General features: G+C 31.4%; 3 protein-coding genes across 6 annotated transcripts in view; 2 read left to right on the top strand and 1 right to left on the bottom strand.

Annotated features, from left to right (window-relative positions):
• LOC134680993 (solute carrier family 13 member 2-like) overlaps positions 1-8225 on the top strand; it is a 22800-nt gene extending 14575 nt beyond the window's left edge. For all 3 annotated transcript variants that reach the window (XM_063540321.1, XM_063540323.1, XM_063540322.1), the window contains 6 exons: positions 547-657; positions 3503-3609; positions 3864-3976; positions 5668-5829; positions 6826-6963; positions 7534-8225. In XM_063540321.1, coding sequence (XP_063396391.1) covers positions 547-657; positions 3503-3609; positions 3864-3976; positions 5668-5829; positions 6826-6963; positions 7534-7674 — 772 coding nt within the window. In that variant the 3' untranslated portion in view covers positions 7675-8225. The remainder of the gene's footprint in view (positions 1-546; positions 658-3502; positions 3610-3863; positions 3977-5667; positions 5830-6825; positions 6964-7533) is intronic.
• A 59762-nt stretch (positions 8226-67987) lies between these two features.
• On the bottom strand, positions 67988-102080 carry LOC134680992 (transmembrane protein 132C-like). Its single transcript, XM_063540320.1, has 9 exons — positions 101885-102080; positions 99161-99968; positions 96786-96935; positions 85916-86108; positions 75502-75645; positions 74628-74845; positions 73857-74151; positions 73148-73336; positions 67988-72493 (listed from the first exon to the last, which is right to left on the bottom strand). The coding sequence occupies exons 1-9, from the start codon at positions 101934-101936 to the stop codon at positions 71405-71407; spliced, it is 3138 nt and encodes a 1045-aa protein (XP_063396390.1). The 5' UTR covers positions 101937-102080; the 3' UTR covers positions 67988-71404.
• Positions 102081-102478: 398 nt separating this feature from the next.
• LOC134680991 (uncharacterized) lies at positions 102479-134032 on the top strand. Of its 2 annotated transcripts, none has more exons than XM_063540319.1 (7): positions 102479-102556; positions 108329-108385; positions 109508-109697; positions 118230-118396; positions 119723-123127; positions 126627-131123; positions 133728-134032. In XM_063540319.1, exons 1-7 carry the CDS (start codon positions 102554-102556, stop codon positions 133797-133799), a joined length of 8391 nt encoding a protein of 2796 aa, XP_063396389.1. In that variant the 5' UTR covers positions 102479-102553; the 3' UTR covers positions 133800-134032. The 2 variants fall into 2 exon arrangements, with proteins under 2 accessions (XP_063396389.1, XP_063396388.1); XM_063540318.1 differs by having other exon boundaries at positions 126627-131151.
• The last annotated feature ends 10147 nt before the right edge of the window (positions 134033-144179 follow it).

Raw genomic sequence — 144179 nt, 5'->3', positions numbered from 1 at the left:
CCCAGGGATTGTAATAATGTGTTCATAATAAAACGGGTGAAAACGCAAAATAACACACGCTACCTGGTTCCTTTTAACAGAATGAATTGATTGATATACCAAAAATTTACAAAAACCTTGAAAACGTGTGCAAAGTTTTGCAGTCATAAGAAAAAAATAATTTTCTTTCCCCTCAGTTTTATGATAATGACAGATTTCTTAACCTAAGCATAAAACGTCAACTAAGTTCGTTTTTACTATCTTAACTAGATTAGGTGAACAGCTGAGAAATTAAAACCTTTCGTCAAGGTTTTTTTCTTGTATAATTTTTTGGGTTTAAAACATGTAGATTATGTGTAACAACTAAAGTACCATATTTGTGATATTGAAAAATACAAATAAGATATGGTGTGTTTCATTTAAATATATCTGGATTGTCTATCTTACATCATTCTTTAACATTCAAGACTAAGTTGTTAATAGCCCTCGATTATGGACAATGTCAGATAATTTTGATGTATATTCTTATGAACAGTTTTCGTTTATTTTACAATAAATTGTTTTCAGGTTTGGGGAAGTTGTTGTTTTGATTTGTTTTATATGCTTAGCTATGTTGTGGATATTCCGAGATATTCCAGGAATGGGAGGATGGGCATATTTATTTCATCTAGATAAAGAGTAAGTTAACAATATGTATTTATGTAATCGAGAGAAAAATAATTAAGACAAACGTTCAATGTCTACAACTACTCCATTAATATAATCTGAATGAATAGAGAATTAAACACATTAAGTAATTGTCTTTCATTAAAAGAAGCAATGTATTTGAAATACAAATAAATGCATGGTGTTTGTCAATAAAATAGAAACCAAACTTTAAAAATATAAAAGTAAACATGTTTAAAACTTTGTCATGCCTTTCTCGTCCTTAGTCCTAATTCTTTAGAAGATGTGACTGCATTAAATGGAAACAATATCAAATAGTGCAAACCAACTTATTTTCAAAGATAATTTATTTCGCGTTAAGCCCTCTCTATCACTTTTCGCGTTGGTTTAATTTCATAATTTTCAAATTAACTTAAAGAGAAATAGAGTAAGGAACGATCTAAGATTGACAAATATGCGTTATTTTTCTACTCGCGAAAGTCGCGAAAATATATCGCTTGCGAAAATAAGTTGGTTTTCAGTTAAGACTACAATAGTATACCGGTGTTCAAAAGTCATTAATCGATTATAAAAACAAATCCGGGCAATAAACCAAACATGATGGAAACATATCAACTGTAAGAGGAAATCAAAGGAACAAGAGGAATACCGAAGAGCAACAAACACAAACGCCAACATACGTAGAAACAAACTGTTTGATAACAACTGTCATATTCCTGAATTAGTACAGGACATTTATTAAAGAAAATATGGTGGGTTGAATTTGATGTAATGCATGCTAAACCTACCGTTTTATGAGAATTGAAAAAATTATCGCTTCTATGTGACTGCAATACAGCACAAACACATAGACAAGAACATTCATATCCGAGAGATGCACAACAAACAATATAATTGTCGACACAACATGCAATCCACAAAACAATAAAGAACATATTTCACCAAACCCTACAAGATATCAAGAAAAATGACGTGCTTACGTAACTAACATGCAATCTCGAATTTTATACAATTATTTTAAAATATTCGTCAAAACAATTTTCATTACAATTATTGTATGGAAATGCATTTTTTTAAATTATTTTGACTACAAACGATATTAGATATAACAGATTATCCAACGGAAATCATACCAACAACATCAAGAATAAATCCATGAATGTTTGGTGTACAAAACACCGAGACACGCCGCACAGCAATGAAAATTCACAATCAGTATAACAGTTACATTCGGTAAAATGACAATTCTAGTTTCCAACGGCAGTCACTGACAATTTTCTAATATTAACACCCTGTTTTAGTAGAGTTCGTGTTGTTTCTTAATTGTTATTTATAAATGTTGATGTAAATGTCCTTTGGTTTTGTGAATCTTTGTTTACTCGTTGGTTTTGATTATTATTGTCTTTAAACACATTCATAATCAACAACGAAGTTAAGAACTGAGTTTCTAGTTAAACTGTAACGATACATATGCGCTTTTCTAGTTTAACGTTCACCAGGAAACCTAAAAGATAAATAAAAATGAAAGCATAGAACGTATACATTCCTTGCATGAATATTTGAAATTATTTATTTCAAAAAGTAACATAAAATAGCAAAATTAAACTGATGTCAATTTCGCCTGTTGGAATTAAAAGATCAGATTATATTCTAAATTTTAAGCAGTGAATTTTAGATAGGTATATTATAAGTCGTGTTTGTTTCGAAGCACTGACTGTTAGTCTTATGATACTCTCGTTAAAAAACGAACAACATGCAGTGATAGAGAACGTCAATTTTTTATTTCGTAAAGCTGACTTTTAAGCAGTTACCAAGCTGATAAATATTGTATTTTTAAGGATAATTCTTTTCTATCAGTCATTTATATGAGTTCTTTTTATATCTATAACACAGTTATTTTAGTTTCAAGGAAGTGTTTTTTCAGCTAGAATGTATTGATTGTATGTACTTTTCTGGGTACAACTCGTCTAAATGCGTCTTTGACCAGCTGTGAATCTTAAAAAAAAACATTTTGCCATTCATTATAAATATTATATCCGGTTGAACTTGAATTTCTTTAATAAAAGAGTATATTTATATCAGACTTTTAAAAACAAATCACTTATTTGCAGTATCGTAAATATATCAATTAATTGGCCAATGATATTATATCTATCGATCGACTGTAAGCTTAATGAGGAAAACAGTTATAACTGAGAATTTGAAAATGCTTTATACATGCATTTCTATATCAAAGATCTCCAAACAAACTAGTTCAACCCTGCAACATATGCGCGTGCCTGTGTTACTGGTTGTCTTATTGTGTCATACCTTAAATATTTTGTTTAGCATTTGAAGTAGAATCTTAGAAAATTTCTGTTTAGTTGATGTACTATTCCGTTAAGACTCATTATTCATATCTAAAAGACACCTATCTGTTGTTTTGAAGACTTTGTATTACCTTCTAGAATTCCTGGTTGTTTCTGTCGATGAGTCACTTTCTCGTAGGTAAATTCGAAGTATTCCATAATACCTTTTATAACGCAGGTGTGTAAATTATTATCTAAAATAATCCAATTTACCGAGAATAAAAATGAACACATTAAATTTTTAAGTAGAATGAATTCAGTAACACATGAACAGTTCATCTCAGTAGAAATATTTCCAAATGTGTCTTCGTATTGTTATGAATATAAAGGAAGCTATTAAATAGCTATCGTTCTGTATAGTATTGAAATTATTATTGAAATTTCTGTAGGTAATAGAATATTTTGATATAATGATGTATCTAACCATCCATTACAGATTTCCATTTTTCCTTTATGAAAAGTAAGCTCTATGTATCTATATGATTTTATGTTGATATTTCTTTCAACAGTGGTAAACCCTTTGCTAGAGATTCCACAGCAGCGATGTTGATTGCTATATGTCTTTTTGTATTACCAAAATCAGTGCCGAATATATTCTGTTTCATAAAATCGGAAGGTAAATAATGATTTCTGATTTTTTTTAATTATCTGTCAAGTGCATGTTATACTTATATTTATAATTGTATCGCAGGTCTTTTTTTAATACAAAAGTGTCGAAATCTATGGCATATAAAACATACGGAGTTTGCTCAAGTAAAACAGAAACGTGTTGTATTTTTGAACAATTTTATAGTTGTTGTTAATTTGTATTTATTTATACCATAGTTTATACAAGTATGTGTGTCATATATATCTCCTACTGCATTGCAGATGTAAAACCGTCCTACACACCCATTCTGAATTGGGATACAGTTGTACATAAGTTACCTTGGGGTGTGATTGTTCTTCTTGGAGGAGGCTTTGCTTTAGCAGACGCAAGTTCTGTAAGTTATATTAAGGTTCTTAACAATTCACAACAGATTTTGTTTACACGAGTGATCAAAATAATGATAATGAAACATATCAAGACTGATACCTGTTATAGATAATGTATTTTTTAAGGTTTTTCTTGTCGTAGAACACACCGAGAGGTGTCAGGATTGATCAAATGAAAGACCGACCTGATATTTGCCACTGGACGTTAAGCAAGCAACCAAAAATCAATCAACCTATTCAGTTTGACTCAATTAGATTTTTAAAATCTTACACACGAACATGTTAAATATTATTTTATAAATAATTTTTAAATATTTATTTTATGAAAGTCTACATTAAAATTCATCTGACATAGATATAGGAAGATGTGGTGTGAGTGCCAATGAGACAACTCTCCATCCAAATAACAATTTAAAAAGTAAACCATTATAGGTTAAAGTACGGCCTTCAATACGGAGCCTTGGCTCACACCGAACAACAAGCTATAAAGGGCCCCAAAATTACTAGTGTAAAACCATTCAAACGGGAAAACCAACGGTCTAATCTATAAAAACAAAACGAAAAACGAGAAACACGTATATATTACATAAACAAACGACAACTACTGTACATCAGATCAGGTGCAAACATTTGCAGCGGGATTAAACGTTTTAATGGATCCAAACCTTCTCCCTTTTTCTGAAACATTAGCATAACATCACAACATAGAAAAACATACGATAAAATATCAATTAGCAGACTTAACTCAATCAAAAAACGTATGATTACAGAATGAACGAATAAATTTGATCTGCGATATCTGAGTCAAATGCACAGTTAATTAAATATAAGCGACAAACATTCATGACCAAAAAGCTAACAAACAAATTCAAACACAGGACATAACTGAGAAATATTTAACCAATCAATGTTCACTTTAGAAAAAAAACCCGGTTTTTTTATAATCTTGAAATTTATACAAATGTTGTAAGAATAAGTGAAAAATTTAAGATATTACAAATAATCAAACCTTGTGTACAGACAAGATCCATACATTGTATATCATAATGTTTCTTTATTGTAGCGATGAATTAACAATACTTCACGTTATATGTTTCTAAAATTAAAATGCGGGACTACAATGCGGTTCCTTTTACATCTATCATCGATTTAACCTTGAAATATAAATTTCATAATCGGCAACAAAAAACTATTAAACGAATAAGGTTTCGAAGTCAATCATAGATTGCATGTTTATCAAGGAAAATAATGACCTCACACAGGTTATTATTTTATGCCTTGGAGCATATATCATTGAAACATGGTTCCGTCCGGGTTGATTCTGAAAAAGAAAAAAACTCCATATAGGTATATAAATAAAATTAACACATATATTTACCAACGAAAAAGATGTCGTCAGTTTTTCAGGTGATAATATTTTTCGTCTAAAAGGTATGTAGCACAATTCAAGTAGGACCTGCAGATGAAGTACTTATATCTCACACAAAATATGATATTCTAGATGGTCTTTTTCGCTAATTTTAAATTTAAACATGTTTCTTTATTTATACACCCTAGCCTTCAAATAGTTGGTAATGAAGTTTGAGAACATTATTTTCGTATGCTTTCATATATTTTGTTTAGAAAGTTCCTGATGACGGCAAATCTAGAAAAGCGCTTTGATCGCATACAAGATGAGTTCTTTTCATTTTTGTTTTAGAGTTCAGGTCTATCAAAGATGGTTGGTTGTAGTCTGAGGGTATTTAGTCACATGGATATATGGGTAATGAATCTCATCATTTGTTTGATTGTGGCTGGAGCTACAGAAATCACAAGCAACAGTGCAACAGCTACTTTATTAATGCCAATCATGGCCGAACTGGTATATATTTATAAGTATTCAATTGTCTTAATAAACTATTTGAGTAGATTAAACATTGCAAAAATCATTATTTAAAGCCAAATTTTCCCTTGTCCAAAATTTGAAGACCAACACTCGGAATTTATTTTGTTAAAAGATATTCGGAAGGTCAAAAGGAGAGTCCAGAAATTTAAACATTATGAATTTATGAATCCTTTTGCTATATTTCTATATTGTTTCGTCAATAGTTATTGTTTAGTTAACCTAGATCTAGAATAATTCCAACAGTGCTACAAAAAATGCCAATTCCAATCTAACTTCAACCAGAATTTTAGACAGCTTTCTTTTTTTTCGGAAGTTGGAAAGCTAATAAAAAAAATGAATTGATTTAGATTTGAATATTGTACCCGTAAATATTACTTGCGGGATATTTTTGGCGACTACTTTTAGGAATCTGCACTTTTTATTTGATATTTAATAAGCATCTGCCCATATTCCTTGAAATTTATGAGAAGAAATACACTTTCAATATCAGAAGAAGAAAAAAATCAAATCTGTTCATATATTTTGAATCCAATTTGGTAATTAATAAAATTAAATTAGTAGATTAGTAAGGTTCCTACATTCTAGCATGCATCTATGCATTTAAAGAATTTCTTTTGTTTACACTTAATTAAGAAAGAAGGAGATTTGGTATGAATCCCTTGAGACAACTGTCAACTAGAGAGCAAATGGGGGTAGATATAATAACTTTGTAGGTCACCGAAATGCTGTTGTTAGCTTTAAAAAAGAATGAAAAATAAAAAAAATCAGATTTAAACGGAAAAACAAATTGCTCGATTTTTATAAATTACTTATGATCTCTGATATGATTTGCGTATTGAAAAGCGTTTTGTTAAACAATACATTCATGTTCAATATTTGACTTCGCTACGGACTAAATATGTTCTTTAAATTTCATTTGTAATTCGTTTTTGTCAGTGAATTATTTCAATGATTCAATCACTTTTCTTACAGGCATTGACGCTGGGCAAGAATCCTTTATATTTGATGATCTCATCAGCCATTGCCTGTTCATTTGCCTTCATGTTGCCAGTGGCAACACCACCTAATGCCATTGTGTTTTCGACTGGAATTTTACGTATTCCTGATATGGTAAGACTTTTATATAAATTCTGTCTCTGTATCGTACAAATTTCTGATCGAATTGACCTTCATTTTGATGATACCTGATCAAGTAAATTAAGTTTCGTTGCATCTAATGTAAATGCTTTTTTATATGAATCAGATCATAAAAAATTATTTAAAACTTAGTACGTCAACAACGCACGAATCAGAATTAGAAAATGGATAATAAAACATTACCCCTTCTACTGCTTAATTCATTATGTATCATTTTGCAACGACTCTTATTTTATTCTTAATTGGGGAAACACCGCTGTCAGATTTATTTTTCGAGAATGATTGCGGATTTTTCAAAAATAATTTTTCTCTGAATCGAAGAGGTTAAATGTTTAAAAACATGACGGTTAACATCTTGATTTGAGCAATTAAGCGGTCTTTTTGAGTAAGTTAAAAGATTCAGGCTCATATGGAAATATTATTCAGTTGTTTGATCTGGTTCAACTGAGCAGCGTTTTACTATACAATTTATATTCGAGATTAATAAGATTCTTAAATCATTTCTACCTAGTATTTTGATTTTATCTTCATCTTCTTTTTCAGGCATCAGCCGGTATCGTGATGAATATCGTCGCCATATTGGCTCTTACTCTGGCTGTGAATACATGGGCTATCCCTATCTTCAATTTGGACGTGGTTCCTAGTATTTTCAACAACACAGGCGTGAATTCTACGTGTATATGAAATCAACAAAGACATTATGATCAATACCATCTTTGAAAACAAAGTATATAGATCTTTGTTTGCTCAAAATATGCTTACCAGATATTTCCAAAAAGTAACTGTGATTGGTGATTAAATCAAATTGGTAATTGAACGGAAATCTTCAAATATAATACCAAGACTAGACAGATGCCATTATGGATATAAGTTTACTATATGCTTATTATGATATATCATATTTTGTAAGTGATTATCAGAAATTTGTACGATACAAAGACAGAATTAATAATTTTACGCATGTAAAAATTAATTTGATCTATTCTGATAGTAAAAAATATATTTTGCAACCATGAAGCTTCCCACTGAGCAAATTTATGTTGCTCTTCATCATTGTAAGGCATAATGCTGCTGAAAGAATGTGGACTCGTTGCTCATATATATTGAGTTTGATCTGTTTTATTGTCTATCATATGTATTGGAAGTAAGATCAAAATATAATAAATATGTATTTTATTTTATTACACAACGAGCCTGTTAACATGACCACATTTTAATGTGCTTCTTTGACTATGTTATTCTTTTTTACTGTTTAGTTCAATAAACTAAATTATACAAAAAAAAAGTATATGCAATACATCAAGAAATCTTGACATTAAAGCCAGGTTTCAAGTTTAAACTTATTTTCAACTCACTTTCTAGCAACAGTGAAAAATAAAAAAGATAATAAAATCACCATTTACCCCTTGAGAACACATAGACAGATATGATTTAGATCTGAATGTATGACTGTCAATGAGACAAACTGTGTACCAGAGGCCAAATGATATAGAAGTTACAACTATCAACCTAAGACAATTAGAAAAACTATATAAAAGGTGCAGAAATAACAATGTGATAGAATTCAAAAGATAAAAAATCCAAAACTCTACATCGAAGAAATGGAATGATGACTCATCTTTGAAATTGTCGTCATTATTTTACCGGAATTGTTATATTGAAACATTTGCAACATGATGGAATGAGTGGGTTTGAGGATAACTTAAAGCCAAAAGTTTAATGACCACCACAAAAAAAAATCATTTTCTTTACATTTAAAAAAAAGGAAATTTGAATAATAAATTGATATTTCTATATCCGCCATTTTCGAAATTACCGGACGTAAGGGTTTTTAAGACATATGTCTTATACACTGTATCCACCAGAAGCACAAAAGAAAGGTTCCTGCACAATATAATGATAGTAGCAATACGTTAAAACACATTTCAATTACCCTCCCTAAAAAATAAGCTTATTTAAATACAATGTCCGCCATGATGGATTTTAACCGGAAGTAGGGTTTTTGAAGACATCTAATCTATAAAATATATCAAAAAGTAGTACATAACAAAGGTTTGTACCAAATATTATGCTAGTAGCATGATAATAACACCTTTTCAAGAACTAGCCTTCGATATTTGGTTGATTTAAGGATGACGTCCGCTATTTTGAATTTTACCGGAAGTGAGACAATTTTTTTTTAAATGCTTCCCTATCTGAAATAAAAGAGTAATAGTTGAGGAATGTCTATGCCAAATTTTATGCTTGTAGCAGCATGTGCACAATTCCTCTGAAATATGCTTGTAGCCGCCGGACTATAAACATAAGGTTTCATTGCTAGCTGAACCGCTCACTTGTTTTACAGTCGCATCAAAATCCTTTATATTGACAACGATGCGTTATCTTAAAACCTAACCAAGACACACCTCTAATAATTAGGAAAAGATGCGCTGAATCAGGCAGTTGCTAAACTCTCCAGGATTGTTGATGCATAATATTTTATCTGTACTACAAAGTGATAAAATACATATTTTCCTCTAAAATAAGTTATTTTTCATCAAACTATTTTACTAAAGAAATCGAAATGTTATCGAAAAGTAATCGATGATTACATCTAATTTATTGCTGTAATCGATTAAATTACGATTCCATGTAATCAAAATTGCCTTCGATTACAGATTACTGTCGATTACTTGAAAAAAAAAGTAATCAATTACAATCGATTACGATTACAGATTACGATTACCCGCTGATAACACTTGGTTTTATTGCAAATCGATATAAATAAAATTGAAAATGGAAATGGGGAATGTGCCAAAGAGACAACAACCCGACCAAAGAAAAAAACAACAACAAAAGGTCACCAACAGGTCTTCAATGCCGCTGATAACACTTGGTTTTATTGCTAATCGATATGAATAAAATTGAGAATGGAAATGGGGAATGTGCCAAAGAGACAACAACCCGACCAAAGAAAAAAACAACAACAAAAGGTCACCAACAGGTCTACAATGAAGCGTAAAATTCTCGCACCCGGAGGCGTCCTTCAGCTGCCCCCTAAACAAATATATACTAGTTCAGTGATAATGAACTTCATACTAATTTCCAAATTGTACACAAGAAACCAAAATTAGAATAATACAAAACTAACAAAGGCCATGAAGAATGTTTTGCAGAATTTTCAGCTACATGGTCATATTCTTCCGAATCCATATAAACAAATTGTTTCATATTCTTGTGTCGTGGGAGGAAAACAGTAGCATAGTAGTAATACGTAGTCATTAAAATCCATTAGCTTTCTCTCAATTATTGATTTGATGTCTGTGTGAATCGGGTCAATTTTTCGAATACCAATAATAAGTTTAAACAAAAATAATTCATTAGTACTTATTAATATATGCATCACGACAAGGAGGTCCCAAGTCACTCAGAAATCTTTAATTACAAAAGCATTGATAACGTCAGTAAAATAGATTATGACGAACTATACAAATAGAAAACATGCTGATTTCTAGAAAAAGTGTTTTAGCTGTCAATTCTGACGTAAATATAATAATCTACCGTGTAAATGTTATAAATTAAATTGTTATTTTCTTTCAATAAAATAAGCGATAAAAAATGTGAGTTTTAATCATTTTTTTTAAACTTCGCATTCTTTTTTAATTTCATTTGGAGGACGAGAAATTTCTATTATTTGTAAAATATAGGAACACAGGGAAGAGTCTTTCCGCTTTGAGTTGTCCTCGGAGTTTAGTATATTGTAATTTTACTTTTTTTTAATGTTAAAAAATACTAAATAAAGAAATGCCAGTGAAATGCATTATAATACTGTTAACATATGTTCATATCAACTTCTTGGAGGAGCTAAATAAAGGCAACAGTAGTATACCGCTGTTCAAAACTCATAACTCCATGGACAAAAAACTAAATCGGGGTAACAAACTAAAACCGAGGGAAACGCATTAAATATAAGAGGAGAACAACGACACAACACTGAAATGTAACACACACAGAAACGGACCAAGCATCAGACAAAATCCCACGAGAATAACAAATATAACATTAAAACCAAATACATTAATTTGGGATAGACAAGTACCGTGTCAAGTCTTATCCTAATATCTCAAAAATAAGAGAAAACAAACGACGCAACGTTAAAATGTAACACACACAGAAACGAACAATAATATAACAATGGCCATCTTCCTGACTTGGTACAGGACATTTTTAAAGGGGGAAAACTAAGAAAATGAAAACATGATACATGCATTTACAAATTTTCATGATAGTAACATAACAATTCATAACAAATTGTGCGAGCCCCGAATATGCATTCGCTTTCCTTAAGTTGACTTGCTATATCTTTTTATTTGATTGATAGGTAAATAACAAGTAATAAGTATGCATAAAATCAGAATTTGTTCATATTTTCTTCAAAGTCATATGAAACCTCAAATTAAACAAAATGATGCATATGGGGTTTTTTTTACAACAAAATGAATAGTTTTCATCATTAAACTTATGTTCATATATTTTTATCTGCAGAAAATTCTTTAATTTGTCCACATTTAGAAGAAGTCTACTTTATTCGTTTGCTTGCTTTCAGGAAGCAATCCGTATGCAAAGTGACCTTAGCGTGAACCTTCTCGTAAAATACGGTGACCGCAATACGCATGGATATGTCACTGAATAAACTTTTATCTGATTGTTCATGTAAAACACGCGCTCAATATCCATGCTTTTGTGTTGATTGTTCACTATAAGGTGACAATCGGTAAACTTCGGAGTCAAAACACGGCATTTAATAAGCTGCCATATTTGTGCAATCTTAACAGACAGAGAGAAAAAAAATGACGATTGTACGATATCTTTGCGTAAAAAGTGATAATATCGTACACAGAAGACTAAGCTCATGATATATGCCTTGGTTCAATGATCGGATAAACATTATTTTCACCAGTCACTCGTTTCATATGACTTTAAAACCAATCGACACATTTCATAACTAAGCCAGTTTTAGCGACTGCATTTTATTCCTCTTTGTTTTCACATGGATGTGAAATTCTAATTAGCTTGTCATGTCGAGATCGGTTGTTACTAAATACTAAAGGATGTACATGACGGTGAAATAATAATAATTTAAAATTTGAAATTTATACTATAAATTGACGAATCATTAGTCATGTTAGTTAAGGAACAAAATTAATTAAAATATCGATTTTTATTGAGCTCCTTTTCAGGATATTTGAATTTTTTTAAATATCTGGGAAAATATGACCAGGACTTTTAACCTAAATTTGCAATGGTATTATTTTGCTTACAAATCGAAAGAAAGAAATAAAAAACTGCTTAAATTGTGGTCAATGACTTTTGCAGTCTTATTCATGTTGTATAAAAAGAAAAATGTGTCTTATTGGGCAAAATATGTTACCCTGTATTGAAGGAAAAAAACAACGTCTGACACAAATTCCTTAATCTCACCTGTCCAGTCGTTTTTTATCCGTTTTGTTATTTGATTTTGCCATGTGGTTATGGACTTTCCTCTAAGTTCAGTAATTTTGTTATTTTACTTTCTGCAATACCTTCATGCCAGAATGAATAATCTTGACTAGCAGAAAGTGACTTCTTAAAATATTTTGTTCAACCCAACTGGTAGACGGAAGATACCTTAATGTTTCTAGTTCAACATATCATTGACACACAACATTTCAAATTTGAAGCATTTTATAATTTTTAAGATTTATTAGTCAAAGATGTTTTTCTTTTAATTTTAATACAAAATAAGCATATATTACCAACATTAAATTATTTCAAAACAAAGGAAATTATCAAATTATTCCAATTTTATTATATTTGTTCTTAATAAGGAAAGAGACGTCAAGTTATAGAACCAACGCATCTGTTTAGGATCCGTGACCTGATAATTTTGTAATATTAAAGAGGCTTTTTTTCTGTCAAATTCATGTTAACCGATCGGACTCAAATTCTCATAATTATTTGATTTAGAGCAATGTATAAAATTTATCAATATAATAAAAAAAACAGGGCATGGACTCGAGAAAATGTAGCTTCGTTTCGTGCGTGTTTTAGTTTTCACGTCATCAAATTAACTATTGAGTTGACCTCCGAATATCTCCGATGGCCATATAAATATATATAGAAATAGAAATCGTACTTGTGAAATTTGATTTTTATAGATTAATTTCATTATATAGATAAGAAATAAATGTTAAGAATAAGAAGGTTTCTTTGTGGATCGAATCAGTCAATTAAATTATCAACTCTTGTTTCCCTTTCAATGTTGGTATTCTTTCCCTTTAAATAATCGAATACGGAAAATGCATGCGTTATTTATATCTAGCTAAGGAGTTCAATTGACGGTCACCTAATTATGAATTTAATAAGGTCGAATTATTCACTTGCAAGTGAATTAATCAACATCAATGTTTCTTAACTTAATTTGACAAAATTGAAACATATTGGCTGCTAAAAGCGAATTAACCATTTCATTTTTATTAATGATTGATAAAAAATTTTGATATATCTCGTAGCTAGTGTCCCTATAGATTGCACTTTGTAAATACAGCTGTTTCTCAAAACACGTCTCTCTTGGGGAGATTTTGAATATTTCTTAGAAAATTAATTTTGTTTACATACTGGTTTCGCAGTTATGCTCTCTGTGTTCCATCTCACAGAGACATAACTTGGGAATGTTACCAGTAAATATACATGTGCATATTGTTCACATTGAAATCTGTGGTAACCTTTCATTCGAGAAAGGGGTATTTAAGAAAATTAGTGTTAGTTTAAACTCTGAGGAATTCAGGGCATATTATAAGTTATATGGTTCGCTACTGACCCCATACGGATCCATAGAGGGTTAGTAAAATCCATAGGGGGTGAGGCCGGAGGCCGAGTCTCCTATGAATTTTATTCACCCTCTATGGATCCGTAGGGGGTCAGTAGTTAACCGTATAACGAATTTATCGGACGCTGGAGTTTTTTTGCTGCGTTTTGTTGAAAAATAAACAATGAAACGCAACAACATAAATAGATGACGTCGCCATTAACGCGTCATGAACCCCATATGAAACTTACTAACCCCATACGATCTCATAGGGGGTCACCACGTGACGGCGTTTAACCAATCACAACGTGATAATTCATTTGTGGTCCGATAAAAACGTTGAAAATATGCCGCACAGCCCTATATTTTGACCTTTGAAAAGCTTTTGTGGTGCATATGATCTTTCATTTCTAGGATAAGATTTTTTTTTCGAAACTTCTTAGTAAAAGTGGTACAGTTTTAGCCGTAAAAGGAGTTCCTATGGGACATTGCGTTGTCAATATTTACAGAAATGCAACCTATAATACTAAAGAACTAGTTTAGATAAAAAAAAATCGAATTATTACATAAAGTATCTTTTGAAACAGAAGTAGATAAAAGATATAACAATCTTAAAAAGTCATTTTGCATCATCTTAATGTGGACCCATACAAAAAAACACGTCACCATAGCTATAATTTTGACATTTCTTGGAAAAAATTGAAATGTATATCAAGCATATCATTGGCCGTGTTTAAATGTTTATATTTTGAATATTTGTTCCCATGATTCATTTCATTTATTTTAGTGGTTACTGTGAAATGAATGATAGTGGAGTTTTTAAGATCATCTATAATGTACGTTATGGTTGAATTATCCGTGAGACGAGTGCTATATTAACGGTATAGTTTGCTGTAGAAATCTATGAAGTTTTCACTTAATTCAAAGGACACTCAAAGTGAAACTGATTTGGGGCTGAATGACTAAATTTGTCTTTAATTCAAATTTAATTTAGGTTTTGTTTGGAATTTATTTCCGTTTAGTTTTTGGTTAATACATGTACTTCAAATTATTCAATTGCCAAAATTATTATTGGGGTAATCTTTAAGCATGATTGACGTAGTTAAATGCTTAAAAATTCGACAGCATGTCGTTAGAACGACTTTTCTGGTATCTAAAGATCTTAGACAGCCGAAGAAGTTTTTGTTTGTTATGACACAGACACATCGTATTAGTCACCGTATAAACTCTATGCTTAATTTTACATGAAGCAATAACCATGATGTTTTTCAATATTATTTGTTGTTTAAAAATGAGATTTTGCATGTCAATGTACTCTTACGGTACCATGTCTTGTATTTTCTTTTAAATGATGGCGTAATCTAAGACCAAATACACAGTCTATAATAACCTTACCGTTGTTAAATCGACATATATAGAACATGTTATCAGATTATCAAAAATCCAGACATAGTGGGACTTAAGGAAGAACTTTCCTATTTCGATGTACTATTATTGCTTTCGACATTATATTTTTCTTTGTGGGCAATTGAGCTTCGTTTGCGCATAAAATGTCAATGAATGAAAAAACGAATACTCTTTAAGCTGTAAACAATTGATGAGATACGTTTAGAATTATGATAATGATGTTATGTTTTCAAAAGGTATTGATATAATGGTAAGAAAAACGTAAAAAGAAACAATATGAAGATGATGAATCGAGTGCAACAAAACAATGTCAATGAACATTATTGTAAGAATTGTAAAATTTCTTTTCGGATAGAAATCAATATGTAAAGACTACTTATAATTAGCGAATTCATGTAAAGTTGACTTTTTAACTAGAATATTATTACTGCCACATGACGGACAAGTCCCAAGCCAATTGCTAGGATGGTACATCTTACCTTTTGTCCTGCAACAAAAGAGGCATGATCCAAATTGCGTGACATTTCAGTAAGACTCCCTCATGCATTTTTCCACTCTTTACTTTACTATATAAACATAATTCTATTTTATAAACTACTCTGGACTTCACACTTGCAATGTTTAATAAACAGAAAAACAATATGGTAAGTAATTTAAATGTTTTATTTGATATCAGAATACTTTAAAGTAAATAACAACTAGCAGAAATATTAACAAAAATCCGACTAAAATTGTTTACCAAAAAAATACGTCCAATGATTTTGTTTTCAATGATTCCTTCCCCCACGGTAAAGGAACAGGTGCTAGATAAAAAAAAAAAACACTCATTGCTGCGTATTGGAATACTTTAAACAAAATTTCTTTAGAAATATATATTGGTGAAATATTCTGTAAATTAAATAACTGTTTGAAAAATCATCCACATTATTTCTATTTTTCGGGGTGATAAACAAACGAAATTTTATCAATAAACTATCTTATGTTTGTGATTGTAAACGGGAATTAAATACAAACACATTACAATTTCAACTAGCAAAAGTTCGAAAATTATGTTTTAAATATTTTGTCTGCACTATGGTCGAGTTGTTGTCTCTTTGACACATTCCCTCTTTCCATTCTTAATTTTATATAATCACTATTCCGACAAAAAGCTTCAATGAAAACAGTTTTGTAAAGTATACTAATATTCGTTAACAACTTAGCGATGTTTATCGGTTTTGGTCAAATAATCTTTGTAAAATTGAGTTTATTATACTCTTGGTATACAAGTTCTAATTTTCAAGTATTCTTGAAACTTTGGTTTTATTACGGTGACAGAAACGTATAAATTTAAAAAAAATGTGACTAGATGCACACTTGTTAAATATTGTCTTAAGGTTTACGAATTCAATAAATAATCTTACAGTGAAATAATCTTACATATTCGTCAACAGTTTATGTGCTTGACGTTGTTTTGACCAGATAATAAATAAATACCTCTTTGTTTATGTAAAAAAAAAGATGAACCCAGTATTTCAATACACATTTATCTAATAAAGTTTAAGCACTATTAAGTCTTGAACATGCATATGACTAAACAATCGTCACACAAGAAAATTCAAGAATCCGGTTATTTTATTTCCGTGAATCGGTATATTTGTCACTTTTGCAAAGAAGTAAGCACACATTAAAGATTTCCAGTACTTTCAAAGGTAAGTTTTAATGCATTTTTTTTCATGTTGTCAGTTTTGAAATGATTAACGATGATTGACAGATTATAAAAATGGAATTGATTTACTTTGTCTTAAACACAATCACTCCTCAATGTCTACATCAACTCGTAAGTGGAATTGACTGAAAAACATGATGATCACACAATTTGTTGTTTCACAATCGGTAAAATGTAATATGATAATATAACGAAGTGCGTGGCCGGTGCTCATCGTGTTTATAGAAGGATGGATCTATAATGAAGCAACTTATACCTAAAAGTATCGGATGTATCTGCTAAAATTCTCGAAACAGGAAGAAATGCGAGGACTGACGAAATTATTCTCTTACTCTAAAAGTACAAGAAACAAATAATGTATTTACTATATAAGTGTATTGTTGTATTCTGCAGTTTTTAAATTTGCAATTGTTGCAACTTTTGTCGTTGTTAACGAAATTGAGTTCTTTGAACGCAGACTCTCAAAAGGACGCTTAAATTAATTTGCCTTTAATTTAAATATGAATAATGATAGAAAATATGACAATCATCAAAAGCGCAAGATATTTGTGACAAAATTAACACAATACACAAATGTATATAGAAAAATTATATAAATTTCAAACGCGGCTAAACATCTGTACTATCAAACGAGAAGACATAATTTGTGTGTCGCTTCTCTTCCTTCTCCATAAATTAATCATCATGCCTCTGTGTCTTGTAAAGACCATGTATTGTCGCATTTGTCAGCCATTCATATAATTATTAAGTTTGGGTTATTTTGGGAGAAAAAAAGGCGTCCAGATATTGTTTCCGTCATCAGACCGACTATTAAAGCTTAAACAAGACTTCCGGTTTTAAACTTTTAAACATAATCTTCATACTTACGCGGGGACAGGACAAATATTTTTGCGTTATTCTGCATGTATTCTATGACAGATTCTCTTTATAACTAGAAGGCCAAACCAACAATCAAAACAGGACCAAAGTCGTGCCAAATACGGCTTAATTAAGCAATATATGTTTCAGGTAGGAACACTGTATGTTTCGAATAATTCAACATTTTTTTTAAGAGTTAATTGACAGAAAAATGACCTGTCAGTGTTATAGCATATCGACGTAAGACTTCCGGTTTATAGAGACGAAGAAGGTTCTAATAAAAAGCAGTATTTAAATAGTACATTCTGTGGATTGATTATTATTCTTCGTGTACCGATTTTCGTGGATATACCGGGTATAAGCAAACACATAATGTAAATGTCAACCAAAAGTAAATCTTATTAAGGCTGGTTGGTAGACTTCTGGAAAACCCCGAAATCATAGACCAACAATTTTTTCCACAATCCACTAAAACGGTACACATGGAAAATGAATTCACAATAGTAACAAAAGGAATGTCACCAAGTTTACGGAGAAAGTATGATATTCTTTCAAGGTTTTGAAGAGGGTAAATTTCAGACACAAGTTTGTATGTCAAGAATGATAAGTAACCAATATGTATGAGCAAAATAAAGCACTTGCTATGTAAATTTACGGACATGAAAATACTAATGTATCAAGGTAGTAAATAATGTAAGTTTTGCAACAACTAACCAGTTCTGGGTGTAAACTATAAAAGATTAAGTTGTAATCACATGCTTATAGTAATTATGAGAAATTAAATTCAAATCAATGCGAGATTTTTTTCGGTTATAACATTTAAATTTCTATCAGGACTTCCTTTGTCGAATTCCGCAATGGCTGTTTAATGGGAAGTCAATGAGTCATGATCTTTTATGCATTTGCTTGGATCATCACCTTTTATCAACGTACTAACTGTTAAGGAAAATATGATTTATAAGACTGTGTAAGTGTCTACGTTTTCTTTCTTAAAGCAATGTGTTTGTCTTCTCTAATTTCATTGATACCGCTTTTTATCTTCTATTCAAACGTTATATACCATTTCAAATTAAGTAATCCAACTATAAATAGGACGATGAATATATTATCATATGATATGTTTGGTGTATAATATTTATATGTTATCAGTATGGTAAACCATTACAGATAAAACTTTAAATAGATCAGGGAAAGTAGATTTTTTAAATTTGGAATATATCCACAGGGATCCCTATGTACTGTTGTCATATGATGTTTGGAAAGAATATTCCTTCCAACAAATAACAATGTATTTGTGAATAGAGTGCATTACATATCTCGATATAGATGTAAGAAATTAAGATTTAAAAAAAATAAAGCACTTAACACTCCATAACAACTGTTTGCTTGCATAGATAACTTATTCGAAAATTATTTTGTTTACACCTATTAAATTAAAACAAATGTAGCGCATTAAACATGTAATAATTTGTCTTATGTATATATTATGCATTTGACTTCCTTATAGGTAAGCAAACCTCTATTCACAAGAAATAATTAAAAGGTTTGACGTATATATACAGTCATTAATGGTTTTGATTTTATATCAAAAGTAAATTTAAATTCAATTCTGGGTATCAAATGAAGTTTAGAACCGCGTTAACCAAACGGCTAATGACAGAGAACTGTCCTTTGTCAATAAAATCTTAGTATGATTTGGTTATGTTAAAAATAATAAACCTACGACATAACTTATTTTTCGAATGTAAGGGCCTGTTTTTAGAAATAATAATAATTAGCATAATGATATTATTGTTATTCTTCATACTACGTTTAATAGAAATAATATATTGATGATATAACTGATTGTATTAATAATGATCTATATATATATATATATATATATATATGTGCGTATTATTCATATTTCTTATTATTTATACCAGTAATTGTAATAATGATAAAAATAATAAATTTATACAGTATTGCTTAAGAATATTTAAAGTTTGAACCACAAATTTTCCCACAAAAATTAAAACGTAGACTTCATAGTAAAATGTCCGTTCATGTTGTATTTTGATACACAGTATTTGAATATTGATGTCTCTCCGACCATAACACAATTGAATTATCTCACCCGACTAACAAATTCGGAAAATGAAAACGAGATCAATTACTTATAACTTGATCAACTGACGATATTTAAATTTCATATCTGGATTTTACCTACTGCATAGGTATAAAAATAGATAATGATTTAATGTATTGCACAAGTTATATATGGGGAAATACCCGTAACGTAAACAATGCATAACAAAATATAAAATAAAATCTGCGTTTGACTATTTAATAGTATTTCGATGCGACGAATGAGTAGTTTTGCACCTGTTCACGACAATGGTGGATATAACAGATAAAACACATATTATTTTTACCTCTACAACGCTCCGACAGATTGGTGATGCTTTGTATCACGAACAAGTAGAAGAGATGTATGAATATAACCATAAAATCGCTGAGATGATTAGGAACATCCAGAATTTGATATTGGCCTTTTCGTATCTCATTGGAGCAGTCTTGTTAATGTAGGGTGTAGGTATGTATAAACACATTTAATATAATAAACTTGAAATATTTTAGCAGATTATGAACAAATCATCAAAAACTTTAAAAAAAAAAATAATATTACATTCAAGTTTGTCGTAGTTAAGAAAGTCTCTACTCACATTTTCAATCTTTGCAAGAGTAGTTCCTCGTTTACAAAATAGATTAAAAAATACTGAGCTATATCTGTTATTCAAAATAAAATATTTTGAAACATATAAAAGCAAAACCATTAGTAGCAAAATTAACAAAAATGATTAGCTTTTAATTAATGAAATAATATCATAAGTTTAAAAAATGCATTTTTTTTTTTTAGGAAAACATGACTGGAAATAAAAGGTAAAAGACGAGATGGAATGGTGCAATGCAGTCAAAACAAAGATTCACAAGTGTTTTGAAAAGTTAGTGTTGGTTTAGACGAAACAGGATGACATTTATCCATTTCTGACTACCGAGTATAAGTCGAGCAAGCCAGACATATCAACTATAAGAGAAGATATTACTGGTGTGAACAAAGAGTCATTTATTCATTCTACGTTTAAAGCAGCCAGATGACACGTCAACAATATATGAGTTGTGAGAGGCAATCTACCTCAGAAATACGTTCATATAGTTAATTATCAGGCCTGGATATTTTCTATGGAGAGCCAAATGACGAAAGTTGATTTGACAAAAATCTTTTCAGAAACGCAGGGTTGACTGTTATGCGTAATTATTTACTAGTGGGCATGCATTTATTTGTTGTCCCCTCTGTTGTGTTATACATTTGTAAGAGTATAACATTTCATATTAATTTCTGACAATGCAAAAGAAGGTCTTATTAAATAATTTAAGCATTGCGTATGTATGTATTTTTTCCATATAGACACTTTCGCATTATCAAATCCTTGTTTTTATAATATAAATATATATATATAGGTTTCATTTAATTGTTAGGGTACATTGAATCGACAACTTGTTATGTTCTTTTTGGAAAAAAAAATAATTGATCCTTACATTAATCTGTAATTATTGATGCTTCAAAAATGATTCTATTCATTAATTCAATTTGTGTATTACCTATTGTGTTCTCATATTGCGCGTTCAAACGAAGCTGAATGCTGAGCGGAATGCTCATTAATAAGTGAATATGTGAAAATGTGATTCAAAATTGTATCTAGTCAGTATTATTGTTATACAATATTATAAATAAAAGATTATATATTAAAATCAATGTTTATTCTTCTTTGTCATGGTGATATGACAGAATATTTTTGAAGTCATTATTGTTTAAGTCTGTCATCGCCGTCGGGGTGTGGTTTCTATTTTGTCAGTTGTCTCGTCCTTCTCATTTCCTGTCTCTTAAGCAAATATATTTTCATTGAAACAATTGAATTTATCCTTCTGGAATTTCAATATAATATTTGTTTAAAGAGTAGAAAAACCCTTTGTACTTTATACTTTGGACCTAAAATTATTTTGTGTAGTATTGTTTGTCTTTTGGTCGTTTATCCGGGTTTGTGTTGCCATGACATTATCAGTTTGTTTTCGACTTATGAGTTGGAATATCCATTTGGTGTCTTTCGTCTCTCTTTTACTAGTACTTTTCAAGAAATATAGAGAACACATTTTCACTGTTTGCAAATCATTACAGTTGTGCAGTTCAATGTTTCTTTCTTTTCCTTTTATTATTGTTGATGTGTTTTCCTCGGTTTGAGTTTGTAACCCGGATTTGATTTCTCTTAATCGATATTTGACTTTTCAATAGCGGTAAACTACTGTTGAATTTATAATAGATCAAACGTGGATACTCCCTCGTTTTGATTTAGAAGAAAGTGGAGTATACGTCAAAGAATCAACAATCCCATGTAAAGAATCAACAATCCCATGTGTATAAGAGTAATATAAAGTGTCTATAGAATATACAAAGCACTCAATCATCATAAGTCTCGCAAGTTAAATGTAAAAAAATCTTAACGGAGGCTACAAAGAATATGCCATATCTTAGTCCTCAAAGGGGAAAGCATCATAATGTATACATCAGGACTTTCACATCTGGCTTGTTAACTTTGGCTTTGAGTATTGTAACACACTAATGAATGCAACGATTGTAGTTTCAAATATAAAGTTGAAGATAATTATCAAAAGGAATTTAATGAAATGTTAATCAAAGATACAATCCACTCCCATAATATAAATAAGTAGAATAATGATAGGTATAAAAGAAGGAAAACCATTAAAATTTAATACGTCGGTTTTGAATTTTATATCTGCTTCAAAGGAAAGATCGAAAAGTGTTAAAATGAAAATGTTTCATTCATTTCTCTGGAATGGATTTTTTTAAATCTATAAACAAAATCTACACACTTAATAAACAAATTCATTTTAAGACATTACAAAGAAAATGGATTAGATAAATGCCTCAATGTTTATAGATCTATGCTGTAGATTCATTTATGTTCCTTTGTACCAATTTTCGTAGAGTTAATGAAATTTAAACTTCGTAGATATTACATTTTTTGGTTTTGCCACTGACTGTATATAAGCTTGAAAAAAACTGGGATTCGTTGAATATTTAACTTAACCGATCAAATCCACGAAAAATTGTATTTCAAAAAAGATAACGATTTCCGAATAGCTTGGTATCAGAAATACAACGAGTATAATGTAAAACCAAAATTAATAACTTGACATTGTAAGTTTTACACATTGAAAAACAGTAAAACTAGATAACATTCATTTTTTAATTGAAAAAAAGTGAAATCTACATGTCACCGAAGAACAGTCATACAAAGTGAAGATGATAGCGAATTTTCATCTTTTGGAAAATTTGAATTGAAAAAAGTACATTGTTTTAGTACTATCATACAAAGATGAATCCTTTACACTCTGTCAATTTCTCCGAAACATACCACTGGTACTGACAAAAAATCTTAAAATGCAAACTTATCCATTCGTTTGATATGTTTGGACTTTTGATTTTGCCTTTTGATTTTGGATTTTCCTTTTTGAATTTTCCTCGGAGTTCGGTATTTTTGTGTTTTTACTTTTTTTTTTTTTTTTTTTTTTTTTATATGATCCACAATATAAAAGTTTTGAAAAATAGATTAAATCAATTATATCTCTTAACCGTTTAAGATAGAAAACATTGTTTGCAAATTCAAGTCGTGTCCGGAAATATTTCGAAATTTTTTAAAACCTTAATGGTTGCGATGACGTTGCATATACATAGATTGCGGGAAAATAAGCAAAATTGTCAAGAATATTATGTGGCAATTATTTCATGAATAATTAAGATATCTAAGATTTTTTGTAAATAAAATATGTGGATACAAAGCATGGTTCAACCAGTTTATAGTGTTGGAAATTTAGATAACAACTAAAAGTCATGACATGAAGAATAGGGACAGACATTTTGGCTAGAAACATGTCAATTTATTTTTAATCTCCATAAGAATCATTATAGATAAAATATATAAGTACCAATAGACGTGGCTATGTATTTTTGTAATCCTACACTGTAAAATGGACACACCATGCTTTGGAATTTACTTACAGTTTTGAATGTACAAGTGTATTTACCAAGGGTTACTTTGTAAGTCTCAGTTGTTTAAAATGAGTTCATTTCCCTATTTAAAATATAAAAGGAAAACATTTTCATGCGGCTGAAGCGTTTTTCCGGCTTTACCTTCATCATGTTTGTCTTCAATCTGATTAAAATAGCAATCTTTGATTTCGTTATGTCCATTTATAACATAAATGTATAAATATGAATTTTAGTTAGATAGTTTTTTCTATTGTGTACCCGAAAATACTTTATGCAGTTTCCTCATTGTTAAAGTGCGTACGGTGACATATAATTGTGTTTATCTACTTATTGAACTTATCTTTTATATAAAATTTGTTTTACGTGATATATCACATACACATCTTGAGTCAGCATTATTTTTTGTGGATACAAGACAACCCTACCTTGAAACTGATCTTGAAGACACGGAAGTAAAAAACCTATCATATGATTCCAAAATATCATAGTTCAAAGTATATACTGAAACGTCGTTTAATCTTTGAACAAGCGTTTGGGTTTCAAACATATCAATTCATCCTTTTTAACGATTCTAAATACACGTAAATGTCAGCTTCAGTCAGTTCAAATATCTAAATCTAGCCTGAATTGTTGGTACATATGCATTATATTTACCAGCCATGTATTTTTAAGCTATTTATTGTGTGATAAAACAGGATGTAAATATTTATTCGAAATACTCAAATACGTATTGACAAGTCGACATACATATTTGGCATGTCCCCATACTTATCAGAAATGTCAACTAACTGAAGACAAGTTTAAAAACTTAGATAATATATAACATAAATTATATTATATGTGACAAGTTGACATATTTATCTAACATGTCGACATGAATTATATGACAAGTTGACATATGTATCTGTCAAGTCAACATAAATTAAAGTACAAGTTGACATATTCATCTGACATGTCGACATAAATTACATGACAAGTTGACATATTTATCTGTCATGTCAACATAAATTATATTACAAGTTGACATACTTATCTTACAAGCCGCATTATTATCTGACATTGCCACATACATTTATGATATGTTCACACTTTTCTTACATGTCCATATAATAATCTGACATATCTAAATACTTATCGGACATGTCAATATACCTTTCTGACATGTCATCATACCTTTCTGACATGTCATCATACCTTTCTGACATGTCAAATAAAAAATCTGCAAATGTATCTGACATATCTGCAGTATCAGTATGTCATCATGAGGATCTGACGTGGTAGATGTCATCATACATCAGTGATAAAATGAATCTTTATAAAAGAGGTAGAAATAATATAAATCTCAATATAGTGATCCTTCCTTATCCTATAGACATGTTTTATTGGTCGCTTTAAACAATGCATAAGAACATATGTATATGATTACTGGTTAACAATTGCATTTCCGTCAACAAATCATAATATGTCCTATAAAAAGATTGCGTAAGATGAAAACTTCCAATCATCGAAAAAAAATACAACCTTTATTGGGTTCAATGATTAGAGCTTATCATTGTTCAAATTTGGCACGCGAACAGCAGACGTTGTTATATCTCCTTAAAAAATTAAAAGTTATCTGTTTAATTTTCTAATCACCCAAATCGACTTAATTGATATCCCTTTAAACTTTATGACTAATGAAATGATTGACAGAAGCTTATTATCTGGTTTAAACAGTTGGGGATTTTAATTGTAATCTATAGGTTAATATTTCATAATATTTATGTATATCTTTGTGGTATTGTCTAAGAGGAACATGCATACAAATATTGATAGTGATTATACTATCTTTTATGATCAAACCGTTGTTGAATCACTTGTACGTGTTCAGTTTTAACATACAATGTGTAAAAAAGATAGATGAATAAATCAACATGTATTTTTTGGTTCTAACTAACAATGTTCATACGAGTTACATGGATAAATCGATGCAAACAATTTGTGTAGATCTTGGTCAGAGTTTGAGGGAGGGCGGTGATGATCTGAGCAACAAATATGCAATCCAAAATCGAATTTTAATGCGAACATGTTATCATAATTACATTATCCTCTGGAAGTCTGTAATAACAATAGCACGATTTATTTCAAAACTGTAGAAATGGTTATGAAAAGATTTTTGATTTTATTGACTCTGATGTACTTATTAAAACGTCGTAGAATAATCGTCGAACTTATAATATATACATATGAGATCATGAGGAAGTAAGATTTGTGAAAGGATATTAACCTTTAAGGGATTTCATCATAAAGGTAAATTAGTGAATTCATGTATGATGGGTTTCTTCTCACCGTAGAATTAAAACTCATTTGGTGCTACCAGGATGCATAAAAGGACATAGTAAAGAACAAAATGTGGTCACAAGTTATGTGTCCCTCTTCTACAGTTATTGTTCTCTTATCCTTACAATATGTTCTAACAATGACGTTTAGGTGTTCGATTAAAACTGTGTGTTCAAATAAATTTTTACACTGACATTTATAACATTTGTTTTGTATAAATTTATTGAAGAATTAATAACATTAACGGTACCAATTTGTTCTGCACCAGAATGTATACATGTATCAAAATACTGTAATTTTCAGCTGGTAAAAAGTAATAATGTTGCAATGACGGGTAATTTAAGTGTTCCAAACAAAATTAATATTATAGTGGGAACGGTGAACGATGGCCTACGGACACATATTGTTGATGTTTTATAGGGATTTTATTTTCTACATAACACACATATTCATAGTCACTTAATTGTGAAGGGATTTTATTATTGACTGGTTTACTACAGTTTAAATTATATAGTAAAAATGAATGAAAAACATCCAAGAACGTAAGGCTTTTAAAAAAAAGTTGTCATTTTGTACTTCAAACTCTATACAAAAGATGTAAATTGAAAAGAAAGAAAGTATTAGAGAAACACAAATTTGCAATTGATAAGTATTTTCTAGTTTTAAAGAGCATGTGTTCAAATTTTAAATGTTTACTCTATTAAAAAAACAATTGACAACATTGGTCATGCAAATTATTCGACTGTATAAAAATTATCGCTATTTTGTGTATTTTTCCTTTGATCTTTTTTTGTGATAATTTTTCATAACATGCTACTCACTTGAGTAGGAAAATTGTCGCTAGAAACTAAGGAGGCACGTGGCGTTGCTAATGAAATTGACATGAAATTGACAACGTCGTCATAGATAAAATAGCGAATAACAGATTGGCATTGGTCATCTCAACTCGATTGCCTTTCTCGCTTTCGCTGTACCGGCTCAAGCGAGGAAATCAATATCGTTGAGTTGACCAACGATAATTTATAACTATTATATTTTTTTTATTTTATAGGCTCAATATGGATTGTGTTCAAGTTTTTAATATTTACTGTTTTTAAAAACAATTGACAAATATGATCATGCTAATAAGCCCATCATAGATACGAGGATCTAAATTAAACGACTATATCTATACCTTTGGTATATTTTACTTATTGATAAGGGCGTAAAATGCATTAAGCACTTGTGTTCATATTTTAAAACGTTTACTCAAATAAATAAACAAGTGACCATCAAAGTCATGCTGATATACGACAATGCCTATAATTTGGCATACAACTTGGATTACTATTTAAGAATGTAAATTGCATTTGTACTATTTATGACAACAACAAAGAACAATATTCGTATTTGATCGTTTGTTATTGTGGTGGCCCAAAAAAAGGACATAAAATTAGGAATCATTACTGTAAGAAACATTAACATACTTTAATGGAAGTATTATTTTTCATTTGAAAGATAAATGACCTTTAAGCATGAATTGCTCTTGTGGTTATAGCTTATACTTGTAATGAAACTAGTGTTTTATGTTATAATTATTTGTTATGTTCATCACTCATTATTGGAAGTTAGTATAGAAGAAGGTACGTGTGTGTGCGTGCGTGCGTGCGTGTATTCGTGTGAGCGTGTGCGAATGTGAATGTGTGTATTTGTATATCCTTTTTTTGCGTTTAATTCTTATATGTTTTACGTCATATTGTTTTGAATATATATATTTTTAAAATAAAACAATTTTAATTTTGCAACTATTTGTTATAGGGTGCCCTAAAATACATGGTTAGTTACCGTATAGCGTTAGCAAGTATATGGTGTTTGTAAGGAGTAACTTCCCTCTCAAAACAAAACAAAAAGAAATCTGAAAGGTTTAAACAGACAAAGAAACTGAAATTGAACGATTAATATGTATATTAAGAGCCAATCCAAGAAAACCATGCAATAATCAGAAAATCGTCCAAATCGACAATCACAACTTGATAAATTTGTATACATCATCTTACTCCTTGACATAAAATAAAAAATTTGGCCACTCAAATTCCCCTGAAATTGATATGAGTGAAATTTGCCTTTGTAACACATTGTTATTGTTGATATTTGTCTTTTGTATAGACAAGTTGATGTAGGTTCTTAAACATTTTAAAATTAAGTATTGAAGACTTAATCACTTTGATGTGCCACTAGTCTAAATACCACATGTGAAGACAGTCGGTACGATGAATTCGTATCACGGTGTGCTAGTGACCTAATACGGTATATATGAGGTCTGTAAATTCCAGATGGGGATTCGACCTTCGCTCTCATCCCATATGGAATTTAACGTTTGATTACACAATGAACGAATGAATTTGATCTGCGATATCTGAATACAAATACACAGTTAATTAAATGTTAGAGACAAACATTCATGACCAAAAAGCTAACAAAAAATTCAAACAAAGCCATGGCAGGACATCACTAGGAAATATTTAACCCTTCGAAAATATTGAACCATATTCACTTTAGAAAAAAAAACGGTTTTAAAAAAATAATTATAATCTTGAAGTTTATACAAATGTAGTAAGAATAAGTGAAAAATTGAAGATATTGTAATACAAATAATCAAAGCTGGTGTATAGACAAGATCCATATAAATAAAAAAAAAATAACAAAAAAGCCTTATAAAATAAGGTCACTTACACACCATGCAACTAATAATATCTTACCTCCTATAGATTTATGGGGATATGATTGCTTAATTGACTACACGTGGTGACTATGTATATTTTATTTAGGGTGTCAATAGTTAGTTACCATATAGGGTAAGCAGCCATATGGGGTTTGTAAGGAGTTACTTCCCTTTCAAAACAAAAAAGATGCCACAACCCTTTATGAAAACAACAGTGTTGAGGAAAAAATCAGAAAGGTTTCATCAGACGAAGAGATTGACGATGAAAGGTTGAAATAAGTTCGTAAAACACAATTAAAGCAAACAAGTTGTCACTGTTGGCAAAACGAATTAACTTCTCTCTTCAAAAAAAATAAAATCCGAAAGGATTCAACAGACGAAGAAATAAATACATGTTACACACGTTTGAAATAAATTCATACAACAAAATTAAAACTAAAATGTTGTTATTGTTTGCATTTGTTTTCTGTATAGACAATAAGAAGTATAGGATCTTATTACTAAATATTGAAGATTTAATCACTTTGATAGGCCGCTAGTCAAAATACCACATGTGTAGATAGTTGGTAAGATAAATTCGTTACACGGTGTGCTAGTGAACTAATACGAGATATATGGGGTTAGCAAATTCCATATTGGGGTTCGAGCTTTGCTCTCACATATGGAATTTACTGACCCCATATATCTTGTATTAGGTCACTTACACACCATGTAACTACTAATATACATCTTATTTGTAGCGTTCATATAAAGTAAAATATTCTACGTTTCCACAAAAAAACCAATCAATATCAAGCCCAAAAAAAGTCCCCACTATGACATCACTTGAATGACAACGCCAATCGAATTACGTATTCATGATTGACCTAAGATTTTCGTTTTCATTTTCAATTTAATAGTTGGTTCAAATGTAACATAAGATAAACAGTAATACTAATCAAAGATGCCAGTCATATGATTGTGTACGCTAGACTCGTGGTCGTTTACAATGGTATCTAATAAAAAGTAAAATAAAAAAAATACTGAACTTAGAGGAAAATCTAAAAATTGTTATACGATGATGACTTATGTACCCATATTTTGACTATTTTATTTATTGTGTCTATTTATTTTACGCATCAATGTAAATATAACGGAATTTGACGAGACTGTCATTAAAGTGAGAGGGTTAGTGCTATAGAACCAGGTTTCATGCACCATTTTCTACATTTGAAAATGCCTGTACCACGTCAGGAAAATGACAGTTCTTGTCCATTCGTTTTTGATGCGTTTTGTTATTTGATTTTGCCATGTGATTATGGACTTTCCGAATTGATTTTCCTCTAAGTTCAGTATTTTTGTGATTTTACTTTTTTTATAGTTAATTCCACTAGGCGATTGTATAATTTTGACGTTTGTGGTTCAACGTATTTTGTAATTCATAATAGAAATACATCAAAATGACATAAAATAAAACAATATCATACTGAAGTACAGAGTCACGTTATAAGAACCAAAGAAATACAAAAAGGCGCATAAACAAAACCAGCAGCCACCAGCAAAAAATGAAAGACAATACAATCCATTTCTAGGACCACATCAGCCTAACATTAGAATTGCCTTTTCACAAAGACTAATTATGAATATAATAATAAATTTTCATTAAAGAAGCGTCTAAACATTTTTTTAAAAACGATGATGTTTTCCTGTTTACTCATAACGTATAAGCTTTTGTGCTCAGGATTTATTTTCCTTCTACTAGTTAGCAATGTCCATTTGTCTGCTTGTATCTGTTTGTATGCAGGAAAATGCGCTGTGAATATGCAAGACATGTTTGACACACGACGATACGCTAAGCTAGCAACCTTAAGTCAATGTAAAATATTGTTCAGACACTACTAGTATATTCAATTCATTCGTATGTGTAAAGGAGGAAAGTAAGAGGGTTGATCAGAATTTTTAACTATCTGTGTCTATTTCTTGGATCTTTCAAAGGAAATAGACAGAAGACTGAGTCGTATGGTTACTTACTAATAGATTGATTGTGCAAAATGTAAACCAACCTCCTTTCGCGGGCGCTTTGTGACTTTCTCGAGTGGAAAAAAAACGCGGATATAAATGCTCGCTTATGGGATAAAATTCGATCTTTCCTTATTCATCAATTTCAAGTATATTTGAAAATGGCGAAATTAAATCGCCGCAAAAAGGGATAGAAAAGAATTTCCGCGAAATGAAGTATCCGCAAAAACAAGTCGGTTTACAGTAAGTAAATATCTACCACAAAAATTTTAAAAAATAAATAAAAGTGCTATATAAATAAGAAAACACTTTAAAGAAAAACAGACACTACCAAGACGATAAGAAAAACCCGACGAAACGATAAAAATTAGTATACAAAACGTATAGACCAGAAAACTAAATACTGATACACACAAGAAAACTAAATACTGATAAACACATACGATGTACCAAACATAAAAATTGGGGAGAAAATCAGGTGCTTCGGAAGGGTACGCAGATTTATTTATAAAAATCGTACTAGAAATGAAAAATGAAAATTTACCATTATTTTTATCAAATGTCTAGAAAGAATAGAATGACTCAATAAACCATTTAATCAATTTAGCAGGTTAGCATGTCAAAAAGAAATGCAACTAATTGAGTGATTAAGTTGTTTTGGCACAGTCCGACCATGATTCCAGTCTAATTACCATATTCTCTTTAAATTCTCACCTTGACTAACTAAACCTCTTATTACTTATTCATATTTTAAACAACGTATTGTTTCTTTATATTTTCCCACGAGGTATAATTGATATATAAATAGATCCTTTATCGAACATGATATTTAATATCTAATTTAACAATACCTAGTCTGGTCGGATAGGATTACACAAAACCAAAGTATTCTTTATTGTGGTATTGTTGTGGTAGATTGTAAGATAGCAATTAGTCATTAGAACTTTTTTGTATACATGCCTTTCGTTAATTATGATGCATTTAACGCACAGGTGCCAATTAATATCAAAACACTGTAATAAGGGATATACAAACAACCAAATCCGAATGACATTAATTCAAAATCTGTATTTGCTACTTTATTTTGGTGATTTTCTCTCCGAAAAGGCTGGCTAAAATCAAGGTTAAGTAGGTCACACGTCAAGGATATTGTATGTTTAGAAGCACATCGTTAAACAAAAAATGAAGATTACAAGCATTTGAACAAACATTTAAGGTGAACAATATAATTACTTTTATATGCCCGCTTGTGAGATTTGTCTTTCATTTAAAAAATATTCCGTTCTGAGAGTGTATTTTGGAATAGAACAGCACTGTGGGGTTGATTTTGATTTTCGAACCTTAAGTCTACAGTGCATTTTATGAATATTGTTCGAGGTTACACATTTTAGCGTTCCTGTTAAGACATTTAAGGTATAATCACTTCTATTTTATATATTTTACTTTCATTCTGCCCTCAAATGATGCTTAGATTATCCTTGGTATGGGTAGTTTGATAACCCCGCATGTACAACGAATGCATCATTTTTTACAGTTAATCTTGTGAACTGAAATCGAATTCTGCAATGGCAATTTGTGTTGATCATTGTCATTTTTCCTACTATTTTCTGATTCTTACATCGGACTCGGACGTCATTTTAACTGAGTTTTACTAGAGCTTTCTTACAAATTGACGAAAGGTACGAACGAACGTAAAGAGAGCACGTATTTTATTTCCACAATAACAGTTAAAAGATCTGTTTTATTCAGTAAAACAATTCTTTTTTAAATCAAGTTTATTTTTCAAAAATAATAATATCGCAAATAATTCACGATTTTAATATATTCATTCAGAGAAAAATAGTGTCAAATACACTTACGTCCGATATGTTACTTACGTAAACCACGAGTTCACGCATTTCCGCGGGAATTTTTTAAGCATTTCAATTGAAGTACTTTAGTCTAAATTTAACGACAAGATTTTCACATTTTTTTTTATATATAAAAAAGAAGATGTGGTTTGATTGCCAATCATTAGTGATTATAGTACACTTTCAGCAAATTGTCAAAGTGGAATATCGAGATTTGCTAAAAATGATGCTACAACGTTTTTAAAAAGTAATGTTGAATAAATCTAGAAAAACAGATTTTGTATATTAAAAGTATTAATCTACATATTTGCACCATATACATTGTAGATTTTATAATGACGATTTAACAGTACACATGTTTGGAAGATAGACGCGAAGTTGTCACTTATTGTCTAGTGGCTAATATGTTACGAATGTTTAGGACTATAGACAAAACGCAATTATACGCTAACATATGTGTTTCATTGCTCCGGTGTATCCTATATACACAGTAAAGGGGGTATATTACCAGAGGAGAGGCGATTATTCAAAACATTGTAATATTGAAGAGTAGGGGAGGGGTCGGATTTTAGTCTTTTAGGAGCATTTTTCTCGTCTGACTACTAGACATATTTAGGATATTTTGTAGTGTTATCTCCTCCGGCCTGATGGTATCAATGTTAACCTATAGTACGTCCGGAAATCCTAAATATATCTCAAGAAAAGTCCAATTTATAAATGTCGTTGCATGTAGGATAATTGTCCGAAGTTCCACGACTATTATTTAAATATATCAAAATAAAGGATCCCTAAAACGAATCATACGTTCCTTTCGTCAATTTGTAAGAAAGCTCTACTGTGCGTATTGTTATGTGTTATTCTACATTATTTATATGTATGCGGAGAAGTTGAAACCTCACAATACATTTTAATCACAACACATTTGTGCGTCTGTCCCAAGTCAGGAATTACTGGCATTTGGTAGTTTTGTATGTTATTTTTATGCTAGTCCTTTATATGTTTCGGAGTAAAAATAACATCTATCTTAGAAGTCATATATAGAAGTTTGAAAATTATAGAGCGATTTAAATAATTCGTTTATACATATTTATTTTATCAAAACTAAAATGTGACGTTTTTGTTCTTTTGTTCAGCGACTTTTTGTACGTGAATTTATGTCAATGTGACTATATGTCCAGTGACTTTTAGTCTAATATTACTATAAAGTGTCATTAGAATTAATTCCGATACATAATTCATTCCGATTATGTATTGCCAACACAGTGCTTTTTATGGTTGGTAGTTCATTAGATTGATAAATCAAGTACTATTCATTCGTATTACGTAGATGTAAAACTATCCGGAGTATCTTTTACAAATTGTGCAAAGTCTCAATTTCAACCGTATCTTCTGGAGCAATTCTCGATGATTACGTCTATTTTGTAATTGCCAGTGGTTATATGTATACGTTGTGTATAAGTTATCATCTTATACAATTTATAGTGTTTATATTAACTTTGTACAAATTATAATGTTGAACAAATTTTAATTTGGTCAATATTTATTCTCTTATTATGTGTCCAAAGGAATTATGATAATTAAAATTCATTAAACCATGGCCTTTTATATACTTTTAAATGTTAAACAATTTTAATTGCCGAAGGAACTATTTTTGGATTCAACTCTTCTTGAACACTATATGTTTGGGCAATTCATTAATTAAGGTCATTTGTTTAAATAAGTTATATACCCTCTGTATTTATGTACATTCTTTTAGTCGTTTACCCATATGATGATATAGTTTAAACATGGCCATCATTGTTGATCAGCAGAATAAATTCGAAGAAGAAATTGTTGAGTTGTAGCTTTCGCTATGTGAAACAGCTTACAAGCTGACATGGTGGTCAGTGGTTTCTTTTGTATCAATGCAAAGGGGTGAGGTGCAGCACTCTGGATAATATTAATTTCTGTGAAACTGATTATAAATGTGTGAGGAAAAAAAAACAATTAAGGAGGGTAAGCCATGCACAGCTAAAGGGTTAGTTCATACTGAAATGTCAGTGAAAAAACCTTGAAAGTAAGTCATACGCTTAAGTTGGGTTAGTTTTCATCATAAAATTCGCATGAATTTTTTCCAAATAATTTCAGGTTAAGATTTAAAAGCAAAAGGTGTTGTGCAAATCCCGATCCCGTAATTCTGTCATATGATCATTCAAATTATACATAACTATTTTTTTTATATTTGGATGTAATGAATATGTAAACATTCAGTAGAAATGCTATAATGTGTAGCAATGTTTTTTCCAAATCCATATTACAAATTCTAAATGTTTGTGCAAGGTATTAGTGCATTCATTTCAAATTGAAATTCCGACAAACACTTTTTGGACGAATTACAATTTGTACAAAGTAAAAATACAAATTGTAATAAGGAAAATTTTTATGTGCAGAATGATAACTTGTACAAAAAACATAAACATATCTTCTGAATCTTTGAAAACGGATTTTAATTTAGAAAAACATTTCAAACACATTTTTAGAAAAAAAAAAAAAAAAAAAAAAAAAAAAAAAAACAACGAATCTAAACAAAGTAAATAAAAAAACAACCTGACAATATATTAACCTAATATTTTCATACGTCATTCTCTAAAACAAAGAGCTCTTAACTAATGACTGATAAACGGTTAAAGACTAAGAAAAATATAGTTACAAAAATACTGATCTCTTAAGGAAATTCAAAATGGAAGTCCTTTATCAAATGACAAAATCAGAAGCTCAAACACATCTTACGAATGAACACAAATACCTGAATTGGTTGATGATGCATTTCCTTATGAAGAAAAGGATGGGTTTAACCTGGTTGATAGCTAGCAAATCATCTCATTATACCAGTTTCATTGAATTCATCACGCTTTGGTTTCCTGTTTATTTAAGTATGATTTTTTCGAAATACTAAGGATTTTCTTATCCCAGACATAGATGACCTAAACTGTAATTGGCAGAACTTTTTTTTTTTTTTTTTTTGGTCTATAATGCTTTCAACTTTGTACTTGTTTGCATTAATAACTATTTTGACAAGAGCGTCACTGATGAGTCTTATGTAGACGAAACGCGCGTCTATCGTATTTATTCTAATCCTGGTACTTTTGATAATTATTATGCTCATGTACGCAAGAGGATAATTGATATTTTTGTCGTCTCGGGGCAATATTTTATATACCCTGATATTGAATCAAAAGTTTCTTTGTCATTTAAGACATTTTTTGAAATTTCATTTATATAATTATTTGCCTATTGTCTTATTTTGCGTTAATAAGGTTAAAGCAATACTACTCCGTGCATGTATAATAAAATACAAAAAGAAATTATAAATAGATAGACAATATCTGAATGATCTGTGAATGTTAATATACGTTAATTATATAAGAATTTTCTAAATCAAATCCGTTTAAAATGATTAAAAAGATATATATAAATGCATAACCACTGGCAATAACAATATAGAATTAATCATCAATGATAGCTTTAGAAGATGCAATTGAAATTGAGACGTTGTAGAAATTTGTAAAAAGGTATTCCAGGTAGTTATGTTCTACTCTTTTACATCCACGCAGCATGAATGAATACGTGATATATCAATTTTATGAATTTCAAAATCAAAATTGCACGATAAGTCTTTTGGTCCAAATAAATTTTCAAAATGATTGTTAACTGTTCTCCGTCAGGTGTTCAATAGTTTTATAAAACAAAACTCGTGATTTTAAATTACCACATTTATCATCGAGAGGTTCTAACTTTTATGTTATATGATATAAGTACGAGGACTAGATACGATCTTTTTTTTAATATCAACTAATTATTGCATGTCATCACTTAAACGAACTCTGTTGTCAAAAGAAGCAAGTAAAAACTAGTAAACACCTGGAGATTATTTAAAATTCAAAGCAGTCAAAATCAGAAAAAAGTACGAAATAGTGGCTCCGACATAAAGAACAAATCCGTGATGATCTGTGAATCAGAAAGTCTATATTAGTCATCATAATTATGATTGCATTTGTTTTACACGAGAGTTGCAAAATCAGTACCGGATGTTGGATAGATGCAACATTGAAAGACTTGGAATGTTCAATAACGAAACATTATAAGCATTTCCATCGCTGTTATGGGAAAACGCTATGGAAGAGATCTCTTGTTAAATGTTCTATGAACTCTAGACTCGAAGTCGATTTTGATATTTACTACATACATTTGCAAAGTAAAGTACACCTTCATGGCTACAATTTCAAGATATTTATGCCCTACCTACGATAGTAGAGGGGCATTATGTTTTCTGGTCTGTGCGTCCGTTCGTCTGTCTGTTCGTTCGTTCGTCCGTCCGTCCGTCCTTTCATCCGTCCGTTCGTTCGTCCGTCTGTCCCGTTTCAGGTTAAAGTTTTTGGTCAAGGTAGTTTTTGGTGAAGTTGAACTCCAATCAACTTGAAACTTAGTATACATGTGCCCTATGATATGATCTTTCTAATTTTAATGCCAAATTAGAGTTTTGACCCCAATTTTACGTTTCACTGAACATAGAAAAGGATAGTGCAAATTTCATGTTAAAGTTTTTGGTCAAGGTAGTTTTTGATAAAGTGGAAGTCCAATCAACTTGAAACTTAGTATACATGTTCCCTTTGATCAGATCATTCTAATTTTAATGCCAAATTAGAGAATTTATTCTAATTCCACGGTCCACTAAACATAGAAAATGATAGTGCGAGTGGGGCATCCGTGTACTGTGGACACATTCTTGTTTGGTTTTATATTAGTCTGCCTAAAGTAAGACATAAATTTACATATTTCAATGATTTATTGTAATTACAAATGTATACAGAAAGGAAAATATAGAACGATTTTTTTCATGCAATTATGATAAAAACACTCTTGAAACCAGTACATTGTCAATTGCAAAAAAATAAAGGGGAATGTACTTTAATAACGTTTTAAACACGGTTTATTCGGAACAGTTGACAAGTACTAGTCCTTTTTTATCTAGGTTTCAGGTGCAACTGATTAATGTATAACCAAGATTGTGAAAATCTATAATTATTGTAAATTATCAAAAAAAAACTCACTCGATACCATTGTTCCGGCAAGATCGTGCTAGAATAACTAATACCTTTAAAAGTACACCGTACTAATTCTGTGAACTTTAAAAACATGTATTCGTATTACATGAGTTGCTCATATATACAAACGGTTAATATCAATTTTAAAAAATCTTACCTACAACAGGTAGCTCCCTCCCTGCACCTATATATTTGGTTGTATGAGTGGGAAAAGATCTATTTGGAACTAGAATGTTGATTTTCAGTTGTTTCTTTATAAATTTCTTAGAATTCTTTCAAGAGTCTCAAAGATGACGCCGTTATTGACATATGTTATGTAGGTTAGAGTAGAACTTCTTCTGTCATATTAAGATTGATATCAAGTAAATAGTTTTTAGTATAGGTTCTGAAATCTTCAAATTGTATAGATGTATAAACTGGCTTTGTAGTGCAATATTTTTTACACTTTCTTTCGATTTCTACAGATCTTAAATTTTCCCTACCACAAAAGACAATACTGAGGTCTTGTAACTATATTTTGCGATATTGTCCCGCGTTCTCCCTACTTGATAACTACTACTTATTTTAAATATTTAATTATTATAGATTATCGCAGTTAAGTAAAAAAAATGATGCCTTGGAATTTATTGTTAATAACATATCTGCATTTTGGGCTTTTACAAGTAATATCTCAGGTCAGGTGTATTCTTGAAAGAATGTTTTGGTCAGGCTATCTAGTTTTCGAATAGTCTTCTTGAAAATAAACGATTTATGATCAACATTGTATCAAAAAGACATTTGTAGTTTTGGTAATTTAAGTCATAATAATATTTCATTATCAATAATAAAACCTCTTATATAGCTATTATATAAACAGGTTTAGGTTCGTTTGAATTTAAAAGTATGAATTTGATGGGTTTTTTTCTGTTTTGTTCGCACGCAACTAAAGATTGTTATATTGACGATACATGCACCTAACATAAATGATACGCCCTTTATCTTTGATTAGTCTTTTATCATTGGCCAACAATTCTTGCCTCTTAATTGCCCTAAGGATCATTAAATACTGCAAGTCTAAAAGATACTTCAAATTGTAGTTTGTAAATATAAATTTGTTCTGGCAATGTTTTAAATCTAATTATAATTATATGTACTATGAAAGGCACATAAAGTACACGGACAGCACAATATCAAATTCACCTCACAAAATCAGCCACATTTTTAATGGTATAATTTGTTGGTTTATGTTGTTCTGAAAGACAAGTCAATCACACGAATATATATTTGTTTGGGAAATGTCTCAATATTTGTTAAACTTATCATTTTCTGCAAGCAGTTTATATATTTTTGACAGTGTATATTTCAAATGAAATCCGTTCTTGATTTAGTGGTTACACTTGAAACGTTATAATAAAAAATAAAACATCAATTGAAAACAGACGTTAGGGTGAGGGTCATTAGAACGTATTTTGAGAACACAAACTTTTTTTTCTAAAACAAATATTACAAACAAAGCTTATCTGGCTTAGAAATTTACAGTGTTTTTAAACTCACATCCAAAACATATTCTTATTCAAATGTCAAATTTTGGTTAAAATCTGGCATCACACATCTTGATGTATTTTTGGATAGCCACTTGCAAAGTTTTTCACAAGATCAATATAGATGTGTTTGCCTTGGGTTTTTTTGGAAGGTTTGTTTTTGAATGTTTTGTTTTTTTGCTTTTAAACCTTTGATCTTATGATTTTTATTTTCTGGTACTTTGAATACTGTCAATTCAGAAAATTTTGCGAGGTTTTTATTATAATTCGAAAAATGCGACAGAGTTGTAAACGCAATAATTTGAAGTCACATTTTGAAATCTTTTATATGATTTTAACATGATTTTCGGCAAAATCGTAAAAATTACAATCGCATTTATCAACTTTGAACTTTATGTAGCTTTTTAAAACTTTTTTAGATTCGAGCGTCAATGATGAGTCTTATGTAGACGAAACGGGAGTCTGGCGTATATATAAAATTTAGTCCTGGTATCTATGATGAGTTTATTTACAACCACTGGGTCGATGCAACTGCTGGTGGAGATTTATTTCCTCAAAGGTATCATAAGCCCAGTAATCAGCACATTTGTTGTGCTGACATGAATTATCATTGATTATTTTATTTATAAATTAACTGTTTACAAAAATTTTAATTTTTTGAAATACTAAGGCTTTTCTACCTCAGGAATAGATTACCTTAGCTGTATTTGGAAACACTTTTAGGAGTTTTGGATCTCAATGCTCTTCAACTTTGAATTTTATTTGGCTTTTAAAATCGTTTTTGGATTCGAGCGTCACTGATGAGTCTTATGTAGACGAAACGCGCGTCTGGCGTATATATAAAATTTAGTCCTTGTATCTATGATGAGTTTATTTAAGTCTGAAATGACAAAATCGCATTAATAAATGCACGTAATAATTTCTGTATTTACAGTACATTTTGTACTTACATCGCTGCTTTTGAATTTTATGCAAGTCCATCAGTATTAATCTATTTTAATTTGTTCCCTGGAACACTTAACAAGTACTATTACTTTTTTATCTAGGTTTCAGGTGCAACTGATTAATGTATAACCAAGATCGTGGAAATCTATAATTATTGTAAATTATCAAAAACACACGCGATACCATTGTACCGGCAATATCGGGCTAGAATAATTAATACTTTTAAAAGTACACCGCACTTACTTCTGTGAACTTCAAAAACATGTATTTGTATTACATGAGTTGCTCATATATACAAAAGGTTAATATTAATTCTAAATAGTCTTACCTACAACGGGTAGCGCCATCCCTGCACCTAAATATTTTGTATGAGTGGGAAAAGATTGATTTGAATATAAAACGTTGATTTTTAGTTATTTATTTATAGATTTCTGAGAATTCATACAAGAGTCTTAAAGATGACTCGGTTATTGACATATGTTATGTTGGTTAGTGTGGAATTCTTCTGTTACGTAAAGATTGATATCAAGTAAATGGTTTTATTATAGGTTCTTAAATCTTTAATTATATAGATGTATGAACTTAATTGTTAGTGCAATTTATTTTACACTTTCGTTCGATTTTTAAAGATCATATATTTTCCCTACCACCAAAAACAATACTGGGATCTGTAACTTTATTCTGCGATATTGTCCCGCGTTCTCCATACTTGATAACTTCATCAAATTTTAAGTATTTAATTATTATAGATTATTGCAGTTATGCAAAAATAGAAAGAAGATCCTTTGAAATGTGTTGTTAATAACATTTCTGTATCTTTGGCTTTGTACAAGTAATTTCTCAGGTCAGGTGTATTCTTGAAAGTTAATTTTGTTCGAACTATTTAGTTTTCGAACAGTTTTCTTGAGAAAAAAAACATTTATACGCTTTATAGATTTCAGGGGGAAATGTAAGACACCCATGATCAAGATTGTGAAAAAAAAGCTATTTGTATTTTGGGTTATTGACGTCATTACAATATTTTATTAAATACAATAATGAAACCTCTTAGATATCATATAAACAGGTTTCGCTTCGTTTGAATTTACAACTTTGAATTTGATTTGTTTCTGTTTTGTTCGCGCGCAACTAAAGAGTGTTAAGTTGACGATACATACACCTAACATAAATGATATGATCTTGATCTTAGATTAGTCTTTATCATCGGTCAACAATTGTTGCCTCTTAATTGTCCCAGGGATCAGTAAATACTACAAGTCTGAAAGATACTTCAAATTGTAGTTTCTAAATATAAATTGGTCCTGGCAATGTTTTAAATCTAATTATAATTATATGAAAGGCACATAAAGTACACGGGCAGCACAATATAAATTTACCTCACAAAATCTGCCACATTTTGAATGGTATCAGTTGGTAATAGTATTGTTCGTACCCACAAATGAATATAACGTCAAGTAATTGGTTGGATTTCAATTTTTAAGGGCGTTTCTTATCAATCTAGACGCTTTGGTGCACACTTTTGAAATATTGCTTAGTTTGTATTATATTAAACGGTGAATTGCAATCTGTGTTGGTGTATGTTGTTCTGAAAGACAAGTCGATCACACGAATATATAATTGATTGGGAAATGTCTCAATATTTGATAAACTTATCATTTTCTACAAGCAGTTTATATGTTTTTGACAGTATATATTTCAAATGAAATCCGTACTTGATTTATTGGTTACTCTTGAAATGTTTTCGAAAATAAATAAAAACAACAGTAGTATACCGCTGTTCAAAACTCATAAATCCATGAACAAAAAACACAATCGGGGTAACAAACTAAAACTGAGGGAAACGCATTAACTATAAAAGGAGAACAACGACATAACACGAAAATGTAACACACACAGAAACGGACTAAGCAGTAGACAAAATCATATGAGAATAACTAATATAACATCAAAACCATATACTAGGGATAGATAAGTACCGTGACACGTCTTATAGTAATGTGAATTCACACACAAAAATAAGAGAAAACAAACGACACAACGGAAACACAACGTTAAAATGTAACACACACAGAAACGAACTATAATATAACAATGGCATTGAGAACCAAAATTCTTAAAGTTTTGTCAAATACAGCTAAGATAATCTATGCCTGAGGTAGAAAAGCCTAAGCATTTCAAGAATTCAAAATTTTGTAAACAGTTAATTTATAAAAATAACCATATCAATGATAATTTATATTTCAAATGTTGGTTAAAAATTGGCATACAATACTTGGAGTATTTTTGGATGGCCAATTGATATAGATGTTTTTGCCTTGGTTTTTTTTTAAGGTTCGATTGTGAATGTTTTGTTTATTTGCTTTTAAACCGTTGATCTTATGAATTTTTTTTCTGGTACTTTGATTTACATTTTGTACTTACATTGCTGCTTTTGACTTACATTGAATTTTATACAAGTCCCTCAGTATTAATCTATTTTAATTTGATTTTAAAGGATGTCTTATTCTCATTCAATGTTTGAATCATTCGTTAATTTTCACTAAAAAAAGGGTAGAAAGAATAAACATGATAAAATTAAAAAAAAAGAACACTTTTACTATAGAACTTTTTGACGATACCGGAGTTATTCCGACTCATTAGTTTATGTCAATTTAACAACGCCATTGCTGAAAACGACAAAAACACTAAAAGACATACAAAAGTACACAAAACACAACATAGAAAAAGTAAGCCTAAGACTATGATCATGGTATAGATACTTTGAATAGGAAATTCGGGTTCCCAATAAGGCAGCTTTGTCAAAGTAATATTTCAAATAATGGTAAACGTTATATTTTTTTCAGATATCTTATTTATTATTATTATCAAGGATGGTTCAATAAAAGCATTTTTGTAAATCATAAAAATAAATAATTCTGCTTTCTTTTTCTTTTCATTTTGCAATTATTGTGGATTTTCGAAATTATCGATCATTGTGTTTGTATTTTTTTTTAAATCGTTCTATATAATTTTTGCACTTTATTTCTCTAAACTCCTACATTATATAATAGCACTTCCACTTCGTTTCAGACTTTCATTCATTTTCCAAGAACTGGTTGAAATTTCCTTGAATATATAATTATGAAGTCTTGTTTAAAATGAGCCGCAATTATTGTATTGAATTTATATGATATGGTTTTATATGATACATCCAATTTTTCATTCAACATTTGATAATAAGTGGAAGTAGCCGGTTGTAAGTATAAACGTGGTGTAACGTTACGTTTAGTGACGTTGACATTTGAAAGGTGTGTTTTTCTTATCCATAAATGATTTGAGAGTAATAATTAGATAGTAGTTTAAAGAATTGATACCTATATACGGGTATATAAATGAATTATCAATGGGGTTTGTTTCACTTTGTCTTGCATGTGGCTACTAACTTACTAGCTTACTACATTTATTTCCTAACAATATGGTAAGTAAATTGTGATTTAAATATATATTTGTTTATTTTTCTGAAAACCACACTCTTAAATCAGCATGAATGTATCATTTGCATATATTGAAATAACAATAATTTATCAATATAGATTTAAATTGTTTGTTAAATTTATTCTTTGTTTACAGGAAATTTCAAATGTAAGAAAGTTAGATTTGACACATCATTAAAAGAGGCTTTAACAGTTGTTTAAGTAAAAACAAACCAGAACAAATATTGAATAATGATGATCGGGGCCAATGTTGAAAATAAGATTTCTTAATAGAAAAATGCTACATAACTATTTCAAGAAAACTATCTCAAATACATAGCTTAAAAACCTTAACTCTCAAACGTTACACAATTAAAGAAAAAGTTACAAAAAATTCAAAAATTAAACAAAAGGTTAATGTTTAATCCTTCTTCCTTACTGGTTTGAGACAAGGAGGCTACTTAAAGGGAACTTGTTTTGCAAGTATCATTCAAGTTTTTGATATTTCATTTTAATTCAAAAGAAAAGCAAATACAGGTACAATATATTTCCTTTTACTAATTGCAGGATTTTATGATCATTACTGTTTAAGTTATGTTCTCTTAAAATGTTTGTTTTCTGTTCACCAACGCATTCTAACCACTTTCTCAAGAGTTTATAAGTAGAAAATATGAATGCCGTTATTTCCTTATAGGCAATCAACGGTGCTATAAATTATTTGCTTTACCTATCATTTACATTCAATCATTCCATACGATGTAGTCCATTTATTGATTATAATAGTAGTATATGGTTTTTCATTACCAATGTGATGTTACACAAGCTGGTAAACTATCACTCATCGGGAAACAATTCGCCAAAAATATACATTCGTTTGATGTTATTGCTTTGATTTTGCTATTTGATTAGGGACTTTCCGTTTTGAATTTTCCTCGGAGTTCAGTATTTTCCTGATTTTACATTTTTCTGGAAGTGCATAAATGCATTCATTTTTTTGGGATGCGAGTTGTCTATGCTAGATAAAATTGTAATCAAACGAAGGTTGTAATCTTGACCTAGATATAGGAAGATGTGGTGTGAGTGCCAATGAGACAACTCTCCATCCAAATAACAATTTAAAAAGTAAACCATTATAGGTTAAAGTATGGCCTTCAACACGGAGCCTTGGCTCACACCGAACAACAAGCTATAAAGGGCCCCAAAATTACTAGTGCAAAACCATTCAAACGGGAAAACCAACGGTCTAATATTTTTTGATATTTTCTTCTATCAACAATCTAATATAGAAGCAAATTCATAATGAGTTCATTCTCATTTGGGTGCTTGGTTTCCTGTTGTTTGTCATTTTGTTGGTTTTTTTTAGGGGGTGACGTAGGGGTAGAGTAATGCTCTGTATTTGTGTTTATTGTTGGTCTCAAATTATTTAACAACCATGATGGAGTTACTAGTAATATAAACAAACGTACCTATGACCTAGTATAAGATATCTTATCGTATCAATTCAAAATATATTTTTGATCAACATAACACGCTGCAAAATATAGTTTTGATTTAACTTTACTTGTGGTATTGTAGTAACAATATGAATAAATTATCAGATATGTTATAAGTAAAATAACTGTTTCGATAGATTTGAAATATTTAAAAAGATAATGTGATATACAGATTAATAGTACAGTATCAATTTGAAATAAATAACTCGTAATATAAGGTATGTGTAACTGAAGTAAAAATGTTGTACAATTTATAGTGCAAATACATAAATAAACTCATCATAAAAACTAGGACTAAAATTTTACATTAACGCCAGACGCACGTTTTGTCTACGAAAGACTCAGCAGTGACGCTCGAATCAAAAAATGTTTTAAGGGCCAAATAAAGTACGAAATTGAAGACCAAAAATTCCTAAACGTTTTCAATATACAGCTAAGGTAATTTATTCCTGAGGTTGAAAATAATAGAGCATTGTTTACAATTTAAACATAAAAATTTGATTATAAAGATTATCCGACACCATTATCTTCCTTGGGTAATGGATAAGTAACATGAAATTGATTATTATTTTGAGCTGTCAGATATGCAGAGAGAAAAATCCAAGCACTGTAAAAAAAAATCATTGTTAAAAGCAGTACATTGACGTTTGGTTGCTAGCCTTCTACGTGATTTGCTCTCTGATGCAGAGTTGTTCCATTGTCAATCAAGCCATATATTCTTATTCTTATATATTATAAACGTTGACGTTTATGAAAAATAATCAACAAAGTTCCTGTGGAGTTTCAAGGAATTTCATTAGAAATATTAGAATATTTTCTATGAATGAATAATTAGCTAACTGATAAATTTCTGTACTTCTTCCTTATTGAATAAAGTTATTTTAATATGTTTTATTGTAACTCCTACTATTTATTGTGTTATCTTTGGGAAGCATAAACTACTAAAAGAAGCAGTTTAAGAAATATACATAAATTTCTAAAATAGATTTATATTATAATATGTCGAACAGTTAACCTTTAATGTGGACTGAAGTTATTTCACATTTGTTTAAAATGTACATTGAAGTCGAATGAGAAAAAAAGACGTTAAATGTTTTCGTTTGTAGTATGGACTATTTCATCCGTCAAAAGGTATGAACATAATATATATATATTACCTTCATTCTGACAAAGTAAGGCCTGAAAAAAATAGATCTTGCATTGTGTTATATAAATTTGCTGTTTGAAATTTTGAAATTAAATACATCTCATTCATGCAAAGCTATGATTCTTTGCCTGACATTAACTTTACTTTTCTACTGTTTTTTTTTTTGCTAATTAGCTCTTTGTCTTATAAATACGGTTCGGATTTTAAAGTAACAAGGCTAAAAGCATCACTGAAGCTGCTTTCTTTAGTCGAAATACGCAGCAGATGCAAAAAAAATATACTGTTTATGTTATCTGAAGGGTTTATACCTGTTTCATCTGTTTCCAGTGTAACCTTTCTTACTGCTTATATAATTTGATTTGAATCTATATCTACAAATTGGCTTAACCCTAGATACTTTGTTTGATTTTATATATTGACAGAACTTACTATATTCTTTGGAAAGAAAAGATGCTTTATCTTTCATTGACATTTAAAATCTTTTGATACAGTATCAGTATCAGTTGTTATCTTAATATGTGTAGGTAGTAGTACTTTAAAGATATATAAATGACAACAATCAACCATACTTATTGTCATTCCGTGTAAAATGCTTAGGAAGATCTATATTCTAATATATGCATTACGACAGTGACACACCTCTTATGTTCCTACCAAATAGGCTATTCGTGTACAAAATTCAACAAATCTGTATCTATTAAATACGAAATGTAACAGTTATCTCAAAATATAAAGAAATGTGGTGTATACGACAATGAGGCAGCAATCGAGTACTAACACAGTTATAAAAGCACTGTTTTCATCTATTGAAATGCGATATGTCTAGCTCTAAAAGTGCATAAGTAATGAAATCCGAATAAGTAATGCGAAAATAAAAGGGGCTCTGGTGCTTATCTACGGCTTACGATGACGCTCGAATGCTGATTTTTTAACTTACATGTAGTGTTTCGTTCAATGTGTTTTATAATTGCATTGTCATGGTTTTTTTTTTCTACTCGTGCGTTTTGAATAAATATCTTCCGCCTCATTTGTTAATCAAAAACGCTACATTTTTACAGTTATATGGCTTTGAACTCAAAGACATAATTCATTAATTGTTGTAATTGTTATGTTCTAGGTTACATTCTATTATCTCCAGATCAATAACTTGTATTTAAAAATTAATGAAGTTGGTAAAATATGTTATTTTAATACTGTCTGAAACTGCTTTTTTTGTTAAATGTAAAATAAGAAAATTACCAAACTCCAAGTATCAATATCTTTTGTAGCTTTTGATGTATTCATCTGATGTCTAAATACATATTTCATTTCTTTTAAATTTCAGAAACATTTACTTCTGTATTCATTGACCTTTCTGAAGGTCATCAATATGACAACCGGAAGTATGTGCCATGCAACAGTTAATACGACACTTTTTGAGCGACAGCTACAACACTTGCACTATTTACCAAATGACGTGAGATTTCCAAATCACACACAAAATGCAAACATTGATGATACAAGATGTAATATGGTTCCAAGTATATCACCAGTATTTTTAAACGAAAGATCAATATGTCCTTGGGACATGATAGAAGACGTCAATGAAAACCGATATCCTCAAGTTTTAAATTTTGCTAGATGTCGATGCTCTAAATGTTTGTCGCAATACGGCAATTTTGAATGTCGTCCAGTGTCATACAGGATACCTGTTTTTGAAAAACGTTGTGTTGGCAATAAACTTGAGTATATCAAAACGTACACAGATGTTCCTGTTGGTTGCACGTGTTCACAACCAAGAGTGGTGTCTGTAACTAAGAGAGTTTTAGACCTTTTTAGACGTCGTATAATGTTGAGAAGAACGAGACAGTATGTTTTATATGGTATTAGAAAAATGTAGATAGTACATGGTTAACGGAACGACACACACGGATTCCTAACTTTAACATTCCGGATCGAGTATACTGGTAGATCTGTTACACAAATCATCGATAAAAATACAGTACGATATTTTGTTTCAAAGCCACATATTTTACCAAGAAGAAAGCATTATAAAAAGAAAGCCAAACTGACAATCGTTATCAAATTTTATTTTGAACTTTAATGCTTTGAACAGAGATATATGAAACAAATACTGTTCATGGTTGTGATTAAAATTCAAACTTGGTGTGAACTATGATTTTTTGTACTTATGTTTTATTTTTCGTTAACGGATCAAAACTGTGTATTTGAAGTTCTTTTATCACAGTCTAAATAAATATCACTGAAATCCCACAGATATGAATTTCTCGAGGAAATGTTTATTGTGAATGACTGGCAAGCCTTACTGGCAACATTAACTATGCCATAAAATTCCTTTTCATTAAATGATCTTGTTCAAATTCATTGTTGAATTGTTGCCAGCAGGTGTGTATGTATCTTCAATTGCTCAACTAAATCTATAGGTGATTGATGACCAAATCCAAAAAAGTATGAACTATAATAATCATATATGTTGGTTATGATAGGTCCATGCAAGAAAGCAATTTTGAATAAGTAAATTATTGTATTTTAAAATTTATTTTTTAATTTTAATCGACACAACCATATGAACGGATAATCACAAGGGCTACAATTGCATATCACAAAGGCAAATGAATAGCATGATGAGCAACACAAATAAACATGTAAAAAAAAACACAATCGAAATATATTCATTTACTTCACCATGTTAACTGTTCGATAACAAATCAAATTGTTTTATTACAGCTAGATCATTTTGTTGTTAGTTGACTTTAAGCATCTGGGCGTACTACTTTTTCGGTAAAAGTATGGCATTATGATTCATTCTGAAATTTCTTGTGAATAAAACTTTTGCAATTATTCCAAAATTAAGGTTGTATTTAGTTCCAGCTGAGTAAACACTCGACGGTCTTGCTGTTGTTTTATTGGGGTTTTGTGTAATACCTTTGCTCTCAAACTATTCGAATTTTGTTTTTGTAAAATCATGTCGATTCCTTTTGGGTATAAATAATGTCTATTCGCTTTTTTATTTAGACATCCCCATTCGCTGTGTCTAGTTTTACATATGACATAATTGCTTTTATTGGTCTTGTTTATTTCATCCAAATTATATTTTCTATTCTGAACTTAAAAGTTCATCCAATATAAAATGTACTTTTACAAATAAGAAATGTGTCTTCCTCTCTTTTATAATCCTGGTACCTTTAATAGTTGTTTTTACGGTTTTAAAAAAATTAATATTCTGACGACCTTTATCATTTTCAGAAATATAATTGTCTAGTAAAAAATGCATTATTTATATAGAACACTGCAGATCATAAAACTCTTAAAAACAAAATTGTAAAAAAAAACAAATAAATAATTTCTTCACTTGCCATACAGTGTTTAATCGCGTGGGATTATAAGAGTTATGTGTTTTAGCATTTAGGAGACTAAATAAATTTTCCAATTTCAAATTCAGAATGATATGCGCGTAAACGGGCATGTGATTAAATACACACACAAAATCATACAGTCGACCAAGGAATCCATAAAAATATTTCACAACACGTTATAAATTCTATGTGTTTTTTAGGATTTTCCTTAAACAGAAATATTTGAAAGACAAAAATACATAAGGACAAAAAGCGTTGAAAAGCTATATATAAAAAAAGGACAAAAAATACCCTAATCCATCTAAGGCTAACATTGCCTAAGGGAATGGAAGCTTAATTTCTATATAATTTTAAAATTTGTAGACGGGCAATATCGGATTGTTTGCTAAAATTTATGAGCTGACAATAAACTATAAATCAATAAATAATTTTTCAAATTGCATATTAAATCAATCATTGATTGAAAAAATCGGTTCTGACAAATAACTTTATTCTACAACATAAGTATACAAAACCAGAAACGAAAAAACAATTCCGACAAATAGTTATACACAATGATAACGATTATGTTGAATAATATCAGTTGTAATAAATCACTTTTTGTACAATTTAGAGTAATCTCCACATTATTCACAAATACATTATAGAGTTTCAAACTGGACATCTAGATCATAAATCAAATTTCAGTTATCTTGTGTGTTCATGGCTGCATAAGAAGCAACAAGTACTTGTCTGTGCTTGTCTGTGTTTAGGAGAGAGGTGGGAGGTTTGGCATGCCACAAAACCAGGTTCAAATTCACCATTTTTTTTCTTTTAAAAAATGTTTTGTACCAAGTGAGGAATATGGCCATTGTTTTATTAAAGTTTGTTTCTGTGTGTGTTACATTTTAACGTTGAGTTTCTTTTGTTTCGTTTGTTTTCTTTTATATTTGAGTGTGAATACACATTATTATAAGACGTGTACTTTTCTTTCCCAAAATGTAGGTATTTAGTTTTGATGTTATATTTAGAATTCTCATCGGATTTTGTTCGTTTCTGTATGTGTTACATTTTAATGGTGTGTCGTCATTTTTTTATATTTAATGCGTTTCCCTCGGGTTTGGTTTGTGACCCGAAATTGTTTTTTTTTCTATCGATTTATGAGTTTTGAACATCGTTATACTAGTTTTGCCTTTATTTAATCCATTTTGGAATATAATAGTTATCAAATGAAATAAAAAAAACGGAATAATGTTATAGTCCATAGGGTAAGACACTCCCGTTATACACACATCACTCGCATCCACCATACAAAATGTTGCTTCAGATTCGTTTGTCTTTTCTTGATGGGCAGTACTGTCAAATGGTTATATCCGAGAAAAAGTTAAACATTTACATTGAAACAGCGAGGTTAATATTGTTTAAGGAGTAGTTACAAAGTTTAAGAAAATGATCATTAACATTTTATAAATCACCCTTTGGATTTTGAGAGAAAAAATTTCAATTTTTTTAATGAGTATCTGAGGTTTTTATCTACACATCTCAAATTATGTTAAGATCTGCACAATTAACCTTTAATGTAATAAACAAAAAATGTTTTCCTCCCATGGATATTAAAAGGGATCTTCAGTTTTACTCTTAGTCGTGCTATCAAAAACACAAATGAAAAAAAAAAACATATAAGCTTAATACCCGTCGTGTTGATCATTTTTGGTATGTATTCAGTGCTAAGTCAAATGTGGCGATGTCACAAATTACGATAAATATTAGGATTGAGAGTACGACATACTTGCGGACATCTGGCTTTTGACAAAGATATTGAAATCACTTAAATATTAGAAAACATAATTCAGTTGTAACATATTATCAAATTGAAATTCAAAAAAATTATTTGATAGCAGTAACTTTTTATCAAGGAATCAGAACGTCAATATTGAATTATTTGTGAATCAAACAATTGACATTTATTTACTAAAACTTGTTTCGCTTTAAACAAAGACGATCTGCATTAATTCTCATTGAATGTTATTTATCATTTCAGAGAATACTGCTTCTTTTCACACTGGCCTTGATTAAAGGAAACAGATCCCAACTTATAGAAAACCAATGTCGAATTTCGCAGGAAACCATTTCATTTGAGAGACAGCTTTATCATTTGCACTATCTACCGAGCAATGTCCGTTTTCCTAGCCAATTACAAAATACGATTGTTGATGACTCCCAATGTACTGCCTTTCCAGATGTATCACCGATATTTTTGAACGAACACTCGGTGTGTCCTTGGGATATGATAGAAGATATAGATGAAAACCGATATCCCCAAGTTCTTAACTTTGCTAAATGTCGCTGTTCACATTGTTTATCGCCATTAGGGGACTATGAATGTCGACCAATCTCATATAGAATTCCTGTATTTGAAAAGCGTTGTGTTGGTGACACAATGCAGTATGTCAAAACCTATATCGATGTTCCGGTCGGATGTACATGCGCAAGGCCTATAGTTGTTGATGTCTCAAGGAGAGTCTTTGGATTCCGCCGTCGAACCCGTCAGATGCGCTTAAAAAGAAGCGCAAATACTTCAAGATATGGAAAACGTGAATTCTGAATGTGTTTTAACTTACTAATTATGTAAGATGTAAAATTTTCTGCAAGACTTGTTTAGATTTGAAATTTACATTTTAACGATTATTTTTACCCATGTTTTAAAAAATACTGATCTAATCGGTAGCCATAATTTTATAGTAAATAAATGTTTATGAACCTGTAGCAAATTTGAAACTTCTTTTGCTTTTAAAGTGACAAATGAAAATTTGACAAAAAGAATTACGAGACATTGGTGTATATGACAATGTGAAAGCAACCTGACGTCACATATAACTAGAACACAATGAACATTTCTGGTAATGTCCCTCTGTCGTGGCCGGATGTTTAAACATCCTGTCATTGTGTAATTGTGCTTTGGTCTTATTTTTGTATTCTTGTCTTTCAATTTTTTAGCATATGTGCTATCTCTATAGAGGTTCCAAATGCCATTTTGTATTTCTTTATTGACATATTTGTTTATTTTATAGTGATTAAGATAATAACACAATGTTTGCTGCTATTCCATAATTTTTGACAATTTTACCAATTGTGTCTGTTTATTTTGTTCACATACTGTTGTCAATATAATAAAAATCTCTTCGCAACTGTCATACAATCGAGACAAAACTAGCCATAAAAAGTAAAATAAAAATAACAAAAACTTGAAATCCAAGGTTGTTATATATATGATGTTCTACCTAAGGAAATGCCTGTTCCAAGTCAGAAATATGACGGTTATTTTAGATCGTTTGATATTTTGAGTTTTTGATCTTGGCCATATTTTTAAGGGACTTTCCGATTGCTATTACTTAGAGTTCGGTACTTTTGTCATTTACATTTTTTTATTTGCAGTAATATGACATTTTCTATGATTGAATGTATTTTTTATTTTGCGATTAAAGCATTTAAAATTAATTATAGTTCATGCTGATATAGTTGCCTGAAAATCTTTTCTAAAACATGTAGCCAGTATCTTTGCAATTTTCTCGGTTAAATATTCCAGTTATTTTGTTATTTTTCAAGATTGTCTTTATTTTATAGTTAAGTTAAGCCCAATAACACTTTATAGTAATTTTGTTATAATACTCTCTTGTTTCCTTAGGTTAAACTGAGGTAGAAATTGTTTTTAATGTTTGTTTACAACACTTTAAAATTGATATAAAGAATGTGCACCATTTTTCTGTTTCTTATCTTATGGCGTTTAAAATTATAATAGTAGTTACATAACGTGCTAGTGACGTAATATAGTATATATGGGGTCAGTAAATTCCATATGGGGATTCGAGCGAACTATGTAAAGATTTTATTTTACCGACTATTTAGACTAGTGACTCTTCAAAATGAGCAAGTCTTCACTACTGTTAGCATTAAGAAACTTCTTCCATTGGTCCTACAAAAACAGATTCCAACAATAACCACTTGTCAGGTTTAAATGTGTTTTATGAATTTATTTCAATCTTAATTATCAATTTCTTCGTCTGTTGAAACCTGTAAGATTTTTTCTCAGTACCGTTTTGTTTTTATAACAGGACATAACACCACTACTTACCATTTACGAAATGAGCCCCGCCTCCCTTCTAACTTAATATTGAATTTAAAGGGACGTCACACCTCTACTAACCGTGTATGAAATAATCCCCGCCTCTCCTACTAACATAATAGGAAATATACACGGTGTCCACGCGATTGCTTTTAACCAATCATACTCCTAGAAATGTATAGGAGGTAAGATAAATATGTATACAAGGTTCGTGCAAATAGTTTTACAATGTGAGAAGAATCTTTTCCTTCCAAAGTGCCTGATAAAACCCGGTTTTTATTATATTATTTTTTAATAATGGGAGGTATCTTTTTTGTTTAGTCTTTTTTTTTCTTTCTTAGTTGTGTCATGTTTATATTTTGGTATTTTGGTATTTTTGTTTTTTACATGATATTGTCGGTTCGATTATTTAGACTTCTTCCGCTTATCTTCTTCTCTTCCAAACCATTATGTGTTAAATCTCCTATTTGAGACCAATATTGAATTTAAACTGCAAGTGTCCATGTATCTTCTTTTTTGTAATCTATAATATTTCTGGTTTAAATTGATACAAAATCTTACACAGTATGGGTGGTTAATTTTTCAACATTGCTTAAAAAAATCTTCAAATGCTACGAACGCGGCATTGAATAGTATTTTGATTTTTCGGATATATGTATTATATGTAAACCTGTTTTATCAAGTATCTGATTTGTGCAAATTAAACGAATACTGAAAGTACACTCTCATACTTTATCCCATCTTTTGAGAGTTATACTATATTCAGTTTCAATTAAAAAAAAGTTGTTTTTTAGATTGAAATAGGAAAAGGTCAATGGTTACTTAGTGAATCAAAATATTTTCAACAACGTTTATAGTTGCTATCCTCTACGTTATTTTGTCTCTGATTAAAGGTTGTCGCATTGGCATCCTGCATCTAATTTTTATATTGAAAAAAAAAACACTTTTGAAAATAGATAATTCGTATTATTGATGTTGAAGATGATTTACCTAAAATTAGTATCTCATAGTATATATAATAATTTGTCTGGTTTTAAAAAGAATATAATAATAGCTTTGACATCATTTAAGAAATATGCAGATACAACATAACCAGAATGTGTACGCTAATATGCTTGAATATATACAAAAAAGATGTGGTAGGATTGTCAATGAGACAATTCATCACACGAGGTAACATGACACAGAAATTAAAAGCTATACCTCAACGTACTTCTCCAACAACAGCGTAGCCCATACCTTGTAGTCAGCTATCGAAGGTCCCGGAAGGTAAAACAATTCATACGAGAAAACTAACGGCCTAGTTAACTTACAAAAAATGAACGAAAAACAAATACGTAATACAGCAACAAATGACAACGGCATGCTTTGATTTTGATATTCTACTGTTTAAATTTAGTCCTCGCATTACTTGACAGCGATTGTTTCGTTTCACACAAGATTAAGGTGAACATCTCGATAATGGAATATTATACCTTAAACGTTGATTGTGAGTCACAACTTTGCCACTTACTGGTAAATTAGGTTTAAAAAATTTGTCACGACTGTTTAAGAGTTTTAAAATTAAGGTACATGTAGTTACATTGTTTAAAACAAATCAAGCAGATGATACCATTAGTGTATGGCGTACAATATTTCACTTTTGGTAAATATGATGAGTTTGTTCTCAAGCAGAATGCTAAGATACATAAGCTCCGAAATGTCTTCAAACTTGTTATATATATACTCTATACGTAGGCGCTCTTTGAATTATACTACACCAGATATGAATTTCAAATTGGGAAATCTGAAATCATATTTTGTTTCGTCAAGTTCTTTTGTTAACCGACAGTTATAATTTATCACTAGATGCAATACAAAGCAAAGTAAACGGTATTTGTGTTATATGACATAGGCCTAAATGAAATCTTAAAGTTATATAACAGCATGGATGATTTACGGAGAAAACATCAATAACATTTTATTTATAAGCCTCTTAAGACGCTCTTGTTTGACTTATATCAATAAAGATACAGGTCGACAAAAAAATACAAATAACCAAACATTATTCCTATAGGAATTTGGATTGGCCGGAAAAAAAAACGTACAATGTGGAGAAAAGTTCAATACTTTCATCTGTTCAATTTTCATTTTATGTCAATCCAAATAAAAAATCACCTTCAAAGCAAAACACATGAAATCTTCGAGCCAAAACAGTGTTTAAGCTAAGTGTCCAAATCCTGTATAATGTCATAAATCAAGTCAAGGAAAAGTTGGCAAGCATTTAACAAAACAGTGTATCTCATTGACATGATATTTGTCAGCAGTTTCATGTCGGAAAAATGTAAATATAAATTTATCAGGTTGTTAGGTCATCATTACAAATAAATTGAACAATTGGGTGTGTCTGTCTTTAGCTTGTCTTAATCAAAAAAGAAATTATAGTTTGTGGTGAACACCAGAATAGCCGACAGATCTGTCGACTAACAAATTGTGTGCCTTTCCTATCGTAACATGTCGACTCAGTGAGCGCCCCCTTGACGGAGGATACATTTATTACTCGTTTGAATTGTTTCATATTTTTTTATGTCTTGGACTTTTATATCTGACTTTACGGTATGAATTTTTTTATGAAGAACATTGGTAAACGATTGTTTGATGTTAAATATATTGTTATTAAAATATATGTTATGAAAATCACTGAACGATAAGCAGCAGCCACTCATAAATATACATCTAATCAGAATACTTGGTGTAATTCTACACGCACCGTTAATAAGTCTTTGGGTGTTAATAAACAGCGATATCCGGTTTTCATGGGTAAACGGTTATTGAATCCTTTATGAAATAATTATACTTACACGAAATGATAAAAGCAAATATTCGATAAAATGTATTATCATTCGTATTAGTATAGTTCAGTGCCAAAAGTATATCAAATGAAACCAAAGAGGTGTGTATTTCATATTTCATATATACTTGAAATCACGATTATGTAAGTATCAGCACGTATGCTGTATTATATGAACAGGTCATAGCTTGAATGTACAGTTAAACATGTTAAAGGAGTAGGTACATTAAGACCCCTTTTTGGACCCAAAATATAGCAGTTTTACTAAATTATTTAAGAAATAATTTATGGGGGTTGGAATGTATCGTGATTTTACCACGGGTTAGCCCTTTGTGACAAATATTTTACCCTGAGCGATAGCAAGGGGTAAAATATCGGCATGAAGAGACAACCTATGGTAAAATCATGATATATGCAAGCCCCCATGAATTATTTCGATTCTAATAGGACAAATACGGCAATTGTTCTGGATCGAAGCGCTCTAGGTGCAGGCATAATTTGCCGTTCCCATAAATAAACGCACTAATAAATTGACGTAAAAATATGGAGCAAACTGAATGAGCGACATGCTTTAACTATTTACAATTAAATATTCAGATAGGTTTGGATGAATATAAATAACAATTGTACTCATGTCTAAAAAGTATACAAAAAGAGCTTATATAATACATTTCAGCATCGTTTGTTTACGTTTCCTTTTTTGTGATGATTTTCGGTTTCACAAGCGTGTAATTTCCCGTAAAATTCTTATATTCTGACGTCATAGTCTATGACGTCGGGTAGCTCATTCATAAAAAAGCATATGACGTGGATGTGCGATTGGAACAGCCCATGCAATATATTCATATTTTACCAATTTTTTTCAATTCAATTCAAATTCAATTCAAAGTTTTATTGCCATATAAACTGTTTGTGACATATAACAACAACAAAAACAAACAAAGACAATAACTAAGTAACTCAATATATATACACAAATTCAGGTAAATATTAAAGGGTCCCCTGTACTCAGTTCCATTGACTTTTTTATAAAGGATCCTAGTTTATTCACTTGTGTTGGTGTTGATGGGTTAAGTATATATATAACTTTGTCATTGTCAGTGAGATTAGCAAATAAATTACTTTCTCCATTAATGCAATCAAAATATGTTAATCTAATATTTTAATTATGAGAACAATATATTAGGAAATGTTTCTCATCATCTAGTAATTTACATTTTTTGCAAAGTCTCTCTTCGCGAGGAATTTTAAAATGCCTCCCTTTTTCAATTAATAATGAATGGTCACTGATTCTAAGTTTTGTAATTAATTTTCTAAATTCAAAGTTTGGGTTAGAGAGGTAAGGTTTGATCAATAGATTTGGCTCAAGTGCTTTATAAAAATTTAATTTACTTTTATCATCAATAGATGTTAACTTATTTATCAACAGGTTGTTGTAGTATGAGTTTATTTGGGGTTTAATATAGCTTTTAATATTTTTTAATTGTTTTAAATTATCACAGGTTTTTAGTCTATCTATATCAATGTTAGATTCAGAAAGAATATCTTTTGCAAAAGTGAACCATGAATAGGTTTTAGTTAATTGAAAAGATTCATGTAATAAGGGATTCAAATTTGAGGTGAAAAGCCTTGCTAAATACATAATAGTTTGGGTTTTTATATGACATTCAATAGGCAGTCTTCCTAATTCGTTCCTTGTACCAAAATTTGAGGCACTCTTGTTAGTGCCAAGGGTAAACTTGCAAAAACCAAGATGCAAGTTTTCTATTGGAGTCTTGTCAATAAAATTAAATGGGTCCACAATTTTTCCAGAAACCAAAGCTCTTTTTTTAGCTTTGAAATATGTTATATATGAGTCCAAATGTTATTTCAGAATTATAAGTCAATATAGGTCTCACTAAGGTGTCAAATAAGTTATTTGACACTCTGATAGGAAGGCTGCCAAGAGAATTAGTATATGTTTTGTTAATTCAGCTGTACTATGACTGAGATTACCATTTGATTTAATCAGCAGACCCAAGTAAGGATATTCTGAAACATTCTCTATTTTTTTGTTTTTATATACAAGTATAGATGTTTCAGGCTTTTGCTTTGTTGTTGAAAAGACCATACTTTTTATTTTATTTATGTTTAGAGAAAGCTGCCAGTTTTCACAAAACATGGAAACTTTATTTAGACTATTTTGGAGACCCTCCTTAGATTCTGATAGTAAAAGCAGATCATCAGCAAACAGGAGGGAGCCTAGTTTACTATTTATAAGCTCCAATGGACTTGAGTTGTCATCTTCCAAACCTTTAGTGATATCATTTATAAAAATATTGAACAAAGTAGGACTTAATGAATCCCCTTGTTTCACACCTCTAGTAATGTCAAAATAGTCAGAAATGTGATCTTTATGTTTTAAAGAGGATTTTGTATTTAAATATTGTAGTTTTATTACTCTGTAAAAAGACTTTCCTACTCCCATTTTGCATAATTTATAGAGAAGGGCTGTCCTCCACATAGAGTCAAATGCCTTTCTTAAGTCAATGAAGCATGCATATATTTTTTTGTTATTTTTGTGTATATATTTATTAATTAAAGATTTTAATATGAAAATACTGTCAGCAGTTCTGTGGTTTTCTCTGAAGCCAAATTGACAGTTATTCAGCTGTTTATCCACAACTGTGATTAATCTATTATTGAGTACAGCATTGAATATTTTAGGAAGATTACTGATTAAAGATATACCTCTGTAATTATTGGGATCAGATTTGTCTCCCTTCTTATGAAGTGCAATTATATATGAGTCCTTCCATGATTTTGGGTATATACCCGTTTTTAGAATTAAATTAAATATTTTAACAATTGACTTAATTATTACTTGATTTGAGGTTTTAATTATTTCATTTATAATTCTATCTGGTCCAGCAGACTTTTGAAGTTTTAGTCCTCTGATTACCTTATTTACTTCTGAACAAGATAGTGTAGCATCTGTTTCAGCTTTGAAGTCTATATTATTTTCTAATAGCTTTAACTGTGATTAAATGTCTATCATAAAAGCATTATTTATAGATGAAGGTTTACCTTGATCTTGAAAATGTTTTATTAAAACTTCTTCATCTTTTAATACCTCTGGTATTTCATCTTTTTCTGTTTTATTCTAAAGAGATTTTAAAATTTTCCAATATTCCTTTGGATTTTGATTGATATATTCACTTAAACAATTATAAAGTTATTCATATTTTACCACTGGTGTGTACTCAAAGCGTTTGAAGGACGTCATGTTAGAATAAAATGTAAACTTTAAGCTATTTATTTGAAAGTAGAATACTTCTGCTACATAAAAATGGGCTGTTTTTGACAATGCAATGCACATATATCTGATCCCACCACCATTACGTCATGCTAGATTACTGAAATCTTCACATTTTTAGCATTTGAGATGAATTTAAGATTGTTTTCATTTTAAACAAATGTGGCCGCATTTGTGTTCATTCTTAATATTTAAATGTAAGTTGTATTTCATGATAATACATAACATATATAATGGTTAAGAGTAAACACGGATGCAGTCACATTAATTTTTGACAAAACCCATCTAAAAAGTTACATAGTATGGCATATTTGATAGAATGTTCATATTTTAGCTTGAATATGAGCGTTTTTAATGACTTAATCAGTGAAAATCTTTCACATCATATAATTGAATCGGCTGAAGAAGACACTTAAGTATTTAAATGTGTCCAAAATCTTTCCTCAGATGAACCTGAAATTTGAGGCCAAAAAAAAGGTCCTTACCGGACTTACTCCTTTTCAGATTTTGAAACGCGTTGTTTGCCAGACGTTTTAAAAGTTAACGGTTGAGAATAGAGAAATATCTTCTGGTGCAAGAAAATTGGTACCGTTAATTTTATTTCAAGACAAGTGTGTGAGTGTGAACAATTATGATGTGATTTCCTTTTTTTTTTTTTTTGGTCTGACATAACTTATCATTGATATGGTTATATTTACATTAGCTGGATTTGGCAAAACTTTTAGGAATTTTGGTCCTCAATGCTCTTCAACTTTCTACATTATTTGGCCTTTTTAACTTTTTTGGATTCGAGCGACACTGATGAGTCTTTTTGTAGACGAAACGCGCGTCTGGCGTATATACACAGTTTGGTCCTGGTATCTATGATGAGTATATTTACTAAGGACGTTATAATAGCGATATGCAACGACGTTTAAAATGTCACGTCACCCTTAAACTTTGACCAATCAAAAGCTGAAAACAATAAAGCATATTTTGATAATCATTTAAGAAGTAATCAATAGGTCGATGAAAGTTTAAATCAGTTGATATGTAAAAACGCGATGCCAGGGATGCTAGGTTATCAAATTCAATATTCAATAATTAATCTTACATGAAATGCTTTAATATAGAACAGGTCACCTATATAACTCAATGTATGACAAATGTATAATAAATGAAACCAGAGAGGAGTTTATTTCATATTCCATGTACTTTTTATTTATCAAATTCATCGTTTTGAGTTTCTTCTTTCGGATTCATGAACAATTGTAAAATATATGCTTAATAGCTGATACATTTGGATACGGAGGCAACAGCAGTATACCGCTGTTCAAAAGCCATAAGGAAGCAACATTTAAGTGATGAAAATTCAGTGAAATTGAATTTGTTAATTTAGGGAATCACAAACAAATATAACTTCACTACTGTAATAGGGAACCTGCATAATGTATATCTAGATGCAGCAGGATTTTTGTCATCAAATATGAATAAAGATAAGGTTTTGCAAGTATTCAATTTCTAAGTAAATGAAAGACAAAAATACACATACGTTCATTTATTTGCAGTAAATATCCTTCAGCATTGTCATAATTACTTTTGATAATTCAGTGAAACCAGAATAACATCGCTTAAAGCTTCACAAGCTTAACTTACACCTACATGCAACGTTAATTTTGGAGAAAAAAATAAAAGGCTTTTTGATATTGAAGTTGGATTTATTTACTAATAAATATTTTGTCTGATACTATTCATCCTAATTAGATTATACGACTAGAAAACGTGTGTTGATGTCACAAACGCGAATAGCATTCTAGTAGTTCAAATAGTGCTATATAAAGAAAACATATGTGCTCCTCTTTCGGCGAATTCATTCACAAGAGACCCTATTTGTAAATAATTGATCTTTTAGGACTTCAGTACATAAACATATATTGAGGAATATGTCAAAGTTGATAAACTCATCATTGACACCAGGATGACCCCCAGATATGACAGACTTTGTACTCTGTTCCTATAGCCAGTACAATTATTCTTAGTTTTTAAAGGCAAAAAATCTATGTCTGTATAAATAAAATTTATTTACATATATAGGGAAAAGTTTATCACGACAAAACATCAGTTATTGTGAATGGTATTTCACTGCATCAGTTATTGTGAATAGTATTTCACTGCATCAGCTATTGTGAATAGTATTTGACACTTTTCATTCAAAAAATATTTTAGAAACGTATTTCAACATGTTGCTCAAGTCTTATACCTTGTATATTACATGCGCGATCCAGTTTATTATACTATTTTGCCTTGATAGAGATTTATAGTTTCTATGAAAGCTATTGAACCAAGGCTTCAAAGTGGTAAGTTGAAGATTTTTCGTAAATTTAAATTTCACGGACGACATCACGAGGTGGTTGACTGTTATTGAATATGTGTGTTACAGATGACCAGGAATATGCTCCAATTGTGGTAACCACTAGCTTTCATGTCTTTTTTTCAACTCTTTTGATATTGCCAATATGAGAGTCATCACTGAACGTGAACTTAACTTGAGATCCATGATATGTTCCTTTTTTGAACCAGTTGTCTCTGTTTTTTATTTTATTTTTGTTTTCAAGATATAAGACACTACATCTATAATACACATATGTTCGACTTTTTCACCAAGTCGATAGATGGATAGTTTTATTTTCAACCTATGATCTATAGGAAGTACACCACTAATTTATGGCCCATTTGCTTCCTATGTTAAGTTCCTCAATTTAAAATAGGCACAGCTCTTTCGTTTTAAATTTAATAAAGTGACAATCATTGCATGTCAAGGCTACACTTTATGGTGTCTTGCACTGAAAAAAATCAACATACCTTTAATTGCATATAAGAAAGAACTAGTTCTCGGAACTTCGGATGTACCAAAACATGCGGTGACCTTTAATTGTTAATGTCTGTGTCATTTTGGTATATTTTGGACACTTGTCTCATTTGCAATCATACCACATCTTCTTTTTTATATATACTTTAGATCTGACAAACTGGCAAAATGTACTCCTTTTTAAAATTTGGTCCAGTTTTTTAAATATTCAAAATTGATAAGTCAAAAAGTATTCTACAATGACCCCCAGTCATTCAGCTTTCATTTGATACCAAAAATACATACATATTCTACAAATTTTGAAAGTTACACACCATTTTGTGTAAAATATGTACTACTTTCTGATATATGCTTTTTAGCCGGACCTGAATTAGTGGTGTTACACCTATAGACAATTTTAAAGATTTAGATTATTCATGTGAAGTAGCTTTAATATCTTGATTTTAAATCAACACATGGCAGACAAATGTAAACTGATGCCAAGTGATGACAAAAGCTCAATTTGATCTTTGAAACTAGTTGTTAGTTTGATATGAATACTTCCTGTTTTTTAATTTTTTAAATGGGCTTGATACATATACAGGAAAAGACAAGATAAAACCTGATTATCTTGATTTATCATACATTTAGTAGTAAATACAGTAGTTTGGAATATTTGATAAAAGCCTGCTGTACAATCCATATCGAGCTTTTTTGATGCACACCCTTTATCACACCCCAATTCATTTTTTTTTTTCATTTTTACATAAACTCTTTTAATTTATGCAAGCTTCTTTAGAAATATTTTTCCCTAAAATGTGTCCTAAATGGATGGTCAATCAGGTATGACGCAATTTATTTATTAAATGACGTCATTCTCTGGCATGTGAGGTCACAAACGTCGAGTTTTCATATTTCTGACAAACGAAATGCAACTATAAAAAGAACTCAATGAAATAACATACATAACAAACAAAAAATTACAATAAACAAAACAACAGCACACAAATTGCAAGGTAACACGGGTGCTTCGGGTGAGTAATTGAGCTGTTATATAAAACAAGACAAAAGTATAATATAACTGAAGGTAACCAGGTGCTAGGGATCAGAAAGCAGTCCATATATACTCTCCTGTTGAAATATATGATAAAGCGTATAAAACATGGCAAAATCAGTATCACATGCCGTATCAACCCTAAATCAATATCATCCCTCAGGCCTAAAGGCCCTCTGGCTGATATATCTGGATGATACATCATATGATACAGATTTTGCCATGTATTCTTCCCAATGTAATAGGATTGTTTGTTCAGGAAAATTTCATGCAACTTTCACATTGAGAAATGACATTTAAGTTATGAATATGTACTCTTCTAATTTGTTTTATATGTACTCTTCTAATTTGTTTTATATGTACTCTTCTAATTTGTTTTATATGTACTCTTCTAATTTGGTTGCCAAATACAATGAAAGTCCCAACTATGTATTGGCTTCCGAAGCTACACAAAACCCCTTACAAATATAGATTTATTTCGTCTTCAAGCCATTGTTCAACTACTAAATTGTCTATTCTTCTTACCAGCACACTTAGTGGAATAAATTACTTTTGGAGTGTCAAGAACTCGTTGGAAGTACTTGATAAATTGCATGCTTATATTGGTGATTTTGAATCTGTTCAAAGTTTAGATTTTTCTACCCTGTATACCACATTGCCTCACATTCTCATTAAGAAAAAATTCACACACCTAATTAAATGGGCATTCAAAAAATCAGAATGTGAATATATATGTTCAAACTCTTTTAGGTCATTTTTTAGTAGCAATAAACAAAAAAACTATGTTAATTGGACATGCTTTGATACTATATATGCCCTTGAATTTTTACTAGATAACATTTTTGTTCGCTTTGGGGATTCCGTATATCGTCAGATTATCGGAATTCCAACGGGGACTAACTGTGCACCACTTATTGCGGACCTCTTTTTGTATTGTTATGAGTTACAATTTATGACAAAAATAAGCAAAGACCCATCAAAACAACATCTGATAAACAAATTTAATAATACTTATAGATATTTGGATGATATTTTGGCTCTCAATAATGACGACTTCAGTTTGTATATTAATGAAATTTATCCTGCTGAACTTACTTTAAATAAAGCTAATACTAACAATGACCACTGCCCTTTCCTCGATCTTGATATCTATATCACTAACAGAAAGCTGAATACTAAAATTTATGATAAAAGGGATGATTTTTCATTTCCTATTGTTAATTATCCGTTTTTAGATGGTGACGTTCCCTTGTCACCATCTTACGGTGTTTATATATCTCAACTTGTACGATTCGGTCGTGTATGTAACAATGTTTTAGATTTTAACGAGAGAAATTTATGTATTACTGATAAATTATTACACCAGGGTTTTCGATATCACAAACTAGTCAAAACATTTACTAAATTTTATCATCGGTATAAAGACATCATTCGTAAATATAGCTCAACATGCAGACTTCTTATACGTTCAGGTATTTCACATCCAATTTTTTATGGAAATATTCTGTATAAAGCACAAAGGTGTCAGTATTCACCTCAGAAACTTACAAAACCTTTGAATAGACTTATTAAGAAGGGATATAATTACGATACTGTTGTCAAGTCATTAAAGATTGCATATTTTGGCGTTAATATTGAGTCACTGATAAGGTCTTTGCGTCGGAACTAAACACATTTATTCTAAAAACAGTTGTTGGCATGACACGGGTTATGTTCTTCTCATATATGTTATGATGGTATGATACTAAACCCCTAACGGAAAGGATTGTGCCTGATGTTCATATGATGAAATCATAATCTTTCAGTCAGTTTAATTGAAGTCTGGAGCTGGCATGTCAGTTAACTGCTAGTAGTCTGTTGTTATTTATGTATTATTGTCATTTTGTTTATTTTCTTTGGTTACATCTTCTGACATCAGACTCGGACTTCTCTTGAACTGAATTTTAATGTGCGTATTGTTATGCGTTTACTTTTCTACATTGGTTAGAGGTATAGGGGGAGGGTTGAGATCTCACAAACATGTTTAACCCCGCCGCATTTTTTAGCCTGTCCCAAGTCAGGAGCCTCTGGCCTTTGTTAGTCTTGTATTATTTTAATTTTAGTTTCTTGTGTACAATTTGGAAATTAGTATGGCGTTCATTATCACTGAACTAGTATATATTTGTTAAGGGGCCAGCTGAAGGACGCCTCCGGGTGCGGGAATTTCTCGCTACATTGAAGACCTGTTGGTGACCTTCTGCTGTTGTTTTTTATTTGGTCGGGTTGTTGTCTCTTTGACACATTCCCCATTTCCATTCACAATTTTATCTTCTAATTTGTTTTTATTACACCTTAATTTTTGCTACAGTATTTTGAAAAAGATATTTTGTTGAAATTTACATATTTTCATAAACTTAAGTCGACTTTCTTAGATTTGATAATATTAGTAATCTTCACTATAGGATAGGCAAGAGTTTTTTTATTCATTTCTTACACTATATTTTACTTTAATATATGATATATGTGAACATGTATCTGCTCCTTATACATATAATATCTCATAAATGCTGATTACAAAGGACTTGTCAAATAAAAGAGGGGCAAAGATACCTGAGAGCCATTCAAACTCTTCAATCGAAAATAAACTGACAACACCATGGTAAAAAAACAATCAATAATACACTATCACAACATAGAATAAAAATAAAATCTAAGCAAGAAGAACCCAATTGTACAGCTATATGAATTCTTCTATGAATGGAAGTTACCTAGATATAAACCTGTGCATAGACTATGTTGACCTCAGAAAATAAACTCATCATAGATACCAGGACTAAATTTAGTATATATGCCAGACGCGCGTTTTGTCTACAAAAGACGCATCAGTGATGCCCCAATCCAAAAAAAGTTAAAAGGCCAAATAAAGTACGAAGTTGAAGAGCATTGAGAACCAAAATTCCTATAAGTTGTGCCAAATAAAGCTAAGGTAATCTATGCCTGAGGTAGAAAAGCCTTAGTATTTAAAAAAAATAAAAAATTTGTAAACAGTAAATTTATAAATATAACCATATCAATGACAATTCATGTCGGCACAAAAAGTGCTGACTACTGGGCTTGTGATAACCTTGGGAAATAAATTTCCACCAGCAGTTGTAAATTAACTCATCATAAATACCAGGTTTAAATTAAGTATATATGCCAGACTCTTGTTTCGTCTACAAAAGACTCATCAGTGACGCTTGACTCCAAAAAAGTTAAAAGACCAAATAAAGTTCAAAGTTGAAGAGCATTGAGAACCAAAATTCTAAAAAGTTTTGCCAAATACAGCTAAGGTAATTTATGCCCGAGGTAGAAAAGCCTTAGTATTTCAAAAAATTCAAAAATTTTGTAAACAGTAAATTTATAAATATATCCATATCAATGACAATTCTTGTCGGCACAAAAAATGCTGACTACTGGGCTTGTGATACCCTCGGAGAAATAAACTGGGAATTTTTGTTACCTAAATTTAGCATGGGCCATGTTTACTTTTTTCCAAGGTGTTTGTTGTGTCCCATGAGAAAATTGTCCTTTGATGTTGCTAAGCCTAATTAGGGATACATACAGTTTATAGTTGAAGATTACTCATCATTTGCATGACTATTCTCAATTTTAATAATTTAACCACCTATAAATCAGCTTGCATTCGACAAAAAAAGACAAAGGTTTGTTTATCCACAAAGAAGCCTTTAATCAAGCAAGTTAACTTGAACTCAGCATGAGAAATTGATGCATGATAATTGCACAGACAGAAGAACAAATTGATTCCTTTAATCAATGCCAAGGACTGGAGTATGATGTTTTCACTTTTGAGAATTATTTTAAGCTTTGTTTGAAAGGTGTACTGATCCCATGAAAGCTTATTGGCAATTCTGAACATTGGGTTATGAAACCAGGTGCAACATGAACACTCTATAACACAATAGGTGTCACATTAAGAGCAGGATCTACTTATCCTACCAGAGTAACTGAGATCAACCATGGTTTTTGTTTTAGTTTCTGTTGCTTTGTTTTTAATTTTTGATTCTTTAGCCTCTCTTTTAATATTTGATGTTTTGGATTGTGAAATATGAAGTATATAAAGAAAACAACCATATGTTTTATAAAATAACAATTTAATGTGGTATTCATGAATACCTAAATAAACAATAGCACATTATAAATACATGTAAAACTTATGATCTTACAACAATAATTGGTGGGCACATATCACCGTTTGCAGAAAAGCTAGCACTGCAGTTATGGAGTTATACATATATAATAATTGGTGGGTAAATATCACCATGGTTATAAACTATTTGTGGGATTTAAACAATCAATATATGGTGGGTATCTCCATGGCAATTGATTTCAGGTAAGTACTTTTCTTCAACTAGCATAATTTACTTCATTTTAAGCAAAAATATCTTCAAATATAATATTCATTGATACCTAGGATTAAAATTCTATTCATGAAACAGATGAAATTCATTCAAAAAAAGTCTTGTGTCATGTGACCTCCTTGTTTTCAAGGACTTGATGAATCAAAATATCAATAAAGTATGTTTTCTGGGTTTTCTAAAAATATATTCAAATTATTTCTTAATTGTGCATCAATTAAAAAAAGCTCAGTTCAACAATTAATTTTAACCAAAAGTATTAAAAAGCTTAGTTTTTATTGAAGTTGATGGAAAATGTTACACATTAAGCAACTGAACTCAAATCCAGGTAAAAGGGATTGAAACTAATCTGGCCACGTCAAGAGCTATACTCCACAGGAATATAGAAAGTAATTATTGCTAGAATTTCCATTTTAATAATCTTTTCAAAGTTTAAAAATATTTTTTTTCAGGGCTGCCTGAAGAATAATTGAATGATGATACTGTTAGCCCTAAATAACATTTCAACAATGTATTCAGCAAAGTTTTAAAATGACCGGCATTTTTTAATTGTAACATTTAAATTTCATATATTTGATTCAATATAAATAGAACCATCCAAGACTACATAAAGACTTTTTGAGATTTTACCCTACACAGAACATACAAGTAAAAGACAATTTTTTATATATACAAGGGGAGATAATCTTAACTTTTACAATATTTGTACATGTTTATTTACAATACAGCAACAATGTACAGCAGAAAAATAATAAGCTATGTACAACTGAGTATTTAACAACTAATAAATAATAACAACACTACTTATAAAACAACAAATATTAGCAAAAAATCTGTGTCTGGTATTCTTTAACAAATTTTTTTTATTTTTCTTTGTCGCAGAAAATGTTGAAAAGATATTATTAAAGTGTTCAAAAATATTCTCATGATCAAAAGGACCATAGAATTTCCCTATTTTCAATGGTGTAATGGTAGAATCTATGAAGAAATTTAGCCATTGCCTAATTAATAAAATAAAACGAAAAGCATAAAAAATTCAAAACTGATATTTCTGAATCTATCTAAAATGTATGTGACCAAGCTAATCAATAGGGTATATAGCAAGAATGTTTTTGGTTTATGGTGAAAGGAAGAAACAACAGTTTTGATTATCAATCTTACGTACTACTACAGAACCTCATGAATTGTTTGTAAGTCTGTTTTTGAATGTTATTGAAATGACCAAAGTCAAATAAATATTGGTCAAAGATTATGACATTGGACAAAAAAATATTTGGACAATCAGACAACAGGTTCCTAATTACTGGCCTTTCTATATGAACAGAAGGTCTTTTTGTCAGGTTTGTGCTGCATGGTTAATCATTGTTAATAGTGAAAATGAATTCAGTTTACAGCATAAACAAGTCTATCTATAAACATTAAAAAAACATTTTCAAGCAGTAAAATGTCATTGGACACTCTTCCTAATCTGTATACAAAGAAAAAAAACTATCACTTTATTAATTTTTTACCAGATATATATCATTTATTGTAAAACATTATATATATGGTCATATTGTATGGCACACTTAATATCAAAATAAGTTCGTGAAAATCAGATCTAAAAATACATTTTCCAGCAGATAATTTATATCTCAAAACAAAAGTAGTGAAATTTCCAGAAGTTGACCATATTTGTGTATTTTTTTTATTAACATTTTTTAATTCTTTTTTATTACTAACAATTATTAAAATAAAAAAAATTACCTTACCATCATTATGAATAAAATAACTTATTCCATAATATATCAATAATCGATACAGTACGAAATTACATAAAGCTTACAAATATAGCCCATAAAAGATAAATAACACGGTTCATTGCACCTAAAAATCTATGTAAATGCATAACTAACAAAAAATCTATAAAAATGGCAAGCATGAGTAACAAATGGAAGAAGTATAGAGTTAAGAAGAACAAGATCATACAAAAACTATTCTTTTTGTCTTGAGTTAACCTCAATTCATAGAACTAAGCTTTCAAAAAAAATGTGACTTCCAAGCAAATTGAATTACAAAATCTTATATCAATTTTGACCAAATCCAAAATTAAAATTGACAAAATGAAATACTGAAATAGTTCTTTTGTTAATTGGATAGTTTAACTGTGTTGACAAGCAGATTGCATATACAGATATCATTTTCAGCATCCAATTTATTGGTGAAAAAAACAAAGGTCTGTTTTTAGAAAGACATTGATAACTAATTTAATATTTTGAGGTCTATTGCTTTTAACGTCAGTTAATAAAGCTGCATGCAAAATTGGAAATCAACAAGTGCCCTGATTTAGCTCTTTGATTTGAAGAGTCATGATAATGAATTGTTTGAACTTTAATTGCCTGTTGCTCAGGTACTACTAGTCTAATATGAATTTGAAATAATTTATTTTACCCTAAAAAAAATATAACTTTTTATTTACATTCAATTATAATTCAAATATTGTCATGAAAGAAATTTCTGATTTGAAGACACAAAGGTTGATTTCATTATTATTATCAAAGTTTTATTTATAAGATATATTATTATCTGATAAAATATCAATTCTATTGTTTGGGATTTCGAAAAAAATAAATATTCTAAATTAAACAGTTGATTTTGAAATAAAACCCAAGTTTGATGACTCTAATTTTGCTTATGAATAATATTTTTGAAATAAATGAGGCAAGTATCATGTTATCTAGGAGATTAATAATTGTCTCCCTTTGTCTATTAAAATTTTTGCTGTCAACATGGGTAAAGGGAGATAAGAAGATAATGTTTAATGTATCACATATCGAAAAAGTGTAAAACTCAAAATTTACACAAGAGAATAATATATTATCTCCCTTTGTCAATGACTTTTTGGTAAAGGAGATAGTGTTAAAAATGTTTTTCCAAATCAAATCATGAAAATCTGAAGATGAGGAATGACATTGTGGATTTCATTGATGTCTATATATACATGAAATATAATTATAACAATTCTTACAAACAATATTCTTATAACTTAACTGACCCAATTCAAACTAATATCTGAACTGCTAGTTTCTCAATAAAAATAAGTTCACAACTCAACTTAATGACCTGCTGAACAAGGTCAAGGTTTAACTATTTCATTTTAAGCAGTAGATTCTTTAAGGTTATCAAAATAGTCTGCCAGCTGGTCATAGTTCATACCCATTGCTTCATAATCCCACTCTGGTTCCCTGTTGGCATTGTTATTGTTTGTTGGTAGCTCTTCAGGCAGTGGATTGGCAGTGATGCGGATACTACATTCTGATCCTTTTATAGTAGACACAAAGCTGTTACGATTGCTACTCTGTGCTGAGTGGACTCCCGAGTGGACACCAGAATGGATGCCACTGTCCACTGGTACGGGTCGATTTCCATTGAAATCATTATCAGGCATGAGAGCCTGTGAACACTGTGTATTGATGGCATTACGTTCTAAAGTGGCACGTCCTATCCATACCCAGTCATTGGCTTGTGCCACAGTACCACCTTTATTTTTATTTGTGGCATGCTTCTTTTTATGTCTGTACATTAAAACAATGCTAAAGAAAACAGTAAACACAACACCAAACACTGCTAACAAAACATACATTCCAACTTCCAATGGAGAGAGTCCTGGATTTTCAGCCCGCTTCTTTTCAGGTTCATTTTGTAAATTTTGAGCCATATTTTTGGAGGATCGAGCCATTTGTTTTAAGTTTTCATTAAGATCAATGCCAATACCATACACTTGAGAATCTGGTGAACTCTTTTTACTGTATTTTCCCTTATCTTTTTTGTCATGTGCTTCGTCTTTTTGTGAGGACTTAAAGCTGTAAATGGGTTTGTCTAGTCGCTTGCTTTCCCGTCTCTCACTGGGCTGGTTTCCATGATCAGGCCAATCATTTAATGTCTGATCAGTCTGTATTGTATTTGGAAGAGAGAAATCAGCATTAATAATAACAATATCGGTCTGCAACGGGAGGGTCTTCTTTTTGTGACATTTCTTCCCTAATTTGAATTCTATTTTGAACAGCTCTCCACGTCCCTCCTTGATAGCCACAATTCTCGGTTGATAGGGTTTACTATCTTTAACCACACCTACAAGATGGCGGTAGGATGTAGATACAGCCAGGTGATAATCGTCAGGGTTGACATGTTTCAGGGGTATCCTGGTTTCATCAGAAAACTGCAGAGCTATATTGATGATTCCTTCCTGTAAAAAAAAATAACAAAATACTGATAGTTATTATTTTATATCAAGTAAGCCGTAATGTATCTTCACTGTATGAAAATTCAATGTAAATTTATTAAATATATTCATTTTTTTGTATTTCAATTATTTTTTCATAATTTAATTTTGGATGTAAACACAGTCTTCTGTTTATCTGAAAGATTTTTTTATTTATCAGCGCATAGACATGATTTTTTCATGTGACCATGATGTTCTCAATGTTTTTTCATGATTTACTCCTTAAAAATGGAATTTAGAATTAAATTATAAGGAGTGATATTTTTTTCTGCTACTTAAAACAACCTCAAAAATGTGTTGCACACTTCTTAGAAACCCACAAATAGGGTTTTTCAATATGCACCACATTTATGTTATTTCAAGATAGATGCATGGTTGGCTTTGGTATACTATGTGCACATACTAAATCAGGCTATCTGAATCATATGTTTTTCATTGTTGTTTGTATTTGTTTTTATATTTTTTTTCCTGAGGAGTCTGATAATGGTTTGGTCTTTTGTGCTGTTTAATATTTCTTGTTTTTTTTGTTTAATTGTTTTCTTTTTATGTATTTTACAGAAATATAATTGGACTAAACACCAATCAGCTGATTCATGTTTTCAGATTTAATCACTTTACCTGGTACTCTGTTCTAAACTGGCTATCTATATGAGCCTTTATAAGAAGTGCTCCTGGTACTTCACTGGAACCCAGTACATCTACAGTTACCCCAGTGATCACATTTATAACCAGTCTGGTCAGGGAAACTTTGTCACTACCAACACGTACTTCTGATATAGCTATACTGTGGCCATTAGGAGACAAAACCTAGAAAAAAATGTATGAATTATTTTTCAAATATCTAATATTGATGATGAAATGCATTCACAGAGAATTAATTTGAGCATCACATCAGTAATGTCAATTTATGAGGTGCATGTAGTTCAGTGGTTGTCGTTTGTTCTTTTTTTATCATATTTGTTTTTGTTTGTTGTTTCGTACATAAATCAGGATATTAGATCTCTTGTTTGAATTGTTCAACAATAGACATTTCAAAGCCTTTTATAGCTAGCTATACAATATGGGTTTTGATCTTTGTTGAAGGCTGTACAGTAACCTATAGTTGCTAACTCTTAAGTAGATTGGTCTTTACTAAAGAGTTGTCTGATTGGCAATTATACACATCTTCTTATTTTTTATATTGTACAATTTTTAAATGTAGGAGAATTTTTTCATAAATTTTTATCTACAATGTAAGTGATTGTAAAATAAGTCAAAAAGAACAACTGCACAAAAAAGTTCTAGGTTATAAAACCTTATAAAGTCTTCCTCAAATACTAAATCTTACCTGGATCTCTGTGACACCTGGTCCAACACCTTGTATAACGCCATCTTTCAGTTGAGCTATCCTAGGGTCAGACACCCTAAGTCTGTTTTGTAGCAGATCGGTCAGCTTTAGTGCGACTTTCTTCCCTTTAAAATAATCAATTCCAGAGGATGTGGCGATATAAAACACACCATAGATGTCTAGCTCTGCTTGTTGGTAACGTAAATGGCAGCCTTTGTATTTCTTTCCACCATCTCTTAGATAAACACTTGGATGAGTCAGCATACCAAGGTCTACTAAACGTTTATTTCTTGATCTGCAAAAAAACAAAATGTTTTGAAAAAATCAAATACAAACACAAGAGCTATTGATTCTTGAATGTTATCTTTTCTAGGTAGACACAGATAAATTTGTACAATGACAGGAAACTGCTGATTAAACATTCCCATTAAAACAAATGTTGTAGTTCTTGTGTTTTGGATAATTTTTGTAAGACATTGAGAATGTCAACGTAGAATTTCAAAGAGATATTTTAAGTTACTTGAAAGTATCGAGCTGGAGAACAATGAAGTTGATTTATCAAGCTACAATTACGTTTTCTTTTCCATCTACAAAACCATTATCCTCATGATATTAACACTTAACTACAACTTAAAGTTATATCACCAAAATAATGCTATAATGTATAAAGGCATCCTTATCATTCAACCAGAAGAGGAAATATGAAAAAGTTTCACAGTCATATTACTGATTTCAATGTTTCATCTAATTTCAATACTTCTCTTAACTTACCTTTTCTTACTATTCTTCCCTCTTGTAGATGCTACTTTCCAGCCTCTAATCAGACTGAGTTTGTTGTCAGACAGACTGATATCCAGTGGAGTCATGGGAATCCACACTGTCAGGTGGATAAATGCTGTGTGATGTCCTGACTTTGTGATGATCGTGACGTTGTGTGATCCACGCCTTTCAGTTCCATCCAAATAGATATAGGAACAGTTAGAGGCAACCTGAGAAATATTTACAGAATATGTTAACATGGAGATTTTGTTTTATGCAAGAAAAAAAAGGTCTGATAAAAAAGACTATCTTGATAAAAATATCAATATGACTGGTATCTATGGTTGCTTAGTCTTTCTTTTTTTTAAATGTTTTTGGTGTCTTTACTGGAAAGCCCCTTTGTATTTTCTCTCTCTTTCTTTCTAAATCCTCAATCCTAAGACTTAAATTCCATTCTAACTTAAAATTATGAGCATGGCATAGTTAAAATGTCTTAGAATTTTGAGAAGTGTGTGGTACAATAGACCATTTTCGAGTTCATCCGTCACCGGAAAAAACTCGTCAGTTATCAGAGGGGGCTGTCTGTATCCCTGCACTATCAATGTTCATCAAGTGTCTAAGTAATCGTCATTGTGCAGGATGAACTGGAAAATACTTTTTGTTTCGTAGATACTAAAGCATAATTCCCTAATGACAGCAGTGTTGTTTGTCAATTAGGAGTATTTAGTTTGCCGAATAAATCGTGCAATATAGTATAATTTTCCAACCACTCCCTCAACATTGGAATGGAAGTGACGATGACCCTAAACGGACGAATGATGTTCACTAAAACCAGAGTTTTTGACAGAAATGCATCGACTCGAAAGTTGTCTATTGGAATACAAACCTTCATTATATCTTCCTCTACAGAATGACAAGCTGTGTTATAAGTGACATCTCTGGCACCTCCATCTTCAGACACAAGATATATTCCCAGGGGATAGATTTGTTTGATACCAGTCAACATGGCCAAGTTCAATACCTCATTTACCTGAAAAGAAAAGAGCAAATCTTAAACAAATATTCTAATTCTCCCAATTCTTATCAAAGATTTTTACTAAATGAAATTAAGAATGGAAATGGGGAATGTGTTAAAGAGACAACAACCCAAGTTTTACCCAACCATTGAAAAAACAACAGCAGAAGGTCACCAACACGCCTATATTTAGCATCTACAAAATACATTTTTTCTTTTTATCTTTGAGGGTAATGATAGGAATCACATCTATTTTTACTTCAAATTCTGTTTTTAAAATATGAGTTTGTTTATATAAATGTTCATACAATGTTCATACATGTACATGTATATATACACTACAGCTATATAAGTTTTTTTTCATTTTCAATACCCCATGGAGGAATTCAATAAATCTTCTACATGATCCCTGGCACCATGCCATTTTAATTCTTAAATTTAAAAATAATCAAATTTGCAATTTTCCAATTGCAGTATTTTTGCATTTTTTCCAAGGTGAAAATAACAAAATTCAGACCTTTTGGAAAACATCCTACCCAGACAAACATGCATCTCAAAAAACAAAAAAATATTATTTAATACTATTGAAGTAAAGATTCAGATTTGTGTTTGACTATTAAATTCAGATCTTCATGACCCTAAATAACCCCCCTTTAGAGACATTCTATGAGCCTCCACCTGAAGCCCTAACTTCATTTCTATCAAGTTAAAGAGTACAAAAATATTATCCAAACTACAACATATTACATGCATACAATCTTGAATCAATTTGCACAAGGCTTTATCATAAGTCTAGAGGTTTTGTGCAGCAGACTATACATAAGATCTCTACATAACAATGCAACCCTAGCTATAATTGTATTTGTCTAGTGGTATAATTAGAGGGCACTTGTAACATCAGACATCTCTAAAGATCACTTCCGATATCGCCAATTATATCCATAACAAAAAGGAAATATTTAAAAAAAGTTTTAAGTTACTGTCGCTTTAATGTTTTGAGTGGTTCAAGTATCCTGTATCTGACAATTAACATTTCAATTTAAAACCTTGAGAAACTTTGGTTTTTGACAAAACAGTTGTTTAATGTTTAGATATATCATAAACATTATTTTTATCAAAATTTGGACCAAAAAATAAGACTATTGTCAATAAAACCCTCCATGGCAAATAAATGCAATGATTGTCAAATTATAAGAGATTTTTTAAAATCATGCCAAAACTATTCACATCATTAGGATTTGATTTAAAGGAAACAAAACAAAACAAAACAAAACAAAACAAAACAAAACAAAACAAAACAAAATAAAATAAAATAAAATAAAACGAAAACAAAACAAAACAAAATAAAATAAAACAAAACAAAACAAAACATTAAAGGAAAGAAAAGAAAAGGACAAAAATTCAAATCCATAATATTTTATATTTTAGACAAATCAAATTGAGATTGAACATTGTTTTTAATAAATATTCAAAAACATAATTTGGGGGAGCATTCATTTTTGAAGAATCAGTATAAGATCATATAAGCATGTAGATGAATAACAGCAATTAAACCACTTATCTATAAATAAATTGGTTGTTTAAATATATTTGGGGTATTACTGTTCCCAGAATATTTTTCCTAAGATGAATTTTTGAAAAGCTCCATCATAAAATATCTATAAATTCAAAAGCACCAAATTCAAAAGCACCCAATCAAATTCAAATGTTGACTTTTAATTGAATCAAATGTCAACCAATCAGAACTAAAGAAGACATTTTGAAATTAATCCTTCCAATGCACTTTTAAGATCATTCATATGTTGTCAAGAATTTCCGTACGGACTGAAAAAACATTAGCCTGACAACCTCAATTAAAACGAAAACCTATCCTCGAGCTATTTCCGACAGAAAAATTATCTTTCTCATCGACCATCTTGTTAATACTTCTAATCAATAAGTAAATACAGAATTATCTTAATTGTATTGAAACCTAGTAAATATTAAATATATCTAGTTACCCAAATTGTTTTACTGTAAACTTATGTTTGTTGATACAGTTCTTTATCAAAGATTTAACTAATCACCTAAGTAAAGTTACAGATCTTTCAAGTTCTGACTAATGATTTTACCGATGTTTGCAGATATCAGGATGTTTAGGTTTTCACCTGCATTAAGTTACTCCGTGTTTAAATCCTGTGTTTTAACAGGAGATACCACCGCTTTAAATTAACTTCTGAGATACATTTAGTAAAAGCGACCATGTTTGTCCTGTTTGCACTTTACTTTTATTCCGTACTTTCATATAAACTAGAAAATTGCACTTTTTACTGTTCTAGCATGTAGAGTATAGGTAAAAAATACAAAATCACAATGAAAAAAAAAAACATAAGGGATTTGGAGATCAACAGCCCTTAAAATGATAGACATGTACATGTCTCAATATATAATTTGTCAGGCTGTAAATCACCTAATGTCTACAATAGATGTGAACACTTTCAAGGATATGCCATCATAGCAAATTCCCTAAATGACAACAACATTAAGATAATGAAATTTAAGACACCCACTGACCAGCCATCTGACTCGACACTTTTACATTTTATTTTTTAATCTAATTTTTTGTTCAAATATTTCTTCTTGTCCAATTTCATCACTTAACTTTTCAAGATTAGAACACAATTGTCATCCAAAATCAGTAGGATTTTTTTATATTTTATTTTTTTAGCAAACAAATAAAGTTCAAGTCATCATGGTCATAATTTACAACGATTAAAAATTTGGATACCAAAAAGATAAAAAATATTCTTCAGTCATGAACAAATTTACTAGTTTTTTATAAGCATTAGCAACTAGAAATTTCATGCAAATTTTTTTTCAAAGATAACACTTTCCTAATACATGTAGCTTACTTGGTATAATCTTGTAAAAAAAACTTTGAGAGAAATGACTTCAAAAAGTTTGAAAAATCAATTAATTACACTAAAATGTTAGGTTTATGACTCACTTCTGGTCATAATATAAACTTAAGCAATCTAGCTTTTGATACAAGAAAATGTATGAAAGACCCAACTACTTGAACCCAGCATCTATCTTTTAAAGTAATCCCTTTAATCCCTGTCAATATTGACTCTCTTAGCCTCTAACTGAAATATCACCCATATAAATCTTCCTCTCAGATAAAAGACTTAAAATATAAACAGTTTAATTCAAAGAGAAAACCTTAGTTATATAAATATCCAGATCCACATCAATAGTACAGGGACTTATCTGATAAGTAGGTGTAATGCACACATTTTTTGTACATGGAAATGAACTTTTTTAATTTAAACTTTGCTTAGTTGCATTTATTCTGTTTGATCTACTGTGGATTCATTATTATTCGTTGGATACCAATTTTCGTGGATTTCGTGAGCAACGGTGAACCACGAATTCAAATGTTCAACGAATAACATATTTTCAATAGGCTTTGCATACAGAGATTGACAAAACCACGAAATCAAATGTCCACGAATATGCAAGTTTATAGCAATCCATGAAAATTGATACCCACGAAAATAAATGAATCCACAGTATCTGGATTTAAAATAGTTTTGTATGATATGTGAGGACTTCAATTCAAACTAAGAAACTAGATGAGAGCCATTCTGCCTATACATACAGCAGAAATACCCCTTCACATACTTCTCTAGCCGAGGGGCAATTTGGTTTATGATAAGTTACTTGTCTTTTGTTAGTCTCTGCAGATATCTTTATTTACTATACTTGCTTGGGATGGTACAAATGTATAACATACATTATTTAAGTGCCAAGTCAGAAGCCTGTAGTTCAGTTGTTGCAGTCTGGCGTAATGTAAAATTTTGATCCTGGTATCTATGATGAGTTTAATTGGTGCTTGTCTGTCAAATTTGATTTTTCGTAAACTGTTTTGTTATAAATTGAGACGTATTAAAATTTTGATTTGGACATGTTTAGGCCCAGTAAAGCAGACAATATTGTACAGGTTTTTCTCATTGTTATAGGCTTTTCATTTGAACTCTGGTGGAATGATTGTTGTCTCATTGGCATTTATACCACATCTCCATTTATCATATGAGTACTAGTAGAATCCGACAACTTCATTGTTTTCAGGAATTATTTTTGTAATGTCTCATGTCCCCGGTATAGCAGATTAAAACAAAATCATCATATTCCTTTGTCAACATAACTTTGCCATTTCTAACAAATCTATGAAATTTTAAAACTAGCATCGATTCTGGTCAAGATCTATCGATTCCTTTAGGTAATATATTCTATGCCAGTTCCATGATGATTCAATAAGCATGTGAGATTGCAGCATGTGTAATGAACTTATCCTTCTGATCTAACCAACTTCTGTAAATATTAGCATTAAACGCTACACCTGGTCGTTAAATCTACAGGATCAAAGCTACAGACATTGTGCATTAGGTTTAATTCCATAATCAAAACCATACAAATATCATATTGTTTGGAATAAGAGCTGTAGATTAAATATTATATCATCTGCAAACAGATTAATTTTTTTATATTTATTTCTGCTGCAAGTTTTGCCTGCAACGCAACATCTTCAGAAGTTTTCACACAAGTGAGATAAATATGACAATGCATAGGGGTAGTAATAATATAGTTGCTAGGTACACATGTATGTGAAGGTCCTAATAAATATATAAAGATGTGGTATAATTGCAAATGAGAAAACTCTCAACCAGAGATAAAATGATGTAGAAGTGAACAATTATAGGTCACACTAAAGCCTTCAACAATGAGCAAAACACAAACTGTGTATTAAGCTAGTAAAGGCCCATAAATGATAAATGTAAAACAATTCAAACAAAAAACTTCAAATCTGATTTATGTAACAAAACAATAAATGACAAACACAAACATGAAAAGAAATAAATATGACAACCTCTGTATTACAGGCTCCTGACTTGGGACAGACACATACAGAATGTGGTGCATTAAACATGTTTTCTAGCATACAAGTCAACTAGAAGATCATGAAGGTGAATATTGAGCATTGATGTCTCATATTGGTCTCAATTTTATGGCAAAACACAAAAAAAATATAATTTAAAAGAAAACTTTAAAAAAAGGTAATGTATTAAATGACCATATTGACCTCTCACTTCCGAAATTACTTGAGGTTTTGGTTGGAAGTCTTTTTTTTTTTTTTCTATACATCACATGCTGTTACAGTTAATGATTTTTTAAATAACAGGTTTTATGACAGAGTGATATATATTTTGTACAATTAAGTACTTAAACAGAAAAGATCAGAGAATATTGTAAGATGGAGATACACCATTAATGTATAATACCAAGGTAAAAACTATAATTACATCCTGCGTATTAGGTGCAGTTTTTATTGCGGCAATACACAACTTGTTATAATAACTGCCTTTGATCTTTTCATAAAGACAAATTGAAACCTACTGAAATAATCATATTCCTCTTAACATTTGTAAACATGCCCTCTTCAAATGTGTTTAAATAGCATGTTGAAAAAAAACATTCATTTATTTTTTCACTGATAACAGCATTAGAGACAGGTCTCATATCTTATCATAAAAAAATACATATATCTGTAATTATATATATAAGTAAGATAAGTCTCAAATGTGGGTAATGATATCAACTTGAGATGGTAAAAAGAATTTCTTAATGTAAAGTAGAAATTTTGTGACAGATTATTTTCAGTAATTTAGAAATAAGAACAAATTGTGAAAATATCCCCTACTTAATACAAAAGCAATCAAAGGCTGCATGATATGGGCTTCGACAAGGAGTAAAACCCAAAAAAACTAACTGCCTATTTTATAATAGAATAATTCAAGAAAGACAAACATGAAATCATTAGTTTGATATATAAATTAAAACTTCAGGACCAGACAGGAAATTCAACCCCTTAAACTCACCATGATGCAAAAATTTAGGAAATTTAATCTCCACAAAAAATAACTCTTTTTAGAAAAAATAAATTTTACACTTCTTCAATAATCAAAATTCCAATAACGTTTTTACTATTGCAGAAATCTCAATTCTTTATAAGAAAATTTACACATATTGATTGAATCACTTGTCAGACTGAAACTATTGTAAACATTCAGGATTAATGTTTCAATGTCTACAAAATGAAATGGATTCTTTATAAAATATTTAATGCCGATTTATATTTAGTCCTTTTTATTACAAAAAACAATCACCATTAATAACATTCAGATATTTTTTTTAATTGCAATCCCGGGATTTAGTATATATCTGGTTTCAAATATCAAAAGACTGATATTTTGATCTTGCTTCAGATACCAAGAGGTCTTTTTGCCTGAGATCAGAATATACTCAGAAATGTGACTGTTACCTATGATATTAACCTAACAATACATACTAGATGATTTTTTTTATCTATATTCAGGTGATGAAATTTGAATAATATAAAAACTCTAACCAAAGAATTGCAACAACAAATGGAAGTTTTTAAGGACCTTGACTGACCTTGCGGTTCAGGACAGAATTGCAATCTGTTGATTAAGTATATATATATATGGTCTTATATCACATACCAGCTATCATGACTTCTCAATCAGATACCAAACTATCCGTTTTTGTGAAATCAGATCAAGAACAGGAAATGGGACTGTTAGTGTTTCCCATGATATTCACCTTAACAACAGGTACCAGATGATCTTGTTTCTGTGATCTGATGTTGATGTGACTGTTACCCAAGATATTTACCTTAACAACAGGTACCAGATGATCTTGTTTCTGTGATCTGATGTTGATGTGACTTACCTAAGATATTTACTTTAACAACAGGTACCAGATGATCTTGTTTCTGTGATCTGATGTTGATGTGACTGTTACCCAAGATATTTACCTTAACAACAGGTACCAGATGATCTTGTTTCTGTGATCTGATGTTGATGTGACTGTTACCCAAGATATTTACCTTAACAACAGGTACCAGATGATCTTGTTTCTGTGATCTGATGTTGATGTGACTGTTACCTAAGATATTTACCTTAACAACAGGTACCAGATGATCTTGTTTCTGTGATCTGATGTTGATGTGACTGTTACCTAAGATATTTACCTTAACAACAGGTACCAGATGATCTTGTTTCTGTGATCTGATGTTGATGTGACTGTTACCTAAGATATTTACCTTAACAACAGGTACCAGATGATCTTGTTTCTGTGATCTGATGTTGATGTGACTGTTACCTAAGATATTTGCCTTAACAACAGGTACCAGATGATCTTGTTTCTGTGATCTGATGTTGATGTGACTGTTACCTAAGATATTTACCTTAACAACAGGTACCAGATGATCTTGTTTCTGAGATCTGATGTTGATGTGACTGTTACCTAAGATATTTACCTTAACAACAGGTACCAGATGATCTTGTTTCTGTGATCTGATGTTGATGTGACTTACCTAAGAAATTTACCTTAACAACAGGTACCAGATGATTTTGTTTCTGTGATCTGATGTTGATGTGACTGTTACCTAAGAAATTTACCTTAACAACAGGTACCAGATGATCTTGTTTCTGTGATCTGATGTTGATGTGACTGTTACCTAAGATATTTGCCTTAACAACAGGTACCAGATGATCTTGTTTCTGAGATCTGATGTTGATATGACTGTTACCTAAGATATTTGCCTTAACAACAGGTACCAGATGATCTTGTTTCTGAGATCTGATGTTGATGTGACTGTTACCCAAGATATTTACCTAAACAACAGGTACCAGATGATCTTGTTACTGTAATCTGATGTTGATATGACTGTTACCTAAGATATTTACCTTAACAACAGGTACAAAAATGTACCAGATGATCTTGTTTCTGTGATCTGATGTTGATGTGACTGTTACCTAAGATATTTACCTTAACAACAGGTACCAGATGATCTTGTTTCTGTGATCTGATGTTGATGTGACTGTTACCTAAGATATTTACCTTAACAACAGGTACCAGATGATCTTGTTTCTGTGATCTGATGTTGATGTGACTGTTACCTAAGAAATTTACCTTAACAACAGGTACCAGATGATCTTGTTTCTGTGATCTGATGTTGATGTGACTGTTACCCAAGATATTTACCTTAACAACAGGTACCAAATGACTTGTTTTTGTGATCTGATGTTGATGTGACTGTTACCCAATATATTTACCTTAACAACAGGTACCAGATGATCTTGTTTCTGTGATCTGATGTTGATGTGACTGTTACCCAAGATATTTACCTTAACAACAGGTACCAGATGATCTTGTTTCTGTGATCTGATGTTGATGTGACTGTTACCCAAGATATTTACCTTAACAACAGGTACCAGATGATCTTGTTTCTGTGATCTGATGTTGATGTGACTGTTACCTAAGATATTTACCTTAACAACAGGTACCAGATGATCTTGTTTCTGTGATCTGATGTTGATGTGACTGTTACCCAAGATATTTACCTTAACAACAGGTACCAGATGATCTTGTTTCTGTGATCTGATGTTGATGTGACTGTTACCCAAGATATTTACCTTAACAACAGGTACCAGATGATCTTGTTTCTGTGATCTGATGTTGATGTGACTGTTACCCAAGATATTTACCTTAACAACAGGTACCAGATGATCTTGTTTCTGTGATCTGATGTTGATGTGACTGTTACCTAAGATATTTACCTTAACAACAGGTACCAGATGATCTTGTTTCTGTGATCTGATGTTGATGTGACTGTTACCTAAGATATTTACCTTAACAACAGGTACCAGATGATCTTGTTTCTGTGATCTGATGTTGATGTGACTGTTACCTAAGATATTTACCTAAACAACAGGTACCAGATGATCTTGTTTCTGAGATCTGATGTTGATGTGACTGTTACCTAAGATATTTACCTTAACAACAGGTACCAGATGATCTTGTTTCTGTGATCTGATGTTGATGTGACTTACCTAAGAAATTTACCTTAACAACAGGTACCAGATGATCTTGTTTCTGTGATCTGATGTTGATGTGACTGTTACCTAAGAAATTTACCTTAACAACAGGTACCAGATGATCTTGTTTCTGTGATCTGATGTTGATGTGACTGTTACCTAAGATATTTGCCTTAACAACAGGTACCAGATGATCTTGTTTCTGAGATCTGATGTTGATATGACTGTTACCTAAGATATTTGCCTTAACAACAGGTACCAGATGATCTTGTTTCTGAGATCTGATGTTGATGTGACTGTTACCCAAGATATTTACCTAAACAACAGGTACCAGATGATCTTGTTACTGTAATCTGATGTTGATATGACTGTTACCTAAGATATTTACCTTAACAACAGGTACAAAAATGTACCAGATGATCTTGTTTCTGTGATCTGATGTTGATGTGACTGTTACCTAAGATATTTACCTTAACAACAGGTACCAGATGATCTTGTTTCTGTGATCTGATGTTGATGTGACTGTTACCTAAGATATTTACCTTAACAACAGGTACCAGATGATCTTGTTTCTGTGATCTGATGTTGATGTGACTGTTACCTAAGAAATTTACCTTAACAACAGGTACCAGATGATCTTGTTTCTGTGATCTGATGTTGATGTGACTGTTACCTAAGATATTTGCCTTAACAACAGGTACCAGATGATCTTGTTTCTGTGATCTGATGTTGATGTGACTGTTACCTAAGATATTTGCCTTAACAACAGGTACCAGATGATCTTGTTTCTGAGATCTGATGTTGATGTGACTGTTACCCAAGATATTTACCTAAACAACAGGTACCAGATGATCTTGTTACTGTAATCTGATGTTGATATGACTGTTACCTAAGATATTTACCTTAACAACAGGTACAAAAATGTACCAGATGATCTTGTTTCTGTGATCTGATGTTGATGTGACTGTTACCCAAGATATTTACCTTAACAACAGGTACCAGATGACTTGTTTTTGTGATCTGATGTTGATGTGACTGTTACCCAATATATTTACCTTAACAACAGGTACCAGATGATCTTGTTTCTGTGATCTGATGTTGATATGACTGTTACCCAAGATATTTACCTTAACAACAGGTACCAGATGATCTTGTTTCTGTGATCTGATGTTGATATGACTGTTACCCAAGATATTTACCTTAACAACAGGTACCAGATGATCTTGTTTCTGTGATCTGATGTTGATATGACTGTTACCCAAGATATTTACCTTAACAACAGGTACCAGATGATCTTGTTTCTGTGATCTGATGTTGATATGACTGTTACCCAAGATATTTACCTTAACAACAGGTACCAGATGATCTTGTTTCTGTGATCTGATATTGATATGAGAAACAATCCGTGACTCCTGAGAGACGTACAGTTCTTGTTTGGACGTCCTCTCATACTCCACACTCCAGACAATACGACCAGTGTCAATCTTAGATCTATCATCTTCAACCTCCAACTGCCATTTAAATATATCCTGAATCCTGGAATAGAACATATAATTATTTAAGCATGAAATAACCATCTGAATATATATCAAGAGTAAATATTTCAAAAAATATATAGTCCTTGAGAAGATAGAACAGAGTGCATATAAAACAGAGGCAGATTAAGGGCAGTTTCAGGCCACCTCATCCCCCCTTCTTTGGAGCTACATATATGATTATTGAATATAATTCAAACAAGCATCAGTCCAAATGTTTAAGCTAACAGGCCATACTTTTTTCAAAATCCTGGATTGGCACCTGTTAAAGAACACATTAAAGTTCTCTTATATATCAAATATTCAATTTAAAGATAAAACTTATGAATAAACTTCTAAATGTATTTTTTATTTGATTTGATTGATAAATTTGAAATTTAACCTTTCATTGTATATTATTACCAGCTGGCCTAGTGTAATCAAATGACCTTCAGTAATATAAATTTAGAAATTAATGGAAGCGGTTTATCATTTCATGTAATGAGTAAAATGTAACAAGATAAACATCACAAACATTAAACCTAACATTCAAATATTATCTTTATTTGAGGGTATTTTTTCAGGAAGTTTCCTTCTTTCTGTTTTTTAATTATATTTTTATATTGTTATTGTTCCAAGCACTACTTTAACCCAGTAGTATTTTCTTTATATTCAACAGACTTAAAACATGCAGAGCTATATACTTTCACTGCCTTAAACTATAGCCCTGATTTAATCTAAACTATAAATTAGAATCGTTTTATTTCATAATATATGCATTAAGTAAACTTTCTATACACAGTAGGTAATTCAAGACAGGTTTTCTTTTTATCAAAAATTTAGTGTGTCAGAATTGATAAGTTTTCAATTCTTCCAATATGATCTACTGTTAAAATTTAAAATTTATAATACTGGTTATCAACTTTCACCAATGAATTTTTACCATAAAGATTACATGTTGACAGACTCCCAGGTAATAACTGACATCAAAGACAAGGAGCTATTGATCTTTAAAGATATTTTTACAGGTATGAAGGTAAATTATGTCTGTGGGGAGTCTGGAATAACTTGTACAATCAATACATGTTCCATATCTGACAAACCCATTTTACAATTCTGTTTGGCTTCAATGGTCTATGAATTAAGGGTAAATGATTAAATCACATGGAAAATACATCTTAATGAACAAAACAATACTGATTCATCATGATAATTTTTCTAACTTTAAAGGAATATGGTTGTGGGCTTGGTTCAAAAGAAGAACCTGTTTAATACTGTTATGCAAAATTAAAATTGAACTACGGGGTATAAGGATTGGAGTGAGTGATTCACCAATGTATTCCACATTTCACCTTGCAAAATCACAACCAATAGGTTTTTTTACTTAATTATAAGCTTGGGAGTATTGTTACAGTAATACCCATGTTCAAACTATCTTGGTAAAGAGTATATTAATGAATAAGGCAAATACAAAAATATCAGAAAACTTCAGTACATAGACATTTAGAGGTTAAAATCTTGAAAATAAATTGGCTTATAGTCAGCTAGAATAAGGCTTATGTAAAAACAGTATTCACAAAAAAAAAATGTTTATTGAATATGAAATGTTAAGTGTATTTCACACTGCATATTATGTTAGCATACTCTAACTCTTTCTGTCTCATTTTACCCCGCCCTCCCTACCATATCCTTTCTTTTATACTATATTGGCTAAATAACATGCAGAGCCATTGAAATCTTCAAGTAGAGAACTAGCTACATTGATGTGGTTGACCTTCTCATACTCAAAGTATTTCAATACAAGGCAATACACTCCAGAAAATGAAGATTAAAATGTTAATATTCACTAGTTTATTGTCAGCGTGATGGCAATTTAACATTCCAACAGCGATTTAAGTAATAATGTATGCATGATATGGTTTAAATCCAGTGATATGAGGTCTGCTTCAGTTACACAAAGTCTAAATGGATTACAGAGATAAGTGTTTTTTTGGTGTCTTTATATATTTCCGCTGTACAAAAGCCAATTTCCAAGTAGGATACTTTAAAGATCTAGTATTACAAGAAAGAAATGAAATAAGTGTTGAACTGGTCAAGCAATTATTCCCTTCTTTAAATGAATAAAATCCTAAAAAAAAAAAAGTTAACTTCAATGCTATCAAGTTTACACTATGTACAGTAAAACATGAACAAAATGTTCACATATATATATTCAAGTAAAGGGAACATCAAAATATTTTTACTAGTTATAGGGTACTCTGCTGTGTTCTAAAACTGAAAGTTTATGAATCCCATAGATTCTTTTAATAAAAATAATCCTGTCTAGCAAGAAGGTTGTAAAACATAGCTCCATTATGATTTATTAAATTTTTTCCTCATACTTTTGTTTTGTTTTATAGAAATATATTTGATTAAACTTCCATCATTAGAAATAGCTTTTTGTTGTTCAATATGAATAGATATAGGAAGATGTGGTGTGAGTGCCAATGAGACAACGCTCCATCCAAATAACAATTTAAAAAAAAGTAACCATCATAGGTCAATACTTTTAAATATTTAAAGTTTTACCAAGTTCTAGAGCTACAATGTACCACCATGACTATACTCTTTCTATATCAATCATATCTGAAGCCTACATTTTGAACTAAGCAAATATCTATTCATCCTTAATACTGTACTTTTGGCAATTTGACTTAATATATTCAGTTTATTAAAGATATCCAACTGATTTTTTAGTTATTTTTGTTTGGGGGAAATATTTATGGCTTTTTAAACAAATTTGGTAGTTCATTCAACCCTTATATGTCCTACAACAGATCAAAACACATAGATTTTATTTTTTCAGTTTTAACATGTATTTATAAATATTTAGAAGCATATTCTTTAAAATGATTGTGTAAAATAAAATTTTGAAATATTTTGAAAGTTAACCAGTTTTAGTGAATTTACCAAAACTGTTATCATATAAAATGTAACTTAATAGCTCTAAGCCATCTCTCACAAAACTTAATCCCATTGGGGCCATAGCAACTGAACTTCATTAAAATCGAACAAATCAAAACATTAAATTTTGAAAAATAAACAACATTTTAACTACAATCTCCATGGATACTTCTAATCTTTAAATCTTTTTGCAAGTTAGAATTTCTAAAGAATCCATCAATGGTCTTCCTAACCTAATCCATCGGACACCTAATGTATAATAAACCCATTGAACCAGACTGATAACTTGGGGACCTAAAACTTTAATGAAAAACAACCTTTATAAAGACTGTAAACAGATAAACCTCCCATAGGACACATTAAATCTTGACCAATGTCCACATCAATACAACAACAATAAATCACCACTGATAAATTACTTCTTCTTTCAATTGTCACCTTCTAAGCCAAGTGACCAGTAATTTATAGTCAACCCCTCTTATTGTACTACAGGAAATTAGAAAAAAAAATCAATGAAATTTGACAATCAGCCTTTTACAATGTGACTGTTTTGATAGGAATTCAAGTAAAAATGATTTTAACCTGATTAACCTTGAAAGCCAACTTTTTTAAAGTACATGTAGCTCTCTGTACTCTTAACAGTATTGAAAAAAGATGACAAAGTACTAAAATTCACTAAATATTACTCATTGTAGTGAATAAGCTACAAAGCTTCATCATTAAGCTTAAGGGGCTCTTTTCCACAAAAAAATATTACAAAGAAAATTAATCCTACAAATGTACATGTTAGTTATTCAGAACTGGTCATGACTGAGAACATTTTTAGCCCTAAGATTTTCTAGTTGCAGAATTACAGATCAAGACCATGGTTGTTCCTGACAAATGAGGGTCATCAAAACCTTGGGGTGTGTAACGATTTTCACATTTTCACATTTCACAATCACTGTGTAAAATTCTATAACATAAACACAGGTGCAAAAAAGATACATGTACTTAAGAAAACAATAAAACTACAAAATCTTAAAAAACATTTAAATTAAATGAAACGCTTTTTTTCTTGGCATTGACTTTTCTACTGCTGGCATTAACCTTCAAAGTATAACTGATGATGATCTTTGAAATGGTGTGTTCTAAAATAGAAGGTTTTTCTACTTCCCTAGATCAGGTGCTGTTGTTAAGAATCAGCTGTTACTCTGTTAATGGGGTAATAAAAAGATAAAAAAGATGTTTATCTCATCAACTGATAAACTCAACCTTTGCCTAATGGGTAATATGTTATAAAATTGATGATGCACTCTGGTGTTAGTGATCCTGCTTGGATTGACTAAAAGTAAATCAATAAGACAGCAACCCAACTACTCCAAATGTAAAAGTTGTAAAGAAATTTGTTTTTTCTTAAAACTTTTAACATATAGAAAATATGTAGAGCCAGTTTTAGCTAATCACATAAGTATTTGAACAACTATTGACATTACTGTTGTCGAAAATGGGACAACATCTTGCTTCTACCTTATTTCAAGCAAAGGCAAGACAACAGTGAAATTAAAAACTTATCCAGTAACAGATTAGGGAATGATAGAGCCAAAAATCCTTGAACATACGTGATGAATAAAGTCTGTATAATACATTTATGTTACTTAAAAGAATCTACCCTAGGCCTGTAACTGATCATGAGTATCAACACAAAGAATATTTTTTTCTTAATGTCAAGTAAGATAATTTTATAAAACATGCAATTACCTACATACAAATTAAATTGACAAGTGCCAATACATATATGTAATTGATTTTTTAAGGTAAAAGTGACTTTTATTTAGTTGCAGCACCAATTAAATACTTTATCATTCAAAGAAAGTAGAAACAGTATATTGTACCCATAAGTATTAGTATGGAATGAAAGAGGATTTTAGACAGCTATAAAATTGAACATGTTCAAATGTACTTGAGCCTGCCTAATCAATGGAAAGAAGGAGAAGTTCTGTCAAATGTACTTCAATTCCCATTTAACTTCCCATAATAACACCATAAACTTTAATTCCAGTTGCTCCAGCTACATTTATCCATCAATTAAAATAGACATCAACTCCAAATGTGGTTCCTTGGGGTTTTGTTGAAGTTAACCTTACATTTGTTATAATTATATACATCTGTGTTATTTGGAGGTGTGTTAAAACATTAATCTAACAATGATCATGCTTCTAATTAACTCTGACAAGATTCACTAATCATCCTGAGGTAATTATAGATATATATAACAGCTACCTGTTTAAACCAGAAATCAAATAAATCTCAAGATACTTTTTTTTGTCTTCGAGAAGACGAATAGTTATTTCATTTTTTCTTCGTGTTTATGTACATTTATGAGAGAGTTTTCATGATCCTACAATTTAAGTTGGGATTAAAATTTGTTAAAGTGATTGTTTTACATTAATGACGATAGTGTTCAGCCTGTTGAAATGGAGAAAAAGAGATTGTTGTGAAATGGCTACGGATACTTAAAATCCATAACCATCATGACAATCCCCCTTTTTAATTGAGTTTTACAACTGTTCATACTTTTTTTGCCAGCATACATCATTGATTTATTTTTTAATTTGATTTCGTTCTGAATATATATAAACAATATATTTAACACTGTACACTTGGTAAACAAACATGTAAAGGCACCACTGAATTCTCTAAATTTCAATTAATGCTCAGCTATGAAAATTTATAATTCATAATATAATTCATATTTAAATGTCAAATATCAATATCATCGGCACTATGCTGCAAATATACAAAGCAGAAATCAATAGAAGAAGAGAAGATAAATTGATAAAAGTATATGTTTTATCCCACTGTGCACATCTCCATGGGTAGCTAAATTCTGATCATAAACCTTCACCCCTCTCCAGTAGCTTATGTTTGTTATTAGATACCCATGATACCAGCTGATGGATAGCCTAGAGAAGGACGAAATGCAACTGATAAAAGTGTTTCTTTTTCTTCCTACTGGCCACATAACAATGTATAACTTTGACTGGCAGACCAAGGCCAACATAAATAATTAATGGCAGGTTATTGTGACTCATCTAATTAATCTGATTACCATGTCTACTGGTCAATAGTGTTTAGTCTGTGGTCAAATATCATCTTTCATATTATCAAACTTAACCTTAAATGTTGAAAACTTAAAATGCAGCATTCAATCAAATAAGTATAGAGGGGAGTTAGAAGGGGTCCTGATCCCGAAATCGCGGGCTTAAAAACACAATATCCTGAGGTCCCGAATTTAAATAAATTTAAAATTCTGACATCTCGAAATTTGAAAACAAGAATTCCTAGAACCCTGAAAGGATCAATCCTGAAATCCTAAGCTTAAAAACACCCGATCCTGAAGTCCCGATAAAGGTCCTATCCCCCCTCAGTAAGCATACATTAGTACATGTCATTGCCCATAGTGGATAACTCCATCAGGTGGTCAAAATTGTAAAACCACCCCTTCTGGTATTATTATCCTTGGAATTATGTATGTTGCATAAATGAAAAAAACTGTCTATGTTTTTCTTTTTGCTCCTATAGGCAATATTACATTGAGTGACAGACTAAGACCACTGTAAATAACTAATGACAGGTCATATAATTAATCAGTCTACTGGTCAATACTTCTTGTCTTACCACTGACTTCACCGTACAGATTTGCATGAACATGTTTACCCAATATCTATATTTACATACAATTACAGTATGGAATTAGAATGTCAAGACTTGGAAAATAGAAATACCAGAAATGACAAAACAATGTTCTGATCTAATTTGGAGAGCATTAAAGAACCCCTCAACAAAATCAATGAAATAGAGTTGGCAGGTCATCAAACATTCCCCACTGTATCTTCTGTGTGTTTGGTATTAAGCTACATCACAGAGGTATTCCGAGACAAATTAAAAGATCAATAGAGATTGGTGAAGTAAAGCCACTGAAGATGAAACATCATAAAGAAAAAACAATTTTCTACTTCATCTAACGACAGAATACTTTGTTTCTCTTTCATTTATGATTGTTTGTAAAAAGGTGCATAATTGTAATTATAAACATAAGCAAATTCTTGATACACATAAGAGTATAAGAAGTCTTTCTACAAAACAATCAGTTAATTGTAAATGTAAATGCAGTTTCTTGTAGCTCTTTACTTTTTGAATGGTAAAGTTTGTCCTACATTTATATTCTAGACATGTAAAAAGATTTAAAATATGAAAATAAGGAACAATGGGATCAGGACTTTCCAGGTGAACAAACCTCATCTCAATGGACATGATAGATTAAGATACATGTTAGTATGGTTATGATATAGTCTAAAATTACATTTCATAAAAATTCCAGTCTTCAAATTTATCCTCCTGACACTTCTCTTCAAATACCATGAATACTAAACCCAATACTGCTGATTTCAGCTTTCAAATTATTCAAAAGAGATAACACCATAAACAATTTTATTTATTTTGAAATGAAACCACCATTATGAATTAACAATTTTATTTGTTTTGAAATGAAACCTCTCAAAATACCTTAGAAAAAATGAAGAATGGAATTGAATAAAAAAAGTCAGTATAAATACAACATTCATGGCATTATTATTGATTCAACCTGTAGATTTTTGCTGAGATTAATCCTCAAGCTGATACAGAACAAAAACAGAATGCAAACAAGCCTTCAGAACACAATAAAAGTCAACCACATCAACCTTAAAAAAGTCCTTAATAAACTGTAAAATTGAAAAGAAATTATTTACAAGCATCAATAAATGACTCATTCTTTGACGGTTTTTAGAAACCAACAATAATCATAATGAAATCTTCCGTACGAGTTGAAGGACCCGGAAACCATTTTCCCTGTTGCGAGTATATTGGATTTTCATTTGTATAAATTTTCTCAGAAAACTGGTATACTACTTCGCAATAAAATATCATTTGACCTGTCAATTCATCGATTAGGAATCTTTTTGCTATGATGACATTTAGATATATTTGCTGTCGATTTACAGAAACTCAATAATTTTTTTCTCTCCATTTTTTTCGCATTTAAACTTGTCAACTAATTACCTTATGAAACAACAGAAAAACATTCTTATTGATTTCTGCCTAATTAAAATACATTATACGGATTAGATATTCTATAGCAAGCTTATGGCAGAATATTTATCGGTAATAATTTGTTCAATATGCTCTTAACATTACTGTTTATTCCACTTGCTGTCAGGGAAGCAGCTTTGTCTTCTAAATACTATCATTAAAACATCATCTTCTAAAAGATCAGTTCTTAAAACTGTTATCATTATAAAAATAAGAAGATGTGGTTTGATTGCCAATGAAACATCTATCCACCAGAGTTCAAATGACGATCATAATGATGATGGTCTAAAGACAACACTATTTATTAAGAGTTTATATATATATACATTTGTATATAAATATGATGATCTTTGTGGTCTGATTGTCAATGATACAACTCTCCAAAAGGGACCAAATGACATGTACATGTTAACAACTAAAGGTCACCTTACAGCCTTCAACAATGAGCAAAAACTGTATACCCCATAGTTAGCCCTACCATGTTCAGACAGTTCAGCACATGTTTTTTTAGGATGTCGGATTTTAAAATGAATTCACAATTTCAAGATTGACCAAAGTCCTGAAAGTCTATGTAAAACATTGATCCACATGTATTGTTATTTCTTATAAAAATCTTTTTTAAAGATCTCATTCTTGGTTAATATATATGCGCTTTCTTTCACAACAATATGCACTTGTTCTTATTGATAATTAATCAACAATCATGACAGTTGTAACAGAGTTGTACTAATCATTCCCAATGGATGCATCATTTAGTGTACAATAGCATGCTTGCTTCAAATACAGTTCATGAGTTCAATGCCCAGCTCAATCAAACAAAGTACAAGGACTTTAAAATACTCTACCTGCACTCAGCATTTACAAGACTACATGTAGTTATAACATTGACTTGCAATGCATTCAAAGGGTGTTTTCACCAATTTGATCATATGCTATTGAAAAGCATATATACATTTGTACATATATAAGTTGGGCTGGGGAAGAACTAGTTTGATTGCCAATGAGACAACTCTCCACCAGAGACCAAATGGTATAGAAGTTAAAGCCATATGGCTTTCCTCAAAGAGAAAAACCTGCACTGCATTGTAAGCTTCAAAAGGTCCTGAAATGACAAATGAAAGCAAAATCCATAGTTTGATTCAGACAGCATACAATATATGAATCTTTTAAAAGAACAGAGATGTTACATATATATATATGGCATATATATGGTATAAAATTTAAGGAATAAACTTTATAACCTGATAAATAGAAAGGACGGTGTGCGGTGAACTATGATACAAAAGGTATATATTGTGTTAAAATGACAAATATTTTTACACAAACATAACAGATCTAAACAAGTTTTTGTCACAAAATTCATCTCTGTGGACAGTTTTATTAGAAAAGTATAGAGGAATTTGAATTGCAAATTAGTACAAACTAGGTCACATAGTGTAATGATCACAAAATATCACTGTTCATGGCCCAGAAAATAACTTGAGTGCTAGGCCAGGTGAAACAAGTAAAAATATCTGTAGATCTGATACTGACAAACAATGATACAGTGAATAAAAGGTAGAATGCATAACAAATTGCCAAATTTGTTCCAAACATTGCATCCTCCCACATTTATTACCACTGATAAACACCATTTATAAATTTGTTTTACTACAGCCTTCATGACATGTCTGTTTTACATGTTTTAAGCAAAGATAAAAGTTCACCAAGGCCAAATTCAAATATTTTTTTTTATTCAATTTTCTTGCATTCAGTCAATTTATCCTTTAAATATCTATGTATTGATTTAAAAATAACAAATAATTATTGTTAAAATTATATTGTATACATGTGCCAGTGTAAATAAAATATTATGTCAATATTCATTTTACTGTACATACTGTACATTCATGTTTTATAGTGAATGAAAAACTTAAACATCCAAAACTTACAACAGACATTAATATTGTAGAGCTACTTGTACATGTACAAATATCATGAATATAAATAAACATTTGGATCAAATGTTTGATGGTTTCAATAATTGCTGATTAGGCCAAATCTACATCATGTACATTGTTAACATGGTTAATGCATGTCTGAGACAGTTTTTATTTTTTTTTAATCTGAAAAATTCATTTACAATACAAAATGTTGTACTAAAAACAAGATGGAGTTTAATACAAAAGAAATGAGATGAAGCATGCATAGTTGACACCAGAAATAAGCCGATATGGTCATTGGCTAGCCGTTATGGTTATACATGTACATGTATGTAGCAACAGAAAAACACAATCTAATTTTTACTCAAATACCATGAATACATCTCAAATCCATATACAGATATATGTGGATGCTTTTCGAGATCTTTTACCCTAGATATGTATACCATTTTAACAACAAAGCGATTCCCATTGCAATTGTTTTTCAAAGTGAATACTGGTGACAATTGACTTTGAAATTTCCATAGGTAACATTATCATTTCTGATGGTGAATCAGAGTGTTATCACTTTCATTCACCAGCAATTACATGTAACCTGTTCCAAGTCACTTCATATCAAAGCAAAAATTATCTTGACCAAATCCTAATGTGTGTACATTGTACATGTACATGTCTTGTGAAATTATTACAGACTGCATATGAACACCAACATTCAAGCTTACCTCGTAGAAACTTTGTAGGATGATGTATCTCGGACAAACGCAGTCACACTGCCAATTTTCTGTCTTTCGTTAATATCTACATGTATCTGCCATGGTCCATCAGCCTTGGCAATGGCTCCTGTGATAATAAGTCCATCACGAACACGACATCTACAATACAATTTCTTCGTTACATGTAAGGCCATAGTTATTATATTTTTAGTTTTACGAAATTTAAAAAAAAAAACAATGGGTAGGAGGACGAAAAAAAACATCAATAAAACAACTGCTGCTGCTGATTTTTATTTTAATACCAACCATCAATATCAATTTTTTTTTTTATTTATTTCACCAGGAGATTTTCTACTAGTGTAACAACTATTTTTTTTCTTGACAAGGTTTGAAGTGAAAATCAATGTGCAACAACTTACTAAATCACCAAGAGCATAAATTTAGATTCTTTCATGCAGTTATGAACTAAAATTTATTTTTTTTGCATGAAAAACACTGGGTTGGAGGAGAAAAAAAATTAAAAATCAACATTTTTAATTTTATTTTTTTTCCTATTTGGCAAAAATTAGGGTAGGAGGGTTCGTAAAACTAAAAATAAAAAAACTACGGCCTAATGTATATGAATTTGCAGTTTTAAAATACAGTCATGATGGTACATGCTACAAAGTATAGCTGTATACACATCACTTATAAAAACTATGGTTTAGTATATATACATGTATTGTATTGAATGTTTAAATCTTGAGGACACATGCAAGTCTAACGGCTAACTGTATGTTTCTGTACATTGTGTATTTATATTGTTTTTCCAGTAAGCTTTTCAATGCCTCAGGTCTAAAATAATGAATTTGTTACTAATAAACATTCTTAAATATTATATTTTTTCTGAAAATTTAACAAGTAAATTACATGTATATATACATTGTATAAATATGCACATTGTAACAAAAAAACTAATAGATGTTTTATGGTTTTGGATGAGGTTATATGAGGTTTAATAACTGATGTAAGGTTTTCTTGGTTTTAGTTTGTACATGAAACCTGATTTATTTTCTCTCAATCATGTCAATTGATTTATGACTTTTGAATAGTGGTATACTAAATACATGTATATATAGCTACTGTTTCCTTTATTTACTGACTAATTGATGATTCCAATGTCTACTTTTACTCTCATTGACATTGAGTATAATCTTTGCACAAACATGACATAATATACATGATATATAAATAGGAAAATAAATGAGGAAGATGGAATATTAGTTTTTTTTATTGTTGTACAATGTATAAAGCTGGATAATATGTTTGATGTATATATATACATTTTTATTTAAATAAACTTTGATAAAGCTGTTAATCAATCATCCCTACTGAATGTACTTCATTTTGTACTTCTTATAAAACTGTCAACATTGTGGGAGTTTTTGCCAAATTCATTTATTTATATAATACTTGATGACTAATTATTCACATTAACCGAGCAATTCCATCTCAGTTTTTCTCCCACTTTCTCTTCCTTTATTTATAAAAGAATGGTTTTATTTACACGTTCTTCATAATACATCAATATTTCACCTGAATGTTACACCTAATTTAAATGACATCAGACAATTTTTACTAATTCAGGCATGTCATTTCTAACTTTTCCCAATAAATTTCTGTAGAATGTTTTAATTACAAAATAGTGCAGTGTACAAAAAAGGTGTAAATTACGTAATTTGAAATTGTGGAGTTCTTTCTTTTCTCTGATCCAGTGAATAACTGAAACATCAAACAAATTCAACTAGCTTTAAATGTTTCTATGTTGTGGTTTAATATGCTTTGATCTTTTCCCTGTTCAAAATCTATTCAAACATTTCAAAGGTTTAATAGATACAAAAAAAGCAAAAAAAATATTTAATCAACTTGAGTGAGCTTGGTCAAACAAAGATCATGTTCTGCTCTTTAAATTGATACCGGTAGACTTTACCAACCTTAAAAAGTAAATATTGAATTAGGAAGCCTAGCACTTAAATGAAAAATTGGGCTTAATCAGGGTTGCACAAGAGACATGTGTACATGTATGTTATGAAATAAAAAGTGACATTTTGCAAAGTTTGGTTTTAGTGAGCAAGAACTGATTTTAAGAAGTTTAATTACGTGTTTTATATAACTAAGAGACATACATTAACATGTTAAGTACATTTTTGTATGTCTCACTTTCTGTCTGACATGGCAAGGTGCAAAAAATATGTAAACTCCAACAAGATTTTTTATTAGATTTTACCAATGCTGAGACAGAATTTACCCAGTATTCCTCTTTCAAAATTATCTTGTGACTAGCCACATACATGTTTACAAATTGTATATACAAGATTAAATCATGAGTACAAATAGGATCTTACCTCATCACAAACACTTGTATTGTTGAGTTTGACTCTAATTTTACTGGAATTTCAAATATCGTTTTTGGTTCAAATACTTCTGTTGGAACATAAATACGAATTTGTTCATCTTGTCGAACTTCAAATGTATTTCCTGGATTTGACAAAATAACACTTAAAATTAATTTCCTTGGACTGGTCTCTTCTTCCTTTTCTGGTTCTGTAAGAGCTTTAATAGAATTGGATGCACTAGCACATTCCTGGTTTTGATTGGACGACGATACAGCATAGTATACATCCACTGAACTATTTGAATGCCACCATGCATTTGGTAGACTGATAGTGGCAACACAGGCCTCTTCGTGACTTCCAATGACACAAATGGAAGATAACTCTGCTTTGGTGTTACGAACAAAAATGTGACCACATAACGTCCGAGAATAAACATTTGATTTCTGTCGATGCTTACTGTTTACATTAAATCGGGGACTAGCGTGAATCATAATTTGTAATTTTGGCCATTTCGGTGAAACTTTTTGACTTACAATATGAGCACTTATATCCATGTTTTCATATACAAAGTTGTTGTTATTGTTACCTGCTCGTTGTAAGTACGATGCCATGTCTTCAGCATCACTGCCGGTAACAGTTTTATAATCATCAAAAGGACCATTAAATGCATGGAAAGTTAACTTATCTGATTTTTGTGTAATGACGAAATTTTCTTCCTCGACTGCAGGATCCCATGGTTTATGTTTATCATAAATTGGTTTCAGAAAAAATCCATTTTCTTGGTTATTTATAGTTATGTCAACACCATATGAGAGTCCTAAAAATAATCAGAAGAATGTAACATTCTATAAAATGTGAATATCTTACAAGAAAATGATGCTTGCAGGCCAATTATTAGCAAATACTTGATCATGTACATGGAACATTCTTTTGAAATACCTCAGTGACTGATGTTTGCTTGATCAGGGTACAATGTACATGTATATGACATAAAGCTTAAGGTTGTATGATTTTTTTTCACAGGAAGAGAGATTCATTGTCAGTCAAAAGCTGTAGTGAACAAATGTACTTAAAATGTCTATATAAATACATGAAATAGAAGGCAATTTAAAATAAAAGTTGAAAAAATAGAAATTACCAAATCTATGTTTGTACATCATTTTACATGTATCACATAGCATTTTGCAAAGTCAAATTTACCATTTTATGCAGAACCAGTTTTTATCCTTTCTACATGCATGTAAATATATACAATATACATTGGAGCTTTTATTTTAGTTGTTTACACATATATATGAGACCTACATGTACAGCTATTCTTATAATTACATGTTAAAGAATTTATTATTATTCTATTATTACATAAATAGTATTATTATGTGTTTTAGGATAACTATTGAAGAATGCAAGACAAACTAGTACAAAACAGAGATCACCTTATTTAAATATCATCAAACTTTTAATTGGATTCGGCATATATCCCACGAAGTATAATTTGTATATTTATATTATTAATTTATCGATATTTAAAAAAACAATACCGTACAAAGAATTTTAAATCTAAATCTTATAAAAATTCAAAAAACAAGTTGGTTTAATTTAACATCAGCTACATTGCACATTGCCATGTTCATTATGTAAACATATATATATGTTTTACAGTTTCTTTAATGTCGGGTCTTTTATACCTTGCAGAATGGGTTTTGCTAATATACACACTGAGTGGCCTATAGTGTATAGTCAAATTGTTGCCAACATCTTCATCATATATATATAGAGTGGATACATTTTTCTGTACATGTACATGTAGTTGTTTAATTGGTAATTATATACATTGTACCAACCATATCTCCAGACTCCTTATTTTTAATTTATAAATCAATATGTTTGAAGGACCTTTTTCTGGATGTTATAATTGGGTCTCAATTTTTGAGGAAATTCAAGGTTTACCCTTTTAACGTGCATAAAGACTAAAAGAGATCTCAAGACTAAGTGATTAATTTTTCAGGATTTGAAGTAAGAAATGGCAAATTGTGGTTCAGTGTTAATTTTTTCATGAGTTTGGGATGATACCCAGGCCCGTAGCCAGGAATTTCCACAGGGGGGTTCGTTGGACTCACAAACTCGACTTTAACAGTCACAATTCGATCACAACATTGACTTTAACAGTGCTTATTTGATTTCAAGGGGGGGTTCGTCCCAACCCCCCGAACCCCCCTGGCTACGGGTATGATACCCTCATGTATACATGAATGATATTCTTATTTTTATGAGGATATCTACTTTTAAGACTTTTAAATGTACATCACTACATGTACATTTTTGTACATGTTCATTGTTATATTCAAATAGCTGCACACTGTCACATAATCTTGTATTAAATTAAAATGCCTCAACTTCCACCACTTCCCAAATGATAGATGTCATATAAATGTACTGTATGTCGAAAATGTATGGATCTACTTCAATCTCAAATGAAACCAATACACCAACAAAAATAAACAAATTTCAACATATTGATTAGGTCATTGTCTGAAAAAAAGTAAAATAAGTTGTGTATTGGGTAAGATATGCCGGTATACATTAAACTGGTTATCTTAGGATTATACTTAAAATTACAAACATAAATAAACATCTACTATAACGGCGTAAAAAGTGGTTCAGGCTCTCTAGCGCACCCCCCTTTTTTCGGAGAGCACCTGTCAGCCATCAGTTACTGCATCACATACTCACCTATCACCACGGTCCACGCGATTAAATAGATTGTTTTTCTTTTCCAAGACATTCTGGAATATTGTTTTGGGTTATTCCTACATTTTAACACACATTACAAACAACAAAATCCAACAGATATCATCGAATTTTGATACACATCAAATACGACCTGTAGCATCCGATCATTCAATACACAAAAATAGTTCCGGTAAAATGAAATTGTTTAGAATAACTGTCCTGCATGAAGAATCTATTTTTTGCCATATTCGCATTGAGAAAATTACTTGTTATATATTCAATCTTTAAAAGGTTAGATATGGCATGTATAAAATGTCAAATTAAATGTTGATTTTGGAATTATTTCTTTCAACTTTTGCTCTTTCGCGTATGAATATTTATGTTTACATTATTTACAGTCAATGAATGCAATATAAAGAAAACACGCTCATTAAAAAGGGAATACAACTCTTGAAGCTATTTTTAACATATATTATTCATATGAAATTTAACAAAATTTAAATTTTAAAGCATATATATTTTTGCTGGCTGATAGTTTTGGGTCTTTTGTTCGCTGTATCGTTTGACGTTCTTTTTCGGTACTTTTCTTAATCACAAAATTGTGACGTCACGATTATTTCACGGCAAAGAAGGTCGCACTGATGAACTTTGCAAGAAAGAACAGATAAAATGGTAAATGAAAACTAAATCTTCTTTTCTAAGAAATACTTTGCAAAGTTTTGAGCATTGAAGATGCGATAAATCATGCAGCTTTGGATTCAGGCATATACAAATAAGGGAAATGCGTCTTTCAACAGATTATCGTACGCTGTATTTTTTTTTTGGCAGAAGAACAGCTGGATAAAAAACAAAATTATCTTGGACAATAGTGATGAGAGGAGTAAGATACTTCAAGGCGTTCTATTGGTATTGTACCGGATACTAATTTGCTAGTTATCTTTTCTAAGGCACCGGGTCATTTTTATAGCTGCCATCCTGTGATTAATAATTTGAGTTTTGACGCTTTTCGAATTTTCTTTTGTAAAAGTGGGGACAGAGCCTGAGGGACAGTCAAACTCATAGATCGAAAATAAACTGACCGTGAGCGCCGAGTATGACTAAAATGAAAAAGACAAACAGACAAATAATATCACACATAACACAACATAGAAAATAAGCAACAGGAACCTCACCAAAATCTTTCTATAGTTTGTGCTTTTTTATATCATGATTAGGCCCTACCAGCTGGAGACCTTCCTCAGCTGGACGGTCAGGAAAACATATATTTTTGTTTGTCCGTCGGCTCATCTGCAGACTGACCGTCTAGTTCACTTGCGAAAAACTGGCCCACTGGTCAATTGAAAGTAACAACACAAAACTGGTATATAAAAACGGTATGGGTGGACCCCTTAGATAAATTGTGTAAGACTATACCACGATACAGATCCTTGGTCCAGGGAGGCCATTCTTTAAAAATAATCTTATCTCTATGAACTTTATGTAGACCGGCTGTTGCTGTTTGAAATAACGAATCATATTTGTTTTTATTTACGATTTATACTATTGTGTACATAAATGTGGCCACTAGTTTGCAAGTTTGAATTGTTTTGCATTTGTAATTTCGGGCCTTTTATAGCTAACTATGTGGTTTGAGGTTTGCTCATTCCGATTTGAAGATTTTAACTTTTACGTCATTTTGGTCTCTAGCGGAGAGTTGGCAATCATACCACATGACATGTATCTTATTAAAATGTTAAATTAGTATATACAGAGGATATTATCCAGTGTATGTTCATTTTAGTTTAAATGTTAATGTGTAAGACTCTAAGTACCTGCCTGTTTTTGTTTGTTAGTTCGTTTGTTACACTTAGTAGAACTGTGCCGTTTGATATTGTACCTGTTGCTTCATTTCACTTATCAAAAATACAGGCAAATGAATAACAGTAAAAACGTCTAGAACACAGTTACAAAACAACAAGTTTTACTGGACTAAATGTACGACAAGTAATGTCTCTTCAGAGGTGGTCGAGGCAATAATATTTTAAAATCCGAAACTTAATCTAAACGTTTAATAGCTGCAAAATCGAAAGAGTTAAGGGCATCAGCATGCCGCTTGCTATTCATTTGCAAGCTTTGGTATCCTCATATTAAAGCTTAATAAACTAAGATGTGTGTTTCTAGAATCTATGGACTTTAGTAGAGTTGACAATACCAACTGTATCATTTCCCTCCTTTTGTTTTGTTGTTTTTCATTTCCTGGATAGTGATGTTACTTTGGCTCGCTATTATAGAGTGTGTACATGGTCATCGCTATTCTTTTCCATATATACTACCTATCGGACATATTGAGCATTATTTTAAAAATACGATAAAAACAATACTTATTTTGGTAATTGGTCACACGTCGATTACATTGGATCGATTTCTGACTTAGAACTGGTGACAAACCGCGCGTTCGCTTGCCTATGTCGCTATCTCGTTGAATTTATCTATCCGATGTTTTGTTTTGTCCTGGAATCATCCATATTTGGTCTTACTAATGTTAGATTATAAACATTAATGTTTTCAAAAAATGGATTTTGATCCGAGTTGGTACACAGTTTGAAGTTACATCATCGATCTAAAAGAACGTGAATTTTGAGTTTCTGCAACAAAAAACGATACTTGTGACAACCCTAGGACGAATCGATCCACTGGATCCCAAGCGTAGTATAGGTGATACACGGCTGAAAACACATATTATATTTATTTACTAGTACTCTAAATATCAGCACAACTATGTTCAATTTGCGAATTTGTGTTCTTCCCTCGTCGGGATTCCATCTGATGCTATTGGGATATCGTGACAACACAACCTGCACTGTGACTAGCGCTCTTGACCACTAGCTCACCTAGACTGAACTATGAATTCAGATTTCGATGGCCTAGGCCTAGTCACTGGCTAGTGTTACTTTTCCTCGTCAGAAGAATCTAAATTTGTTACATGTACTTGTTTGGCCTTATAAATATTTTGATATGAGCGTCACTGATGAGTCTTGTCACGGTAGACGAAACGCGCGTCTGGCGTACTAAATTATAACCCTGGTACTTTTGATAACTATTTACACCACTGGGTCGATGCCACTGCTGGTGGACGTTTCGTCCCCGAGGGTATCACCAGCCTAGTATTCAACACTTCGGTGTTGACATGAATATCAATAATGTGATCATTTTAATAAATTTCCTGTAACAAAACTTTGAATTTCCGAAAAACTAAGGATTTTCTTAACCCCGGCATAGATTACCTTAGCCGTATTTGGCACAATTTTTTGGAATTTTGGATCCTCAATGCTCTTAACTTGTACTTGTTTGGCCTTATAAATATTTTGATATGAGCGTCACTGATGAGTCTTATGTAGACGAAACGCGCGTCTGGCGTACTAAATTATAATCCTGGTACTTTTGATAACTTTTTACAAATTACATGATGTTTTAGACACGAAGATGGCGGAATTTATTGCTAATCAGCTGAGTTATCTGTACTAGACCATCGTAAGATGCAGTCACAGAACTATTTTTTTTATTTAAAGAACGTATTATAAACAAGTGACACCTCTAGGACCGATTCATACACTGGATTACAAGTGAAGGTGATACACGGCTGAAAACCATGACATATGCATATTACAGACTAAATACAATCGTGTGAAATCTGCAATTTCGCGCAAAAGGGGATATAATAATTGTATCCCACTCTTCGTCCTTTTTTGCGCCCGTCCGTCCATCCGTCCGTTTGAAACTCTTCAATACCCAGAGACCTTTAAACAGACTTATTCGGAAAGGATATATTTACGATACTGTTGTAAAGTCATTAAGGATTGTATATTTTGGTATTAATATTGATTCACTCATACGTTCCTTGCATCGTAAATAAACACATTTATTCTAAAACCAGTTTTAGGCATCATACGGGTTATGTTTTTCTCATATATATTTTATGATGGTATGATACTAAACCCCTAACGTGAGGGATTGAACTAGAATACATTTTTTAGGGGCCAACTGAGGCCATCTCCGGGTGCGGGATTTTCTCGATGCGTTGTAGACCCATCGGTGACCTTCGGCTATTGCCTGCTCTTTGTTTAGATTGTTGTCTCTTTAATATATTTCCATTCTCATTTTTATAAGGTTTGGAAACTTTACTGTTGTACATGTAGTAACGTAATTAAGGCCATTAAGGGAGAGATCCGTTTGCGCTACCTGTTTTAAAATTACATGGTATCATTTGCACCAAAAATAAAACATACGATCGCGCCAATTAGAAAAATATACTTTCTTCCTCCTTTATTTGGACTTGGAACCAACAGTTCACACGGCAAATGTTTCCATTCTAAAACATACTTTCTTCTTACTGCAATTGCATAGGTATTTCCCAATTTAATGTATTTAAAAGTAGCTTGTGATTTCACCGTATTGTCCAGTCATAAGCTTCTGTTCTATACGTCTATCGGTAGATGGTTTTGGCCTAATTACGGATGGTGGGAACAAAGCACTGCGTCATCAACATATGAGGCTAAAACATAATCACCAAAGCTTCCATCTTCTTCTCTTTTGGTTTATCTTGTAACAAATGTTCAGCAAAACAATAAGTTTTCTTCTCTCTCTATACGTACATGGACTGTCTAATAAAATAAAATTGAGAAAGGAAATGGTGAATGTGTCAAAGTGACAACAACCCGACCATGGAACAGACAACAGCCGAAGGCCACCAATGGGTCTTCAATGTAGCCAGAATTCCCGCACCCGTAAGTGTCTTTTAGCTGGCCCCTAAAAAAATATGTATACTAGTACAGTGATAATGGCCGTCATACTCCGAATTATACAAAAAAAATTAGAATTAAAAACCATACAAGACTAACAAAGGCCAGAGGCTCCTGACTTGGGACAGACGCAAAATTGCGTCGGGGTTAAACATGTTTATGAGATCTCAACCCTCCCCTATACCTCTAGCCAATGTAGAAAAGTAAACGCATAACAATACGCACATTAATATTCAGTTCAAGAGAAGTCCGAGTCCGATGTCAAAAGATGTAACAAAATAAAATAAATAAAATGTCAATAATACATAAATAACAAGAGACTACTAGCAGTTAACTGACATGCCAGTTCCAGACCTAATTTAAACTGATTAAAAGATTATGTCTTCATCATATGAATATCAGGCACAATCCCTCCCGTTAGGGGTTTAGTATCATACTATCATAAAAAATATGAGAACATAACCCGTGTCATACCAACAACTGCTTTTTTAGAAATAAATGTGTTTAGTTCCGATGCAAAGACCCTATAAGTGTATCAATATTAAAGCCAAAATATGCAATCTTTCATGACCTGACAACAGTATCGTAACTATATCCCTTTTAAACATTTCAAGTGCATTTCAAGTCATTTCAATGCATTTCAAGTCATTTCTCTCCAGATGCTCATCTTCATGGTGAAATATCTCCGATTATATGATAATTTTTAAGACAAAAATAAGAACAGGTAAATATTGGCGCAATTGATACATTTGGAAAACCTTTGGCGCAAATGACACCCCTGAAAAACAGTAATTGGCACAAAAGGACTGCTGCCAAAATTAATCAGGTAATACTCAAAATTAACATTGACGGTTGACTGAGAAATTATAACAAAGCTTCATTATAATATTGCTTGTAGATTTCTATGTAGCGCTGGACATTCTTATTTCTAGATAGACATGCATGCATATTATTCATATCCTACTAGTTGATACGATATTCATTGGCTTACATGTACAGATGCAGCTAAGATATGTATAATAAAAGAAGATGTGGTATGAGTGCCAATGAATTAACTCCATCCAAGTCCAAATTTGAAGAACAAAAATCAACATTATTATATAAGTCAATATACGGATGAAGCTATTGAACTTTGTGGTAAAGTTGAAATCATCACTTCGAGAGTTTAACTGTGCCATCATGATATTGTTGTCTGTTATAGAACTAAACATCCTTAATTGTCAAAGCACAATCTCTTCCTTCTCGTTCGTTTATCGATTGCAATTTATCACTGCTCTTACAAAGAGCAATATGATTAAAACAACAGGTACTGTCTCGTTACTCCTCCGTAACACGACTTTGACCGCGGTTTCGATTGGGTCTTTGTTCCACAATCTTTAATTAATATGTGTGCAGTAGTTTGTAAACTGTCGTCTTTTTTTAATCCTTTACGTTATTTGTATTTCTGGTTTGAGGTATCTTCTTCCTTTTAGACAAAAAAGAACTTAGGAAAATGTGAATGACCAGATAAGGTTATCATTGATCTGTGCCTTAAGTTAACCTAACTTGTCGCATGTCTTACTCCAGTAGACTGTATCTAGTCCAAAATCAGGTGCTCCCACTTATCCGACATTTTTTGTTTCGTCATGTATAACAATTTCTCACACGCTTTTCCACTTTTTTACAGTTTGTCAGGAGAGTTTTAATTTGCTTGTTCATATGGAGTCTGTTTATACCAGGACAAGTAAGTAAAAAATATTTCCAAATAACAACTCATCGTCGTAAACATATTGATCACAAAGGAGTAGGTCCAGTAAGACCCCTTTTCGGCCCCAAAATATAGCCGTTTTACAAAATTGTTAAAATGTAAACTTGTAGTTATTTATTGGATAGTAGAATGGTTCTGCTACATAAATATGGGCTGTTTTTGACAATACAATGCACATATATTGGGTACTAGCACCAATAAGTCATGCTAAAAAGTAAAATCACAAAAATACTGAACTCAGAGGAAAATCAATTCGGAAAGTCCATAATCACATGGCAAAATCAAATAACAAAACGCATCAAAAACGAATAGACAAGAACTGTCATATTCCTGACTTGGTACAGGCATTTTCAAATGTAGAAAATTACTGAAATCTTCACAATTCCCGCATTTCAGTTAAATTTTAGACGGTTTCCTTGTAAAACGAAAGTGGCCGCATTCGTGTTCATCCAAAATATTGAAATGGAAGTTGTATTTGATGATAATACATAACATATATAAAGATTGAGGATGAACTCGGATGCGGCCACTTTCGTTTTTGACAGAAACCATCTGGAAAGTGACATTTTTTCGCATATTTGGTAAATTTTTCATATTTGAGCTTGAATCGGCACGATTTTTATTACTAAATAAGTTAAAAACTTTCACATAAATCAATTGAATCATATGAAACAGACACTTAAGTGTTTAAAAAGTGGTCAAAATCTTTCGTCAGATGAAACTTAAATTTGAGGCCAAAATCGGTCCTTACCGGACCTACTCCTTTCAGTTACACAAACATTCAGTAACTTATATATCTATAAGTCAAAGACAAACTCATGAGTATTTTCCGCCGATTGTATGTGCTTTCTTTACGAATTTTTAACTATTTTAAGAGGATTCAATGAGACATATATATTTTCCATATTTTTTCAATTTTCTGTAAAAGGTCAATGTCTCAATGAGCAAAATTGTAAGATAATTTTTTAGGGTGTCAACATACGGTCAATTCATTGCCTGCTCAAATTATTTTATGTGCATTAAATGGTCAAATGTTGTTTTCTGTCATTGAATCTCTAATTCAAACTAACTTTTTAAGTACTTGAAATTATATTACAGGCAGCAAAATCAAAAAAGGATAGTTCACCAGCAGCAAATGAAGAAAAGGAAAGTCCGACAGCACCAAAAGTAAAAAAGGAAAGTGCGCCAGCACTAAAAGAAAAAAAGGAAAGTCCACCAGCACCAAAAGTAAAAAAGGAAAGTCCACCAGCAGCAAAAGATAAAAAAGAAAGTCCACCAGCAGCAAAAAGTAAGATTTCAATAAAGAGTTGCAATAAAAAGTATTTATGACGTCTTTAAGTTCTCTCATTGTTTTCGAAGAGTTTCAAAGACGCGTTAAGCCTTACTGTGGGCATCAGGAGATATAGAAAATAGCACTTTATTGTTGATCCAACGCATTAAGGGATTAGGAAGGGGCAAGGTACCCGCCTCCCCTTTATGAAAAAATTGTAAGTAAGTTGGGCCCTTTGTCTTTAACAAAATTTCTAGATTTACAACTGCTGTTGGAAACTCATTTTTTTTCTGTCTAAAAGTCGTGCAAATAATGTTCCAAACGAGCCCGTACCAGACAAAATATCCAGCAAACATTTGTTTTACTTTTTACTTTTATAATAATATATATACATTTTCACGACAGAAAACCACAAAAAAGTAAAATACAAAATGAAACAACACTGTAAAAATCTTATGTTTGCAAATCGCATCTCTGCACTCATTCACATAACAAATGCCAAAAGCAACAAAAAACAACCAATAACTTTAAAGCTGGATACTGGGTATACCTAACCACGTCAAGAGAAATACGATAATCTGGCACAAAATTGTACAAAAACTTATAAAATGCTACACAGACTAGTTACATAGAATCTATAGCATTCGTTCGTTCGTCTGTCCCGCTTCAGGTTTAAGTTTTTTGTCAAAGTAGTTTTTGAAGAATTTGTAGTCCAATCAATTTGAAACGTAGTATACATGTTACCGTGTGTTGGTAACTCTGCCACAGGGATTGTGTATGCGTCTAGTGCAGTGGTGTTTAATACTCTAACATTGACGCTGGCAAACTCACTTGTGGGTGAAAAGAGAGTCAAATGCGTAAATCTCTCCTTCCAGTACAAAGCCTCTACACTGTCCAAGATTTCAGTGCCTCCCCGCGACAGCACACGGTAACTAGATATATGAACTAGGCATTATCTATAGAGGATCTCAGAGCAGCATGGGCACTAGAAATGCAGTATGTAGGCCTACCGGCGTGTGGACATGTCCTAGCACTCATTAGCCTTGCCCCAGCTATGGATTAAATAGCATCACTATAAAAAAGAAGATGTGGTATGATTGCTTATGAGACAACTATCCACAAAAGACCAAAATGACACAAACATTAACAACTATAGGTAACCGTACGGTCTTCAACAATGATCAAAGCCCATACCGCATAGTCAGCTATAAAAGCCCCCGATAAGACAATGTAAAACAATTCAAACGAGAAAACCAACTGCCTTGTGATTGGATTTTTGAATCAAAGGCTATGGAAGTAAATCCAGACAGAAAATCCGGGTAGATGGAACTCGTTAGCAACAGCAATCGTCTAAGGGATGGAATCCCCCACAGAAAAGCCACAGGTCCTCCGCCATTGCCGGTCTCAAGCACATATGAGAAAGGGAGGAGAGTTATGCATTGGGCCAGCACCCCTATCATGTAAAAAAAACCTACGCTACAGAAACCTCACTAGTAAATCATAATAACTTCACCGGTACTCAAGGAGACATTCATCAAACTGTTGATGGAATGACTGTTAATAGTGAAAGCAGAGATGAAGCTAATAACGCGAGAAATGGACTTTTGAGGCTAAAATCCCTACTTAGAGTGGGTGGATGGAATGTCCGCACCATGTACGAAGTAGGAAAAACTGTGCAAATTGAAAAAGAAATGTTGAACTATAACATCGATATACTAAGCAATATAAGTGAATGCAGGTGGACAGGTTATGGGTCAGTTATTACAACAAATGGACAGAAGGTTCATAATGAATACGCAAGCAAGTAAAGCTCTTATAGAATGGAGACCTATAGATGAGAGAATAATAACAGCAAGATTCCATTCAAAATAGGTTAAACTTACTCTGATTTAATGCTATGCGCCAACTAATGAAGCAGACATTATACCACTGTCCCAGGTTAGGGGAGGGTTGGGATCCCGCTAACATGTTTAACCCCGCCACATTATTTATGTATGTACCCGTCCCAAGTCAGGAGCCTGTAATTCAGTGGTTGTCGTTTGTTTATGTGTTACATATTTGTTTTTCGTTAATTTTTATACTTAAATAAGGCCGTTAGTTTTCTCGTATGAATTGTTTTACATTGTCTTATTGGGGCCTTTTATAGCTGACTATGAGGTATGGGCTTTGCTCATTGTTGAAGGCCGTACGGTGACCTATAGTTGTTTATGTTTGTGTCATTTTGATCTTTTGTGGATAGTTGTCTCATTGGCAATCATACCACATCCTCTTTTTTATATATTGAAACTAAAACTGACTTCTATGAAAAGCTCAGAAGTGTAATGAAAGGAGTACATGCCCATGATGTTGTACTGGTTAATGGAGACTTGGAATGCAAAAGTAGATAATGACAACATCGGAGTGGAGAGAATAATGGGTAACAACGGATTGGTTACAACGGATATGGAACTTGCAATGAAAACGGAAACCGGCTGATTGAATTTTTTGACTAAATGATCTGGTTATTTGTGGTACAATGTTCCAACACAAAGAGATACATAAACTAACATGGACATCGCCAAACAGGAGAGACAAAAATCAAATTGACCATCTAATGATAAATGGCAGATGGCGGCATTCAATGAATGATGTATCTGTAACAAGAACTATCTTCAAAAAAGATATTAGACGTATTTAAATTTGAGTAAATGATAACGTATTCTCTGTTTGTGTTCAGTATTCTCGGTCCTCGTATCCTTCTGTTTACATTCACCAAAACCACTCGGAAATCTCACATGCGTAGGTACGTTCTTAAAGTTATGTACATGCGTACAACAAAGATTACATTAAAAATTATATAATTGTCCCGAATAAACAGCTGTTGTGGATGCAAAGAGCTATCGGAGAAAACAACTATTTTAATAAAAATATAAATCTTTGCAAGATCTACTAGTAGTTCAAATATTTATAGTTTTTCACTTGCTTTCCATCCCAATATAACTATAAACGAGACGTTTTTTTCAAACACAACCAAATCACCCACCATGACAGCATTTTGTCCAATCACAGAAAGGATGTTCGAGCATGCGTATTCTGTTACCATAGTTAAGCGTCCTTAAGTTCAAAGGGCACAAACCGAAACTACACCGACTACGTCAGAAAAAGAGGGGTAGACTGTGGAAGTGAACACTACCTGATTCTCGGCAAAATTAAATTGAAACTCAAGAAAGCTTCGAAGATAAACGAGCTGAGCAGGAAAACATTTGATCTGCAGAGTAATACTGAAGTAAAAAAACAGATACCAAGTACTCCTTGAAATTGATGACAATAATGAAAACATGGGTGAAAACAAAACTGAAATTTGGGATAACATCAAGGACATTTATACTAAAACAGCTGAGAAAGTATTGGGTTTAAAGAACAGAAAAAGAAAACAGTGGCTGTCAGATAAGACTTGGGAAAACACCAAGGAAAGGAAAGCCATAAAAATAAAACTTAATGCATCTAAATCTAACAGATTGAAAACCAAATTGCAATTAGACTATAGAGATAAAGACACAGAAGCTAAAAAAGGGACAAACAATGATAGGAGAAACTGTGTTGAAGAACTTGCAAATGAAGCTAAAGAAGCGTCAAAGCGTGGAGAGCTCAGTGTAGTATATAAAATCACTAGGCAGCTTTGTGGAAAATCCAGGAATAATGATGCACAAGTACTATCCAAAGAGGGGAAGCTACTAACTACAGACAAGGAAAAGTTAGATCGTTGGCCAGAACACTTTAAAACTATCCTGAATAGGGCTGAAACCAACAATGATATACTAGACATTCAACCGTTGGGATATGCACTTGAAATAGACACAGAAGTTGTATGTAAAGATGAGATCTGTAAAGCACCAGGCATAGATAACATCAGTGCAGAATTACTAAATCAGGCATATAATCAACAAGTTAGAAACTACATTATCTATTTACCAACATATGGATAGATGAAGAAATACCAACTGAATGGGACAAAGGAATCATTATAAAACAGCAAAAGAAGAGTAATCTAAAACTTTGCAACAACTGGCGAGGAATATCACTACTTTCAATCCCTAGTAAAGTATTTCTTAGAGTCATCAAGAATTGAATTACTGTTTCTATTAACAGTAAGCTGCGTGAAAAACAGGCAGGATTTAGAAATAACAGAGGCTGTATTGACCATCTATTTACCCTCCGAAACATCATAGAACAATCCATAGAGTGGAAGAACAAAACAGAACTAAACTTCATTGACTTCCAAAGAGCATTTTGACAGTGTTATAAGAGAATATATCTGGGACATACTAAGAGCACATTGAGTACCATAAAAAATAATCAAGCTGATAAAGATATTCTACGACAAGTATGGAAGTATTACACAATGGAGAGCTTTCTGATTGGTTCTCAGTGGATACAGGCGTAAGACAAGGATGCGTAATCTCTACTCTTCTCTCCTTAATAGTTGTTAATTGGACGGTGTATGAGATCGATCTTAGGAAATGGAGACAATGGGATAAGATGGACACTCAGCTCCTCTCTTGAAGATTTAGACTTTGCAGATGATATTTGCTTACTATCCAGCAACAGAGCAAAATAAACATCGAGAAAACGAAAGTAATGTCAATCAACAACCAATCAAATAAAATTCCAATAAAGATTGGATCCTTAAACATCGAGGAAATAGAAGACTTTACATACCTAGGCAGCGTAATAAGTAGTAACAATGGGACCACCAAAGACATCAAAGCAAGACTGAGTAAGGCTATAATATCCTTTTGTCTACTCAGACCAATCTGGAAATCGTCATCCCTTGCAAGAAACACAAAACTTAAAATCTACAACAGCAATGTCAAATCTGTACTGCTTTATGGCTCAGAATGTTGGAGAATTATACAAACCGACTTCAACCAACTAGCCTCATTCTACAATACCTACTTGAGAAGAATATATGCAAAATCTTTTGGCCAAACAAAATATCCAACCAGGAACTATTCAAACTGACAACACAAAGAGACATAAGACTCACACCACATCTTCCTATATCTATATAAGAGATGAAATAAAACAAGAAGATGGAAATGGATAGACCATGTCTTAAGGAAGGAACCAGCAAACATCGCTAAAGTGTCACTGAGTTGGACTTCTACTGGCAAGAGGAAAGGTGGGAGGCATAAAGAAACATGGAGAAGAACAGTGGAAAGCGAGGTTGAGATGTCTTGGCGGGAAGTAGAGAAGAAAGCACAAGACAGAGTGTTATGGTGAGAGCTAGTGTCGGCCTTGTGTGCATCGACGCACGTGGAGGATTAAGTAAGCAAGTAATACATGGTACCTATGATATCATCTTTATTATTAAAAGGCCAAATTATAATTTGACCCCAATTTCACGGTAAACTGAACACAGAAAATGAGAATGCCAGTTTAGTTTTTAGTGAATGCAGTTTTTGATGAAGTTGAAGTTCAATCAAATTGAAACTTATTATACATGTTCCGCAATCTAATTAAAATTAATGCGCGACATATCAGAACAGGAGCAATTAAAGGATTTAATTTTAATTAGATTGACATGTTCCGTATGATATGATCTTTTTATTTTGAAAGCCAAATTCGATTTTTTACCCAAATTTCACGGTCCACTGAACATAAAAAATGATAGTTCAAATGGGGAATCCGTGTACTATGAACTCATTCTTGTTATGCCCCACCTGCCATAGTAGAGGGGCATTATGTTTTCTTGTCTGTACGTTCGCCCGTCTGTTCGTCCTCCCGATCGTTCGTCCCACTTCAGGTTAAAGTTTTTGTTCAAGGTAGTTTTGGATGAAGTTTAAGTCCAATCAACTTGAAACTTAGTTTACATGTTCCGTATGAAATAAACTTTCTAATTTTAATGCCAAATTAGAGTTTTTATCCCAATTTCATGGTCCACTGAACATAGAAAATGATAGTGCAAGTTTCAGGTTAAAGTTTTTTGGTCAAAAAAAGGTAGTTTTTGATGAAGTTGAAGTCCAATCAACTTGAAACTTAGTTTACATGTTCCCTATGATATGATCTTTCTAATTTTAATGCCAAATAAGAGTTTGTGCCCCAACTTCATTCATGGTCCACTTAACATAGAAAATGATAGTGCAAGTGGGGCATCAGTGTACTATGAACATTCTTGTTTAATTATGTCTTGATACATTACAATGATTTTTTTTTGAGAAAAGGGACAAGATGTGTCTCCCTGACACAATAAAATCACAAAGAAAGAACTTCATTTTTATGACAAAGTTACTTTAGAATGGAGTACCGGAGCATCATTTTGTTTAGTTTCTACAAGTTTATTTCCAATCAAGAGTCTACTTCTTTAAAATTATTTTCCCATGACGGCATCTAATTTATTCTGTAAGGGCAGACGTTCTAAGATGGGGTGTATAAGGTGTATTCAAGGACACTTTAAATAGCGATTCAATGAACAGAAAATAAAATAAACTCATAGACAGTCTTCAGGCTGATATGTTAATTCTACAGGCCCGGAGCTCAATTTCTCTTTCGTTAGATTCTGTTGGCCTGTAATATATGATTTTTACACGCACGAGACCAATTTTACAAGCCGCTGTTCAGCATGTAGACTGCATAGACAATATTAACACAACAAAATAGCTTTACAACATTTAGGCTGAGACCGTCCCTCAAAAAGTAGCTAACCAACAATTCAGCTAAGCATTCTTGTTTCCACTAGGCTCGTGTAAATGATCCAATGTGCATGATACTCCGACAGACAATACGTCTTGACCCTACCAATTGCTGATAGGCAACTCGTCTTGATCCTACTTATTGAACGTATGCAACCTTTTTTGACCCTACCTAAAATAAATGTTTTAGTACTGGAAGACCAATTTTTTGTATATGCTGGGGAATATTTAAGGTGGAGTTTTTCTTATTCACACAAGAAAGGTCCACATTTATGCCTACTATAATATGTTTTGGAAAAGATAGGTTATGCGACTTAAGGGCTAATTTCGACCTGAAACTAGAAGTACAGCTGAAAAAAAATCGACATTTTTTTAAAATCTCAAGTGTCTAAATTTGTCGATTCAACTGGTTTAGTAAGTTCGAAATTTTAACTGATTTGTCAACAAGGGGTAATTTAAGGTTGAATATGAAAAATCTATCAAATACGGTATGCAGGAAGACGTCACTTTTCAGACGGTAACGGAAGCGACTGCATTTGTGTTCAGTCTCAAAATAATATATACGAGTCTAAATTGAAAACTACGTTCAAACCTATGATTGCGTTGGATAAAAACCGCAATTTTTATACGTGTGCATGTAAAACAAATTTCGTTGTAGAAGGGTCTTAAAACAACACAAACAGCATTTTCCAAAAGACCAAAAAAGTGAAAAAGTATATTTAAACAAAACGCATTTGACTAACAGGTCAAACAACTGATGTTCTTTAACCCTGCTGACTGCCATTGGCGATTGCCAAATAAAATTGATCACAAGAAGTAACAAAATGGATCTTAATATAAATTTGATACTAAACAGCATTTTTTTAACTTGTGGCCATGATGTTATTGTTATGCCATAAACATACGGTGTCAATATTTTTTAGTACACCAGATCCGGATTTCGACAATAAATGTCTCTTCAGTGATGTTAGGGATCGCAACGGTATGTGGAAGGCCACATAAAAAGTGCCCCCATTTTTAGATAAACTCTTGAATTTTAAGAGTCAATATAGGATGAACGGATCATACAAACCGGAGGGAAAATATGATACAAGCCCAAACAAAAAAATATAAACGAGTCTAAATTGAAAACTACGTTCAAACTCATGATTGCGTTGGATAAATATATGTTAAATGTATTTGCATCAAAAGGTCATTGGCTACGAGATATGAAAAAAATAGAATATGCTTTTGTTTAAAATAATTCACTTTTAGCAGCCAATTTGGTTCAATTTTGTCAAATAAGCAAAGAAACATCGCTAATGATTTATTCACTTTCAAGTGAATAATTCGACTACACTGAAACTGTATTCATGTTAACTTCAATTTAACTCATTAACTAGAAATTGGTTATGCTTAAATTAGTTATGTTTTTCCATTTAAAGGATAAGAATGTCAACATTGAAAATGAAATAAAGCTAGGTAAACCATTTCATTTACTATTTCGACCTACAAAAACATTCTTATACAGACCAACATGTACATAAAGTTAATTTATACTTTAAACTATAACATGAAATAAAACAGACCCAAGGAAAAACAATTGCATGAAGTCGCTATCTATTTATATTTATGTTTATGTTTGCATCGGGTTATGTGACCGTCGGCAGTCTTTGGAGGTCATCTCGATAGTGAATTAGATAGTGTCTAGACTTAAATATACACGAAATTCTGATATATATTATCGAGTACATAAATTTTTAACTGTTATTTCAGACTGCTTGTAATTTGGATATACATAAAATATAAGAATCAGAGTCAAATCGGTAAGCATGGATTTGACAGCAGAGCTAATGCCCCTTAAGTAACAAATAATAACATTTCTTTGCTTTACTTTCAGAACCGAGTCCTCCAGCCAATGAACCTAGCCCAGATGATCCTAGTGGTATAGAGAGGGATGTAGACGACCCGAGGGATAAGGTTTTTCACGATAAAAGCGAGCTTTTGGCCACTCACCCAACATGTCATATTGGCGCGGGTAAATGTAGGAGAAAAAGGGAACTTGGTGTAAGTATTAATATCACGAAATTGCAAAGACGCGATTTGATTTGAATCTATGAGTCTTCTTTCAACATTGGTGGGGACCTCGTTGGCCGAGTGGTCTAAGAAGTCGAACTACTATATTAATAGCAATACCAAGGTTTTGAGTTCGAATTCCCCTCAACTTGAGGTCGGTGGTTCTCTCCTAGCACTCCAGCCTCATCCACCAAAAAAACCTCATAGCCATGAAGAAGAACAATAGTACTGAGTTAAACATACCTCAATAAATCAATAATATTATCACAAAAACACGAAACTGCTAAGACGTTATTGAATTTAATCAGTGGTTCTTCTTTCAAGATTAGTATAAACTATTCATTATGTAGACAAGGTAATCATATATCTTCGAAGAAGGAATCAGGTGGACAGTTAGTTTTCGTCTTCGCGTTTTACCGTTTTTGACCTATGGAGTTTGGAGGACGAAAAAAGCGATAACGCGATATGGCGACCATAGGACAGCTTTCCTTAGGTGGATTCACTTTCAAATTCTCCATTAACAATGGCAAAGATATATTTTCCACTGAAATGATAAAAAATGCTAGCAAATAAAGCAACTTTTTATAAAAGGACACACATAATAATGGTAGGCTGTTGTCAGTACAGTTGTGTTACTGAAATCGATTATCCTACTGGAGAACTGAATTAAATATTACCTCTAGCTTTATTTGGGTGCATGTTTGCCACTGGTTATCCCACAAGTTTTAGAAGAAAGTCGACATTTTAAAATTGGCATGTCTGTCCAGCTTATAAATTCCTTGTTCATTCTTTTCAATAAAGTTAACGGTACCAATTTTCTTGCACCAGATGCGCATTTCGACAATACATGTCTCTTCAGTGATGCTCGTGGCCAAAATATTTGAAATCCAAAGCTTATATAAAAATCTAGGACTAGGTGCGGATCAAGCCATTCTAGTTATAACCCCAGCAACACTATGAAATGTTCACATCATAAAAAAAGGAAGTAAAAACTGCGGAGTAATTCATTTATCACTTAAATACAGATTTTCTTCACATGCTATTTCTTGCTTTTGGACAATCTAGAGAGAATCATTTCCTGTCAAATTTTAAAAGGTTTATATCTCGAAAACAAGCACACGGACTGTTAAATGATGGTGTATGCCCTTTTAAATCCTTGATCAATATACTATCACTTTATTACAGTATTTTTAAAGAGCTTGTTATTGTGAAACAGAGTAGTGGTCAGCCTTCATCTAGTTTTCTATCTGAATCATTGATAATTGTTTGGTAAAATATATCAATTATAACAAATGCTTCTCATTTGATGTTTTCCAGAGGATAAAAACAGCACAGACAGAGGAAGGAAACGGCTTTCTTAAGGTTTATGAAACACATGGTAGCGAAAAATTGATTACAAGCATTATCTATTTCTTAGAAAATAACAAATGTAGTAAAGCAAGTAAATTGGTTGATCTGTTGTATAAGAAAGTAGTTCAGAAAGTGGACAATAATAAAAACAACAAATTTACAAATCCAAATCTGACCCAAAAATATGGATATAAGAAAAGAAGGTCTACAGTAGTGCAGTTAGAAGATGAAATCTTTAACCATTTTCAAGCCAACCAAAAACATCAACGACGAATGAAAAGATTTAGAGATATGTTTAGTTTGTCGGAAAAGACAGTTTACTTGACCACACCTCTTCGACTTCAACATATTATATCAGAAATTTACTACACAAAACCTATGCCTGTTACTCATATTGATGAACAGATTAAACATGAAAGAAATCATACGAACCATTTGAAAGATGAGTTTTTCAGAAAACACATGTTAGTTATTTTAAATGATCTAGAGAAAAAGACCTTACAAGACACTGGAAAGGCAATTAAAGAGATTGAAAGTTTATTTTCGCACTACCGTGACCTAAGGACGACATGGTTTTTATCAAAATTTATTGAATATGTAAAAGGTTACAAGAAAAAGAACATGGGCCCATTTTATGATAAACTGGCTTCGATGGATTATGAAAAAATAGATAGCATGAAGGAGGAAAATCTGCATCACAAACAGGAGTTATTAGAGATTCTAAAAGTGATCGACAACGAAACTAAAGCTCATGCCATGATAACAGATCTATTTAAACTACTTGCATTGCACAGTACAATTAATGATTCTCATGTGGATACACTGCATACCGACAGCTTTCTTGCTCAAAACATTGAACTGTTAATAAATATTATGAATCTTTTGAAAAACAATGAGTGCAACAAGGCGACTGTACAAATGAAAATTTTATATAAGAAACTGAAGGATTCAAAAGGCAGAATTTATAACATGCCCACTTCGCCAAAACAGAATCTAATAAGGGGAAATAATGTACCGAGACACAATGTACAAACGAAAGTTGTATATAAGACACTGAAGGATTCGAATGGCAGAACTAATAACATGCCCACTTCGCCAAAACAGAATCTAATAAAGGGAAATAATGTACCGATGGACAATGAGCAAGCATATAACAAGGAGAAGACGTTGTATAGCTTAATATATCTTGAGGATATGGTTGATCAATTAGAAAAGGGTCGATCAATATCGTCATCAAGTCATCATTTAGAAGAATTTCTGAAAAAACATCACACATTTAAAAATAATGGTCCTGTAAGAGGTATTTTACATCTTTTAAAAGAGAAATTGGTTACAAAAGCGCTGGGGTTAATAAAGCTGTTGCGGCAAAAAACACTGCCGTCCGTTGAAAATAATAGGAAAAGAAGATCGACGGTACCGCAATCGGATACTGTATCAATACTCCGCCGCATATTGTTGCTTAAATCATTTGGTGTGGATAGATTAAACCGTTTAGCTGATAAGCTTACAAAGTCTGAATTAAGAATTACAAAACTTCATCCGGATCCAAAATATAGATACGTTGTATTAAAAATTCTGAAAAATATTGTAAATGAGGAAGACAAAAGAGCTTCATATTTGTTAGACGATTTCTCAAATTGGTTAAATCCAAAAGGTATGAAAATAACAAAACATTCTAAATCAAGTACAAATAATCATTTATTTAACAAGCAACGCAATGGAACGATTGAGCCATTTTCAAGCTCGAACCACAACAACAATAACCTGGAATTAAACCGTACGTTCCCAAGTAACATAACTCTTACATTCAAGCAGAATATCAATATTAATTTATTTGGAGAAAAAGACAAATCCACGAAGAATATAGGAGGCAGTAATACAGAGAAATTAACAAACAGGCACGATAACAAATCATGGCAAGGACGGCAGGTATTGCCGAATAAAAACGAAATAAATGATTCCAAAGAAGTTAGACAGTGGCAAGACAATTGGAGGTACCTGACAAATAGCTACAGGAAATTGACAGATATGGAAAAAGAAGAAAATGAAAAGGGAAGTCAAAATAAAAAATTACCTAGGAGATTACAACCAACCGAAAACACCAAAGGGAAAAGTCGAAAAATATATGTAAATACACATAACCAGCATCTAAATAAAAATAAAAAAATGTCAGCATCAAGAACTCCAATAGATATAGATCAAACCATTTCTAAACTCACACCAATAACTCTGATGCACGAAAGCAAACAATATGAAAATGCAAATGCAGCTATAGAAGCAGAGAGACAAACAGTTAAAAGTTTACAAAAAGATCTTCAAACAAAAATTAGTGCGATTCTTCAAGCAGTTGAAGAGAAAAGTTACTTTAAAGCAAAACACCTTATTTTGCAATTAGAGGTTGAAAGAGAGTTACAAACGTTAGAAAACTTTTATTCTAGGAAAGGAAAGTATACTCCTAATTTTAAACAGACAAGAAAAAGTTTATCACCGACTAGAAATAAAGAAAAAATAGAAAAAGATACTGAAAGTAAAAATAAAAAGGCAACAAGGAAATTAAAGTCAAATAAATTGGTTGAAGAGAAAGATAAAATTTCAATAATAGAAAATGAAACTGAAAGTCAAAAGAAAAAAGCACCAAGGAAATTAAATTCAAATAAACTGGCTGAAGAGAAACAAACAATTTCAGAAATAGAAAATGAAACGGGAGGTCAAAATAAAAAAGCACCAAGGAAATTAAATTCAAATAAATTGGCTAAAGAAAAAAATATAATTGCCGAAATAGAAAATGAAACGAAAACGGGAAGTCAAAATAAAAAGGCACCAAAAATATCAAAGTCAATTGAAATGACTTCTCGAGTTGGCAATGTTCCGACAAAAAATAAAAAGATATCAAAGTCAATTGAAATGACCTCTCGAGTAGGTAATGTTCCAACAAAAAATAAAAAGGCACCAAAGATATCAAAGTCAATTAAAATGACCTCTCGAGTGGGTAATGTTCCAACAAAAAACAAACACGTGAAAGGAAAACCAAATATGCAAATAAGTTGGAAAAGTAAGGTTACGGTTGGAAATGAAAAAAGACAACAAAATCATCAAAGACCGGAAGAAGAAAACCCTCTAGAAAGGATGGTTTCTATATTATCATCTATTATAACTTTAAAAGAGAACAAGCAAACCAAAAGAGCAAACGAATTAATAAAAACAGTAAGAGGGAAAATGCAAGGATTTTCAAATGTTGTTAGAAAGAAGATTGACTCAATTTTAAAGTACATACTGGAGGGAGAATACATTCAAGCTAAATTACTTGTGATAGAGTTGGAACATCCAGAAGAATCGCCTACAAACAGCAGAAATGACAGAAACACTATAGACGTAAGTCAGGCTACTACAATGTATAAGTTTACTGATACCATTAACTGTTTACAAAGCTTTGAACTTTTCGAAATGTTAATGATTTTCAACCCAGTAATAGCTTGCTTTTAGAAATTTTGGTCCTCTAAGCTCTTCAACTTTGCACTTGTTTGGCGTCACTGATAGAGTCTTATGTAGACGAAACGAGCGTCTGGCGTATTACATAATAATCCTGATACCTTTGATATTACTATTTGACTGTGTTTGACAAAACATTTTTGTAATTTCGGTTCCTCATTCAAAATGCTCTTCAATTTTTATTATTTATTTTACCTTTACCTTTTTGTATTCGATCGTCACTGGAAAGTCTTTTAAACATGTTATTTATACATGAAAAATAAGCTTTTGTAAAGCGTAGAAAGTTGATTTACATAGATGGGAACGAGACTGTGAAATACATATGTTTCTACAACATCTGTAGGTGTGCGTTCATGGCAAAAACAAATCCTAATTCATCACCAAAGAGTAATACACTCAATATTACCAAAAAGTATGATGACAAGTTAATAAGCTTACAAAAGCACTTGTCAAAATTAAGAACTTTCGGATGCTTATTAAGGATGTAGCACATGTTTGAATAGTATTACTGATAATAATCATAAAAATTCGGTGTTGACATGAATATCAATTACGTGGTCATTTTTATAAAGGAGTAGGTCTAGTAAGACCCCTTTTTGGCCCAAAAATATAGCAGTTTTACAAAAATGTTAAAATGTAAACTTTTAGTTATTTTTTGGAAAGTAAAATGCCTCTGCTACATAAATATAGGATGTTTTTGACAATACAGTGCACATATATCGGGTACTAGTACCATTAAATCATGCTAAATTACTGAAATCTTCTAAATTCTAGCATTTTAGTTAAATTTTAGACGGTTTTCGTGTACTATTGAAATGTAAGTTGTATTTTACGATAATACGTAACATATATAAAGGTTGAGGATGAACACTGATGCGGCCACTTTCATTTTTGACAAAAAAACATCTGAAAAGTGACATTTTTCGGCATATTCGGTAGATTTTTCATATTTCAGCTTGAATCGGTGCGTGTTTAATGACTAAAACAGTTAAAATCTTTCACGTAAAGTAATTGATTCAAATAAAATAAACACTTAAGTGTTTAAAAAGTGGTCAAAATCTTTCGTCAGATGAATCTGAAATTTGAGGCTCTTACCAAACCTGCTGCTTTCCTGTTTACAAAACTTTAAATTTTTCGAAAAACTAAGGATTTTCTTATCCCAGGCATAGATTAACTTATCCGTATTTGGCACAACTTTTTGGAATTTTGGATTCTCAATGCACTTCAATTTTGTATTTTTTTGGCTTTATAACTATTTTGATATGAGCGTCACTGATGAGTCTTATGTAGACGAAACGCGCGTCTGGCGTTCTAAATTATAATCATCGTAATTTTAACTATAATGATAATAATGATGATACTTTGATTATTATTAATGATTTTTTTTTTTTTTTTTTTTTTATTTCTCTTGAAGTAATATAAGATTTGTGATTATGATTTTTTTAAATTATTTTGTTTGTGCACAATAAAGTTGAGTTTTCTTTCCCCTCATGAACATATAAGTAAAACAGGAACTTGCTGTTTTAACATCACAAGTTACTTTATTTAAAAGTTAAAATTAAAAGTCTGGAACTACATGGTAGTAGTTAATAAACTCTGAAGATTAGATATAAAGAAGCACTTAGCACTAGTCGTCAATTTATGAACCGGTACATATATATAAACTTGTTATATAGCGGTATACTACTGTAACTTTATTTTTTCTATTTCTAGGATAAAACGGGCTTTTGAATCCCTATTTCTTTTCTTTTGCAGTGGACTACGTACTTCTCAATATTATATAAAAATCATAAAAAACATATAACTATAAAACTTTTTCTATTAGCATTTGTATTAACAAGAAAAGTTTTATGAGATTTTATAGCAAATAATTGTGCTTTTCACATAACTTTTATCATATTAAGACTTTGTTTAATGGAAAAACTTCAAAACCTATACAAATGAATTGATAAATGAAATATGCAAATTTCGAATAAATATTGTAAAGTAAGTCTTAAATGTATTTTCCTTTCCGGAATATTGTTATTTTTTTGGGAGGTCTCTTTGTGGTGAGTGTTTTACCATAATAATTCGCTACATACCCATATTTGTAGTGATGTTTTAAATTTTATTTGTATATTTTGACATTGCAGAAGCTGAGAAGGTTATGGGTGTCTGAAACTATTTGTAAACCCTTATCACAAAATGTGTTGGTAGTCGTGTAGTTTGTTCTTTAGTCTGGAATTATTTATTAGTTGTTAAGCGTTTAACTAGTATTTGGTAATTTGCGAGTACCCTTGGCGCGTCACTCAGTCAATGAACTTAAGCCAAACGCGCGCACCGTTTACAGAAGAATCATCAGTGACGCTCGAGTTGAAAAGACCAAATAAAGTTCGATGTTGAGGAGCATTCAGGACTCAAAATTCTGAAAGGTTCTGCCAAGTATAGCCATGTAATTTTATCTATTCCTGGGAAAGAACATTCTTAGACTTAGTTAATTTTAGTGTCTTTTGTCTTTATATTCCTTGGTATTGTACTTTATACATATCTAATAAGTCAAGTTATTTCCAACAAAAATTTAATCGAAACATTACCGACGATGTTAAAAGATAGTGCAGAATTCTGACCTGAAGGCATATTATGAATAGAATCTCTTCAATGTAAATGACTCGCAGAAGGTATAAAATATCATATTGATCAGCATGTTTCCACTTTCGGGATGTAATTTGCTCTTGAATTTAAAAAAAGAAGAGGCCGAACAGCGACAAAGCTAGGTTAAAATAAAACTCTTCGGTATAGTTTGTAGGGGAGAATTCCTGTGTTATACAAACATTTACAAATAACACTGGTTATGAATAATAAACTCATCATAGATACCAGGACTAAATTTTGTATATGCGTATGAACTAGTTTGAGAAGGAAAGAAACATGTTATCTCAGCATGTTACGCTTAAGGTAGCAACATCAACCATAACATATTTGGCAAAACTTTTCGAAAATTTCAATTTTGGGTTTGCAGTTCTCTTCAACTTCGTACTTTATTTTGACTATTTCTCTAAATGATTCGAGCGTCGCTAAGAGAATTTTTGTAGAATGACACGCGTCTTGCGTACATGAAAAAGATTAATTACATTAAATTGCTCCAATTAGTAATTGAGGCCAAACAAAATAATATATATGTTTCCTAATACTATATCTTAAAATGACTATTTTGTTTAACATTCAGTAAGCGACATTCTGACCTTAACAGTGCTTATTGAAAAATAACAAACATTTTTTTTTAGGGTAGGCTTTTTTTAGCTTTAAAACGATAGATATAAGGTCGAAAGGAAACACACATATTTTTCTTATTTGGCCCTATATTCGATTATATTACCAATTCTTCACATTTAATGTTTTCCAGGGTTTAACAAATCGACGACAAGGAGATGAAAATCATTTACAAGGCAACCAGAAAAGTAAAAGCATAATAGAACATAATATCACATATAAGGATGAAAGAGTTCAACCAAAGGAACCTAGAAAAATGAGAAGACATAACAAACATTACCGACGACTAAAGAGATCCATGAATTGGTCTCATCAAGCTAAAACTGCTTTACATAACAAAATGCCAAATAAAAATGATCCACATGAATGGCAGAACAAGCACATGCCGACTGGTACAATACACAAAAAGATAAATGATCATGCGGTTCCACATGACTGGAATACAAGGAACATGCCGACTGAAACAACACAGAAAAAGATAAATGATCATACGGATCCACATAACGGGAATACAAGGAACATGCCGACTGGTACAATACATAAAAAGATAAATGATCATACGAATCCACATAACGGGAATACAAGGAACATGCCGACTGAAACAATACAGAAAAAGATAAATGCTCATACGGTTCCACATCACGGGAATACAAGGAACATGCCGACTGGTACTATACATAAAAAGATAAATGATTATACGGTTCCACATAGCTGGAATACGAGGAACATGCCGACTGAAAACAACCAGAACAAGGTGAATAACGACTTTCTTACAAGGTATGACAAAACAGAAAACGGAAAGTTGATTGAGAGTATTATTTACTTATTAGAAAAGAACAAATGTAGTCATGCAACTGCATTAACTAGTTTGTTGTATCGGAATATAGTGAAGAAATTCAACAAAAATAGAACCAAGAACAGTAATTCGCATATTCAAGCTGCAGGAAGCTCAACAACGCATCAGACAAGTTTGACTCAAAGAATAACTTACTTAAACACACCTGGTCGACTTAAATATATTATACAAGAGCTGAGAGCAAAACGATCGTATCTTAATGCTAAGCGCTTGATAGCACATGAAAGATTAATGTTCGAATCGAGTGGAGATGCACGATTCCAAAAAGAAATGAAAAATATTTTAGATCATCTTCAAAATAATAAAACCACACAGGCTGATCAGTTAATTGAAAGCTTAGTTGCACGGGACAGCGACTTGTGGACCGCATGGTTTTTAGCAAGATTTAAAGATTATGTAAACTACAAGATGTGGCACTTTTGGAACTGCGTTAGAGAAATGGTCTCTCGCGATTATGATAAAATAATGAACATTCCTGCAGCAAATCTGAAAAACAAAAAAGAGTTAATAGATATTCTTACGATTATATTCAGCAATAGAAACAAAGCCATTGACATGATAACAGCTTTATTTGAAAAACTTTTGAACACCGTGCCGGAAATAAGTCATGAGCACACAATCAACAACTCAAGTATTCACAAGTCTGAAAATGAAATACATGACACTGACAGCTTTCTTGCTCATAATATAAAAATGGTAGAACATATAATGTTATTATTAAAAAATAAGCAGTGCAGTAGAGCGGCTGTAGCAGCTAAAATACTATATACGAAACTAGAGGGTGCAAAAAAGAGAATTCAGAACAAAAGTCTACATAATGTAGTTAATGGGCCAATCAATGAAAAAGACAGGATGTACACCATGTATAGCTTAGTACTTCTAGAGGACATGATTGGTCGATTAGATAGGGCCAAATCCATTTCGTCAACAAGCCATCATTTAGAAAATTTTCAGAAAAAACATCCCACATTTAAAAATCACAAATCAATCTCAGTTATTTTAGATCTTTTAAAAAAGAAAAAAATTAAAGAAGCGATGAGTGTAATTAAACTGTTAAAACTTAAAACCCTGCCATCATTTGAAAAAGAGGAAGATCATAATAAGAGCAGGAGAAGAAGATCGATGGTGCGACGGAAATCGGATACTGTATCAAGACTTCGCCGAATATTGCAACTTAAATCATTAGGTGATAAATTCCATAACCGTATTGCTGATAAGCTGACAATGTCTGAAGTAAAAATCGCAAAACATCATCCGGATCCGGAATATAGATTTGTTGTATTCAAAATTCTGAAAAACATTGTAAATGACGAAGTCAAAAAAGCTTCATATTTGTTGGACAATTTTCCAAATAGGTTAAAGCAGCAAGGTATGAAGTCTGGAAAACCTATAAAAGGAAGAGTTTATTCTAAATCAGGGAAAGCTAAACATACATTTATTACAAAACACAATGGAACCATGAAGATAAAGAAACTAAGTAATTCCTCTGCTATACCATACAAGTCGATATCAAGCTCGCACCACAGTAAGAACGACAGTCAACATAAAATGTTTGCTAGACCTAAGAAGTTGGGATCAATTTACCACAGAAAACACGACAGTCCATACAAATTGGAAGCAAGCTCGAACCACAACAGAAATAACCTTGATTTGTATCAGAAACTCCCTGGTAACATAACACTTATAATCAGGCCAAAGTTCAATATTTTTCTATCTGGGAAAAAACTTAACCCTCTAAAGAATTCTACGGGTAACTATAAATTAGAATTAACAAACAGACACGATAGAAGATTACTGCAAGGGAAGCAAAGCGTGCAGCATAAACGAGAAAAAATCCCTATTGGTGAAGGCAAACAGAGTAAAGAAAATAGAAAATATGAGAGCAATAGACACAGAGCATTGATAGACAAGGGAAAACGTATTAGAAATACAAAAATAGAACATGCAACAGGAAGTCGTAAAAAAAATATATCAACTAAAGACGTACTTACCAAAGACGGAAAGAAAAAACAGACAAAAGACAACCAAAATCTTTCAAGATCAGGAAGTCAAGAACATAGAAAAAATGAGACAAATAGATACAGGGCATTGATAGCTAGAGAAAAGCATAATAAAGATTCGAAAATAGAAAATGAAACCGGAAGTCGAAATAAAAAAGCATCAATTGAAACCAAAGAGGGAACAGGAAAACACATAAAAGACAACAAACACTTATCAAAATCAGGGAGTCAAAAAAATATGACAAATCCTAAAATTATACAGTCATCTAGTACACAACATTTGCAGAAGTCACAAATTAGTGAGCGTATTGATCCTATAGATCGAACAATTTCGGAACTTACTTCAATAACTTCGATGCAGGAAAGTAAAAACTATGAAAATGCTAAAACAGCTATAAATGCAGAAAGAAAAAAAGTCAAAACTTATCCAAAAGATCTGCAAGGGAAAATTGGTGCAGTTATTCAAGCCATTGAAGAGAAAAATTTCTTTCGAGCAAGACATCTTATTTTGAAGTTGCAGGTTGAACGAGAGTTTGAAACGTTAGATAACATTAGTATACATGGAAAAAAGTCGGTTAGTCGTAAACAGATGAAAGGGAAAAATAAAAAAGCGAAAATGGAAAATGAAACGGGAGTTCAAAACAAAAAAGCACCAAGAAGATTGATATCAACTAAACAGACCAAACAGAGAAACAAAAATGCGAAATTAAAAACTGAAACGGAAAGTTTAAATAGAAAGGCTTCAAAGACAGTAAAATCAAACAAAGTGACAAAAGAACAGAATAAAATTCCAAACATTAAAAATGAAACGGGAAGTGATAAAAAAGCACCAAGAAAACTAAAATCTACAGCGATGTCCAAAGATAATAATAAAGCTAAAACATTAAAAAATGAAACGAGAAGTCAAAATAAAAAGGCTTCTAAGAGTTTGAAATCAACTGGAGCAACAGAACATAAAACTAAAATTGTAGAACGAGGAAAAAGACCCGGAGGTCAACATAAAAAGGCGTCAAAGAGATTAATTTCAAATGAAGTGCTCAAAGAGAAAAATAATCAATCAAAATTAGAAAATGAAACGGAAAATAAAAACAAAAAAGCTTCAAAAAGACTCAAATCAATTAAGATGGCCAAAAATAAAATTGAAAAAGCAAAAATTGAAAATGAAACGGGCAGTCAAAATAAAAAGTCATCAAAATCAACTGAAGTAACAAAACACAAGAATAAAGTTTCAGAACCAGAAAAAGGAAAGGGAGGTCAACATGCAAAGGATTCAAAGAGATCAAAATTAAAAGTACCTAAAGAAAAAATCAAACAGTCAAAATTAGAAAGTAAAATAGAAATTCGAAATAAAAAGGCACCAAAGATATCAAAATCAACTGCATTGGCTTCTGGGAAGGCAAATTCTCCCAAAAATAACAAACATTTGAAAAGAAAACCAAAGATGAGAAGAATTTTAAAAGAGAAAAATACACAAACGAATGGAAAGGAGAAAAGACCGGTAGGATTAAACTGGCCTGAAAGGATAGCATCTAGTTTATCATCTATTATAGCTTTGGAAGAGAAGATGCAAAAAAAAAGGGCAAACGCTTTAATTAAAAAAGTAAAAAGGGAACTAAGCCACCTATCGAAAGTTTTAAGGAAAAAGGTTGACTCAATATTAAACTACATAATGAAGGAAGAATACATTAAAGCCAAGTTACTCATTATAGAATTGGAACAATCAGAATTAGAAGTATCACCAGCAGCCATTGGCAATGACAGAAATACTGAAGACGTAAGTCAGCTTACTTCAAATAAATCAGGTATTTTATAGGCAAAAAGATGATAAAAATGAGTCGTGATTCTTTATATTCGGTTTCAAAGGCAATATTCATGTTAAGACCAAGTGTTCAACCCTTTTCTTACAAATTGATACAAGACTTACACGTAATAATTGTTTCTTTCTTGTATTTTAATTGTATATAACTAACTCAATAAAATTGAGAATGGAAATGGGGAATGTGCCAAAGAGACAACAACCCAACCATAGAGCAGACAACAGCAGAAGGTCACCAACAGGTCTTCAATGCAACGAGAAATTCCCGCACCCGGAGGCGTCCTTAAGCTGGCCCCTAAACAAATATATACTAGTTAAGTGATAAGGAACGCCATACTTATCAATACAAAATAAAGTGCTTTGATAATTTAAAATTTGGGAAAAAAATTAATTTTAATGATCAATAACTTCAATATAAACCTAAAGACAGGAAAATAATTTGTTTAACTGATGAACCACGCCCCACCGTACATTTTAAAACATTTAAAAGTCCTTTAACGACGGGTTTTTACTTATTTCTCCGTTAATATAGAACGGTTGTAGAAAATATTGCATATCACAATATAAATTAGTTGGATATGTATAGATGCATTCTTTGATATCATAAAAAAAATAAGAAAATAAGGAGAAACCTGTCTATTGATGTTCCGTCATTGTGCCGGATGTTAGATACCATCGAGCTCGAACAAATTTTGTCGTTGTTGTTTAGACAAAGTGTAAATATCGATGGCAATTATTAATGAAGAAAAAAGAATGTCATGTTACCCTTAGTTATCCAATAAGAGAAGCTAATTCTTAACCGATATATAATAAATATTGATATTGTAATATTCAAGTTGCTCGTCAAAGTATAAAGCATATTTGAACACATTATTTGGCTGCGCTCACTCGAAAAAATCTTCATAGGCTGACCAGAAATTGATATTTTACAGTAACAATCTGCAGAAAAATTGAAAAACGTTACTTTTTATATTACTGATACCTCAAAAAAAAATTGCACTAAAATTATATCAAGAATGTATGACGTCATGCAATTAGTGAAAACATGAACAGATTTTAATTTGGTTCTCGATGAAGCTTACCATACCATGATCATACCATGCGTGCCAATGAAATATATCGTCAAAATTATCTCCCCATTATGCCAGTTCATTTTCACAATCGTAGAAATGGAAGCCATTGTAGGAATGACACGCTACCAATTTTGCTCTTGGAAACCGATAAATTTATCCACATTGCACCATTACGATCCTTATATGTCAGTTGTATTTTAAAAAGACAAATGTATCAACTAGCTAATGAACATCTGTTAATAATCTTGTCTGCATTGATTAAAATTAAACCTATTATCTGGTCGGTTGTCAGGTGGAATTTTCGAAAATTCATAAACATTTAAAAAAATTCTAATTAAATATTTCGTGGAAGGGCAGACTAGATTTTTTTATTGTATGAAGACTCTAACCCATATATTTCATCTTTTAGTACTGTGATTTTTCTGTGTGTTAAAAAGTCAACCTGTAGCTTTAATATATAAAAATGATAGAATTTGAAGCGAGAGATGTATGAGATATTCTTACTTTGTACGATATCAAGACAAAAAACTAAACTCAAACACGCCCTAACATAAAAAGGTGCACTCGATTTTCTCTTTTCGGTACAATGGTTACCCATTTTTTGAATTTTTCTTCAGTCACATAATGGAAGGGCAGACACGAAAATTACTGAACTAATAGATTGTTTTGTTTTCCGTCCGTGGTATTTTTTTCAAAAAAATTGGAGGTTATGCATTTTCTTCATCCAACTTGAAAGATACCCATGTCGTCGACCTGATATCTAATTGTTCTGCTTAACTATGTACTAGATAAATTAAAAACCTATTCAAACGGTGTTTTTCAAAATTAAACACCTCGTAATTGAGAAGAAAATTGCAATTTTGTTTGTTTCTATGAACTTTTAAAAATTTTGTCACTATAGTAAACAATACAGTAAACATTTATCGCCTTCTCTAACAAAGAGCTTCGATTATTTTGTTCTATTTCAACCTGGTTTCCGACTGGTATGGAACGACCAATTCTAATTTCGGGACAAGGATCAAGTGTATTTTATTTTCATTTTTTTTAAGTGCTTCCTGCATTTTTTCCATTTGATTATGGACTTTCCGATTTGATTTTCCTCTGAGTTCAGTATTTTTTGTGATTTTACTTTACACTACTACCTCATCGAAAGACAATTTAACAACAAGTGGTGTTGTGGTATTTTCCTAAAAATATATTCTGATCCGTAATTTCATTGCAAAAAAATGTTGCGGTCAAGCAGATAACAAAAACAAAAATTCTAAATCCAGCTTTCCTCCAAAACTTAAAGTGTAAAATTTTAATAATAATAATTTGATTGACAGCGCCAAAAAGAAAAGAAAAAGTTCGTGCTCAGACAAAAAGTCATAACCACCTACTTGAAGATAAACGTTGCTCCTTTATTTATAATATAGTACAATTCTGCTTTTTTTCTGTTTTGAATGTGAGCTATCTGTACATCTTTGCCTGATTTTATTTTTTTATCCAGATCATTCGGCATGGGGCCCATGCAGTTCAACCTGTGGTGTCGGTAAGTCGGAAAGGAGGCAGCAGTGTCTAAAAGAAGACGAATGTAATGAACTTATTCATGTAGAAAGACGACCATGTTGGCTGGCACCTTGCCCAGACGAGTAGAAAATAAACCAAACATGGAAAATTGTAGAACTATTATATTGACCAATCAAAACATTTCTTTAAGATTAACATTAGAAAAAAACTATAAACAAAATAAAAGTCTTTGTCTGATTTAACTGATCAGTCATACATAATGTTGTAGAATATGATCACACATAACATGTGTTGTATTTATTTATTTATTTATTTATTTATTTACTTATTCGTTATTTAAACACATGTATACTTATTATTTGTCTTTTGTTAAAGTAGAACATAAGTTTGGCATATAGTAGTTTACCGATGTTAAAACCGCATTAATCGAGTAGAAAAAAGTAAAATATCAAAAATACCAAACTTCAAGGAAAATTCTAAACTGATAGTTCCTAAGCAAATGGCAAAATCGAAGACTTAAACACATCAAACGAATGGATAACAACTGTCATATTCCTGACTTGGTACAGGCATTCTCTTTTGTAAAAAGAATAGTGCATTTTGCCAGGTTGTCTAGCTAGCTAAACCTTCTACTTGTATTATAATCGCACGAAATTTCAATAAGGGAAGAGGCAAGCTAAGGTAACAAACTAAAGCTGAGGGACTCTGAATGTAGAATAAGGTAAGCGTCTCTTGTTATGAAACTATCTCCCGCCATGCAAATCATTTTTCATCCTTTCGTACGAAAAGCCTATATCTAACAGTTTATTGTAATACGCTTCATGCATACCCAGGTACAACTTAGGTACAAATCGTTTTTTACTAGCGTTTGTCTTGCGTCATCTAACCATCTTTTAAATATTTTAGGTAGTGCATTAAAACGCATAAAATATATGTTTCAGACTGATATTCATTTGTTATTGATTCCTTGGCTTTGTAAGCACGTTCGTACGAAAAATTTACATCATGCAGTCAGACATTTGATTAAAAGTTGTAAGAATTCATGAACTCCAATACGGTTTATTTGTGAAATATTGAAAAAAAAAAAAAAACAAGAATGTGTCCCCAGTACACGGATGCTCAATCCGCACAATCATTTTCTATGTTCAATGGACCGTGAAAATTTGGGGGAACCTCTAATTTGGCATTAAAATTAAAAAGATGATATCATGGGGAACATGTATACCAAGTTTCAAGTTCATCAAAAACTACCTCGACCAAAAACTTAAAACTGAAGCGGGACGGACGGACGGACGCACGCACAGCCCAAACAAATAATGCCTATTAATTGGACATTTAAAAGAAGCATGAATGACAATTAAACAGTTAAAAAGGAGATTAATTCTTACGGTGACCGTATGGGATTCAACAATGATCAAAACTCATGTTGTATTGTTAAGTTAAAAAAAAATGAATCAATTCAAAGGATAAAATCAACGGCCTTTCTTATGCTTAATACAATAAATGCAAAACACAAAAATCAACTGCAGGCTCCTTACATGAAACATTCACATGTGGTCGGATTAAATATGTGTATCGCTCTTTCTCTCATATACAATATCTATACAATTAAAACAAGATATCTAAAAATCAGTTGAAAGACATCGTACATCCACGAATTAGGCAGTTCCTGCTGTGCCTGCCCCATCCTTCATACGACAAAAAAATGCTTTGTCTTCTGCGAAGACTGAAGTCAACCTGCGTGAACAAAGTGTTGATTGGAGATTCCTAAAATGCTTAACTGAACCCCTTGATGAAAGGTATAATGGTATTTTCCCAGAAATGAAAGAACTTATTAGTAAATTTGACTATAACCTTAAAATTCTGTTGAGATGGAAAGGCACTGCATTAAATCCTTCCACTGATAACCGTGATATCAATTTCAAGAAACAAGGGCTATGTTTCTGCATATTTTGGAAGGAATGATAATAGTAATCAAAGGTACCAGGATTATAATTTAATACGCCAGACGCACGTTTCGTCTACATACGACTCATCAGTGACGCTCAGATGAAAATAGTTGTTAAGCCAAATAAAATCAATTTCAAAACAAGTAAAATCACAAAAATACTGAACTCCGAGGAGAATTTTATCGGAAAGTCCCTAATCACGGACAATGACTGTCATATTCCTGAACTTTTAAAAGAATTGGAAGCAAAGTGAACTCTAAATGTAGTTTTTCGTTTTTCTTTATACTTACATTCATGAGTTTATACTCGCAATCAATTAACAGATAAATGCATTGAATATGTAGGTAAAGGCAATATATTAGGCTAGATTGCTTGCTAACTGAAGTGAAGTCATTATCAGGTTAGGTATACTACCCTCCTTTAAGAGTAGATTAATCGATCTGACTATAGGACTATACCCCTCTGATATGAGGGTAGTATAGTTAACCTTGTAATGGTTTCACGGTTCAGCTTACAAGCAGGCAAGCCAAATATGTTTCCTGTACCTATACACTGAATGTATTTTGATGTAAATGTTAGGTATAAAAAGAAATCCAGGTCAACCAGTATTCTTCAACAATAAACATGTTTGGAAAGGTCTAAACGGCATGTTCTACTTATTATGACAGTAACCTGCAACATTTAATGAACCAATTGATAATTCAGGCATGGAGCAAATTACCTTGCAATGTAATGCCTTAAATTACAATTACTTTGACAAAAACATACACTCAATTACAATAACATTTGTTTTCCTATTGAATTTAGGTATCAAGTAAAATGTCTATTCAATACAACTATAACATAGAATTATTAACATCTTTAGGGTTTCAAGGTTTACATCTCTTTGTTTCTCAGTCGATTTAAGACTTGAGGGTTTCCTTTTTTTTGTTTGACAATGATATTTTTTTTGGTTATTTAATCATAAGGTGTTCATTGATGTTTTGACAAAAATAAAACACTTTTCCAGTAATGTCCTTCTTAGCAAAATCTCCATCAATCTGTGAAAGATGTCTTGTAAAAAAAGTAATGCCAGGTTGCAAGGTAATGCATGAAGTTACACAACTTTTTTCCCAAGTTATGCATTAAACTACAATTATATGTAATGCAAATTTTTTGCTGCACTACACATTTCGTGCAATTACTAGGACAAAAGAAAACCATGCATTACAATTACAAATGTGCATTACACACTTCGTCCAAATACTAGGACAAAAGAAAACCAGGCATTACAATTACAAATTTGCATAACACACTTCGTCCAATTACTAGGACAAAAGAAAACCATGCATTACAATTACAAATTTGCATTGCACACTTCGTGCAATTACTAGGACAAAAGAAAACCATGCATTACAATTACAAATTTGCATTGCACACTTCGTGCAATTACTAGGACAAAAGAAAACCATGCATTACAATTACAAATTTGCATTACCCCATGTCTGATTGATATAATTTAATATGACCATGTCCAGTTTACTGCTAAAACGACTGAATATACAATATATTGTTCATCATAATTGAAAGTTGTTCTGATCAGGTAAACTCCACTCAGTTATGCCTCAATGTACTGAATTTCTGTTGTAAGATTTAACATAAAGTTTAAAGGTCAGCTGTCCTTTTTAATGTCGATCAGGTGTTCGAATAGGTATACAATAGATTGCAAGTTCTGTCACTTAAGCAGAAAACGGGGCATCTCATATTTTTAAGATTGCAATAGTTGATACATATAATGCTATAGAATACAGCCAAGTTTGCCATTTCCCTGCTTTAAATCCAGTCTTTACAAAAATACTCCTCTATGGAGGGTTAATGTTATCCTTTTATAGAAAGAGTATCCCTTTATACAGGTAAAAAACCTGATAAAGGATACATTTGGGTATCATGTGTATGTTATAATTCCTGAGATAAAAACAAATTGGCGTTTACGTATAACAGGCATTTCTAAAAGTTTAGGTCTTATTTACTGTTACAAGTCCTGTAATCGTTTGAATGATAAACCCTTTATCTGGTATTTGTTTGTATATGTATCATATGATCTAAACTTGATATTATCTGTAAAAATTATCCAACAATGATAAAAAAAAATAAAAAAAAAATACTACATATATGAACTTAAAAGCATCAGATTTTAACTGGACAATCGGTATATTGTATTGACATTTTACCATTTGATTAGGGATTTTCCGTTTAGAAATTTCCTCGGAGTTCAGTATTTTTGTGATTTTACTTTTTATAATACAAAACATGTCCTTTTTACAGACTATAGGTGAAGCACAGACTGGGTGTCAATTCTGCGATGAATTCCCAGAAATTATGTGAAAATTTGATAACTGTGAACTGTTTCTGTGTCAACTGTGCAGTTCAAATATACATAGAAAATCAAAGGATCTAGTAAATAGTCAATTATCAATATTAAAGACTTTGAAATGGTGGAGTTTGCTACTTCAGTGCGTAAAGTAGGCCTTGAAAATATGGTTTGACAAAGCATAGTAAACAAAAATATTGTGTATACTGTAACATATGTAGGGTGCCTGATTGTTTAAAATGTTGAATGAGACTCATAAACTACGTGATTATAAGTCTTATAAATACCTTGATGAAATGTATAATTTAGGTATCTATGAAATGAAGGAAGAAATAACACAATTTGAAGAAAATCTTAGATCTTTAGAAACGAAAAAGACAAACTGCAGAAAGCTCTTTCCGATGGTGATACAAACTTTCAAAAACAAGGGCTATCATTCTGCAAACTGAGGAAACATGGAAGAGGCTACTTCAAAACATGCTAAAGATCTCTTACAACAACTGGAAGCAAAATGGAAAGCATCAGGAAATAAGATAAAAACAAACCTTTCTGAACTTAAAAAGTATGAAGACAAGTTGGAAACAATGACGAAAAATCTCCATCAAGCACTGCAATCTTATCAAGCAGCAGACATTTTCACTACAAATAAAAACTTTAACAAGGCAGTGCCAAAATGTTTTGTTAAAAATAATAAACCAAATAAGACAAAAATCATAACTAGGAGTATGCAAGTGAAAATAGAAAGTCAGTCAATGCTAGGGGATCTTTAAATGGTCCCAAATTTGGAACTCATAGACACTTTCCAAGTAATAATAGGAGTGTAACAAAAATACTGCCGTGTAGTACTGCATTTATAGGTAGCAGTTCAAGTGAAAAGAAAATCTTGAAATTGAAGTAGACCAAGAAATTGAATTAAAAGTGAATGATATGCCTTGGACACAAGGTGGAAAAATGCTTGTGTCATCTGAAGAAAGTGATATAAAACTATATACAAAGATCATATATTTATCATGTGATTTAATATGTGTATGACAAAATGAACACTGTGTAATCATTCCTTATAAGGAATATATAAGCCGATCGCTTATAGCACCCGAAAAAACAGACATATAAAGAAATAAATCTTAAAATTGAATTATGACCCTTGAAAATTAGGGCAAGGTCAGAAGATACCTAACAGTCAAACTGAACATAATAAGTCCATACCTAAAGTATAGATGAAGTGCAGTTTATAGATTCAGATTAAAGACTTCGACATGCAACCGAACCGTGTCAAATATTACTTAAAAGAAGGTCATGGTCAGATGAAACAGCCCAGACAGACTTTTACACCTTAAAATAATTACTTACACCAAACACAGTTAATAAATTGCTTATTTTACCTCAAAACAGAACAAACCAGAAAAACTTAACAGTGTCAAATTAACAATGAAAATGAGGTCAAGGTCAGATTAAACCTACCAGTAGGACATGTAAACCTTACACCTTACAATCATTATATAACCAAATAGCGTTGATATATTGCTTACAGTTCTGCAATACAGAAAATAATCATAACAAGAGTACAAACGCTGAAATGTCAGGTCTCCTTTGCTAACGATTGATTGTATGCTTATAGTCCTAAATATAAAGCTACACTACAAGCAATACTAAGATTTAAAATGAGGTCAAGGTCAAATAAACCAAACAAACGAGACATACATGTACACCTTACAGTCCCGCAATACCCTTAATATAGTTGACCTATTATTTATAGTTTCTAAGAAACAGACATAACCAAAAAAACTAAACATTGACCAATGAACCATGAAAAATTAAGCCAATGTCTCATGAACCATGTCTGACAGACATGTACATCTGACAATTAGTCTATAGATTAAATATAGTTGACCTATTGCCAAGAGTATAAATAAAAAACAAACTTAACCAAGAAAATTCATCATCAACCATCCAAATTAAGTCAAGGTCAAAAGATACCTGCCAGATGGACATATACACCTTACAATCTTTCCTTACAACATATATAGCTGACCTATTGCTTAAAGTTGAAGACAAACTGACTAAACACAAACTCTTAACACTGAACAATTGACCGTAAAATTGAGGCAATGTAAAACAAAACATGCAAGACTGACATGTACATCACAAAATATTGCCATATATAAATATAGTTGACCTATTGCAAAGAGTATAAGAAAAAAGACCGAAACTCGAAAACTTAACTTTGACCACTTATTACCATGAAAATGAGGTCAAGGTCAGATAACACATGCCATCTAGCCTCACAACCATTTCAAACACCAAATATAGTGGATATATTACTTATAGTATCTGATCTATTGACGTGACCACGAAAACTTTGTTCACAGATCTATGAAATGAGATCGAGGTCAAATGTAAACGAAATGATGGGCATGAGGATCTTGCAAGCTACGCACATACTAAACATAGTTATCCTATTACTCATGATAAGAAAAAAATAAACATTACAAAGAATTTTAACTTTTCAAGAAGTCACACAATCGTAATAATGACGTCTAGAACAATAGACCTATGACAGACGGAAACTTAATAATATTAGGCGTCTTAAGGGCATACGATACAGTTTTGATCCTGTATTTACAAGTTCATGAAAATTTGCATATAGGCTATTTTTTACCTGATTAAATCAAATATGTAATAAAAAATATACCTTCATGTGCTACTTTTTGAGTGAAATGAAGTCGAAATTTTGTATATTTGCTCGAAATTCAGATTTGTGGCCGTAATTTCTTTTTCCGAAAGAAAGGCATAACTTTTTTGTCATAAAAGATAAAAACAAATTGTTTTTTGTTAAATAATCGGTAATTTCTGTATTTTATAAATATCTTTCAAAAATTTGCAATTTTTTATTCAGAAATAACTCATATGTATCAAATGTTCATGAATTGAGGAAAAAACGTCATTTTTTACTGCATGTTTATCACAATTAAAAAAAATCCTCTATTTACAGTTTTATAAAATTTGGGTCACATAATCTCCCTGCAAAATGAAACCAAATGCCGTTTTGAAAAATAGGTGTCCATGAACTCGTTTTCAAATTAAATCAGTTTGAATGATAAAAATCAGTCGAAAAATGCATCTTTTCCCGATATGTCACAGTTTGACGTCGCGAAAATAACAAATTACGTTAGCAACGTCATTACCTTCCCTGTAACTGTATCGTATGCCCTTAATACAATTCTAATAAAAAAAATTTAAGTCACACTTTTTTCATTGGATAATAGTTACCATCAAATCCACAGTTTACAAGTCGTAACTAAGGGGGACATTTTGAATTCATTGGATCAAGAAATATTCGATTAGTTTACTACAATATCATCGAAAATAAAACAACACCTACAAAAAAATCGCTGTTTTTAATCGTAGAAGTAACCAAAAAACCTTTAGTTGGTAAGTTTTCATTTGTAAAACCTCATGATTGAATCAGATTAGTCAAGACTTTTTTATTAGCCAAAATCATACATGAAGTTTCACATTTTTTTTCTTCTTCTTCAAATAATAATCTATACATTTTTTCAAGCTCTAACATATTTTCTTTTTTTGTAATGCATTTGAATCGAAATACCAGTACTGTAGACCCACCATCAATTTTAATTATATAACTCTAAAACTGCAGTTAAGTATTGTTATTCCTTAAAAATATGACGTATCCAGGTCTTCTACCTTCTAAAATATAAAGCCTTAAAGAAGTTAGCTAACACCTCCAACCTCTTAACAATATCTCTATGGCAAGCTTTCTGCAACAAAAGTCGGATGCTCAATAAAAAACAACATGGAAATCAAAATATTGAGCAGCATGAATCCTGTCAAAACCAGGGATGATCTGGGGTGCTCCGGTAGGGAAAGCAGTTCCTGTTCAACATGCATGTGGCGCCTATGGTGTTGCTCATGCAAGTTCAAACTCTGTGATCAGACTAATTTGTTAGGTCACATTTAGGGGAAAGGTGGAAGATATTGTGATAACAACGATTGGAAAATATCAATTGTCTTAAGGTGGTACCTAACACTACAGGGAGATAACTCTGTAAAGTCTGCTAAAAGTTTTAATTACGTTGTGCTGTAAAAGGAATATTAAGCTTCTCTAAGATCAAAATTGGTGTTTATCAAATTGCTATATAACCAGTGTAATTTTTCTGACAAAGCAGTTGCTTCGAAATACCAGTACTGTAGACCCACCATCAATTTTAATTATATAACTCTAAAACTGCAGTTAAGTATTGTTATTCCTTAAAAATATGAAGTATCCAGGTCTTCTACCTTCTAAAATATAAAGCCTTAAAGAAGTTAGCTAACACCTCCAACCTCTTAACAATATCTCTATGGCAAGCTTTCTGCAACAAAAGTAGGATGCTCAATAAAAAACAACATGGAAATCAAAATATTGAGCAGCATGAATCCTGTCAAAACCAGGGATGATCTGGGGTGCTCCGGTAGGGAAAGCAGTTCCTGTTCAACATGCATGTGGCGCCTATGGTGTTGCTCATGCAAGTTCAAACTCTGTGATCAGACTAATTTGTTAGGTCACATTTAGGGGAAAGGTGGAAGATATTGTGATAACAACGATTGGAAAATATCAATTGTCTTAAGGTGGTACCTAACACTACAGGGAGATAACTCTGTAAAGTCTGCTAAAAGTTTTAATTACGTTGTGCTGTAAAAGGAATATTAAGCTTCTCTAAGATCAAAATTGGTGTTTATCAAATTGCTATATAACCAGTGTAATTTTTCTGACAAAGCAGTTGCTTCAAAGTTTTTAAATTTTTAAATTTTTGTTAAATTTGACAAATTTTTATGAAAATTAAACGAGCCAAATTAATTATGGATTAAAATGATTTAGGTTATTGACTTGCAAGCCAACGATACATCAGTAATGTTTTTATAGCTTATTTGACTGACTGGTAACAGCAAATTTTACTTCTATGTTCTGCTTTTAGTGTTTTAAACTAAACAAATCATATCTCATTGTTTTCTGTAAATAGGGGTATAAAAAATATTATACCTGTGTTATCCCCATTACAACCATACTCAGGTCAATTTTGAGAGTTACAGTTTTATAATTACTGTAAATTCAGAAATTAATGCAAGGTTTTTATTTTTGCAAAAAATGCGACAGAGTTGTAAACACAATAATTTTAACTTGCATTTTGAAATATTTTATATGAATTAAACATGATTTTTGTCAACATCGAAAAAACTAAAATCGCATTTAAGTCTCAAATGACAAAATAGCAATGATAAATACATGCAATAATTTCTGAATTTAAAGTAATAGACAATTTTGTTTAATGGCGTATAATATGATGTTTCCATGTTATGTAAAAAGTAAAATCACAAAAATACTGAACTCAGAGGAAAATCAATTTGGAAAGTCCATAATCACATGGCAAAATCAAAAAGTAGTGAACAATAAAACTGGCAAACAATAAAACAAACAAATAGGAAAATTATCAAATATACTCATTTTCTATTTTATTCAATAAAATTCTTCATTTTAAAGCAACAATGGTAAATAACTGATTAAAATCACATAAAAATTATGGAATGTTTTAAACATGTTAAATATAGTTCACATATGAATATGAATATAAATATGCAGAAATTTCTCATAAACAAAAATTACCGATTTCATGAAAAGTATCTTTTTCCTTACAATATAACACATATAAACATTTAAAAATCAAGATATTTATAAATATTAAGATTCATGTATAGAAATATCAATGTAAATATAAAAAAATCTGATTAGAAAAATTACAAATTTAATCACAAATGTGACATTTCCTTAGTGATCATATAATATATGTACAAACAAACAAAAACAAAAAATGCTTCCTAAGGGATCTAGGTATCACCTCTTTAAATCCTATGTGTGTGTGCATAGTTAAAATAAAAGAATTATTAAAATATTATCATCCTGCAATAAGCCTTTTTACCATACAAATAAAGATTATGAAGGTAGGAATGCCCTTTAAAATACTTTTTGATTTAAACATTTAAGTTCATATGGTATACATATAAGTAAATATCACAATATCAAGAAAGACAAATTACATATTGTATGCCTCCTGTTTATAATTGCCCATTAACTAAG

This window comes from Mytilus trossulus, chromosome 8 (genome assembly GCF_036588685.1).
Source record: "Mytilus trossulus isolate FHL-02 chromosome 8, PNRI_Mtr1.1.1.hap1, whole genome shotgun sequence".
Classification (NCBI taxonomy): domain Eukaryota; kingdom Metazoa; phylum Mollusca; class Bivalvia; order Mytilida; family Mytilidae; genus Mytilus; species Mytilus trossulus.
Note: the sequence above shows the minus strand (reverse complement) of the source record. Positions and strands in the feature narration are given on the sequence as shown.

Bases quoted from the DNA above. Each gene is read 5' to 3' on its own strand.
- LOC134680992 (XM_063540320.1), bottom strand. From the start codon at position 101,936: ATGTCTTGGAAAAGAAAAACAATCTATTTAATCGCGTGGACCGTGGTG. The intron at 99,969-101,884 runs GTGAGTATGTGA...GATTATTTTTAG, and splicing joins CGCGTGGACCGTGGTGATAG to GACTCTCATATGGTGTTGAC. The intron at 72,494-73,147 runs GTAAAGTGATTA...TTTTTTTTACAG, and splicing joins AGTTTAGAACAGAGTACCAG to GAAGGAATCATCAATATAGC.
- LOC134680991 (XM_063540318.1), top strand. The intron at 108,386-109,507 runs GTAAGTAAAAAA...ATTATATTACAG, and splicing joins GTCTGTTTATACCAGGACAA to GCAGCAAAATCAAAAAAGGA. The intron at 118,397-119,722 runs GTAAGTATTAAT...GATGTTTTCCAG, and splicing joins GGAGAAAAAGGGAACTTGGT to AGGATAAAAACAGCACAGAC.